A 144,179-nucleotide genomic window follows, 5' to 3' on the forward strand; every position below is an offset into this window, starting at 1 on the left:
CTCCAACAAAGCACAATCACTGCCTGCATGACACTCCGCTGCCACTTCTCCTGGGTTACATGCTGCCCAACCCCCCCCTGCACGACCCAGTGTCCACAGCGCACACCAAATTATCCCTGCGCAGCCTTCAGCCTTCACCACCCTCATGTCTATTTATAAGTGCGTCTGCCATGAGGAGGAACCGCAGGCACACACTGCAGAGGGTTGGCATGGCTAGGCAGCGACCCTCTTTAAAAGGGGCGGGGCGATAGCCCACAATGCTGTACAGAAGCAATGAGAAATCCAATCCTGTGCCACCTCCATCTGGAGCTGCACAGGTGGGCATAGCAATGGGGAACCTATGTGCCACACACTATTCATTCTGTCAAGGTGTCTGCATGCCCCAGTCAGACCGCGGTTTTTTATAAATAGTCACAGGCAGGTACAACTCCGCAATGGGAATTCCGTGTGCACCCACAGCATGGGTGGCTCCCTGGAACCCACCGGCTGTACATAAATGTATCCCATTGCAGTGCCCTGGACAGCAGAGCTAACGTCAGATTAAATGCAGGTGGGCTTCGGCCCACACTGCATGCCCCAGTCAGACTGGTGTTCTTTATAAGTAGACACATGCAGTTACAACTCCCTGTGGACCCACAGCATGGGTGGGTGCTAGGAAGCCACCGGCGGTACATAAATATATCCCATTGCATTGCCCATCACAGCTGAGGTAATGTCATGTTAAATGCAGGTGGGCTTCAGCCCACACTGCATGCCCCAGTCAGACTGGGGTTCTTTAGAAGTGGACACATGCAGTTACAACTCCCTGTGGACCCACAGCATGGGTGGGTGCCAGGAAGCCACCGGTGGTACATAAATATATCCCATTGCATTGCCCATCACAGCTGAGGTAATGTCATGTTAAATGCAGGTGGGCTTCGGCCCACACTGCATGCCCCAGTCAGACTGGGGTTCTTTAGAAGTGGACACATGCAGTTACAACTCCGTGTGGACCGACAGCATGGGTGGGTGCCAGGAAGCCACCGGCGGTTTATAAATATATCCCATTGCAGGGCCCAGCACAGCTGATGTAACGTCCGCTTTAATGCAGGTGGGCAAAAAATTAATTGGATTACACTGTAGGCGAGGGCCCAAAAAATTGGTGTACCAACAGTACTAATGTACCTCAGAAAAATTGCCCATGCCCAACCAAGAGGGCAGGTGAAACCCATTAATCGCTTTGGTTAATGTGGCTTAATTTGTAACTAGGCCTGGAGGCAGCCCACTTAAAATAAAAATTGGTTCAGGTGCAAGTTTCAACGCTTTAATGAGCATTGAAACGTATAAAAATTGTTTACAAAAATTATATGACTGAGCCTTGTGGGCCTAAGAAAAATTGCCCGTTCAGCGTGATTACGTGAGGTTTCAGGAGGAGGAGCAGGAGGAGGAGGATGAATATAATACACAGATTGATGAAGCTAAAAGGTCCCCGTTTTTGATGGTGATAGAGAACGATGCTTCCATCCGGGGGTGCAGCCTACGTATTGTTTAGGTATCGCTGCTGTCCGCTGGTGGAGAAGAAAAGTCTGGGGAAATCCAGGCTTTGTTCATCTTGATGAGTGTAAGCCTGTCAGCACTGTCGGTTGACAGGCGGGTACGCTTATCCGTGATGATTCCCCCAGCCACACTAAACACCCTCTCTGACAAGACGCTAGCCGCAGGACAAGCAAGCACCTCCAGGGCATAGAGCGCGAGTTCAGGCCACGTGTCCAGCTTCGACACCTAGTAGTTGTAGGGGGCAGAGGCGTCACGGAGGACGGTCGTGCGATCGGCTACGTACTCCCTCACCATCCTTTTACAGTGCTCCCACCGACTCAGCCTTGACTGGGGAGCAGTGACACAGTCTTGCTGGGGAGCCAGAAAGCTGTCAAAGGCCTTAGAGAGTGTTCCCCTGCCTGTGCTGTACATGCTGCCTGATCTCCGCGCCTCCCCTGCTACCTGGCCCTCGGAACTGCGCCTTCTGCCACTAGCGCTGTCGGATGGGAATTTTACCATCAGCTTGTCCGCCAGGGTCCTGTGGTATAGCATCACTCTCGAACCCCTTTCCTCTTCAGGTATGAGAGTGGAAAGGTTCTCCTTATACCGTGGGTCGAGCAGTGTGTACACTTAGTAATCCGTAGTGGCCAGAATGCGTGTAACGCGAGGGTCATGAGAAAGGCATCCTAACATGAAGTCAGCCATGTGTGCCAGGGTACCTGTACGCAACACATGGCTGTCCTCACTAGGAAGATCACTTTCAGGATCCTCCTCCTCCTCCTCCTCCTCAGGCCATACTCGCTGAAAGGATGACAGGCAAGCAGCATGGGTACCCTCAGCAGTGGGCCAAGCTGTCTCTTCCCCCTCCTCCTCATGCTCCTCCACCTCCTCCTCCTCCTCAACGCGCTGAGATATAGACAGGAGGGTGCTCTGACTATCCAGCGACATACTGTCTTCCCCCGCCTCCGTTTCCGAGCGCAAAGCGTCTGCCTTTATGCTTTGCAGGGAACTTCTCAAGAGGCATAGCAGAGGAATGGTGATGCTAATGATTGCAGCATCGCCGCTCACCATCTGGGTAGACTCCTCAAAGTTTCCAAGGACCTGGCAGATGTCTGTCAACCAGGCCCACTCTTCTGTAAAGAATTGAGGAGGCTGACTCCCACTGCGCCGCCCATGTTGGAGTTGGTATTCCACTATAGCTCTACGCTGCTCATAGAGCCTGGCCAACATGTGGAGCGTAGAGTTCCACCGTGTGGGCACGTCGCACAGCAGTCGGTGCACTGGCAGATTAAACCGATGTTGCAGGGTGCACAGGGTGGCAGTGTCCGTGTGGGACTTGTGGAAATGTGCGCAGAGCCGGCGCACCTTTCCGAGCAGGTCTGACAAGCGTGGGTAGCTTTTCAGAAAGCGCTGAACCACCAAATTAAAGACGTGGGCCAGGCATGGCACGTGCGTGAGGCTGCCGAGCCTCCACCAGGTTACGGCCGTTGTCACACACGACCATGCCCGGTTGGAGGCTCAGCGGCGCAAGCCAGCGGTCGGTCTGCTCTGTCAGACCCTGCAGCAGTTCGTGGGCCATGTGCCTCTTCTCTCCTAAGCTGAGTAGTTTCAGCACGGTCTGCTGACGCTTGCCCACCGCTGTGCTGCCACACCGCGTGACACCGACTGCTGGCGACGTGCTGCTGCTGACACATCTCGATTGCGAGACAGAGGTTGCGTAGGAGGAGGAGCAGGAGGGTGGTTTAGTGGAGGAAGCATACACCGCCGCAGATACCACCACCGAGCTGGGGCCCGCAATTCTGGGGGTGGGTAGGACGTGAGCGGTCCCAGGCTCTGACTTGGTCCCAGCCTCCACTAAATTCACCCAATGTGCCGTCAGGGAGATATAGTGGCCCTGCCCGCCTGTGCTTGTCCACGTGTCCGTTGTTAAGTGGACCTTGGCAGTAACCGCGTTGGTGAGGGCGCGTACAATGTTGCGGGAGACGTGGTCATGCAGGGCTGGAACGGCACATCGGGAAAAGTAGTGGCGACTGGGAACCGAGTAGCGCGGGGCCGCCATCATGCTTTTGAAAGCCTCCTTTTTCACAAGCCTATACGGCAGCATCTCCAGGCTGAGCAATTTGGCTATGTGCACGTTTAACGCTTGAGCGTGTGGGTGCGTGGCGGCGTACTTGCGCTTGCGCTCAAACACTTGCGCTAGCGACGGCTGGACGGTGCGCTGAGAGACATTGGTGGATTGGGCCGAGGACAGCGGAGGTGAGGGTGTGGGTGCAGGCCAGGAGACGGTAGTGCCTGTGTCCTGAGAGGGGGGTTGGATCTCAGTGGCAGGTTGGGGCACAGGGGGAGAGGCAGTGGTGCAAACCGGAGGCGGTGAACGGCCTTCGTCCCACCTTGTGGGGTGCTTGGCCATCATATGCCTGCGCATGCTGGTGGTGGTGAGGCTGGTGGTGGTGGCTCCCCGGCTGATCTTGGCGCGACAAAGGTTGCACACCACTGTTCGTCGGTCGTCTGCACTCTCAGTGAAAAACTGCCAGACCTTTGAGCACCTCGGCCTCTGCAGGGTGGCATGGCGCGAGGGGGCGCTTTGGGAAACAGTTGGTGGATTATTCGGTCTGACGCTGCCTCTACCACTGGCCACCGCACTGGCTCTTCCAACCTGCCCTGCTGCTGCACTTGCCTCCCCCTTTGAAGACCTGTCCTCAGTAGGCTTAGCAAACCAGGTGGGGTCAGTCACCTCATCGTCCTGCTGCTCTTCCTCCGAATCCTCTGTGCGCTCCTCCCTCGGACTTACTCCAATTACTACTACCTGAGTGATAGACAACTGTGTTTCATCGTCATCGTCCTCCTCACCCACTGAAAGCTCTTGAGACAGTTGCCGGAAGTCCCCAGCTTCATCCCCCGGACCCCGGGAACTTTCCAAAGGTTGGGCATCGGTCACGACAAACTCCTCCGGTGGGAGAGGAACCATTGCTGCCCATTCTGGGCAGGGGCCCGAGAACAGTTCCTGGGAGTCTGCCTGCTCCTCAGAATGTGTCATTGTAATGGAGTGAGGAGGCTGGGAAGAAGGAGTAGCAGCAGCCAGAGGATTCAGAGTTGCAGCAGTGGACAGCGCAGAACTCTGGGTGGTCGATAGATTGCTGGATGCACTTTCTGCCATGCACGACAGGACCTGCTCACGCTGCTCATTTTCTAATAAAGGTCTACTGCGTGGACCCATTAATTGTGAGATGAATGTGGGGACGCCAGAAACGTGCCTTTCTCCTAATCCCGCAGCAGTCGGCTGCGATACACCTGGATCAGGAGCTCGGCCTGTGCCCACACCCTGACTTGGGCTTCCGCGTCCTCGCCCGCGTCCACGTCCTCTAGGCCTACCCCTACCCCTACGCATGGTGTATTACCAGTAGTGCAGAAACAGAACGCTGTAATTAAATGTGCCGCTTATTGGCCTGTGGTTGGAGGCTGACTTCGCTTACGGAACGCACAGCAGAGCCAGGAATGAATTTTGCGCAAGCCCGCTGTAACACTTAGCTGGCTGCATATTAATTAGGACTACTACCCCCAGCAGAGACGCAGTACAGTCAGGACGGTCACAGGCAGCCCAAATATATATTTTTGTCCCAAATTTTTTTGGAAAAGCCCACTGCCTATATAGACAGTATATGTCTTTCACGTTTTTCACTGTCCCTGCCTCAGCACTACTGGCCCTATACTATGTAAAATTAATGCAGACTGAGGATGCAATGCTCTGCACGGCTGATATACAAAAAAAAATGTGCAACACTGCAAAAAGCAGCCTCAACAGTACTGCACACGGTCAGATGTGGCCCTAAGAAGGACCGTTGGGGTTCTTGAAGCCTAAAATCACTCCTAACACTCTCCCTATAGCAGCTCCAGCATCAGCAGCACTTTCCCTGAGCTATGTTAGAATGCATCTGTGGCGAGCCGCGGGAGGGGCCGATTTATATACTCAGGTGACACCTGATCTCGCCAGCCACTCACTGCAGGGGGGTGGTATAGGGCTTGAACGTCGCAGGGGGGAGTTGTAATGCCTTCCCTGTCTTTCTATTGGCCAGAAAAGCGCGCTATCGTCTCAGAGATGAAAGTGAAAGTAACTTGAACATCGCGTGGTGCTCGCCTCGAGTAACCAGCATCTCGAACACGCTAATACTCGAACGAGTATCAAGCTCGGACGAGTACGTTCGCTCATCTCTAGAAACGATCCCAGTTTTGACTTTACATTGTCTTGTCCCACTACCCCTGGTGTCAAACCTCTTAAAACACCAGTAGCGGTCCACAAAACTAATGTTGCCTCCACAGGTTCTCCTTACAGGTCGTTTAAGCCTCATCAAGAAGAGAACAAACACGAGGATCCTACCAAACAATCCCCCCTGCACAAGAAACCACATTCTTTGCTAAAATGCAGAGCCTTCAGAGAGAAGTCTTTAGAGGATCGCAAAGAATTCCTGAAAGAAAACAACATCTGTTTCAGGTGCTGCACTGCAACATCACACTTCGCCAGGAACTGTAAGTTTAGTTTGACATGCACTGAATGCGGTAGCACAGAGCACAACACGGCTCTACACCCTGGACCACCCTCTCAGGTATCATCCCAAGCAGAGGAACAGGACAGAGAGCAGATAGACACAGCAATAGTCACTTCTCAGTGTACAGAGATCTGTAAAGGACTCGCAGGAGGGAAGTCATGCTCCAAAATCTGACTTGTCAGGGTTTATCCTGTCGGCCACCGAGATAAGGCGATCAAGGCATACACAATCTTAGATGACCAAAGCAACAGGTCTTTAGCTAAATCCACCTTCTTCGACAACTTCAACATCGTAGGGCCTGGTTCTCCTTACTCCTTAAGGACGTGCGCAGGTACCGTTGAGACGGCGGGGAGGAAGGCAACTGGATACATGGTAGAGTCCATAGATGGTCAGACCTGCTTGCCCCTGCCAACCATACTGGAGTGCAATCACATTCCTGACAACCGGTCGGAGATACCTACACCAGAGGTAGCCGCATACCACCCCCACCTCAGACGTATAGCTCACCTGATACCGAAACTTGATCCAAAGGCCCCAATAGTCCTACTCCTTGGAAGAGACATACTACGAGTTCATAAGGCTAGGGGACAGATTAACGGTTCCCAGAATGCTCCATACGCTCAGAGACTCGACCTAGGATGGGTCATCATTGGAGACGTCTGTCTAGGAGGAGCACACAAGCCGACCTCAGTCAACAGCATGCTTACCAACACACTTGAAGGTTGATGTCCTTCCCTATTCCAGCCATGCCACAACAGTTTCCTGATAAAAGAGCTGCCACAAAGCACTCCCGTGCCTTGTCCCTTCGCAGATCCCTTCTGTGAAGACCACGCCTGCGATGGTGAGCAAGATCACTTAGGGTGCACAGTCTTTCACAGGACAAGAGAGGACAACAGGGTCGCGATGTCCATAGAAGACAAGCTGTTCTTGGATATCATGGATCAAGAAATAGTAAAGGACAAGTCCAAAAGCTGGGTCGCACCTCTACCGTTCAAAACCCAGAGACGACGCCTGCCTAACAACAAAGAGCTCGTCTACAGCCGATTTATTTCCCTCAAACACAAACTCCAGAGAACACCAGAGACAAAGGAACATTTCTTCACCTTCATGGAAAGAATATTCCAGAACAACCACGCAGAAGTGGCACCCGTGCTCCAAGACTCCCAAGAGTGTTGGTACTTACCCATATTTGGCGTTTATCACCCCAAAAAACCAGGACAGATAAGGGTAGTATTTGATTCGAGTGCCAGATGTGAAGGCGTCTCGCTAAATGATGTCTTACTGTCCGGTCCAGACCTCAACAACAGACTTCTAGAGGTACTCCTCTGCTTCCGCAGGGATTCTGTAGCATTTATGGCTGACATACAACAAATGTTCCACTGCTTTCTCGTCAAGGAAGAACATAGAAACTACTTAAGGTTCTTCTGGTACCGCAACAACGACTCTAACGAGGACATCATAGAGTACCGAATGAGGGTGCACATCTTTGGAAACAGTCCTTCCCCTGCAGTTGCCATCTATGGTCTCAGACACTCAGCCCGAGAGGGTGAAGCAAAATACGGGTCTGATGTCAGGTCCTTTGTAGAAAGGGACTTCTATGTGGATGACTGCTTGAAGTCCACACCCACGAACGAGACCGCAATCAATCTCCTGAAAAGAGCTCAAGAAATGCTCGCTCAATCTAATCTGAGGTTGCACAAAATCGCCTCTAACAGCCGTGAGTTAATGGACACCTTCTCACCCCAAGATCATTCTAGCGATCTAAAGGACTTGGATCTTAGCACAGACTCCCTTCCCATGCAACGGAGCCTTGGTCTGCTCTGGGATTTAAAGGCGGACACATTTACCTTCCAGATCAGCAAGGAAGAAAAGCCTTTCACACGCAGAGGGGTCCTGTCTACATAAACAGTTTATATGATCCTCTGGGATTCGTAACACCTGTTACCATCCAAGGAAAAATTATGCTAAGAGACTTTACCACAGAGACGTCTGATTGGGATGATCCGCTTCCCATGGAGCAAGAAAATATGTGGATAGGTTGGAGAAAGTCTCTTGAAACTTTGTCCAGTCTTCATGTGACATGCCCATATGCTTCCGTGCCTTCAACAGAAGTCAAGATGCAAAGACTGTATATCTTCTGTGATGCTTCACTCAAGGCGATTGCTGCCATAGCATACCTAAAGACCATAGACGTCAAGGAACAATGCCATATAGGGTTTGTTATGAGCAGGGCCAAGCTGGCACCACTCCACGAGCACACTATACCCAGACTGGAACTATGCGCTGCTGTGCTTGCGGTAGAGTTGGCTGAACTTATAACCTCAGGAATGAATCTGGAAATTGAGGAAGTCGAATTTTACACAGACAGCAAGGTAGTCTTAGGATATATTTGCAACGAAACCAGACGCTTTTACGTCTATGTCAGCAATAGGGTGCTAAGAATCAGGAGATCCACTTGTCCCAAGCAATGGCACTACGTTCTTACACACCATAATCCGGCAGACCATGCAACTAGATCTTTAGCAGCGGGTGACCTTAAGAATACAACCTGGTTTACGGGTCCTGCATTTCTGTACCGTTCAACGTCTTGCAGCATTGGATCCGACTCATTTGAATTGGTAAACCCAGATACCGATGAAGAAATCTGACCTGAAGTATCTGCTCTATGCACGGTGACTTTGGAACACCAACTCAAATCCCATAGTTTCAACAGATTTCCCACTTGGATGTCGCTCGTTCGTGCTATAGCCTGTCTAAGCCATATAGCTCAGTCTTATAGGTCGACATTACCTGTGAGTCAAAGACCTTGCAAGGGTTGGCATCACTGCAAACACGCCTTTACCGCTACCAATCTGGACAGAGACAAGAGCATAATAATTCGCACTATACAACATGAATGTTATGCTAAAGAAATAGACTACCTCAGCAAAGGCCAAACAGTCTTCAAGGATAGCGCTTTGAAGAAGCTTGATCCCATCATTGACCAAGATGGGTCCCTAAGAATAAGAGGTCACCTACAAGAAGCCAAAGTGGAATTTAAGGAGAAACATCCTATGGTAATTCCCGGGCACCATCACGTCACAAATCTGCTCGTACTCATCACCAACACATTCCCGAGCAAGGATGGGAAGGTACGCAAGTTCGAGGTCAAAGTGTGGAAGCCTGGGGAAGGCAAACTATTCCTCAGGCCAGTCGCGGAACTTGTTTTGTTGTTTTCACCGGAAAAACCCAATAGTGACGTCCGTTGACGTCAGACGGGGAGTGTTCTGCCCCACATAAACCGAAGCTACATAATATTCCATTCTAGGTGTTTAGTGGTTACAGCACCATTTAGCTGTGTTGCAAATGTATTGCAACTTGTTTTTCTATCATTAAGGCTGCCTGCAGACGAGCGGGTCGGATCCGGCAGCGAGAATTCTCGCCGCGCGATCTGACCCGAGCGCCTGCAGGGACGAGCGCGTACTCACCCGCGCCTGGCGGCCCCGGCTCTTTCATGTGCCGGCTGCCGCGCAGCCGGCGCATGCGCAGACCGGAGCCGGCGGCAGGGTGAGTGCGTGCCCCGCAGAAAATTAGAACATGCCGCGGTTTGTTTGCCGCGCGAGATTTCGCGCGGCCAAACCGCGGCCGTCTGCATAGGAGTGCGTATTTTAATGCACTCCTATGCAAACTTTCAGCGGCGGAAATCCCGCGGGAAATCCCGCGGCGGGATTTCCGCTCGTGTGCAGGCGGCCAAAGAGTGATGTATTATGGGTAGTCTGCAAGGCATTGTGGGAAGAAGGAACTTTCAGCCAGAACTTCCAGTCAGAGACAGACCTATCTTTGCTCTCTCCTCTTCAAAATCCACCATCTTTGTAAAAGCATATCTGGTAAGAAAATTACCCTTGTTTCAGAGACAGTATGTTATGCAGAGCTGTTCAGTGGCCAGTTGTATTGTTACTCAGGGAGTTATAACTGTATAGTTAGCCATGCAGCACTATGTGTAGCAGCCATTTTGCCATGTACCTCCATGTTAATGTTATGTAATCTTTCCTATGCATCATACTTATGCAAATTATCTGTATTCTTATAGTTTTACCAATCAATCCACGCATTATCACAAGCCTCAATCGCATTGAATGCACGCTTGTATGCTACGATCTGTTAACCAATAAACCTGTCAGATTAAGAAGAACAGTTTGTTTATTTGGAAGACAGAAATGGTTAAGCTGAATGTCGGACTGCACACTGTGTGAACGTGTAAGAAAACAGAACATACACAGAACAAGTTAGTATATAAATGAATAACTTTTCTTAACACATAAGATAGAAAGCTGCGTCATACGTACCTGCCTTTTATAGCCACACCTTCATGCCTGTCACAGATTCCACGCCCCTCAGTCCACTCAGACTGAGCAACTGCAACTACAAAACAGCTAATCCTCGAAAGGGCATCAGTATTTTCCTGCAGACTTCTGGGCCGATGCTCTACTGCAAAATTATATGGCTGGGGGCTAGAAAGCAACTTGTGCCTCAGCTGTTTTTTTGTTTAGTGATGCATGATGCATAATTGACAAAATTTCTACCCAACAAATAAGTACTTAATAGATTCCAGTGCCCATTTAATAGCCAGACATTATTTTTCAACAGTTGAATTTTTCCTATGGTTACTTACATTTTCTACTTAAAAGTACTGGATGTTGTTCTCCATTACTCGTATCAGGACTCGAACCCAGGAGCTCCTGTGCTCTAGCAGGTGGCTCTCCCAGCTGAACTATTCAGAGAGTTGTACAGTTCTACTTCATGGCATTTGTCCATGTTTCCTTGCTCTTAGACCTCATGTCCACGGGGAAAATCAGGCCGCTACCGATTCTCCATGGAGAATCCACAGCGGGTCCCTCCTGCCCCACGGACATGAGGGCTGAAAATAGAATATACTCACCTGCTGCGGGCCGTGCATGTCTTCCCTTCTTCCCGGCCGGATCTTCTTTCTTCGGCCCGGCTCATGTGCTCGGCACGCTGGCTGCGTGCATGCGCCGGGCACATCCGCCGGGCCAAAGCAAAAAGATCCGGCCGGGTAGAAGGGAAGACACGCACGGCCCGCAGCAGGTGAGTATATTCTGATTTTAGGTCTCCCGCAGATCCGGACGGCTTCCATAGGCTTCAATAGAAGCCTGCGGGAGACCCGCACCAAATGGAGCATGGTCCGGATTTTTTCCTGCACGCGGATCCGCGTCTGCAGGGAAAAATGACATCCGCAGGTATTTAACTACCTGCGGGTGTGTTATGCATCCCTATGGGGCGCGGATCCGCGTGCAGGAAAAACGCTGTGGATTTTAAATTACAATTTCTAAGTTAGGCCTCATGTCCACGGGCAAAATATGATTTAAGATCCGCAGTGGATCACCCGCATGCGGATCCGTATCCCATAGGGATGCATTGACCACCTGCGGGTAGATAAATACCCGCGGATGGTCAATAAAAGTGATTTTTAAAAAAATAGAGCATGAAAAAAAATGGACTATGCTCCATTTTCGTGCGGGTCTCCCACAGGCTTCTATTGAAGCCTATGGAAGCTGGCCAGATCCACGGGAGACAAAAATCAGAATATACTCACCTGCTCCGGATCTTCCCTTCTTCGCGGCTTCATCTTCTCTTCATCGCGGCTGGATCTTTTTTCTTCGGGCCGGCGCATGCGCGAGGCACGTAACTGACGTGCCATGCACATCTGCCGGGCCGAAGAAAGAAGATCCGGCCGCGACGGAGAGAAGATGAAGCAGCGACAAAGGGAAGATCCGGAGCGTGCGAGAGGTGAGTTAATTCTTCTTTTCAGCGCTCATGTCCATGGGGCAGGAGGGACCCGCTACGAATTCTCCATGGAGAATCTGTAGCGGGCCTTAGGCCTCATGTCCATGGGCAAAATAGGATTTAAAATCTGCAGTGGATCACCCGCATGTGAATCCGGCACCCCATAGGGATGCATTGACCAACCGCGGGTAGATAAATATCCACGGATGGTCAATAAAAGGGAATTTAAAAAAAAAAGGGAGCATGAAAAAAAAACGTGACATGCTCCATTTTCGTGCGGGTCTCCCGTGGGGACGGCTCCCGCAGGCTTCTATTGAAGCCTATGGAAGCCGTCCGGAGACCTAAAAGAAGAATAACTTACCCGCAGCGGATGTGCCCGGCCGAAGAAAGGAGATCCGGCCGTGAAGAAGAGAAGATCTGCCAGGTCCGCTGCGGGTAAGTTAATTCTTATTTTAAGCGCTCATGTCCTCGGGGCAGGAGGAACCTGCTACGGATTCTCCATGGAGAATCCGTAGCGGGCCTGATTTTCCCCGTGGACATGAGGCCTAAGTCTTGCTCCCTGTTTTGGCTCCGCCCTGATTGAACACTTTATAAAAAAAGCCCGGCCCTTACACTTCCTTATTGTGAGATTATTGAGCTCCCAGCCAGTAGTCAAGCTCTATCACCTGCCTGCTCCTCCACACTAGGAACTGATAACTCTCTGTTATCGACCTCTGGCCTTCCTCTGACTACGCTACCTGCCTGCTCCTTTAAACTGCAACTGACCTCTGGCTTTACTGACCATGCTTTCTGTCCACTTGAGTTACAACAAGAGACTCGCAACCGGCACCAGATCGTTACAAAATAATCTTACCCAATATGGAGTCCGTTGTAGCCATCCTGAGGAAACAGGTTGCTGAGCACCAAGAGTTTTGTGCCACTTGCCAGAGAAAGGTTGTTGAATTGCAAAGAGAAATAGACAGTTTACAGAGGCAACTCCTCGAAGTGTGCAATTCAGTTTCAGATGTCTGCATGCTACTGCCAACGAAATTTGGTGGGGATCTCAAGGACCTCAAGGACCCTAGCTGCCCAAAAGAGTCAGGTTTGTTGAGGATTGTCAGAGCCAGTAAAAGATGAGCTTGCCAGAGTTGAGACCCCATATAATTTGGAGGACTTTATTCAGTTATGCATTCGAGACTCACAGAACGAAAGAAGGAAAAGCTGCGGGTATTTGGGAACCACCCTGCCTATTCTTTCAGTCAACCAGTGGTTAACACCCAGCAAAGGACTGAAACCCTTACCTCAGCCAATGCAGATTGATGTCAAGTTTCCCCTACTTTCCAGGTGGGTGATAAGGTGTGGCTGTCTACTAAAACATTAAGAATGCATTTGCCCTTTCCCAAATTGGGGCAAAGGTTTATTGGGCCTTTCCAGATTTCTGCAAACTCCTTGGCAGACTTAGAAACCATCTGGTGTTCCATGTGTCGTTACTTAAACCGTTCAAGGAGAACACGTTTGCTGGAAGAAGTCAACCACCTCCTCCACCAGTAAAAGTCCAAGGAGAGGAAGAATATATAGTGGACAAAATTCTGGACTCAAGAATGTGAAGAGGTCAATACCTCAATGAGAGAATTCATGGGAGCCAGACTGCAATGTCCATACCCTAAGCCCCCTGGGGATTTTCATAGAAGATATCCTGCCCCTGAGATTGTGATAGACATGATAATTATTTAGTATAAAATGTCTATCGCTATTTGTATATAACCCAAATGTATTTTGCTATTGTAATGACTTTCAGCTCTGAGGAGTTCAAAGGACACACACACAATCTAATCATAGTATTTGCTCTAAGTACATAGAAGTTGCTCAACCAGTTTCTAAGAGTTAAAAGGCCATAGTGTCGTGTATATCCTGTGTTTAATACTGAGTGTTTGTCTAGCCCCCTTCCACTCCTCATCCTGAAGCTAGGTAAACAATGATTCATCACTACACGGAGATGACTTCAGCTAGAGGACGAAGTCCATACCACCTCAACACTTGGAGGGGGTGGGCAGAGAGGTGGGGGATTCTATATGAACCGACAAATGAGAATCTTATATGTTACTGATGTAATCTGTTGCACGCCCATTGAAGGGCGGTTGTCATGTGTTATAATAAAAGGCTTGAGCCTCTACACATTGTAGAGACTCTCCCAGTTTTAGACCAACATTGGTGTCTGATTCTGGTTCGATGATGTGTGCACACGATACTCAATTTGGAAGCGACAAAATACCCCAAAAGCCTGCTGGAGAAATCATATTCCAGAACAGTGGAGTCCCTGGGTGAGCGAGTGGATCTGTGAGGTCACAGCCTGGAACGTACAGAGATCGGCAGATGGCACGCAGAACTCAGGGGCCCGAAAATCTACAGAACACGGTAAGATTGCTTTATCTACCTGTGTCAAAGCTGGGTTCTGACTGCTTTTCTGCCTGTTCCTGATCCAGACTGGACCTTCACTGAAAGACAGGTCTGTCCACTCGAAAAATCACCACGTTACCTGTCTAGGGGTATTTTGTATGCTGTGTATATTATGTCTGAGACGGTTAAAAATTGTGTATACAAGACCAAGAGATAAATTCTGTGAGGGTTAATGTGTCGGGAGGGCGGACTCGGCTGTTTAAGTCTGAGGGAACACGCCAGTGACACGTGCTCCTAGGTAAAACTAGTGTGAGGTTAGGAAGATTTATGATACGTATACTTACCTTTTATGATTGAGCGTGTTATGTTCTCATATGTGGAAAGGTATTTACGGGTGAATATAGCCGTGGTGTGACGGCTGGCTCCAGAAACTCTTGGTCATTGAAAATAATCGTCAGTCTCTGTGTATAGCTAAATGTCCTGTCTAGATCGTGTACAAGGAGTGCTCTTGGGGATTACTAGTATACGGTGGGCTGTTATAAAGGTAGATGAGATATATACCTTGAGCCGTTGTGGGTATTCTCCAGTAATCCCGTCTGTCTGCTATTATAGAAACAATGTGCAGTGTTGATTATTGGGGGAGGGGTGCTGGTAAGAGAGTGAACTGAAAGCTTTTTCAATTAACCCTTTCTGTTTCCTTTGTCTTTTCTGAGTGGGAAAGAGGGGTTATATGGGAAGGATTTGAAGAAAGCAGATTTTACAAGAGAAACACTATTGTGTCCAGAAACTTTGAATAGAATAGAATAAGCAGGTAGCATAAAGTTGAGCAGATTGAGAAGGTTCAGGCATAGACGCAGGTTGTTTAGAGAATGGGGAGCAAAGTGAGCAAGGACAAAGGTCATAGAGCTTGTGATTTGGTTACTGAACAATGGGAAAGGATCAGGAAAAGTTGCAGAAAGAAATGCCAGGTTATAGACAGATAAGATAGATTGTAGAAAGTTTTCAGAAGATGAGCAGGAAGCCTAGCAGAAAGAAATGTGTTTTTAGATTGCTAGGAGGAGGTATAACATAGTTGAGAGATTGAAGAGGGGAAAGCATGTAGGGGGGTATGTGTATTGCTAATGAACAATGTAATGTCTTTGTGTTGACTACAGCCCCTCCCTGTAATGGCGGCCGCGCTTGCGATGTTTACAATCCAACATAGTGTGACTCTGCAGAAAATGTAGTGAGGCCTGCCCCCACCCTGAAGTTACTTCCCCCCCCATGTGCTCGCTTTCAGGGTGTGTGATGTTACTTCCGGTCCCTCCCCATCCGGGACAGGACCTAGCCCCGCCCCTTCCTCCTCCAGCGGCCATCTTGCCTCACCTGGAAGTGCTGCTACTCAGCAGCCATTTTGCCTCACCTGGGAGTGCTGCTGCCCCTGGCCCCGCCCGTTCCTCCGGCAGCCATTTTGCCTCACTTGGGAGATTTGTAGCCCCGCCTCTTTCTGCCTCTGGCGGCCATTTTGCTGCATTTGGGAAGCCTATATTTCCCAATGCCACTGTATCCAGTGCTAACATCATGATTGTCTGAACAAAGGTTTTGTTTGACCAGACTTTGTTACGCTCCAAGATGTGGCCACTTTGGATGTGTGATAAGTTCAGGGAAACAAACCTTTGTGGAGATGCAGCTTGGGACATAGTAGATGACTAAGCTGGTTTATAGTGCATGGAAGATTGGAGTTGATGCATGGGGGACAGAGGCCAGGAATACATGACAGGGGACGCTCTCTCATGTTCCCAGGGGCTCTGTTTTCCACTGCCCACTTCTCCAATGGATACTCAGACAAATGATGTTACGGAAGGCTCCTACAGATGAAATAATTTCCCTATAGTCACCCAGCAAACTTTTTCATGCAATTTGGTGAAGTAATTTTACTTTTTATGTGAAGAAAGAGGGACTGAATTTCCCAGAGTAGGATGTTAATTCATCCGTATTCTTTAGTTTTTTCTTTAAGTCTTTTGTATATTCTAGTGTCAGTTTACACTGAAGCTATAATTATATTCCGACAGGAGAGTAAAAGCTAAACGCTGGCCATACCCTGAAATACTATTACACTGGGTGACGTAAAATTTGAATTGTGTGGCGCCCCCTTGTGTTAAAAAAATACTAACTGCGACCTGAAAGGGAAAAAAAGAAAAACATTTTTTTTAAGGAGATTTTCGCTCAGACTTCGCTGCATACAATGTCACCTTGACCTACAAAGTGCTTGTTTTTGTGCCTCTTGGTTTACTAGTTTGAACGCAATGACTCTTTTTCCATTGAGTATTGCGGTTCAAAAGGGGGGAGGCATAGGTGATCTGGGTCATAGATGATCTAGGTGTTGTAGATCAGCTATTGGGTTTGAAAAAAAAATAAATAAATGATTTTGTGCTACAAGATTCCGAGCCATGTGAAATAGAACATCAGAACGATTATTTAGTACTAATTCAGTAAGAAACTGCAGATATGCAAACAGTTACCAGAACCCCTGTTGATAATGCATATGTTGAGCTTTTTGCAGATGGTACCAGGGTGAGGATTGATGACTCCACATCGGATATGCAGTGGTTACACAACAAGATGTCCTAGAAGCAGAAGCTCTGCCTCCGCATGTCACAGTACAATAAGCGGAATTGAAGGCCCTCACTGAGGCGAGTAGAGTGGCGAGAGGTAAGACCGGCAACCCTTTACACTGACTCCTGGTATGCATTTGGCACAGCTCATGATTACGGCCCAATATGGAAGGCCAGACAGTTTTTACCTTAGCAGGACAACCAATTGAGTATGGTGCAGTGGTGCAGAGTCGCATGGAGGCCCTGCTTCTACCTGACAAAGTTGAGAGTTCGCACCGAGTCCTACACTGGAGAGGCGAGAGACGACACCCTCGCTGACAGCGCAGCAAAGGCAGCGGCCCTCAAGCCGTGGAAGAAAGAAGAAAAATACTGACAGCATGAGTCAGTGGTAAAAAACTTTGGACATTGACAAAAATTTGGACTTTGATATGCTAAAAGACTTTTACAGTTACAAGCCAGCAAGGAAGAAAAGAATAAATGGACTAATATGGGAGCAGCAGAAACAGGACAGCGTGTGGTGAACAGTCAACAGCACTTGCCCACCACAGTTCCTGTATCCCATGATGGCCCAGCTGATGGACGGAAAGACCCACCTAGTAAAGCAGTAATGACGACGACGCTTGAAAGAGGTTGGGCGACTTCTGGGTTCTCTGTAGCTGCTGCATCATTTGTCCGGTTTAGCGTGATCTATGCCATAGGTGAGTCAGGGCAGAAGTAAATTTGCCACATCACACTTGCCGGGACCACTCTACCCATTTCAGGGATTGCAAATTGACTACGTTCAGCTCCCACTTGTTGGGAAGTATGACTACGTGCTTGTTGTTGTTGATGTCTTTGCAGGTTGGAGGCCGACCCTGTTACCAAGGTAAACAAGTAGGTAACCGCAAAGAAGCTCATGAACGAGGTAAACTGTGAATATGGGGTACCAGAGGTGATTCAGAGTCAGACAGAGGTATAAACTTCGCAGGTGAATATAACATGTCATGTCTGCTCTGGGTGTATCCCAGGCCTTTTACATACTCTACCATCTTTAGAGTAGTGGAAAGGTGGAGAGACGTAGTGGCACGCTAAAAAGTAAGATACTTAAAAATGACGCCACTTTGGAAAGACTGTCATCCAATAGCCTTATACAGTGTTAGATATGAACCCCGGGGGGATTATACATTATCTCCCTACGAGATTGTTTGGGCTAGCCCCAAGGCTAGGTTGTTACTATCCTCAGTGGTTACAATTACAATCTGATGTGTTGACTGAGTATGTGATTTCCGTTGTTAAAGAACTAACTAAAGCCTATGCACAGGTGTTCTCTTCCAGACTCAGAGGCAGACACTGGGACACATATCTTGCAGCCTGGGGATTGGGTGTGCGTCAAGAAGTTCCTCAGGAAGCACCCTCCTGAGCCCCGATTTGATGGCCCCTACCAGGTGCTTCTGACTACTGCCACAGCTGTGAAACTAGCCGAAAGACTTACATGGATCCACGCTTCATACTGTAAGAAAGCTTCAGATCCGGGAGACCAGTCTTAGTTGTGCCAAAGACGTTACTCTGGTTAGGGCTAGTGAGAGAGGAAGGTAGCAACTGGAATCCTTAGTCGGAAGAATATGGGGGTATGGTTACCTTCTAGTATAACTCGTCCAATGCTTAAGTAGCCGCATATTCCTTCGACTATTGTACTGTGGTCCCGTGTCTAGGCGCAAGATCCCACCGCAGGCCAGATTTAGCCCAGTCCGGCTGGTTATATGACTTATATACCCGGGGAATACAATATGTTTGCGCCACTGATAACGTCTGGGGAGAAGACTGCCGTTATTGGGGATTAGTGGGATGGAACGCAGGAACAGACTAGTCCTATAAACCGCGAAGTGCCTTAAATAAGAAAAATAAGAGCGGGAAATCCCTAATTAGTCGTATAACCCTCCTTGAGAATAATAAGGACAGCAGGTATTGGAAGGCTGAACTTAGTATGTTGCTTGGTTTTAATGCGGTTTTTACATTAACCATGGGAGATCCAAGCCCGAGGGACGGGGAGACTTATAGTCTGGGGACATACCGGTACGGGAGGACAGATCCCTTAGGGAAGTTTAAAATAAGGGGTATGGTAGATGCAGCCGAATGGAAGCCTTCACTTAGTCCCGTGCCCATAATTAACCCCCTCCGCCGTAAGATAAAGACCTTGACGAACATGATGATCATAGCCGACCCTACCTTTGAGGACACCTTGACAGTAGCGACTGGCTACTCTGACCAGAATCTCTGGTTGGAGTTGATGAGGTACAATGCTAACAGGAGCAACAAGTCTAACTGTTGCGTGTGCGGTAGTGCCCGACTACACTCGGGGATGGTCCCCCTAAATCTCCCTGTAGATGCTGAAGAGTGGTTTATTAGTCTCTTCACGAACATTTCCGCTAATTTCACTGTCCGTGAGAAATGGAAGAAGGAATACTCTATAACTACTTAAGTGTTTTGCACCGGAGAGAGTATTACTGACTACCCTGGAAACTACACCTGCCGGGCAAATAGGCAGGGTGGAGGGAGATTTTTGGGGAACTCACCAACGGGTATTGCTCCTCCTACAGTATGATAGGAGGGGAATAGATGCAGAATCAGGTCCAGTCCTTAGGAGACGTTTACTGGCTTTGTGGAGACATGAGGTAGAGGACCCGCCTGGAGGGTAATTGGACAGGGGAGTGTGCCTTAGTAAAGCCCTTATGCTCCTCCACATCCTGTCAGACACCAACGTTTCCCTTGTTTGAAAAAGATGAAGAGCCGGTTCCGATAATGCCAACCACATACGCTACCAAATAAAAGGAGAAATGTACTAGTACTGTGCCTGCCCCGATCTCCTAAGATGGATTGTCAGTGGAATTCCCATTTGCCTAGGGATAGTGCAGAAGACCTTAGGTTCCGGCGAGGGCACACCCTGTGGGGTGTTAACTTGTACAGATAGAGGGTATGGATGCCCGGAAATGAGCCCAGGGAATCCATGGCCTCCCTCTGAGGTGAGGTAGGGATCCCCCCCTCCTAGGAGTAGGGACTTACGGGCAGTGGGAAAACCCTGACGCAAGGGTGAGGCGACTTGGACGTGTTCACCATTAGGACTATCTCCAGGAGGGACATTGGTGTGGGTGAAGATTAGGGAGTCCCACGCCGTGCGTACCTGTGCACGCTACTAGTATTGTAACATTATACTAGAGCGAGAAGAGAGACCCCTGGTGGTAGTTTTGATCTACACGTATACATTGACATCATAGGATAGCCAAGGGGGGTACCTGACGAGTTTTAAAAATTAGAGACCAAGTTAAAACTAGATTCGAGTCCATTTTCCTGATCATTAGGGTAAATAAATGTTGACTGGATTAATTATGTTTATTATAATTAGCAGTGGTTTATAAATTATACTAGAGACGCCTTATAGGGACTAGTCGACCAATAGGACCTACCTCGACTATGACTTTTTAAAAAAAAATAGAATGGCCTTAGAGACGACTTTAGCTAAAAAGGGGAGTGTCTGAAAGATGATAGGGGAGACTTGTCATACCTACATCCTAGACGACACGTGACCCGCGGGTAAAGACGCAGTTGCTATTAAGAAGCTGACCACACTAACTAAAAAGAGCTAACTTTTGGGACCAGCACTCGCCATGGATGAGCGGGTGGTAAAGGATCCTGGCACAGACGGGCGTCGCTGTTGTATGTGAACTGATGGTTACCTTTTCTGTTCTAGTCTGCTGTGTTATCCCCTGTGTCAGAGAGACCTGTGAAACTGATGCTGGAAAAGCCGCTCCCACCATGAGTTTGCTGAATGCATCCCCAGAAGGAGTGGACAAGTCCTACACCCCCTTGAAGACCCTAAAACGAACCTTCAACGCGCTCCGGTTATAGGCTCATGCGCAGAAGACTGTGAAAATTAGATAAAGAATTAGAGGATAGACATTTTAAGGGGGGATTGTGATAGACATGATAATTATTTAGTATAAAATGTCTATCGCTATTTGTATATAACCCAAATGTATTTTGCTATTGTAATGACTTTCAGCTCTGAGGAGTTCAAAGGACACACACACAATCTAATCATAGTATTTGCTCTAAGTACATAGAAGTTGCTCAACCAGTTTCTAAGAGTTAAAAGGCCATAGTGTCGTGTATATCCTGTGTTTAACCCTTTCCAGTCCAATGTCGGGCCTGCCCCGACATCATCATTTTCCTCCACAGCTCCGATGTCGGGGCAGGCCCGACACTGCAGTGCAGGAGTGGATCTGCACCCGATCGTCAGGCACATCGGGTGCAGATGCACTCCTTTACTGGTCGTCATCGAGGACCCCCGAGGAGAAGGCAGAAAGGGTTTTTAACCCTTTCTGCCCACTCCTTTACACATTACATAGCGCTCAATTAGCGCTATGCAATGCATAGATTCCGGCCGGCGATCATGTGACCGCCGGTGTTACCTGACCCCCGGCGGTCACATGAACGCCGAGCCGGGAGCCTGCACCGTGCAAAGACCTGCTTACCTGACCGGCGTCTTGTGCATTCTCCTTCTGTCTCCCGACCCGGCGATCATGTGACCGCCAGGTGTCACCTGACCCCAGCGGTCACATGATCGCCGAGCCGGGAGGCAGAAGGAGAATGCACAAGAAGCCGGTCAGGTAAGCCGGTCCCTCCCTGCACCCTCCTGAACTCTGTCAGTTCAGGAGGGTGCAGGGAAAATGTATTTTTTCTCACCCATTCTCCCAGCTCCAATTTATTTGGAGCTGGGGAGAATGGGTGAGAAAAAATAAATGGATTGGAAAGGGTTAATACTGAGTGTTTGTCTAGCCCCCTTCCACTCCTCATCCTGAAGCTAGGTAAACAATGATTCATCACTACACGGAGATGACTTCAGCTAGAGGACGAAGTCCATACCACCTCAACACTTGGAGGGGGTGGGCAGAGAGGTGGGGGATTCTATATGAACCGACAAATGAGAATCTTATATGTTACTGATGTAATCTGTTGCACGCCCATTGAAGGGCGGTTGTCATGTGTTATAATAAAAGGCTTGAGCCTCTACACATTGTAGAGACTCTCCCAGTTTTAGACCAACATTGGTGTCTGATTCTGGTTCGATGATGTGTGCACACGATACTCAATTTGGAAGCGACAAAATACCCCAAAAGCCTGCTGGAGAAATCATATTCCAGAACAAGATGTCCGGAGGCATAGGCGTAACTATAGTGGATGCGGTTGCACCCGGGCCCAAGAGCCTTAGGCGGCCCATAAGGCTTCTCTTCTCCATAAAGGGAGCCTAGTAGTATGAATAAAGCATTATAGTTGAGGGGCCCTGTTACAGATTTTGCATTGGGGCTCAGGATTTTCAAGTTACGCCTCTGTCCAGAGGCCACTGTCAGGACTCGAACCTAGGAACTGCAGTGCTCTAGGCGGCTCTCATGTTGAGACATTCAGCTCTCCTAATCTAGTCCTGATTAGGTAAAGGTAAAGTTCCCAGGTGCAAGTCGTGACTGACTCCTAGGTTGATGTCATATTGTGACATTTTTTTGGCAGGCTGTTTTTGTGCAGTGGTTTGCCATTGCCTTCCCCAGTCATCTTTACCCCCCAGCAAGCTGGATACTCATTTTACCGACCTGCGAAGGATGGAAGGCTGAGTCAACCTTGAGATGACTACCTGAACCTGCGGGGGGGTCATCCCCCAGGGGAAGCCATCTTTTGGGCGAAACACTGTGTTGGGGTGTGCATCTAGGTCTGTGCTTTATATGCTATAAGTATGTTTTGCGTGGTAACATGTGACTACTATTAATGTATTGTGATATGATGCTGGTTATACATTGTAACACGCATCTGGGACATCAACCATTATACTAATGCAGATTTGATTGATGATGTACTGTTTTTGTGTGAGGGCTGCACTTTCTTGTTAAACTTATACATTTCAAATAGTAATATTTTAATATGATTGATTAATAAATATTTTTTATATATTCTTTATCTGTGTATTGAGGTTTTTTTTTGGTTTTTTGGGGGTTTATTTTGTTTAGCTGGGCAAACAATCATCCCTTCCCTCCAGTTGTTTGAACAACTTAATGACTGCTGTTTAAATCTAACGACAAGCGAATGAACTAGCAACTATTTTTAGGCAGGCTAACACTCAGCAACCAAGGACGTGGATGAAAAGTGCATGAAGGCTTTGCGTTTACACATAACAATTATCACTCATTTAAATAAATTTTGAGTGACAATCATTGCGTGTAAATGATATAATTATAGAGATTGTTATACTCTGTATTAGCTGAACAGCTACTCTCTGCCAACTTACAAGACAGCTTTTAGTAACCATACTCACAGATCACATTAGTATCTCACACAGACCAGCTTTCTGTGTTCCCCAGGTACAGCAGCTCAGTGTTCTCCTAGCTGCTCCCAACATAAGATTAATTAGCTAGCAAGTTAGACACTCCATGCTACTCTACATGAGATAGAAACCTATGTGATACATACCTGACTTTTACAGCCACACCACCATGCTTGTCACACATGCTGAAGGTTTATATATAAAATGAGAATGCTTGGTCTGGATGAGAATGTGTGTAAGGCCGGATACACATGACTGGATTTGCATTGAGGAATTTGGAGCGGGCATCCGCTGCTGTGTTCCACAGCAAATATCTTCCATAGCATGCTATGGAAAAGTGATTCTTCCAGCACACGGGTGAAAACCAATTGCGATTTTTGTTTGCAGAGGAAAACTCGCAGCATGCTCCATTTTTGAGCGAATTTAGCTCAGACGGCTTCCATTAAAGTCAATGGAAGCCTTCCAACCCACGGCCCATCCGCAATTAACATTGGGGATAGGTCGCGGGACCGGCTTCATCGCCTAGCTAAGACATGGCCTAAGTGGGTATGTAACTGGTCAGTGATAGAAAGCAGAGGGTGGTTATTAATGGTACATACTCTGATTGGGTCACCGTTACTAGTGGGGTAGCGCAGGTGGCAGTATTGAAGAGGTCTTCAGCTTCAATACATTTATATGGTAAATGTAAACACTTTGTTTTCGTTTTGCTACTTCCATGATGGAACAGCTAGACAACGCAACAACGCCACAGTGAAATGGAGCTACTGCGTGGATACAATAAAAGTAAATTAAATTAAAAAGACTGCTACCTCCTTATAGCCCTACATGGTTTGCCTATGGGCTGAAAGTAGGTGACCCCCTGAGTCCAGGGATGTAAGTTTTATACTTACCTCTCTCATTATTCCCCTGCTGTGAGTGCTGAAAGCCGCCTCTGCACTGCACTGAATGGTGCTGCCACGTAGCCTGTCCGTTATATAATTAGAACGAACTCAATGCATTGAATTGCGGCTTTCAGCGCTCACACTGGGGCAATGATGGGGAAGGTAAGCATAACACATCCACGGACACCTACTTGTAGCCCATAAACTTAGCCCACAGGGTTAGAAATATCTGACAGCTTCCCTTTACATGACGTGTTGTAGCAGATGTAAAACCTCTAGTGGATAGATACGGCAGATGAGCTGTCTGTGAGCTGCAGTATCGTTAGTAGACTGCACTGCTGCCACCACCTCATGTAATACCCCTGGGTGGCCGTTAGGTGGCAGCAGTGTCTCCGTGCAGTCTGCAGCCAGGCTGAGCGCCGTAGTGGAGGCCGCGCCGGGTTGAGGTCCATGGGAGCCGCGGGCGTCGCAGCCGGGATACATGACGATGGAGACGGATTATGCGGCGCTGGAGAGCTCTCTCTACACGGAATTCAAAGACATCTGCAAGAAAATCAGCGAGACCTTCAAGGAGCTGAAGGAGGATCTGACTCCCTACAGAGATGAGCGCTGCTACAGGTACGCGGCCGGCATGTCATCCTCCCTGCGCCTTCTTCTTATGCTCCATTGTAGAGGGACCACATATAGCAGCTAGATACGGCATCTGCATCAATGTAGAAGGGCCACAGCAGCTAAATATGTTATCTGCTCCATTGTAGAGGGACCACATATAGCAGCTAGATACGGCATCTGCTCCATTGTAGAAGGGCCACAGCAGCTAAATATGTTATCTGCTCCATTGTAGAGGGGCCACACATAGCAGCTAGATGTGGCATCTGCTTCGTTGTAGAAGGACAACATATAGCAGCTAGATGTGCCATCTGCTTCATTGTAGAGGGACCACATATAGCAGCTAGATACGGCATCTGCTCCAATGTAGAGGGACCACATATAGCAGCTAGATACGGCATCTGCTCCAATGTAGAGGGACCACATATAGCAGCTAGATACGGCATCTGCTCCATTGTAGAAGGGCCACAGCAGCTAAATATGTTACCTGCTCCATTGTAGAGGGGCCACATACAGCAGCTAGATACGGCATCTGCTCCGTTGTAGAGGGACAACATAAAGCAGCTAGATGTGCCATCGGCTTCATTGTAGACAGATCATATGAAGTAGCTAGATGTGGCATCTGCTCCATTGTAGAGGGACCATATATAGCAGCTAGATGTGGCATCTGCTCCATTGTAGAGGGACCATATATAGCAGCTAGATGTGGCATCTGCTCCATTGTAGAGGGACCATATATAGCAGCTAGATGTGGCATCTGCTCCATTGTAGAGGGACCATATATAGCAGCTAGATGTGGCATCTGCTCCATTGTGGAAGTATCATACATAGCAGCTAGATGTGGCATCTGCTCCATTGTGGAGGGATCATATATAGCACCTGGATGTGGCATCTGCTCCATTGTAGAGGGACCATATATAGCAGCTGGATGTGGCATCTGCTCCATTGTGGAGGGATCATATATAGCAGCTAGATGTGGCATCTGCTCCATTGTAGAGGGAGCATATATAGCAGCTAGATGTGGCATCTGCTCCATTGTAGAGGGACCATATATAGCAGCTGGATGTGGCATCTGCTCCATTGTAGAGGGACCATATATAGCAGCTGGATGTGGCATCTGCTCCATTGTAGAATGACCACACATAACAGCTAGACATTGTATCTGCTCCCTTGTACACAGACCACATATAGCAGCTAGACATTGTATCTGTTCCCTTGTAGACGGACCACATATGGTAGCTGGATGTGGCATCTGCTCCATTGTAGAGGGACCATATATAGCAGTCGGATATGGCATCTGCTCTGTTAGTGTCATTCATCAATCAGATTTACACATTATGTTTGATGATGGACATTTGTGTTACCAATACTTTGTTTTTTGTCCACGAAGGGCCACATCAGCATTATGATTTCCTTCGGAGGGCCGTTTATAAGGGCTCAATCACATGGACATCTGTATTACACACAATTTTTAAGCGCAGCTTAATCCCCATTGACTTACATTGGGGAATTCAGACATACGTTTTTCACATATGTATTTTACACGAGTGAAAAAATAGCAGAATGTCCTATTTGACAAATTGACAGTGTCGAAAGCCGATTCTTTGGGCAAACATGGTGAGTATGAAGAAAAAACAGACAGCGAAAAAGTTAGCAGACCTGTGACTGCAGAGATATGCAACCATCCCCGCTGACATAGACACATGACAAGTCCCCGTAAGCTGTCAATTATAATAAAGGCTGAGCTGCTGGATGCCAATAATTGCAGGCGGATCGACAATCAATGAAAACAGCACTAATGCAAAAGAAAATTAACCTCTTAACGCTGCATACAGGAGAGGATGTGCCCCAGGGGGATGTCCCCAGGCCTTTATGCTGCCTGAGGGGAGATGTGACTTGGCACTTCCACTAGCAAAACCCCCCACTAGTTTTACAGGCATTGAAGGCGCCAATACAAAAGATATCCTACACATCTTTGAAGTCTTGAGTCTTGTCTGAAGTGACAGAGTAATAGTGCCACCGTTAGTGGCCTCAATAGTAATAAAAACCCCCTTAATGGCCCCAGTAGTAATAATGACCATGTTAGTGGTCCCAGTAGTAGTAGTGACCACAGCACGGGGCCACAGTAGTAATAGTCATCCCAGTAAGAGTCCCAGTATTAAATAGTGACTCCCATAATTGCCAGTGTTAATAGATACCCCTATAGTGGCCTCAGTAGTCATACTAACCCCAGTAGTAAAATGACCGCATAGTAGCCTCAGTTGTTTGAAACAGCTGACACAAGGTGTAAACAGCCACGATCGGAGTTGGCTACAATTGCAGCTGTTTGACAGGTTACATGCATGGTCAATACTGACTGCAGAATGTCGGCTGGCAGCTCGAGGGGGGTGCTGTGAACCCCTTCCAACTCAGCATGCCCCCTTCCCCCATGATGTATGGTAATTCCCATGGTACGGTGGGCAGGTCTGGACCGACTTCTGGCTGGAATCTTTTGAATAGGCCCGTCAACCCCGCCTACTAAGTACCCACGTCGTCCACATGTGGTGCCCCAACGGCGACCAAGACACGAGGCCCACACTGAGGAGCTGGCGGGGTAGAGTTGGCACTTGTTACGATGGCTCTACCAGACTTCACCCCGGAGGGACACACAGAACCTTAGCCAAGGCACCGCTAAGCCTCTTCCAGGTAACGCTGGGACAGTGGTTACCTGTATAAGTGTTGTGGACGTGAAGTTGTCATATGTGACGCCACCGTTCCTTTCTCACGGTAGATTATCCAGCGGATGAATAAAGAGTCCACACACTGATAAACTTGAATACCTTAATCACTGGGAATGGGCAGTGACTGGAAACTTTACTGTAGAAGATGCAGCAGATTACAATTAACTCGCACGTGCAGGAAAGACGTTTTGCTAGTGCTAGGTCAGGGAGGAGAACTCAGGATATTGGGTCTGCAGTATCAGTTATCTGCAGTGCTCCGCTTCTGGACAGGGAACCCTCCACTGACACTCACTCTTGTAGAGAGCTCTGCACAGCGGCCTTCTCACTACTTTCTCTCTTCAGAAGTGGCTCCTGGCATGGGAGGCCTCAGGATACCTCTGTGAAGTCAGCACCCCATCTTTCAAAAAAGTTAATTTTTTTATGAGTTCTGGTTGCACCCCAAAGAGTTCTAGAGTTCCCAATTAATTTTAAAAATAGTTCTAGCAAATTAGGCAAACAAATCAACAAATGTATCTCTGCGGTGCTAACTTCCAAAAATGATATTACTAAATCAGCAAGAACTTTGTAAATATTGGTTCTAGAGCTTCGAGCATTAAGAGTTTTCTTCAGAACTCTTGAGGTGCTACCCAGAACTCTAATAAAATCGCAGGATTTCCCAAAAAATTATTTACACATAATAACAGAAATTTTTTTGATCCGGCATCTAAAACTCAGCGAGAACTTTGTAAATATTGGTTCTAGAGCTTCGAGCATTAAGAGTTTTCTTCAGAACTCTTGAGGTGCTACCCAGAACTCTTATAAAATCGCAGGATTTCCTAAAAAATTATTTACACATAATAACTGAAATTTTTTTGATCCGGCATTTGAAAATCAGCGAGAACACTGTAAATATTGGTTCTAAAGCTTCGAGCATTGAGAGTTTTCTTCAGAACTCTTGAGGTGCTACCCAGAACTCTTATAAAATCGCGGGATTTCCCCAAAATTTTTTTACACATAACTGAAATTTTTGGATCCGGCATTTGAAAATCAGCGAGAACTTTGTAAATATTGGTTCCAGAGCTTCGAGCATTAAGAGTTTTCTTCAGAACTCTTGAGGTGCTACCCAGAACTCTTATAAAATCGCAGGATTTAAAAAAAAAATTATTTACACATAATAACTGAAATTTTTGGATCAGGCATCTAAAAATCAGCGAGAACTTTGTAAATATTGGTTCTAGACCTTCGAGCATTAAGAGTTTTCTTCAGAACTCTTGAGGTGCTACCCAGAACTCTTATAAAATCGCAGGATTTAAAAAAAAAAAAAAATTATTTACACATAACGTTGAAATTTTTTGATCCGGCATTTGAAAATCAGCGAGAACTTTGTAAATATTGGTTCTAGAGCTTCAAACATTAAGAGTTTTCTTCAGAACTCTTGAGGTGCTACCCAGAACTCTTACAAAATTGTGGGATTTCCAAAAATTTTGTTACACATACCGTATATACCGGCGTATAAGGCGACGGGGCGTATAAGACGACCCCCCAACTGTCACCTTATACGCCGGTATTCAGTGGAGAAAAAAAAAAAAATTTATTACTCACCTCCCACGGCGTTCTGTCGCGCTCCGGCAGGATGTCGCTCGCTCCGGCAGGCTGTCGCTCGCTCCTCGTCCCCGCCGCAGCATAGCTTTCTGAATGTGGGGCTTGAAATCCCCGCTTCCAGAAAGCTAATACACACGCCGGCAGCCATGACATCATTGAATGGCTGTGATTGGCTAAAGCACACGTGGCTTCAGCCAATCACACTATTCAATGACATCATTGAATGGGTGTGATTGCTAACACGTGCGCCTTCAGCCAATCACAGCCATTCAATGATGTCATTGAATAGTGTGATTGGCTGAAGCCACGTGTGCTTTAGCCAATCACAGCCATTCAATGCTGTCATGGCTGCCGGCGTGTGTATTAGCTTTCTGGAAGCGGGGATTTCAAGCCCCGCATTCAGAAAGCTATGCTGCGGCGGGGACGAGGAGCGAGCGACAGCCTGCCGGAGCGAGCGACATCCTGCCGGAGCGCGACAGAACGCCGTGGGAGGTGAGTAATAAAATTTTTTTTTTTTACACTTTTTTTTTTTTTGTATTACCGGCGCATAAGACGACCCCCGACTGCAGAGCAGATTTTTCGGGGTTCAAAAGTCGTCTTATACGCCGGTATATACGGTAACTGAAATTTTTGGATCCGGCATTTGAAAATCAGCGAGAACTTTGTAAATATTGGTTCTAGAGCTTCGAGCATTAAGAGTTTTCTTCAGAACTCTTGAGGTGCTACTCAGAACTCTTATAAAATCGCAGGATTTCCCCAAAAATTATTTACACTTAATAACTGAAATTTTTTTGATCTGGCATCTAAAAATCAGCGAGAACTTTGTAAATATTGGTTCTAGACCTTCGAGCATTAAGAGTTTCCTTCAGAACTCTTGAGGTGCTACCCAGAACTCTTATAAAATCGCGGGATTTCCCCCAAAGTTTTTAACACATAAATTTTTGGATCCGGCATCTGAAAATCAGCGAGAATTTGTAAATATTAGTTCTAGAGCTTCGAGCATTAAGAGTTTTCTTCAGAACGCTTGAGGTGCTACCCAGAACTCTTAGAAAATCATGGGATTTCAAAAAAAAAAAAAAAAATTATTTACCCATAACGTTGAAATTTTTGGATCCGGCATTTGAAAATCAAGCCTTGGTCACACGGGCGTTTTTTCCCGCGATTTGCGGATCGCAAGACAGATGCGCATCCGCAAATCGCGTGACCGGGACCGTAAAATCGCCCGCAAAATCTGCTCCTAGCCGTGTTTCAATAGAAACGGGCCGGAGCAGTTCAGCGCTGTCCAGCGCATTGAATTCAATGGAACCGGCAATACAGCGGGCTCCATTGAAAGCAATGGGCTGCGGGCGATCTCACGATGAATTTTCGGGAAGGGCTTAAAAATATAAGCCCTTCCCTGAAATTCATCCAGAAATGTGTAAAAACAAGAAACAATATATACTCACCTGGTCCCGGCAGACGGAGTTCAGCCGCGGCCGGCCGGCAGTTCTCCTGAACTGCTCAGAGTAGTATTCAGCAGCCGGGGCTTTAAAATCCCCGCCTGCTGAATGAGCTGCCTCTGATTGGTCACAGCCTGACCAATCAGAGGCAGCTCTCACTCACACTCATTCATGAATGGGTGAGTGAGTGCTGCCTCTGATTGGCTCAGCGCAGGGACCAATCAGGGGCAGCTCTCAGCTGAATGACAGCTGAGAAATCTCAGAAATCTCGTCCACACGGGATGGCAAATCCGCTGCGTCTAAACCGGCAGAAGCCGCCGCTGCGGATTTGTGTAAATAATTTTTTTTAAATCCCGCGATTTTATAAGAGTTCTGGGTAGCACCTCAAGAGTTCTGAAGAAAACTCTTAATGCTCGAAGCTCTAGAACCAATATTTACAAAGATCTCGCTGATTTTCAAATGCCGGATCCAAAAATTTCAGTTATGTGTAACAAAATTTTTGGGAAATCCCGCAATTTTGTAAGAGTTCTGGGTAGCACCTCAAGAGTTCTGAAGAAAACTCTTAATGCTCGAAGCTTTAGAACCAATATTTACAGTGTTCTCAATTTGATTTTCAAATGCCGGATCAAAAAATATTCAGTTATTCTGTGTAAATAATTTTTTGGGAAATCCTGCGATTTTATAAGAGTTCTGAAGAAAACGCTTAATGCTCGAAGCTCTAGAACCAATATTTACAAAGTTCTCGCTAATTTTTAGATGCCTGTTCTAAAAATTTCAGTTATTATGTGTAAATAATTTTTTAGGAAATCCTGCGATTTTATAAGAGTTCTGGGTAGCACCTCAAGAGTTCTGAAGAAAACTCTTAATGCTCGAAGCTCTAGAACCAATATTTACAAAGTTCTCGCTGATTTAGTAATATCATTTTTGGAAGTTAGCACCACAGAGATACATTTGTTGATTTTTTTGCCTAATTTGCTAGAACTATTTTTAAAATTAATTGGGAACTCTAGAACTCTTTGGGGTGCATCCAGAACTTATAAAAAAATTAACTTTTTTGAAAGATGGGGTGCTGACTTCACAGAGGATATCTTTCCTCCACCTCCATCACTTCACCACATGAGGGTTGAAGGTACCCCCATATGGCTGGCACTCCACTCCTCTCTCAACTGTTGAAGATGACAGAAGACCACACCTAGCTCTCAAGCACTCATACTTATGGGGTACAGACATCACGTGATTAGACAGATATTGATCCTTTTCTAGATACATCCCAGCCACTTTCAGACATTAACCTCTTGCATGCTGCAGCTGTGCAATACACATAACAGCAGACAAGATACTTTGCACAGTGCATTCCCATAAAAGACATCGCATGTATGACGATTATGGAGGGACCAGAAACAGGTGTTTTGGGCCACTACACACATGCGCCGAACGGTTGCGGACTGATGCATGATGATGTTTCCCTTTTCTAGGCACAGTAGCTTGGTAGGACCCCTTAAAAGGTAACCTTTATTTTTTTTAATTATTAAAATATGCTATTTAAGGACCAACATGAATAAACAAACAAAAGACAAAAAAAATTATATTGTGATGACGGAACGGTCAAAAGAAAAGGGAACCAAATACGGAATGCGTAAGGGATGGTATAGGACTTTATCCATCTGGAGTAACCAGTTCTAAAAAGAGTGGTACAAGATGCAACAGATAGATACTGGAAAAGATTTGATCCCCTTTTCTTTCAACATCAGAGCCATGTGACCACTGCAGCCAATCACCAGCTCACTTCAGCCTGTGACTAACTGCAGCAATCACTAGTCCCTGTAGCGGCACGTCATTGCGCTGCAGCCAGAAGTGAAGAGCAGTGGGCGCCACAGGAATAGGAGCGGTGGGGGGAGATGAGCATGGCTTCTTGGATGTTAGTATAGTATGGCACCTTTAGAAAAAAATTAATTTGTCCTAGTGGACCCCTTTAAGTGGTCACATGATTTTGTTGGAAAACAAATATTTCACCTGCAAAAGCACCAGGCCATTACAATTATTGTGTGGTTTATTTTGGATGTGACTACTGCCGACACCCAGACTCATCATATTGTGTGAAGAATACGGGTGGCGCCGCAATCAGGATTCTTCTGTTGTGTTTTGTGGCAGAGCAACGCTGTGTCTGGCAGCTTCCTGATGAGAAACTATTGTGACTTGTTCCCTTAGTCTCACTGAAACGAATGTAGCAGCGGACATGTGCGACTGTCCCTTCAATCAAGCAGGAGGAAGAGAGGGGACTCAGGACCTCTTTTTTCTGGATCAGTAGGGGTCTCAGCAGTGAAACTCTCCATCAATCAGACTGTTATTATTTTGTGCATAAGTAATAAAAGTCAATTAAAGGGAAACCCCTCTAGGGGCCTTTCACACTGGCTGAATATTTCCGCAACACCCAGTGGAATTTGCCATGCAGAAAAATGTAGATTTTGATGTGGAATTGCCAGCAAAATTCTGACACATCCGCAGCAAAATCCACACATCCGACTTGTAAATTGTAGTGCTGCTGAAACAATCCACCTTTGTGAAAGGTCCCAATTGTACAGATCTGCTTTCTAAACCACGGACGAACAGTCATGTAAGCAGATGCTTTGTGGGGAGCTCTACCGCAGCACTACGGTCTCCGATTTAACACCGTATGTAGAGTTGCTTGGTGAGAATCTGTACAAATCTGATAGAAAATAAGTAGTGTGAAGGCATCCTAAAACCAAGTGAGTGAGAACGCAGAATTATGAAGCCAATAATTTTCAATGGTTTCATTCCCATTTGTGATGTGGTGTTAAAAAAATAAATAAATAAAAATCGCAGCATGTCCTATCTTTCTGCGTTTTGCGCTTTTTTTTCTAGCCCAAGTTTCCCTATGGAGCCTCCTTTTTATCGCATCGCACGAACTAGCAATTTTCGTGCCATGTGCTCCTTTTATAACATTAGGACTACTACTGACTTTTGTGTGAGAAAATCCCGGGATGCAGCAATGCGATTCACAATTTTTCTCAGGAAAGAGCATCGCCGATGCTCAAAAATCGCCAAAACCAAGCTGCGATTTTCTCGCAGCAAAATCACAATCGCCAAAATGAAGGAACCCTAAGGCCTCATGTCCACGGGGAAAATAAGATCCGCTGCAGATTCTCCATGTAGAATCTGCAGCGGGTCCCTCCTGCCCCACGGACATGAGCGCCGAAAATAAGAATTTAAAAGCATTTACCTATCCGGCGCGGGCGGGGAAGGTCAGCTGTTCCTCACGGCCGGATCTTCTTTTTCGGCCGGCGGATGAATTCCTGACGCCGGCGGCACGTCGTCGACGTGCCGCGCGCATGCGCCGGGCACATCCGCCGAGCCGAAGCAAGGAAGATGCGGCCGTGAGGAAGAGGAGACCTTCCCGGTCCGCTACAGATGGTAAATACTTTAAATTCCTATTTTAGGTCTCCCGCGGATCCGGACGGCTTCCATAGGCTTCAATAGAAGCCCGCGGGAGCCGTCCCCGCGGGAGACCCGCACGAAAATGGAGCATGGTCCAGATTTTTCCATGCTCCATTTTTTTTAAAATCCCTTTTATTGACGATCCGCGGGTATTTATCTACCCCGCGGGTGGTCAATGCATCCCTATGGGATGCGGATCCGCATGCGGGAGATCCGCTGCGGATCTTAAATCATATTTTGCCCGTGGACATGAGCCCTAAGGCTGCCCTCACACAGGAGAGAAAACCATCGAGATTGTGCATTACGAGATGCAGAAATATGAACCCCGTTCTTTTGAATGGGGCCATACACATGAGCGATATTTCCTTGCATTGCACCGCCATGTGGGAAATAAAGCGCACATTGTTTTCAATGGAGCCGATGGCAGCATCACACCACATGCCGGGTGCACAGGATGCAAGGTCTCCAATGGAAAATAATGGGAGAAACTCCACACACCCCATCGCGGCTATCGGATCCCTACATCCTGGAAGCGATGCCAGGCGGTTTTCACATAAAAACGCCTCCCATCCGCGGTGAATTCACATGGTGGGGAGTGCGATATAGCGGCGGAATTCACAGCCCCATATCGCACACGCAAGTGTGACGTTAATCTTAAGGGAGTTTCCACAGGGACAGAATTTTCCGCATTCTCTGCGGCTCTGGGTGGATTTGATACAGAAATGAAATGGCTTAAGTCAGCCTGCAATCCCACATCCCAATTTTCAATTAGCGTTACGGATTTTGGTGCAGAATTCTGCAGTGACAAACTGCTGGGTCCAGCGGGAATATTCCACCGTGCGACAGATCCCTACATCCGCCCCAAATCTGCATCTATTGTGAGAATACACACGCGGGTTTAGTGTTTCCGTGGGGATTGCCTTGGAGTTCTGCCCTTGGCTTTTGACACTGACAGAGTAAAGTCTGTGTGTGAATCCATGGCAGAAACGTGCGGCATATCTGCGGATGCCTGCTGTGCCATGCGACACTACCTAAGGCCATGCTCACACGGGGCGGGTTCGCCATGGATATTCTGTGCTGACCCTTCACACCAAAATCTGCAGCATTTACACGGCGTATCATGAACGGCCCACCATACATGGCGCATCATACAGCTGCTGCAGGGTCTACACGCGACTGTGCAGGGATCTCCATTCACCGCACACCACGTGTCCGTGAGCCGCTGGTGTAACGCGCTGTGAAGACGGGGTCCTGGACGGGAGCCATAACGCCTCATACTTCTTCTAGGCTCAGAAAATTTCACCAAAACTTCCCGCCGGAGCTGCAGACATTTTGCCCGTCTGCGGCCTCTTTACCGTATTCGTTTTTCTTAGAAATCTTTACTGTTTTGTAATGAGCTTCCCGGCGGTCCTGCAGACGTGCCCGGCGCTGCTCACACCTCACTAGCCGTGTTGTCTGCCGGTGTCCGCGGGTGGTGGTGACACAACTGAGGGCATAGTTCCAGGAAGTAAGATGGCCGCCGCGCGGTCACTGACGTGATGGGTGAGCCGGCAGAGGGTGACGGACCCGGAACAGGGCGTTCCCTACATTGTAGTGGCTGAGGCTGGTGAGCAGTGAGGTGGCAGCGACCTGCAGCAGGAGGCGGAGGGGCGCCATGGAGCCGTGAGTACAGAAGTCCTCTGCCTGCTGTGTATAGGGTGTCCATGGAGTGACCCCATAATGCTGCAAGTAGTGTGACATGTTTGGTGAGGTGGTGACATGTTTGTGGACACAGGCGTTGAGACGGTGACATGTGTGCGGTGAGGCGGTGACATGTTTGGGGACATAGGCGGTGACATGTGTGCGGTGAGGCGGTGACATGTTTGGGGACATAGGCGGTGACGTGTGCGGTGAGGTGCTGACGTGCAATCATCAGGACTGAGAAAGTGGGAAAAAACCTGCAGAATGTGAACAAGCCCGCTATACAGAGAAGTCAGTGATTACAGGGTTTTATCCCCAGACGTGCGGCGCTGTCAGGTACATGTTGGCGGTCCGCGGGCAACCAGCACATCCACCCTGCATGTTGGACGATTTCAGACTGGGCATTTCCCCCCGTTTTCTGTTTCTCGTAGCCGCTTCTTTGTCTACTTCATCTGTCGTGGCGCCGCAGCCCCTCCGGTCAGCATGAATACCATGAGCCTCTACGCCTATTCTACATCCGCCCTTATTACCGGGCAGCTCCGTCCGGCTAGGCTCCTGACTATGCTGGTATCTAGCGGTACCGCACAGCGAGGCATTCACAGACGGCGGGGACTCTGTCCGGGAGAGGCCATGCACCGACACGATTAGCGACATTGACTGCCCGGCCGGAAGCAGAGGACAGCTATTCATGTGACGCTGGCGGATCTGTGAAAAGTGTGCTGAATTGGGTCACGTGACCTGTCCTGCGATCACCAGAAAGAAGAAGAATATGAATCGCAAGTACATACAGAACGTGTCGGGGAGCGGGCGGCGACGCTTTATTCACGTAAACCCTTCAACGTATTCAGTACAACGCAAAAATGGCATATGGCCCCTTGTGCCGCTTACTGACAGCTGGTACTGCTGCCAGGTCGCGGTGGACAGATCTGGTGGGGGTCATCCTCTATTACAGGACACAGTTATCATAAGAGCGCAGAGCCGTCGAACAGAGTGACCTCCTCTGTTCCCCCTCGCCACATCTGTTGTATGACGAGGGCGGAGCGTTACGTTCAAATACGCGATAATTCCAACCTGAATACAATATATGTAGTATTACCGCCCCTCGTGAAAGTATTCACCCCCTTGGTGCTTAACCTGTTGTGTTACATTAGGACTTCTGTTCACGGGATGAACGGCGGGCTACAGATATCTGACCGGCCGTCCCTGCTATGATCGATCCTGCGCTTATAAACATGAATGATCATCGCTCAGTGAATGGAGGCGGAGCTGATTGGGGGTCATTCTAGCCACCCGCCTGCGTCCATTGCGTCGTTCACTAGTGATACCACCTGTTTACGTGGAGCGATATGTTGCTTAGTTTTCTGCATGCACAAACTGAACAGTGAATGAGAAGCGATTGAATTGTCGTTGGTCCTTCGGTCGCAGCAGCGTCTACACCGAGCGATCATCCTTCATCACCCACTGGATGCAGAAATCTGAACAACATATTGGCCTTGTATAAACTTGGAATTTAAATGAATATTAAAGTATCGCTTCTTTTTTCTCTTAGAATTCCTTTTCGGTATCGCTGACCCCTGCTGTGATGAACCCCGTCCCCTCCAGGCTGTGTATTCTGCACATTCCTGATGAGCTCCAGGTCACATGACCGGCACTCTGACAACCCTCTGTGCGCTGCAGTTAATGGCGCAGATTTATGTAAACTGCCAAAAAGAAGACCACTCTTTGGATGAGTTCACACAGCAGAATTACTACGTAGTGCAGGTCGACGTTCTGTAGCGATATACAGTATAGCGTAACAAACCCCATTCACTTACAGCGGAATCGATCAGCAGCTGAGGACGGTCAGGTTATCGAATTGTTTCAGCCATTTGTTGTGGAAATGCAGCAAATACAAAGCAGAATACACTTAGGCCACCTGCAGACGGTCGGGTCGGATCCCGCTGCGTGAATTCTCCGGCAGGATGTGGACCCGTGCCCCTGCAGAGACCTGCGGCTCACCCGCTCCCGGTGTCTCCTCTGTGATGTGCCGGCTGCCGCCCAGCCGGTGCATGCGCAGAGCGGAACCGGCGGGTCTCTGCAGCTGTGTGCATGCATGCAATCCTATGGCAGCGAACACGGGTGGAAATTCTGCGGAAATTTCCGCCTGTGTGCAGGGGTCCTTACTGCAATGATGTATCCGCACCAAAAGCCTCATGTCATGTGATTTACTCCGTAATGTGTGATTATATCCATTCCTGCGCACAGCAACCAATCACAGAGCAGCGTTCATTTTGAAAAGCAGAATGACATGTAAGCCCCACTGTTATTGGTCACTACGGGCAGGGAAGAGATTGTTCTATCTAACAGCTGACATAAATCCGCCCATTAACTGCAGGACCGGGCTGCCGGTCACGAGACCTGAAGGCCAGAAGCAAAATGCAGAATAGACAATGTGCAGTTACAGAACTGCATTCTGCACAGCTATTGGGAGGAATTTCTCAAAAAATAACCGGGCAGCAGGAGTATTAGCATATAAGCACTACATAAAGCAAATAAAAGTGAGTGTGTGAGATGTTCCTGCTGTTTAAGTGACTTTAGATGTAAAGGGGTTTTCTAGTGAAATACTATTGATGACCGATCATCAGGATAGTTCATCAATAGTTGATCGTCCGGCGGGCGCATGCTGTCAGGAGGTTGGAGAGGAAGCAGCGGAAGCCTCCACACTGACCTCTGTGTAGTGGCCGGCGCTTGTAACTGCAGGCACGGCTCTCGTCGAAATCAATGGTAGTCTTGCCTGCAGTTACAAGTGCTGGCCACTACATGGGATGTTGGCGCGGAGGGTTCAGCTCTGACCTCTGTATTTGCGGCGCTGATATCATGTCTGCTTAGCTGATCGGTCGGGGTCAACTATTGATGACATTGCGGCGAAATCATATTTTGGCAAACGAGATATTGGGACGTTTTGCGACCCGATATCGCACTTGCTGTGTGTGTGAAACTAGCCTTAAAGTGATTGTGTTAGATTAGAAAAACAGCCACTTCCTTCAGAAATGGCACACTACTCTTGTCCATAGACTGTCTGGTACCGCTGCTCAGCCCCATCCAAATGAACCAGCCTGAGCTGCAGTACTGTGGACAAGAGAGGTGCTATTTCTAGAAGAAATCCACCATATTTTTAAAATCTGATACTATCGCTTAACCCAAAAAGGACCAAGTACGGTAAATATACAACGCTTGGTCCTGGGCATTAAAACCACGCCATTATAACTGTACAGCAAGGTTTGAAAGCGCTTGCAAACTAGCAGGTTAAGTGCTCAGCTGTTAGTGACAGCCGATGACCCTGAGGAGAAGACAGAAGCATTTTATATCCGCTTGTGCGTTCTCTTGTCCAACCTATATAGTGGAAAATGCTTATTGAGTGTTATTAGACCCAGCGGTCCTGTGGAAAACTGATAAATAAAAGAGAAATTACATTGTGAATGCATTATGGGGGACATAAAGGATATAAAACGTGGATATAAAACGTAGAAAAAGTAAGTAAAAAAATAATTCTAGAATAAAGTACAAACTAATATATCTCATCTAAAGCAAAGTGGGGAACTCATTCCTGGACTTCAGTTTAGCCTTAATATACTAGTTTTAACAATAAAGAACAATAAATAAAATTAGTTCTAAGGCCTAATGTCCACGGGCAAAGTAAAATTAATAAATCCGCGCAGGTCTCCCGCGCGCGTGATCTGCGCCCATAGGGAATCATTGGATACCTGCAGATGTCATTTTTCCCTGGCATGCGGATCGCACATGCTGGAAACCACCTGCAGCATGCTCCATTCAGTGCGGTTTTCCCGCACGGACGGCCCCCACGGCTTTCATTGGAGCCAATAGAAGTTGTCATGTCCTGCAGCTGTTAATTGTGCTGTGCCGCAGAAAGCAGGAGTTAAAAAAAAAAAGTGTGCACGGCGCTTGCGCGCGGCATGCTGCCAGCATGCCGGGCAGAAAAAAGAATATCAGGCCGTAACAGAGGGGAGACTCGCAGCGTCCGGACAGGTATAATCTATTTTTTGTCCTCGTGTCTGCAGGCCAAGAGGGACCTGTTGTATGATTCTGCATGAATCCGTGCGGGCCTGAATTTCCCGTGGACACGAAGCCTTAGGCCTCATGTCCACGGGCAAAAGAAGAATTAAAATCCGCTGCGGATTTTAACTCTTCTCCTGCCCGCGGATCCGCATCCCATAGGGATGCATTGACCACCTGCGGGTAGATAAATACCCGCGAATGGTCAATAAAAGTGATTTTAAAAAAAATGGAGCATGAAAAAATCTGTACATGCTCCATTTTCGTGCGGGTCTCCCGAGGGGCGGGCTCCCGCAGGCTTCTATTGAAGCCTATGGAAGCCGTCCGGATCCGCGGGAGACAAAAATCGGAATTTACTCACCCGCTCTGGATCTTCCCTTCGCCGCGGCTTCATCTTCTCTCAGTCGCGGCCGGATCTTTTTTCTTTGGGCCGGCGCATGCGCGAGTCACGCAACCGACGTGCCCTGCGCATCCGCTGGGCCGAAGAAAGAAGATCCGGCCGCGACAGAGAGAAGATGAAGCTGCGGCGAAGGGAAGATCCGGAGTGGGCGAGAGGGGAGTTAATTCTTATTTTTATGCCTCTTGTCCGCAGGGCAGGAGGGACCTGCTACGGATTCTCCATGGAGAATCCGTAGCGGGCCTGATTTTCCCCATGGACATGAGGCCTTAGGGTATGCTTACATGTAGCAGATTTTCCGCAGCAGAAAATTCCACAGCATTTTCACATCCAAAGCAGAGTGAAAATCTGCACCATCTATTTCTTTTTTTGTTGCCATCTTCTGACCCTAACTTTAATTTGTCATTAATCAGGTTGCGTGCAGGCTTGTTTTTTCTGTTGGTACTGTTTTGGAGTACATGTGACTTTTTGATTGCTTTTTATTGAATTTTTTCCTACTGTTGTATTGAACAGAAAAAGGCAATTCTGGCACTGTTTTTTTTTCTGATGGGATAAATGATGCGTTATTTTAATAGATTAGGCTTTTACAGATGGTTCCTGAACTTTTGATTGCTTGTACAACCTACCGCATTACTTATTGCAGTGTACTGTACTTTTGAAGGCATTCTATTAAGCCCTGCCATAGGCAAGGCTTGAAGGGTGTTATCAGAGTTAAGACTTTTATGTGAAAACTGCTTCCCCATTGCATAAACATAGTAAAGAGCTCATACTCTCCTCTCCCCGCAAGTTCACACTCTCGCTGGATCACAGGAATCTGGACGATATTCGTTCCATGTAAATGCCATCGGCGATTGAACAATGAATGTTAATTCATTTGTCGCTCAAACCCCGATCGGCCCATGTAAAGAGTAAGTTCATCTATGAACGACGGTCTGCTTACTGTGAATGGAGGCGGGTGACATGCTTTACCTCCATTCACTAAGCGATCCTCGCTCCAGTTTGATAGCAGGGGAACAGTCATTGCTAGGACAACCGTCTGCTGCTGAAGACTAACAGTAGTCTGACACTTCCGGTTCTGTAGAGAGAACGTTTCAGCTGTCCTCTCATTATCCTCACAGACAGGATTACACTGAGGTGGCAACTAATAGTCACAGTGTGAATGTGAAAAGATCGCTCACTTGTCGCCGTTGGTTGTTTACGCTGACTTTTCAGTCAGTTTAAAAAACCTTGTTAGCTCGCTGGCTTCTTGTTCCGTGTAAGTTTTCCCCGCTCAGCGCCTCCCATAGGGGGTGAAGCGCTGAGCAAGAAGCGGACGGCAGCAAGTCTTTCTGTTTAAATATCAGCACTCGTGCAGTCGTTTAGAAGACCGTCGGCGCGTGTAAAAGGGCATTAGGCCGGGCTCATGCGAGCGTATGGTAAAACGTTGCTTGTATAACGCAGCGTCTTACCGCTGTGTAAGCCATCCTATCGCCACGTATGGCAGCGATTCTTAACTGCGCATGACAGCGTATCTCATACTTTCTGTCACGCGCAGTCTGACTTTTTTCTTTACATTTCTCACTGTGTCGCTTTGCAATATTGCATATAAACGCCGCACATACAGCATGTAATCACTTATGTACAGCATTTATTACGTGCCCATATAGAATAGGGCTCTGATCGCACATAGCACTGTTGGAGCTGTTCCTCCTTCCATGAGTTTTGCGTTATATGTTTATGTAAATCTTTACGTGAAGTAGTGAATAATCTTGTGTGCAGATACTAAACCTATATAATAATTACACTGACTGCCTGCAGATAGACTGGAAGGATGTTAGGAGGTTGTGTGCTGCTCTGATCCTGCCGCAGCCATGGTGTGATGGTGAAAGTACGCGGACACGTTTGTCCTAGAATGGTGATGTCATTAGTGAGTGGACTTTGTGATGTGTGATTACTGGTATTCGCTCCACGGCTGCGTGTTAAAGGAGAAAGCCAGGCAGCATATATTGGTGCAAAGCAGAAGAGCTTTTTATTCTCCCATAACATCCAGAAAGCTACGTTTCGACCTTCACGGTCTTTTTCAAGCTTAATAAGACCGTGGAAGTTAAAACGTAGCTTTCTGGATGTTATGGGAGAATAAAAAGCTTTTCTGCTTTGCACCAATATATGCTGCCTGGCTTTCTCCTTTAACAACTTCCATTTGGATGCTTGTAAGGACTTGGCTTTGGATCCTCTTGCCTGGCTCTGCTGACTGCCCGACCCGGAGTGGGTGATATGGTAGTGCTGCATTATGCCAGCCACGGCGGAGTGTTGTCCTGCCAGCCAAGTGCCTTTATACCTCCTCTGTCTATAGAAGTATTTTGGAAGGAGCAGTTGTACATGTACATGTTTCTGCACCAGCCGCCTCTTACATGCTCTTAGCGTGTTTGAAGACCAGAAACAATGCTGTCTGGATGTGAATTAGGTTCCATTTACACTAAACAACTATTAAGGAGCGATTGACTTCACCGTTGGATCGTGAAGCCTGTGTATACAAATACATCGTTGGCTCCTTCATACGAAAAATCGTTCAGTTGCTCCCATTCGCTGGTATAATAAGAATGAACGAGCGCTGGTTAAACCGAATGATAAGTGAGCGAGCCAACAATGGTTTTTATGCTGCATTAAAATGACCAGCGAGCTAAAGGTGAGCGATTATGGTTTGTTGTTCAGTCATTGGCTACAGACAATTATTGTTCGCTTCTGCTTGTTTGAGCAGACCTTTTTTTGAATAAAAGTCATTCTGTCTAAACGGGCCTCTAGTCACCGCAGAATGAAGTTTTCCTTATAAATATTAATAGCTATAGGGGGTTTGATGGTAGTGGAATTCATTTGTAAATGTTGCACTTCTCCTTTACATCTTGGGAGATTTAGCTTCCTGAAGCTTGACAACCATTTAGCTTTAGGCATTGTGACAAGTCGGGGATTACTCGCCTCTGGATCGCCGTCCACATGGTCAGGAAGTGGCGCACCTTGCACACAAATATGCTCCAGCAACAGAAGATTTCTTTATACTCTGTCTCCTGCCAGCCTTTATTTACAGCATACAGGTAAATTACACAGGTCACATAAACATTAGGGTTCACAACTCACAGGGTCCTGTCACTAACCCCCCCTGGGGTGTCTGGAGGGTGTCTTCCTCCATCAGACCGGATGACTGACCCAACTGGTCTACACTGGACCTCAGGCTCCAAGTCCCTGATGTGGCTCCCTTCACCGCCTCTCTGGCTCTCTCAGCCAAGTCTCGCTCTCTGTATTTCTGGCAGAAATTGGCTCTTTTGTAGCCATTTCCTGCTACACCCATCAGGTGTTAACCTTTACCTTTCCTCTCTTTAGCTACCAGACTGCCTATCTAGCACCCTCTGCAGGACCGTCTGACATTGCCCTGCTACAGCATGTAAAGAGAATCTGTCGCCATGTTTTTGTAGCCTTCTGATGAGAGCGCCATCAGGTAGTGCCTGACACACTGATCACCGCGATATGTCTGCTGTGTGGGTCTGTGCAGACATTTTAGAGAAACGTACATTTTATTAGTGGCAGCACATGCATAGAGAAGTACAGGAAGTAGTCTTGCATATTCATGAGCTCCAGGCTAGCCACGCCCACCCCGTCCTCTGCTCAGTAATAAGCAGAGAGTTATCAATCATTGGGTGGAGGAGCTAGCCTCCCGCTCATGAATATTCTGGACTATGCTGCGCTGCTACTAATAAAATGTAAAGGCCCATTTACACGGAGCGATGATCGGAAAAAAAATCTCTAAAAGGCGATTGTTTTAGCGATAATCGTTGCGTCAAAATGTGCACCCATCGTTCGCTTTTTGTGCTCTGCTAGCTGATCGTTAAATTCAGTCCAACCTAAAAATCGTCCTTTAGCCTTATCAGCAGTTCTCTGCGGTTAGTGCTCATAGCATTGTTTCCCGTTGGAGAACAAAGGAACTGAAAGAGGATAAGAGCCCTTGGGCTATTAACTGCTTTCAGCTAAGGCTTCATTTGCACAATTAATTGCTCTTAAGTAGCTGAGTAGCCACTTAATAGTTTATGCAAAATGATCGCTCAAAGCTGTCACTCAATCTGTCGTTTGAGCGATCTTTGAGCGATCATCGGCCTGTGTAAATGGGCCTTAAGTTTCTCCCAAACTCCACTGATGTGTCTGCTGTGCGAATCTGTGCAATAATCAGCGTGATTGTTACTATATTACACTGCTCTCACAGGGGGATGCAAAAAGATCGTGACGGGGTCTCTATAAGGTTGAAGCCAAACTGTGGGACCATCATCACATGGCTAAAGCACACCCACCCATGGTGTGTGGGGCCGTTGACCACTGTGGGTGTGAAGGGTTTCAGCAGCAGGATATGTGCCTTTGGCCACTCTCACACATGTGCCTGTAAAAGCGCAGAGATTTTTTTTAACTGCGTTTACTGCGCTTTCAGCTGCGTTCTCAGCACAGTTACAAAGTAGCCAAGTAAGCTGATGATGAAAGCATAGTCAAAAGCACAGCACTGAAAACGCACCCCATTCATTTCAATGAGCAAAGCATGAAAGCACAGAAACCCATGAAAATAGAACAGATAGCGCTTGAAAAACGCAGCGTAAAAACCCAGCGTTTTAACGCTTGTTTGATAAGCCCCATTAAAATCGATGGTAGTGATTGACAGCGTTTAGTGCTGCGCTGAAAACACTGGGTCAAACGCAGAAAAAAACACACTAATAATATTCACACGTGGGATTTCTGGAGCCTTTACCGTACAAGCCACGTGGATATAAACCCCTGAAGCGTGCGGTGGAGTTCACATACAGCGCGGGTTTTACGTCTGCAGCATGTCAATTGTTTGCTGCAGATTTTCACTACGAGCTGTAGTCTTTGCTATCCAGAAGAGTGATCTGCGGCAGATCTGTAGCGTTTCCTTAGGGCCCTCTTACACATGAACGCGCCAAAGTGTCGCAATCTCTATCCCGGCACTTTTACTTTCGGACGCCGCATTGTGATGGGTGATGAGGTGCGCTAAATGGCCAAAGATAGAGCAGTGCTCAAAAATTGCAGCGCTGGAAATGCACCGTCCAGCGCCACGATCAAACACCTATTTGTGAGGTCCCATTGATTTGAATGGGAGCATTATACCGAGATTAATGCGGCGTTCAAAATGTCGCATTAATCGTGGTAAAAATCACCCGTGTGAAAGAGGCCTATCTGCAATCTACAGACAGTTTGTGCAGATTCACTACAATTTTTTGCTGCCACAAGTCTGCAGCGAGCCGTTGTGTTTTAGGGTGCCTGAGCATGCGACAGTGACCTACTGTACCCGTACCCGGACTTGTCACTGGTGTGTACAGGCAGAAAAGCACCACTTTTTCAGGTGCTATTACACACGCTCATGTAAGGGCGCTAATTGTCAGGCTGCTCCTATGCTTACAGTTCAGCCTGGCTGTTGTAATATGTTTAGGATGCTGTGACACGCTCACTTGCGCTCACGCTTTCTTGACAATTGCCGGGCAACATTGGTGAATGCAGGTGATAGCGCTAATTACCGGGGAGCAGCTGTGCTCACAAATGCCATCGAGAACACGTAAGTGCTGGCAGCTGCCGCTATTGTTCATATAGTAGCGTCATAGCAATTAAGTGCGTTCTAATACACCTGCTGAAAACCTCCTGAAAGTCACTCAGGATATCGAAGTGATACGATGCAGAGAAGAGATTTCATCCAAATAACAGAGTTTGAGAGAGGTGCGCATTATTGGGATGTGGGAAGCTGGTTGGTCGTATTGATGAATTATCTCCACCTGGGCTGTTCTGACCAGACTGTTAGGAGGTGTTGGGACCAGTGGATATGTGAGGGCACACAAGGTGACCGGGCTCAAGACATCCTCAACAGACCACCACTGCTCGGGTGCTGTGAGCGGTTATGCCAGAACAGCACCTCACTGCTGTGACCTTTGATTGCTGCACTTAGTGTCCGTTCCACAACAAAAACCTAAGGTCCCGGGGTCTGCAGTGCTGGATCACCAGGATGGAGGACAGGTAGGTAACGCTGGTTTTATTGTTTTAAATCATTTGGGTGGAATTTTAAAAACTCCTTTTGCAACCCAACAGCCTCTTTAGGGCCCTTTTACACGGCCTGATAATCAAGGGAGATGGGTTGGCCAATATTCTTTTGCCCGATCATCAGGCTGTGCAAAAGAGCAGACGGCTAGCTAATGAAGAAGCAAACACTTGTTTGTTAGTTGATTGCCCAATTGATGTATGCATAATAATGCTGCTCAGCTGACTGTCAACACATGTAACCCTGTGACGTATGCGGCCGGCCAGTGAGGACGCTATAGGGATGGATGGCCGTTTGAACACTCCTTCGTCTCCTGATAGTCTGAGTCCGCCTATGTAAATTCCTCCTTGATTGGTGCTCATCTGCTGGAGCCCGTTGGTCCTTCACTCCGTATTTGTTAGTAAATGTTTGTGTTTAGTTGATGCTAATTGCGCTTGTTTGTTGCAGGTTGGCCCCCATGCGCTTGTACACGCTCTCAAAGCGTTACTTTGTATTGGTCTTCGTTGTATTTTTCCTGTGCTTTGGACTAACCCTTTTTATTGGAATAGCAGGTAAGTGTTTCCTCACTTCCTAACTGTATAAATGTGATATGTATGTATGCATGCAGTTGCAAGTAAGTGCCCATTCCCACGGGCGTATGCATAAAACGCTGCGTAGATCACGCAGCATTTTACCACCATCGGAATTGGTGCTGAGCCAGCAGTGGCAGCGAATAGCAGCAATTGTGCACCGTGCATGACAGCATATCTCATGCATGCTAACTTACGCAATGTGACTATTATTTTTCTTATTCCTCGCTCTGTCTTATAGCAGTGTCGCGTATGCAATGTATCGCGTATAGACAGCATTGAATACGCAACCCATAGAGAACAGTAGGATTTGTATGCGTGTAATATGCAGTGAAATAGAACATGTTGCATTCTTTTTCTCACGTGTATTATACACAATGTATATACACTAATGTGAATGGATCGATGAAATAAATGTACTTTAATTGACTCCTTTCACCACTTATTACGCTCGCGGGAATGAGCCCTAAATGCCCTTTCACATGGGGCGATTATCATTGTAGTTGTTCGTGCTCCCTTGCGGTTTGAGTGATAATCTTCCCGTGTAAAAGCATGCAGAAACTGAACGACTGGACGAGAATCAGCTTCCGTTTCAGTCTAACCAAAATCTGCATCAATTCTTCCATGTGTGAATGTACCTTTATTTTATTTTCATTCAATTTTATTCTTTGGTCATTCCCTTGCTGCATCAGCCAACACCTCTTCAGCTTGTGGTCATGGACTTACTGCTGCCCTTACATTCTCCTGTAAAATGTCAGATGCTCTGTAGAATTCATGATTTTCTCATTAATCGCAACATGTTCCGGCCCTGAGGCAACAAAGCGGCCCCAAGATACGATGCCCCTTCCATATGCTTCACAGCGGGGTTGAGGTGTTGGTGTGCAGCGTTCCTTCTCCTCCAAACACAGCATTGTGCTAAAAAGGTCCACGTTTTGTCTCAACTGTCCATAATACATAAGTATTGTGGAACATCCAGGTTGTCTCAGGCAAAGATGAGACGGGTCACAATGTATTTTTTTTTGGACAGCAGCATCTTCCTTCGTGGTGGCCTCCCATGATCACCATTTTAATGTTTTTTTTTAAATTATGGACACATGAAAGGATGTTTTAGCAGTTTCTAGTCTTCTGTAGGTGTTGCTCTCACCCTTGGGTTCTTTCTCACCTAAGAATTGTCCTTGTGTGCTCTTGGAGTATCCGTAACAGTCTGCTCACTCCTAAGGAGAGTAGATGCAGTCCTGAACTTTCTCCATTAGGAGGTAATTTAAAGGGGTTTTCTGAGTTATTTTATATAGTTTTAGTTCTCCTGTGGCCCAAACTATATAAAATCTACTCGCTGCTGCAGTGGACCGCCATTATGATGGTCCGACACCGCTGAATCTGACAGGTGACATCACTTGGCCAGATGGTCTAGAATGGATAGAATGGTGAGCCTGGCTGCTACATTCAGGATGGATTGGAGAGTTTAGTGAGAAGACCGATTTTAGCATGAGTTCTAGTAATCGGGATGAGAATGGATCAGGGCAACAATAAGAGGGTTTTTTATGTATCCACAGTAAGAAAAGGGTGAATTCTTGGGGGAACATGAACATGCAAATGATTGAATATAGAGAGCGAAGAAATGATCAGAGTCCAATATGACCCCAAGACAGCGGGTGTGCTCTCAGGGAGTTATGGTAGCACCGCACACTTAGGGTGACTACCCACTACAGTTCTTTTTCATTGTGAAATTCGCAGCATTTTTTTCTCCAGTCTATGGGACTTGTTAATGTTAAAATCGCGTAACGGTAGTGGGTAGGCACCCTTAAGCTGGTCAGTAGATGGCAGAAACGCAAGGTGTCCAGTTTTTGAAAGATTTATTTTCAGACAGAGGACCTGATTCCAGAGACTGTGGACAGTCAAGGACTGGTATTTTATAGTGATGGCACAGGACAAATATATAATTGGGTGTCATCCGTGTAGAGATGGTACTGAAAGTGGAATCCGATAGTTTGTCCAGTAGGGGCTGGGTGGATGGAAAAGGGGAGAGGACCGAACCCTGAGGAACCCCAACAGTAATGGGAAGAGGAGCAATAGGACCAGCAGATAATACAACAGGCAAGCAGTCAGAGAGGTAGAAAGGAGAGCAGCATCTTTAAGGCTGGGTTCACACAGGGCGGATTTGCCGCGGAAATTCCGTGTGGAATTTCTGCGCGGCAAATCCGCCTGCGGCCGCTAATCTCGAGATTAGCCAGCCATGTGGACGAGATTTCTCAGAAATCTCGTCCACACGGGAAGGCCAATTTGCTGCGGTTAATCCGTCCGAAACCGCGGCTGCAGCGACCGCAGCCGCGGCTTTGCCGAATGCAGCATGTCTATTTATTTTCTCATTCCGCTGCGGCCGCGCTCTCCTCTATGGGAGCGCCTGCCGCAGCGGAAGAGCGAGCGGCCCGGCCGCTTCAAAGCCGCCGCGGGTTTTTCCGCGGCGCTTCTCCCGGCGGAAATCTCGCGGTTTTTGCTGCGGCCAAACCGCGAGATTTCCGGCGGGATTCCGCCCCGTGTGACCCCAGCCTAAGGCCTGCAGAGTTCAGCATAGAGAGGAGGACCAGCTTATCTACGGTGTCAAGTGCTGCAGAAAGGCTCAGAAGGATCAGTATTGGTTTTACTAAACATGGAACAAGAGAACACATAATACACAGTACAACATTTACCCAATGCGAAGGATGAACATTACACAATTTATAGCCCACGACTCTAGCATAGACAATCAAATGAGTCAACATGTGGTTCACAGTTCAACATGCAATGACACCTGGGTTTGTTATTGACTGGTTAACCTATTTGAAGCAGATCATGCACATATCCGTGCGGGTGGATGAATGTCCCATCTCTCGGAAAGCGTATATTTGATTATGTTGATCCCAGCAAGTATCTGCTGGTTTTTAAGTTAAGTAATAAAAGAAGTTGGATATTTCATGTCTTGTGATTTTTCATTGGAGAGCAGTGCCAAGTTACCGTTTTTCTTTAACCTTTCATACAAACACTGCAGAATGGCTCAGAAGGATCAGTATTGAGTCATATTTCAAGATCGTTGCTTGTTAATTAAAATTTTCTAAGCATGTGTTTTTGTAAAAGATTTTACAAGAAAGTATATAAAAATGCAGAGTACACACAACTCACATGCAAGTGCAAAACTGAGCAATGTAATGTACTGAACGCCTAACGGCATGATGGGACGTGTGATACGGAGGAGCCGCCAGCCACTTCATGAGTAAATGTAGAATAAAAAATGGTAAAATCCTAACTGTTTCTGTATTTCAGGACCAAAGGTTATTGAGACCAAAGACCAGGAATCCAAAGCAACAAATTCATCTAAGGTAAGGGGAAAGTACTGTTACATACAACCTTGTACCCAAGCATTCTCTTCAGAGAACTGAGTGCCCTCTCTATGGTTGACAATTTATTTCTTTGCTCTTTGTCTTGGTTCTCTACAAGAGTTGACATACAGTAATGACAGCTATTACGTGATTATGACCCGGCTTTCCACAGATCCTGAAGGACATATTTATTTACACTGTCAGGTAGAGTTAATTCTAGCCCAGCTTTGTCTCTCTCCATCCTTAATGGAACTTGGCATCTTCACTGTACTTGAGGATCCCCAATTATGTTCTGGCGATCTACATAGCCGTTGGCCACAGTTGCGATCAGCATGCGGCTGTTGACCATTTAAATGCTTTGATCAAAGTCCTGGAGTACTGAATGGCTTCTCCGCAATAAGATCCCAGGGCGCTGTTCATTTGCCACAGCAGCCGGGGGCCTTCTGAAAGCCCCCAGAGCTGCTATTGCAGATTGCCTATCGCTTAATAGACTGCCTATCAGATCACTGTAGAATAAAATACTATGGTGTTGCATCATACTGTAGGAGCAATCAAACAATCCCAAGTTCAAGCCCCCCTGTGGGGACTAAAAAAAATAATGTAAAAATCAGTTTTAAAATGTTTTATTATTATTAAAAAACAACACAGAAATACAAAGAAAAATACACGTCAGAATTGCACTTTTTTGGTCCTCCTATCATAAAGAAAAAATGTAATAAGAAGCGAACAAAAAGACATATGTACTCCAATAGAAACTACAGGATATTTTGCAAAAAAACGAGCCCTCACACAACTATGTTGTTTGAAAAAAATAAAAAGTTCTGGTGGTCAGAAGATGGCCAGAAGATTTTCTTTTTTTCAAAGAAGTATTTTATTTGATTAAAAGTAGTACAGAAAAAAATACTATATAAATTTGGTAGCATTGTAATCGTATCGACCCACAGAATAAAGTTGTCCTGTCATTGTTCCTTTAGTATGTTTACTGTAGAAACTAAGGCTCTTTCCCCAAGATGGTGGATTACTTTTTTTTCCATTTCACTCCACTTAAAAAGTTATGATTTTTTTTAAGGGGGGAGGAAAAAACCCCCAAAAGGGCTAGATTCTTAAGGGGTTAAAGGACTTGTCCCACTTCTGTCTGTTTTGCTGCAGGAGGCAGACAGCTGCATACATTGTGTAGTGGTCGGGGTTTGTACTGTAGGTTGATCCTTTTGAAGTGAACTAGACTCGGTCTGTAGTGCAAACCAAGACACTGTGCAATGTACAGAGCTATCTACTTTCTATTTTCTGTCCTTTTGGTACCCAGTTCTATCTTTGACCCACTGTGGGGGGGGGGGGGGGTCATTATTACTACTGAGGCCACTGTGGGGAGCACTATTACTAGCGGGACCACCAATATAGGGGTCACTATTACTAGCGGGACCACCAATATAGGGGGTCACTATTACTACATGGGGCGGATTTTGTGAGGAATTCACAGTAGCTGAAGCAGCAAAGTAAATGAGATTTTGAAAATCGAATCCACACACCTTGGAAAAATACTGCACAAAACCCGTGCGGATATTGACATGTGGTGCGGAATTTAATTCCAGAGCATGTTAATTTAAACTATAATGTATATTAATAGCCCATCCAGCACTCCAGCGTTCCTCCCTTTTTTTTTCTTCTTTTTTTCAAACTACCCTGTCCTTTTTATAATGATTAAGGTAAAAATTAGAGATGAGCGAGCGTACTCGTAAGGACAGATACTCACTCTAACATTAAAGGTTGGACTTTTATTTAAAAATCACCTTTTGAATGCTGCCGGATATTTTTTTGCTTTTGACCCTAACCCCTCCCCCTGACCACTCCATCTGTCCCGCTTTGGGGCTTCATGAGAAACTTTGGCTTCAAAAAAGGTTCCATTGCTGAACAAGTCTGGGAATCACTGCTTTAGGGCATTAGATAAGCCAGGGGCTGCTGTGCACAACATGGCAATGCAGTGCCAGTTGTGTAAGAATACCATGGTGCTGCAAGTACTTAAGTCAGTGCCCGTATTCATGTTGCAGTAGTTTGCAGGGGGAGGAAAGAGGAGGCTGCTGTGGCATGTATAGTCGCTTTACTTGCTGTCTTGTTTAAGGGGGTATTCATACACTGTTTCTTGACACCTAGTGTCAAACAATTATGTTTGTGTTCGAGAGAGCCCCACTGAAACTTCTGCTACTTGGTGCTCCATCTTGTACATTCATAGCAAACATTCGCAACTACAAGGATAGAGGTACCCTATTACAGCTTACTAGAGAGAAAGGGGCTATACCATACACTGACTCTCAAATCTCATTCTATCTAGACTTCTGTCTATATGTAAGGTTCTGTCAGAAGGGAAGTCCCATTTCTTCACCACCCTGCAGGATATGTTGGATTGGATTGAACATTGTCCTGATAGGAGCACTTGCCCACTCTGCCCTCCTGAAGCCTAATTCATCGGCAGCGTGTGCCAACAGTCTTTTACATGGTTGTCTTGTCACAGTGATTTTTTTCAAAAGTCCCTTTTGTGCATTGAGTGTGCATACTGACTTTATCCTTCCTGCTTGGGGAATGTGGCCTGCGCCAACGTTACATTGGGTCTTTTCTAGGCTACCTTAACAGTGAGTATAGATTGCACCTGTTCTATACCTTGTTGGGATCCAAGACGCTTTGCATCCAAGACTAGGAGGGAGGGGGGGGAATCAAGATGGCTTTTTGATTATACGTTTTTTTTACAGCTCCTACATTTACTTGCTAAAGGTCACATACAGCTGATGCACAATCTCCCCTCTAATGGATTTTGCCATACACTCAACTGTCCCAGACTCCATATTTTATTTCTGAATACATTCGGACTACGGAAGTGTTATCATTTCTGTCTTGGAATGTAATAGGCCTTAACAACCATCTTAAGAGAGAGCAGAACTGTGATATTTGCCCTCAAGATATGCAGACATTTAAGGATACTCTCCCACTACTCAAGTCCACCCTATCCAAGGTCTATTATCACTCCGCCTTCACCACCACAGCTAGAGATGTCACCATTCTTATTAAACGTACAGAAAGCCCCTGGGTGCCATGGCAACCGAACGTCACCCTGCGATCTCATAGCAGGGGGGCCGTTCCCCAATAAGTATCAAACGCGATTCTAAGAAAGGGCCACAGTGTCCTTTAAAAGGCTTCAGGATTAGGAAAAAAATCTGCTGTACATCCGTGGCTGTCTGGTATGGCAGCTCATTGCAGTCCAATAAATGAGGCTGAAATGCAGTATTACATGTAGACATGGCAATGTTTGATGGGGACAAAAAATCATTGTACCTATTTTTAAATCTTGACCAAGCTCTTTCACGTTGGACTTCCTACCTGTTGATACAGTGTAATCTTTTCAGGCTCTCAGATGATCTCACCTCCTTTTTAATTATACCTTTAATTTTGCAGGCAGGACAATATTCCTTGATCTCTCCAATCATGTCAACTTACAACCAGCAGCTATGGCTAATGTGCAGAATTAAACTTGACAAATCGGATGGTAAGCTAATCCAAAAGTCTTTCTGATTTGTATAGTTGAATCCGTTATAGAAGATGCATACCAGGCTGCGCAGTGAGTTGTGACTGAGTGATACCTCATCGTAGAGCACAGGGTATGATGACAACTGCTAAACCAGAGGGCATGCTAATGGTGCCCATATCAGGCCATGCTCGGATGGTAGTGTCAAACATCATATTAGGCCGGATTCACTCGCGTGAGAGTCGTGCATTGCAAGATGCACAAATATGAACTGCATTCTTTTGAATGGAGTCATATACATGTGTGATGTCTTATCTCTTCACGTTTCTTGGAATGCATCGCGCATTGTTTTCAATTGGACAGGAAAACGCATTGCACGGCGTGCAAGGTGAGGTTTCCCACTGAAAACAATGGGAAACACTTGCTGATCTTCTGACGCGGCTGAAACACAATCTGGAGGATCGCTGCTTTTCTGAAGTGATGGGAGGCGATTTTGACAGAAAAACGCCTTGCGTGATATGGCACTTCTCTATGTGAAGGTAGCCTTAACCCCTTAGTGATGAAGTCTGTTTGCATCTTAGTGACAGAGCCAAATTTTGGAAATCTGACATGTAACTTTAGCATAGAATAACTCGTAAAGGTCTTGCATATCGAAGTGATTCTGACATTGTTTTTTCGCCACATGTTGTACTTCATTTAGGTGGTAAAAATAGACCGATAGATTTTATATCAATTTATTATAAGTGCCAAAATTGGTAAAATTTTTAAAAAAATATAAATTTTTCATATTTTCAACTGTAATATCTCAAATATGTGCAAACATACTGTACAAATTTGTGATTAGATATATATTTCTATGTGTTTACTTTATTTTGGGCGCACATTTGAAAAACTTTGGCTTTTTTTTACCATTTAGGAGACGTACAAATTTAACATTAGTTATGACCATTTTGAGGAACACTTTGTTTTCCTACACCAACCCAAGATTGCAAAGGCTCATAGGTGTCAGAATGATAGATACCCCTACAAATGACCCTATTTTAAAAACTACACTCCTTAATATATTCACTGAGGGGGGGCAGAAGTATTTTGACACCACAATATTTTTTTCAGGAGTTAAAGGGGTTGTCCTGCAGAAGCAAGTGCAGTTATGCACTTCTGTATGGCCATATTAATGCACTTTGTAATATACATCGTGCATTAAATATTGGCCATACAGAAGTTATACACTTACCCCCTCCGGTGCTGGCGTCCCCGTCTCCATGGCGACGACCAAACTTCTCTTCTGGTCGCCGCAACAGTCGCGCTTGCGCAGAGAAGAATCCTCTTCTGGAGGATGCGGGCTCACGAGCTGCGTCTTGGCTCCTCACCCTTCTCAGCGTCATCGCGTAGCTCTGCCCCCATCACGTGGTGCCGATCAGCCAATGAGGTGGCTGTAATCGGCAGTGGAGCTCAGACTGGAGAAGAACATCCACGGTGCACCATGGGAGAAGACCCGCAGTGCACCATAAGGAGAAGACCAGCGGTGCACCTTGGGAAATGACGGCGGCCATCTTGGAAGAAGATTTTTATAACTTCATGAAACAGCTTCATGGTGAGTAGAAACGCTCTAAAAAACTGATTTACATGGGTAGTTTGTGATGCTTGCTTAACATAGGGGACTGGGGTGTGAACAATTTTTCGTTTTGACCGCAGGACAACCCCTTTAATGCAATTTAGAAGAGAAAAAATAAAATTTTTTATATTGTTGCAAATATGTCATTTTAAAGATATTTTTATTCTATAGTGCACATGAAAATGAGAATTTACACCTCAAAATGGATCCTCCTGTTTGTCCTGTGTTTAGAAACATACCAATTGTGGCCCTAATATTATGTCTGTATGTACATCGGGGCCCAAACTGAAAGGAGCAGCCGGTGGCTTTCAGAACAGACATTTTGCTTGAAGGCATTTTAGGCCCCATTGCCCACTTGCAGAGCACTTGAGCGGCCAAATAAACAATGGGTCGTGCCGGTACTGACTCACACCATACAGTCAATTGGTACGCAGTAACCAATGTAGCCTAACATCTAGGTCTCCATGGTTACAGGTACTCGGCAGCCTACCTATCATCTCCTGGGACTAGTTCCTCCCTGCGAGGTAACTCCTCCTTTAGACGTCATGACGTCATCGCGCAGTCACATGGTTTCGGGTGAGCGTGGTGACGCAACCTAGCGCTACTGTCACTCGCTCTACCCTTATCCCGCACGCACCTACACCACCACGTCATGGCACGGCCACTCCTCCAGACGTCATTACGTCACCCCTAAACACAGGGTCTCAGATGAGCTCTATGAGGTGGATTACTACGGCCAACGGCATCGGCACTAATAGCGATCCCACCCGCGGATAGGTACTGCTGCACACACACTAGCTGTCTATACACTAAACGGCTTCTATTACACTCCTTTTTAGAGGAAATGTGATATGGCCGGTATATTGTGACATAGAGTCCCTCCCACTGTGATGAGGGGGAGGGGGTGGTCTCTGTTGATGGTGTCTACTCATTGGATAACGGGGACATACCCCCAAGGGGGCGTTAGCCTCTTCACCTCATTTAAGACATGCAATTCCTGTGAGACAACATTTCCCTCCTGTCTACCATCAAGACAGGAGTTGCTGTTCTTACTCTCCTCTTCCCACTTTGCTCTTTCTCTGGTATTCTAACCGAATTAGGGTTTACTCCTTTTGTTGATTCAGGAGCATTTACCACGAATTGTTGGGACCCTGCTTTGAATTGGACTTTATTTCCAGCACATAATTGTATTTTTACTCGGCACTTTCAGTAAAAGAATTTTTGCGCCAATCCTAACGCTTAATATTCTACAGGTGCCTTGTCTATTTTGGTTAGTTCTAATTTGAAGAGCAGTCTACCAAACTATTTGGGTTTGTTCTATTATTAGGGAAGCTTAGGGTGGTATGCTTTTCGTTTATGTGCGTCTTACTATCGGTCTATTTGCCCTTACGGATAGGCACCCCTTATTGGAATATCTAACAGCATTATTTACAGTTTAGGGCATTTCTATTATCACGGGCTAATTCAACCATAGATAGGAAAGGTACTATAACTATCAAGGACAACTACTTCTTCATTGTCAGATGACACTATCGTGCATCAAGGTTCCTGATGACTCTGTATGAGACAGAAACGCGTTGAACCAGTTTTGAATCAGTTTTGTAAATTTTCCTATAAGAGAACCCAGTTTGATCATCAGCTGGCGTTATGTGCTCAAGAACCAGTTTTGAATTGGTTTTCGAACCGTATTATGCATGAGAACCCATCATACTCCTGATTGTGGTCCTCTAGTTTACATCTTATCAATTCTATTCGAATCTATCGTGATTCTTGATTGGTAACCTGTGGCCAAAATTCCATCAGCCACTTTTGAACCAATGAATGCATTTTGCGAAAGAACCCAGCAAAAGCACTGATTGGTGTTCCCTCATTCAGAACAAAAATTTTAACCCGTTCTGAACCCTATCATGGATAAGAACCCATCATATACTTTCGCTGGCATCTGATCGGTTATCATCCTCTGCCCTTTATTCCTCGAACAGGGCATTTTCCTGGATGGAATCGAACCTGTCTCTCATTGAGACGTTATTACAACTAAAAGATCGGTGTTTTGTGACCCCCATCAAGTCGCTTATTGTTGTGTTCCTAGTCTATTCGATAGGACATAGTCTGGGCCTAAGTGCTCTTTTTCATTAGACGCTAGCTGCAAATCACCGAATTTGGTAGAGTCATCAGCCCCCATCCACTTCGTTCAAGAGGATCTACTCCGACACTGGCCTCTAATTACATCTAAATAAAGCCATATCCGTTTTTATTATTGGTTTACCTAGGATAGGCATTAGTGTCTCGTTTTCTAGCACACCCTTGTACTACTATAGAGGGGCCAGCTTCACCTAATTTCTTCTGGTTCTCTTCCAGTATAGAACCTCTTGTTCTGTTATTGTCTGTCTTGTTTGTCTGATTTTTGTGAGGCTTAAACACTATTTTAAATATATTTATTATTAAAAGTTATATTTTAGGGGATACACCCAGTGAATATTTGCTAAAAAGTTTTTTCTTGTATCCCTCTGCCTCTGTGAATTCTAACCCCATGAAGAAAGCCACACATGAATTGAGTTTTTAAGGCAGCTAACAGCCACATACATGAGGGCTTATTGACTTAGAGTAGCATTTCACAGGTCGTCTAAATAAACTCTGCACCAGTATATTACAACCAAAAAAAAGAAAGAAAGAAAGAAATAAGCCAAACATGTTTGGTTGAGGCTAAAAACTGACTAGTCGGATTTTGGTGTCGTCACTGTCAGGTGTAGAACTTTCATGAATATGACTTTTGCATCTAACAGCAGAGCAAGATGTCCTGATACGGACTCTGCACCATGTGAGTTCAGTGTTCCCTCTGGGATTTCCGTAGTATTCATTAAGATTAATTCTGCCATTATCCAGGATTAATAATCACTGCAGCATCGCCTTGTACTGTAACATCTAAGCAGCGTTGTAATACAAGTCATGTCACCGGTACGGACCATCTGAAAGAAGGATCTTGGCCAAGGGAAACCAGGCTGGTTGGGCAGGGACCCTGCTGCTCAGTAACCTTCTGCCCAGCCACCACCAACAGGAGAAGTGTTTTGGACAGTTCTTTTTTTTAAATTTAAAATAGAAATGCACCAATTTGGGACCACTGTGTTTTTTTCACATCAGTATGAAAGTCTGTTAAACTGTAGTTGGGAAACCACATATAGATATTATTTTTGTGGGCAATGAGCGTGCATCTGACATTCGTTTGTATACTGAGAGTATGCTCAGAAGGGGGAATTGCAATTGATTTTTCCACGGTGATTTCTACGTGGGAAAAAGTGTCAAAATCTGCAGCTTTCTAGCAAGGATCCACTTGCGAATTTAGTCTGTCAATGTGACATGTCACTTCTTAATACAGAAACGCTCGTATCTGTGGCTGAATTTTGCATGCTATTGCCGCTGTTATATTGTATTAGTAAGAATGTTTTCCACCTCATTGTGTGCTCCTTTTGCGCAGACTTCAGCTTTCAGAACAATTTTACGTTGTCTGTGAAAATCCATGGAGTGGCTTCTGATGCGACCGTGTCCTACCGAGATAATAAAGAGCACTCTCGACCGAGGACACTTAGTTGTGCGCAGGTAGGTATCACTGCTGGCATTTATTGAGGTTGCATAGTAACAAAAATTGTGGAATTGATTTATTTTTTTTATTACCAGAACCCTCTCCTTGCCTGCCCTCTAGCCTGAACCTGTCCTGTTGCTTCCTTTTATCTTTACTCACATGTAGAACACTGTAATATGCCACTAAACGTTGTAATTCATAATGCTGTATGCGGTTCATGCTCACTCTTGTTGTTCTCTTTGGTTGTAGAAATGCGATGAAATTATAGTAGTCCACCTCGGATATTTGAACTACACCCAGTATAATCTTGAGATCCATTTTGAAAATCTTAATCAGCTGCGATATACTATTACAGGTGTCATATTTACAGTGAGTACAAATGGTTGAACGCATCCTGAACATACTAAACATATCTTATGCTAATATTTGCTGCACAATTTTTATCTCCCAAAAATGTGTCATTGGTTGTGTTTAGACTAGTGTTTACCACAAAAAGTGTTGATGCTGTTAAATTTGTTACAATCAAAACCATGCACTTCAGAGGTGGAAGCTAAAACCGGTCCATACAAAAAGCACTGACCAGCTGAATATTCTATTGAGGTTATCTGGGACTTTCAAACTGATGATATATCATTAGGAGAAGCCAGCAATATTAGGTCTTTGGGGTGCCACTCTTGGCATCCTTGCCAATAAGCTATTTGAAGGGGTCATGGTGCTCTGGTAAGTACCACATCACCTTCATTATTTACCATATTTCTGGACTTGACTATGTCTGGTATTACAGTTTCCAACAGCTTCATCCTATTCAGGTCACTAAACTGTAAAACTGGGCTTAGCGACTTTTAAAACTATGGACTCGTGCCTGATAAGGATTAAAGGGAATCTGATGTTTCCCGAAACGCCATGGAGATAGTCAACCATCAATTTTTAAAGTTCCAGGTAACCACCTTAAGATCAATTCAAAAGGCAGAAATAGCAGATGACTTCAAGAGAGGTTTGGATACTTTCTTGAAACATACAGTGGTATTTGAAAGTCTTTGAATCTTTCAGAATTTTCCATACTTTGGCTTTTACTTGACCTAAAACTGCATCAGATTTTCACACAAGTTCTAAAAAATTGATAAAGAGAACCAAATCAAACAAATGAGTTAAAATTTTATTAGACTTGATCATTTCTTTATTGAGGAAAATGACCCAATATCACATTTCTGTGAGTGGCAAAAGTATGTCAACCTTTAATATTAGCAAATAATATGAATCAATTGGATGACAATAAGGTGTGAGCGGGTGACCTGTTTTAGTTAAAGAACAGGGATCTATCAAAGTCTAATCTTCACAACACATTTGTGGAAGTGTATCATGGTATTAGCAAAGAGATTTCTGAGGACCTTAGAAGAACAGTTATGGATGATCATCAGGCTGGAAAAGGTTACAAAACCATCTCTAAAGAGTTTGGACTCTACCAATCCACAGTCAGATTGTATACAAATGGAGGAAATTCAAGACCATTATTGCTCTCCCCAGGAGTGGTCAACCAACAAAGATTATGCCAAGAGCAAGTTGTATTATAGTCTGTGAGGTCACAACCCAAGGTCACTTCCAAGTAACTAAAAGGCTTTCTCACATTAGATAATTATGTTTATGATTCCACCATCAGGAGGACACCAAACAATGGTGTGCATGGCAGGATTACGAGGAGACAACCACTGCTCTCAAAGATCATTGCTGCGTGCCTGCAGTTTGCTAAACATAACCTGAACAAGGCAGAAGGCTACTGGAACAATGTTCTGTGGACGAATGAGACCAAAATAGAGGTTTTTGGCTTAAATGAGAAGCATTAGGTTTGGAGAATAACATTGCTTTCCAGCATAAAAACATCATACTGTCTATGAAACACAATGGTGGCAGTATGATAGCTTGGACTTTTTTGCCTCATTTGGTCCAGGACAGCTAGCTATCATTGATAAAACAGTGAATTCTGAACTATACCAGTGAATTCTAAAGGAAAAGTCAGGACATTTGTCTGTGAGCTGAATATCAAGAGAACGTGGGCCATGCAGGAAGACAACGACCCAAAGCACACAAATCGTTGGATAAAAGAATGCTTAAAGAAGAATAAAGTTTAAGTTTTGGAAAGGGCAAATAAGAAATCCTGCATAATCCTATAAAAATGTTGTAGAAGGGCCTGAAGCAAGCAGTTCATGGGAAGAAACCACCTATAACAGAGCTAAAGCAGTTTTGCATGGAGGAATAGACTACAATTCCTCCAATCCAATGTCCAGGACTAATGAACAGTTACCGGAAATATTTAGATACAGTTATTGCTGCACACGGGTCTCATCAGATGTATGATATTGGATAATGTATAATATTGGATAATTTTCCTCAATAAATACATAACAAAGTCTGATATTTTTGACTCTTTTGATTTGGTTCCTTTTTATGTAATTTTAGGGGTTGTGTGAAACTTTTATGGAGTATAGGTCAAATCTAAACCAAAATATGGAAAATTCTAAAGGTTTCATAAAATTTCAAACAGCACTGTAATAAAATTGGGTAATTTATAAATAATAGTACTTCACTTTCCTTTTTGTGGAACCTCCAGGCCTGCTGACGTCCCATAAATTTGTCATGTGGGCTTCTAATGTAGGTAGGTTTAAGGGACATCATTGATGACGTCCGAGCCGGCCTTTCATTGGCTGCAGCAGTCACAAGGGCAAACAATCCATATGACAGTTGTTGATGTAAACAGATGTGGCAGTCAGCGGCAGCGCAGGACGGGACACAACGGGAGGTGAGTAGGTGTAGTTTTCTCGTCCGTATCATTGGGGGCCACAGCCTAAACCATGGGATATAGCTACTGCCCTAGGAGGCGACACTAAGCAAAAAAGTGTTAGCTCCTCCCCCCTGGCTATATCCCCCCTGCAGGCATTCAGCTAATCAGTCTTTAGCTTAGTGTCTGTTAGGAGGCAGACGTGGCTATACATGGGAATCTGGGGAGTCAGGGCTTTTCCCTGGCTCTACTGGCCTCCCCTGGGGGAGACGCAGGCAGGGGGTGTCTCCACCACCCCTGCGGCGTCTCACCCAGAGAAGAAAAAGGGGCCCGACCTGCAATGCGCATTGGCGTCGGTTACCCGCCAGCCATAGGGCTCCCCCTCCCTGGAGTGGCGCACTTTTCTGACCAGTGACGCATAGGGGGAAGCACTGCTGGAGACAAGTCGACGTATGGCCAGGCTGTGGCTTCCCTGACGGACGCAAGGTACCTTAGGAGCGGGCATCCTAACAATGAAGCAAGTACGATGGCGGCAGGCAGCAGCGGCTCTCCCAGCAACAGGTGTATGGGCACTTTATACCAGCAGGACGCCGGGGCGCTGGCTGGGCAGGTAACTTCCGGCCGCGGCGCTCCGGGGGGCGGGGCACCGACGCTGGGCCGTAAAATTTTTTTAATTTTTTTTTTGAAAATGTCACTTCCGGGGCAAGCCACGCCCCCTCTGCCCGCGGCAAACTTGGAAGAAGCAGCCAGGCAGAAGAATGGCCGCTCCCAGCAGCAAGACAGTCCCTTTGACTAGTGACTGAGCCCAGCACTGTGCGCAGTTCTCAGCATGCAGCATCCAGCGCTGACACGGCCTGCAGACTTATTGCCACAGAGTGAGCACCCGGACAGCAGCAGCACCTTCTGTAACGGGCACCAGCAGCTGTACCAGCACCCGCAGCAGTACCTGCCACACACCTGCCAGGTCACCAACGCTACTATTTCCGTATGGTGGACCCACGTCAACACCTGACGGCCTTCAAGCTTCAGGACCAGAGGCTCCAGCTGGATCAGGGGAACCGCTTAAACAGCTGCTAGACCGGGTAAGCCTGCCAAGGCAGCACTTCGTGGTGTCTCCCCTCCCCTTTTCCCCCTGCAGGTACTTCTGTGCAGTACGTAGCATTCCCTCTCACCTGAGGTTTTCTGTTGCCATGTCTGACCCTACATCAGTGGGTTCCAGCCGGCCAAGGGGAGGGTGAAGCATTACGCTTGCACATCTTGCAGCGTTAAGTTTGCCTGCGGTCAAACCGACCCTCGCTACGCTAAGTGTACAACGGCACGTGCAGTTCCAGGGACCCCGGTGCCCCCCGCCGCCCCTGTGGAGCCAAGGGCCGAATCCCAATGGGCTAGGTCCTTGTTCGCTGCCGTTCCCGGCCTGGCCACATCTTCTGCGGCAATTTTACGCCGGTTAGAATCCAGCTCGGAAGTTGCCTCTTCGGAATATGCGCGCGGGAGGGCACGCAAAAGAAGGAGGTCCCGTAGTAGCAGGTCACCTCCCGTAAGTCTCGCCATGCTAGAGCGTCGCCTAGACCTTCCAAGTCCAGGCGGTCCAGGGACTCTCATGGCTCCCATGGGTCCAGGGAGTTCGTCCGGACTTATCACAGATCAAGGCATTCTTCGCGGTCCCGGTACTTTACAAGACTGGCCCGAGCCCGCCATGACTCCTCCCGGGCATCATGCTCCCGTGCTTCGCAGGATACGCCCAAACAGCGGGCGAGAGCAGTGAATCGGAAGACGAAGAACTCTCTGCGGGCTCGTCTGCTTCTGATCTGGATGACGAACAGGTTTCGCGATTGGCGAGCCTAATGGACAGTCTAGTAATAGCTGTAAGAGAAACACTCCAAGTAACGGAGGAGACCGCGACAGGTCGTTCCAGACCATCAGGACTTAGCGGACGTCCTTGATAAAGAATGGCAGAATCCTGACAAAAAATTTAGGCAACCCGGGAAAACTTGGGAAGTTGCATACCCATTCCCAGGGAATGTGAAAAAGGGTTGGGCGGTACCCCCGGGGTCGATCCGCCGGTGGCACGGCTATCCAGAGGCACGGCGTTGCCAACAGCCGAAGTGGCAACTCTGGCTAATCCTCAAGACAGAAAACTGGATACATTGACGAAATCAGTATTTCAGGCTACGGGCACCGCCCTACAGCCGATCTTAGTGGCCGCATGGTCCGTAAAGCCTAGATAGCCTGGGCCAAACAGCTGCGGAAAGACATTCTGGCAGGCGCTCCATCTAGTGAACTACAGGCAATATCATACAAGCGAACAAATTCGTATGCGCAGCAGAGAGATGCAGCTAAGTTCGTGGCTCGAGCATCCGCCGCTTCTATCGCGGCAAGGCGAACCCTCTGGCTAAAGAGCTGGTCAGCTGATTCAGCGTCCAAAATGGTCCTAACAAAATTACCCTTTGAGGGAAATAGGCTCTTTGGGCCCAAGTTAGATGACTTAATAAAGGATGCCACAGGCGGCAAAAGCATGTCATTGCCATAAATACCAACAAGAAAGGAAAAAGGTTCCATTGAAGAGGAAACCGTTTTTAGGTCATTTCGGCGTTTTTCATCCCGTCCTGGGACAGGGCAGTGGTCCCAATCTAGGAGGGCCCCGACAGACGCAGGGAAAGGTCCAACCTTCAAGACGAGACAACCATGGCGATCCCGACCAGGAACATCTAAGGCGGCGGGATCAAAGAACACGGCATCAGTCTCTGCCCCCACCCAGTGTCACCAGGGTGGGGGGGCAGACTCTCCCAATTTCGGGAGACCTGGTGAAGTCACGTGAGCAACAAGTGGGTGCAGGAGATCGTGGCCTCAGGGTACGCGATCGAATTCGCGACTCTACCGCAGGATTCATTTTGCAGGTCCAGACTACCTGCCACCCCGGGAGGAGTAGCCAATCTACAATTGGCAGTGGAAAATCTTCCGGCACAAGGGGTTGTAAAACCAGTGCCAGGGACGCAAGAGAAGCAAGGGTTCTACTCAAATCTTTCTCTAGTGCCCAAAAAAGACGGCAGGGTCAGGCCAGTACTGGATTTAGGGAGACTAAATCAATTCATCAAAACAAAGCATTTCCGGATGGAGTCGATCAAATCCGTGATAGCCTCCATGCAGTCGGGCGGATTTTTGTCCTCAATAGACATCAAGGACACATACCGCCATACTCCGATTCGGGAAGCACACCAAAAATTCCTTCGTTTCGAGACGCAGGGAAGGCATTTTCAATTCACGGCTCTGCCATTTGGCCTTTCAACTTCCCCAAGGGTATTTACGAGAATACTACCAGCAGTGATTGCACTACTCCATGCAAGGGTATAGCAGCCATACCATACCTGGACGATGTGCTAGTAAAAGCACCGTCACGGGACGGCAACATCGGGAGTTTACGCGTCACGATGGAAACTTTCGAAGAATTTGGCTGGATAATAAACCGCGACAAATCGGGCCCAATACCAGCACAACGTCTGGAGTTCTTAGGCATGATATTCGACACCAGCCAGCACCGCGTTCTACTACCTCAAACAAAAGTAGACAAACTTCTACACGGTGTTCGGTCTCTAATGCAGAAGAGAACGTTGGCCATCAGGCACTGTATGAGTATTCTGGGCCAGATGGTAGCAGCCTTTGAGGCGGTCCCCTTTGCCCAGTTCCGCTCAAGGATGCTTCAACATCTGATATTGTCCCACTGGAACAGGTCCACATGGACCCTGGAGCAACGAATCCGGATAACCCCTCAAGTCCAGGATGCGTTGAAGGGGTGTTTGAAATCTGGGTGGCTTCAGGTAGGACGGGCTTTGGGCCCAGAACGATGGATAATATTGACGACAGACGCCAGCCGCTCAGGCTGGGGCGGAACACTGGAGGGCCAGTCTGTTCAGGGAGTTTGGCCTCAGAGAGAAATAATGTTACACATCAACATCCTAGAATTACGGGCCATTTACCTGACTCTTCGGCACTTCGGGTCCAGTCTCAAGAAGAAGGATGTGCGCATCCAGACAGACAACACCACAGCTGTGGCCTATGTCAACCATCAAGGGGACACACGGGACACGTCGGTAATGAGCGAGGTAACTCGCATACTGACGTGGGCGGAGAGTCATCTGGACTCAATATCAGCAGTCTACATTCCCAGAGTAGACAACTGGGTGGCAGATTACCTAAGTCGGGAAACGGTGGATCCCGGCGAATGGGGGTTACACCCAGAGATATTCCGGACGATATGTCAGAAAGGGGGCACGCCACACGTGGACCTCATGGCGTCCAGACTGAATTACAAAATTCTTCCATTTGTGGCCCGAGCACGGGATCCGTAAGCGGCGGCAACAGACGCACTGACCATCCCGTGGGGGGGATACAAACTCCTGTACGTATTTCCACCAATCTCTCTCATACCAAGAATCTTAGGGAAAATCAAACAGGAAGGGCGACCAGCGATATTAATAGCGCCAGATTGGCCAAGAAGAAGCTGGTACGCGAGCATCATAGAAATGTTGACTGACGCACCATGGCACCTACCGGATCGAAGAGATTTTGCTATCCTAAGGGCCTTTGCTACACCCGGATTCCAGGTCGCTACATTTTGACGGCCTGGCCGTTGAGACCGAGGTATTAGGAAGAAAAGGTGACTCGAAGAAGGTGATTCAAACAATGATACAGGCCAGGAAACCGGCCTCGTCGGCTATTTATTACAGAGTCTGGAAGCATTTCTTCACCTGGTGCAAGGATCGGCGAGTGCAGCTGATGCAATGTTCGGTGGCCAGAATACTGGCATTCCTACAATCGGGTCTCGAAATAGGATTAAGGGTAGGCTCTCTAAGGGGGCAGGTACCAGCACTGACGGTGCTGTTTCAGAGACCAATCGCAAGCAGAATGGCTGTGCGAACATTCCTGCAGGGAGTCGCCCATACGACACCCCCGTTGAAACCACCGGTTCAAGCGTGGGATCTTAATATCGTATCGGAGGCTATGACAGACCAACCGTTTGAACCGCTGAAAGAGATTCCTATGCGGCTACTGACCTGGAAGGTAGTATGCCTGGTCGCTATTACCTCTATTCGTAGGGTCTCGGAACTGGCGGCCTTGTCTATACAGACCCCCTATAGGACTTTTCCACCAAGATAAAGTGGTACTGAGACCATCACCAGAATTTTTACCGAAAGTAGTTTCGGATTTCCACATCAATGAAGATATTGTCCTGCCTTCCTTCTGTCCAACGCCAGTACACACGAAGGTCACCATACCTAAGTGGATAAGGTCCTTGATAACAGAGGCGTATCGTACCTCAGGACGCGCGCCACCATTTCGGGTTACGGCCCACTCCGCACGGGCAGTAGGGGCCTCCTGGGCGGTCCGTCACGGAGCTTCAGCGCGTCAGGTAGGTAAGGCTGCCACCTGGATCTTCTTACACACGCTGTCAAAATTCTATAAGGTCCACATATCGGTGGACGCCGCTCTCGGCCGGAAAATTTTGCAGGCGGCGGTCCATTGACCTCACGGTCAAACCTGTAAATAGCCCACCCAATGTATATTTTGTTTCGGGACTGCTTGTGGACGTCCCATGGTTTAGGCTGTGGCCCCCAATGATACGGACGAGAAACAGATATTTTTGGTATAACTTACCGTAAAATATCTTTCTCGTCACGTTCATTGGGGGCCACAGCACCCACCCCTTGTTTATTAAGGCGGTTCCTGGAACTTTCTGTTCGGTCATTGTTTGGCAGAAAATTAGGCCAAAACATTGTAATTTGGTATGTATAAAATATAATATGCATAATCGTACTCCCACTGGCGTTCCTACTGCTTGCAGACAGACTGATTAGCTGAATGCCTGCAGGGGGAATATAGCCAGGGGGGAGGAGCTAACACTTTTTTGCTTAGTGTCGCCTCCTAGGGCAGTAGCTATATCCCATGGTTTAGGCTGTGGCCCCCAATGAACGTGACGAGAAAGAGATTTTACGGTAAGTTATACCAAAAATATCTGTTTTATTTTACTGCACACCTCATACCCCCACTGCCACCAGTGGTTAATAAGTCAGAAAACCTCAATTAAATTTGGCTTCATATTGTGTTTTTATGTGATTTATTTTGAACAAACACAGTTTATTGGCTCTAGTTAAGTCAAGCGTTACTTGTTTTGCTTTTTCTTCTAGTGGAAGACATACAACCCAACATTTTCTCAAGTGGAAATCTGGTTCCGTTTTGTGTTCGTTGTGCTTACCTTTATGGTGACTGTAAGTACATACACGTGTTATAGCTGCCAGCTTTATTTCTTAAAGCTGACACGGATTGTGGCGGTTAACCCTTGAAATGCCATTGTCAGTTCAGAATAGTTTTAAATCTCCCTATCGAACACTCCCCCTCCACACCGCAATGCGATCCTGAGATGATTGTTTGGTTGTTTTGGTAGCCTAGGGACTTCTGAAGGTCCCCAGCACTGCCATGGCTGATTGCCTATCAAGCCACGTCCATGGAGTGGGTTGGTAGAATGCCTGTCAGGATGTAATGCTATAGTATTAACTCATACTGCGGGAGCGATCAAGTGATCACAAGTTCAAGTCCCATGTGAGGTCTAAAAGAAAACAACTTCTATTAAACAGAAAAAATAAAGTTAAATAAATCCTTTTCCTATATTTATAGTTAAAAAAAAAATTGACATCCATAAAAGCCCAATCTGTCAAAGTAACACATTATTTACCCCGCACCGTGAGTGTTGTCAGAAAAAAAATGCACACCACCACAATTGAGCTTTTTTTGGTCACCCCATCCCTAAGAAAATATGTAATTCCCAACTGAAGTGCCGTGGCTTCCAGGCTGGGGATTATAAATGAAAGTTAACTCTTTGCAATCCAATTTTGGATTCAGGGTTTCCTAGGGGGCTTGCTCTTTCTGCCATTATACAATGGCACCATCTGCTGGCTAGAGCCAGTACTGCGATATGTGACATGCTGGAGAGGCCCCTGACAACAGAGTGGCCAGTAATATACAGTAAGAATACCGTGCCGGACATCTTCCGACATCGGAGCTGTACAGCCTTCAATCGGAATGTCTTTAGATGTCAGACAGTGGATTGGAAAGGGTTAATAGGTGTTTTAGGAAGTACATGCCTGGATACATCCGGGTCGGAGTGGAAGCACTGCTCCTACCCCGGTGTACTGGCCAGCGCTTGTATTTGCAGACACAGCTCTCATTTAAATCAGTGGGTGCAGGTTTTGAGACAGACTATCTGCTGCGGACAATCCACAGCAAAACCACCCTGTGTGGACCCAGCCTAGGGGTAAGTTCACATGTAGTGTGAATGCTGCGGATTTTCCACAGTGGGAAATTTTGTGACAAAGTTGTATACTTGAAGCTTTGTATTCCAATAATGTGTATCATGCCACCAAGTATCAATGATGCCTATTACATCATATTTCTCTTCCTATGTTAGCAGCTCCAATTCTCCGTGTTTGTTTCCCATGCTTTGTGCATTTGTGTAGTAACATTTTAGTTTGTGATCGGTGTCTCTTGCTCCTCTACTTTCTTTTTGAATTTTTTGTCTTTGTTCTTTCTTTCCACTTATAATAGCAAGGTTCTCAAATGTATTAATTAGCTGTATATTTTTGCCTGGGCGTAAGGGGTCTTTTATCAGATATTTGATACAGGAATCCAGACATTCATGACAGTTCCTTATTTATATTTGGACTAGAATCCAGCTCCTGTGCAGTACAATATATCTGTCACATGAGTTGAACTATATGTCAGATTTAGATTTGCATTTCCTCCTCACATAAGATTGTAGTTCACTATTCCAATGTTCAACTTATGAGCTTTGCACTACATATGGACTTTATGTTAATTAAGAGTAACCCTCTTTGTTTAGGCCAGTCTTATCAAGGTGTATGAGTGACAGGATAACATTTACTCTACAGGCCTGAATCATAGTAAAAAAAAAACAAAAAAAAACACGAGGTAGAAGCCAATTTTCCTCATTTTAGGCGAAAAAAATTAATTCCTGACTTGAGTCTGGCAAGCGGAATAATCCTCGGATGACCGACCCTTCTGAGTAATCAAAGATATAACATGTAATATTTTATGCTCAAGAAAGGCATCCAGGCCCCTCTTGTACTCTATTATTGTATTCATCATCACCGCATCCTGAGGCACAGAGTTCCATAGTCTCACTGCTCTCACAATAAAGAACCCCCTTATATGTTGTGTAGAAATCTTCTTTCCTCTAGACGTGGCGAGCACCCCCTTGTTACACTCACAGTCCTGGGTATAATAGATGATGGGAGAGATACTTATTAGAGCACCCTCTTATTACTGTTCTGGGTATAATAGATGATGAGAGAGCTCTCTATACTGACCACTGATAAATCTCTACATAGTTATTAGAGCGCTCTCTTGTTACAGTCCTGGGTATAAGTAGATGATGGGAGAGATCTTTGTACTGAACCCTGATATCTATACAGAGTTAATAGAGTGCTCCGTTGTTACTGTCCTGGGTTTAAATAGATTATGGGAGAGATCTCTGTATTGTCCTTTGATATATCTATACATAGTTATTAGAGCACCCCCTTGTTACAGTTCTGGCTATAAATAGATGATGGGTGAGATCTCTATACTGACCACTGATATAAGTGCCCCCTTGCTACAGTCCTGGGTATGAATAGATAATGGGAGAGACTGCTGTATTGTCCTCTGATATATCTCTGTACTGACCCCTGATCTATCTATACATTGGTAATAGAGCCCCCTGCAGTTACAGTCCTGGGTATAAATAGATCGCAGGGAGCCGCGTGGGTGTCATGGCAGCTGGGGGCCTTCTGAAAGGCTTGATAGACTGCCTACCCAATTACAGTATTACATCATACTGCAGGAGCGATCAAAGCATTGCAAGTTGTGGTCCCCTAGTGGGATTAAAAAAAAAAAAGTAAAAATAAGATCAGTAAAGTTTTACTAATTGCAAAAAAAGAAAAAAAAGTAATAAAAGTTTAAATCCCCCTGCTTTTGCCATATTTATAATAAGAGTCTAAATCCTAAAACAAAAATACTTATTTGGTATTGTTGCGTTCGTAAAAGTTTGTTCAATCAAAATAACGCATTATTTACTCTGCACGATGAACGTCGCCAGAAATGCACTTTTTTGGTCACCCTGTCACTTAGAAAAAAATGCAGTAAAAAGCGATCAAGTTGTATGTATTCCAAAATGGTACCAACGTAAACTACGGTACGTGCCACAAAAAATGAGTCCTGACACAACTATGTGGGTGGAAAAATAAAAAAAGCTATTGTGTGCAGAAGATGGTGGCAGAAAATAATATTAAAAAATTAAATATTTTGAAAAAAAATACTAGTACAGCAAAGAAAAAAAAATATAAGTTTGGTATTGTAATTGTACTGACCCATAGAACAAAGTTATCAGGTCATTTTTGTTGCAGTTTGTGCACCATAGAAACGACGCACCGAAAGATGGCGGAATTTCATTTTTTTTCTATTTCTATCTACTTAGAATTTTTAAAAATTCTTTCAGTACATTATATGGTACATTAAATAATACAACTCGTCCTGCAAAAAAGAAGCCCTCATACAGCGACGTCGATGGATAAATAAAGGAGTTACGATTTTTTAAAAGAGGTTGGAAAAAACAAAACTAGAAATAGACATAAAAGCTCCATTACGAAGGGGTTAATTTTAAAAGAAAGCTGAACCCTCTTTATACTTTGCTTTTTTGTATATTGTACTTATATATTACTCAAAAAAGAAAGTCATTTAATAAAGTTCTTTTCTTTTCCAGTGTTTATTTGCGCATTCACTTCGCAAGTTTTCCATGAGAGACTGGGGTATAGAGCAAAAATGGATGTCGGTCCTTTTACCTTTGTTGCTTCTCTATAATGGTAAAATGATTTCTGTTCTTTAAAGTTTTATCTGCAAGTAAAAGCCTAAAGAATTCCTATAGGTCCCATACGCAGACTTCCTGGCTATGTAGAAGTGTGGTCTATTTTCTAATGACCTCAAGTGTTCACAAGCTTGGGGTATATTCAACAGCTTGAACAGTTGGACAGCCCAATTAGACCAATCTATTATGCCTGTGTGCTTTTACTAAAGATGGTACATATGTGATAATTGGTCAATACAAAATGTATTCTGTGTGTTGCAAAGGATTCATGTGTATCTGGTTCCATTTGTAAGATATGGTCCTTTTTATATGTGGACATGTGAAGTGTAATAGAGCAGCCCCCCCCCCCCTTTTTAAAACATTTTATTGAACATTTATTCATATAAAAGTACAAAATGGTACAGAATCATGTCTTAAAAGTAATATACATAAGTATCATACCAACAAGAATACAGGCTGTGCTCCATAATAAGTTGTAATCCACAGCCAAATAAAGCATACTATATGACATAAATGGCAGTACTTTTAGCTTGAGCAGCCCAAGCAGTCAGTAGGACTCTGTACCCATATGGAGTTCATAATGCAGCCTGAGAATTGCTGCAGTCACCTCACACCTTCTTGAATTTCTCAGGACAGTTCCTGTTTTTGTAGACCACCTGATCATGTAAACCACCTGCTTATATATATATAAGTATATAGTAGTGTTCACTATATTTCTCCATTGCATAATATATGGTACTCTAGACTAGTGTAGACTAGTGGCCGGGAGATCAAATCAACCTGATTTTCGCTAAATTGAATCGGATGTGTGTGAGCTAATTTTTGTCGAAAATCAGAGGAAAATTGAATTTCCTATAATGCCTTGCACAGAGTTCAGTGTGCAGCCAATCAGCAGCCAGGGTGGCTTGATGTCACCAAATGTGGCCTGCATATGGGCAGCAGTTTCATTCGACACATGCATCACATGGCCTAGCCATATATAACATAGGCAATGCGTAACCAGCTGTTTGATCATTCTTTGTCATGGATGTCAAATACGTTGAATGCACTAATGTCCAATCATTTTTTCCTTCGAAGAGAAAGATAAGGGTGGGTCAGTGCCGCATAGTTATCTCTCCACAAGCAAGATGTACCTTGGGAGGGGGGTGGAAACGTAGGTGCCAGCTCACTGTGACATAGTCCATTCAGGAGGAAAAGGATGATGAAGAGGAGATGGAAGGTGATGATGAGGTGAACAGGCAGAGAGAGTCATAATGGCAGATAGCTGGCGAGTAGAAAGGGGAGGACATTGTGGGGTAGCAGCATGCTAAGATTGGGAGTAAGGCATTGCAGAAAAACATAAGAGCTGTATCATCACCACCAACTACTACTAGTTGCAGCAACCCCAACATCGGTCCCACAGCTAGGTCTGTGAAAAGGACTTGTTCAGCCTGGTCAGGTAATGACAGAAGAGCGGTCATGTTTAAAATGGAGCATGAACATAAACAACCTCAACACATGTATGAACAGACACATGAGGTTGCACTGCCCACTGCCTTGGAGAGCCCGCCTGGGCCAGAGGACAAAGAGTCAGTCTCAAACTGCTCCCTCTTCCGTTGCTGTAGTAGTCTCTTCCTCCATCTGCCATCTGCAGTAGCCTCTGAGCACGGAGAGGCAGTTTTGTGTAGGGGCAGTAGCATGCCTACTTCAGGCCTCTCCTGCAATTGACGACCGGGCTGAAGGAGCCAGGAGTGTGAAATTGAGAGCAGAAATTGAGCTGCTAACTTTCCCTCCCTTGACATCTACTCTATATTCCAGCATGTCTCAGGTCAACAGCCAACCCTTCATTCCCCAGCTGTGGGAACTTAAAAATAAATAAAAAATACCACCCCAACCATCCACAAGCACAGAGCCTGAGCACAAGCATTGCACAGCTGCTGGCAATGGAAATGCTGCTTTTCAGGCTAGTGGACACAGATGCCTTCTGCAACATGATGCTCCATGCTAATCTAACTGCCCAGCTGCAATTTCTTTGCCCAAAAAGTCAGTCCTTTTCTGCACTAAAATGTGAGTGATAATGTGCCTGTGTCGTTGCAGAATGCTGTCAGTGGCAGGGTGCATCTAACCATGAACACGTGGTCTAGGAAGCATGGTCAAGGGCGTTGCATATCCTTAACAACACGTTGGGTCAATGTCCCGCAAGTGGAGTATGAAGCCAAAAATGGCGGTCCACATTTCATGGTACCCCCAAGACTTGCGGGACTTATCTGTCCCCTCTCGCCCCCTCCTCTTCATTCTGCCAAAACAAATTTTCTAAAGCACAAACAGCTGTAGCTCTGCAGCTATTCTTTGGAGGAGGCCCGTGCTTAGCAGTTCTCTTCACCTGGTAGAATTTGTCCTTTGCAAAATTATGACATTGCTTTTAAAACAAGCAGTACACCTGTGGTGTCGCTCTGTAAGATTTTGGTAACTCTACCGCATTTCCTTGGAAAAGGCCCGTGCTTGAGTTTTGTGTTTGCCTCGTAGAATTTGTCCTTGTAAAATTTATGATATTGCTTTTAAATCAACAGTACATCTGCTAACTACTTGGGTGCAATTTTTGATCTAGGAGAACCTATGTGGGCCTTCATTTCAGTGACACCCATGTGCTATGATTGACCCCCACACCCTTGTATACTATTTTTTGCCAATTTTTGGCCGGAGGTGCACAGTGTTCCCCAGATGTGTCGCTGTATTCCAATGGCACTTGGTGGTTGGATGCATTGGGGACCTTCTGGAGAGTAAGTTAGTGAACCCGGTTTTTACTCCTATTGACTTTAATAGAAATTGGAATATGCATTCTCGATTCATGATAATTTTGGTAAAATCTGCCCGATCCCGACAAACAGATTTTTCCACTAATCCCTCATTGCTACCGTAGACGCCATGCGCTTTAGTTCTATGGCCTTATATAAGCTAGGAGAAGGGAACTTCAGCTCATTTATTTTAATCTGTTTTCTATAGTATTTGAACCTAAAGACAGAATCTCAGTGGCCAAACTCTTATTGTGGTTTACATTTGTGATCAAGGAGAAAAGCTGATCTAGTGTTGCAGGTAGACTGAAGAGTCCATATGCAGGCAGACAATGTTTCTCCTGTTTATTTCCAGACCCATTCTTCCCTCTGACGTTTCTGGTTAATAGCTGGTTTCCGGGAATGCTGGATGACCTCTTCCAGTCACTGTTTCTTTGTGCTCTTTTACTCTTTTGGCTGTGTGTATACCATGGGATTCGGGTGCAGGTAGGTTGTTTTAAATGATGTATTCATTTTGCATGTGACAAAATTACATTTACTGAAGTCTAGATATAAAGATGTGAAAGCAGCCATACACTACCAGATACTTTACATCTGCATTAGGCCAGTCTCACACGGGCGATCCGGATTCCGCATGCGGGAGCCCACAGCAAAATCCAGCTCTGACCCTGCGTACCTATCATTTCTTTATTGCGGATGGCCGTGGACGCTTGCCGTCACCCATACGCAGTACAGATTTTTGTGTGTGTGTGTGTGTGTGTGTGTGTGTGTGTGTGTGTGTGTATATATATATGTGTGTGTGTATCTATATAATATAATTTCCCGCGCCATTGCTAGGCGATGACGTGGGTACCCGCGGCCTATCCATAGTGTCAGTTGTGGATGGGCTGTGGGTCAGATGGCCTCTATTGACTTCAATGGCGGCCATCCGCAGCAAAATAAGCATGCTGTGATTTTTCATGGAAATCGTGAGTGTGAAGAAAAAAGCGAAAGTACATACCTTTTAATGCATGCCATTTGATACGCATCCTCCGTGCGGACGCGGATTCCACATTGTAAATTCTGTCATGTGAGACCGGCCTTAGGGCTCCATTCAAGGTTCTCTGCTCTGTATTTGGAGGAGCAGTCTACATAAATTTTTTTTTCCGTCAAAATAAAAAGGAAACCTGAATGAATGAATGAATGCAAGCAAACAGAAAGGCTTTCCGTTTTTTTGAAACTTCATTGTCTTTGATCAGTTTCTTTCCTCCAAAAACAGCAGAGAGACTGCAAGCCTGAACTGGCCCCAATGCCGGTGTTAAAACAACCTACAGGTTAATGATGTTGAAATAATCCTAAAGCTTAAAAAATAATTGACTATTACAAAGGCATACTTCTTTCACAAATAAGCTAATTTACTCCCCCAAAAATCCTAATTATATGCTTTTGTAATTACATACAGAATATCCTTAACACTAGCCATGGAAAGTGTTCTTAAAACTTCACATCAGATTTGTCAAAAGCAACTTGTAACAAGCTCATAGATCAAATTTTAGGCATTTGCAATGGAACTAAGCTACAATACCACACACAACTCTATGGGCAATGGTGGCACTGTGATTGGAAGAAAGCAGTCATGTTTTTCTAATCCTGGATAGCCCCCTTTTAACTGGTGAAAAATTGTGCCTCTATCCTGCTACATCATGTTGCCACAGACTTCTGTTGTCCAAGAAACAGGATTCTATTCTTGCGTAGAAAGGCAAAGAAGAGACCTGCATCATTTTCGTGTCATATTTTAATGGTGAATTATCCAAACAAAATAAATGCCCTTCAGTAGGATGAAAACAAGGTGTTAACCCCCCATAATTTGAACAATATTACTAGGATCAAGGTGGAGCTGTGTATCACCACAGTATATACTGAGGTCCATGAAGAAGAAAATTATCCTTATTCTGGACCCGAACACATACTGTAGCTTGTACCCTTACTGAATAAATGGAGTAACCACCCTGATAAGAGCGACCCCATACTGTAAATTTCTCCTCATGCACCCTAGATCTCCATGTTTATTGCTATGTGATATTGCAGGACATAACTGGTCTTGTAGAAACAAAAAGAGCCAAGGTATGTTATGGCTACAACAGATTCCTCACATTTGCTGAAAGCACAGCGGTGCTCACCGTAGAAGAGTTTGTAGTGTTACATTTTGTCAAAAGTTTCACAAAAGTGCAGATACTCTTTTTTTGAGTTTTGTTCCATATTATTTTTTTGTTATTCTTAGGGTATACTGTTTGTCCTTCTGGCATAGGGAGTAGTACAGGCAATGCTCCCTGAGAAAAGATATGCCAATTAGTTCCCCCTAAGGGCTACATCTTAGACCTGTGACTTGGCATCCTGCCCTGTATTGATGAGGTTACTAGAACTCTTAAAACAACTCTCTACAGATGGGCGTTTCGTCCTTTGGGTAGAGAATCTAGTTTTGTTAAGTGATGTTAAAAAGCTATTTAATATGTCGAACATTGACTTACAGGGCAGCTAGCTGCAGATGACGTTAAAAAACTAATTTACATGTGTTATAGACCATAATCATTTGAGAAGTCTATTGATACCGTACAAAATGGAAGTGTTTTTTTTTTAAAAAAAACAACAAAGTTGTTTATATCTTTCCAGATATCCTGAGTCTGGCATATTTCCAAATGAAATTTGTAGTGGTAAATAAAGACAAGCTTCTAGTATAGGGTTGCTCTTATTAGGGCAACTACTACATTCATTCAGTATAGGTACAGATAAGGGTATGTTAGGATCCAGAGTAGGTATTATTAACTTCCTCATAGGCATCAACCTGTACTGACAGGGTACAACCCTCCCCAATCCCGAAAAAATTGTTCAATCATGGGTCTATTACCCATATAATCTCTGTGCATGAATCGTATGGTGATAAATGTTTGATGTATGGGCTGGTTAGCAGCAGGGCTGTGCAGTCAGAGTCCCATTTTGATATAACTAATTGAATGCAGAATTTGTTGGATATTTTCTTTTCTAGCAATTTAGGAAAGTTTTGAATTGTCCTATAAATAAATGTTTTATTCACTGAATAGAACATATATTTACAGGACATTTCAAAACTTTCCTACATTCCTAGAAAAGGAAATATGCAACGAATTCTGCATAGTATATTTCACATTTAGAATTTAGGAAAGTTTTGTGTTCTGAAATTGTATTCTAATAAATATATTTTATGTTCTATCTATAAATACCGTATTTTTCGCCTTATAAGACGCACCGGTCTATAAGGCGCACCCCCGTTTTAGAGCGGGAAAATAGGGGGAAAAAAATCATTACTCACCTCCCCCGGCGTTCTGCGGCGCTGCTGCAGGCTGTCGCTTCCTCCTGGTCCCCGGCAGAGCATTGCTTTCTGGATGCAGGGCTTGAAATCCCCACCTCCAGAAAGCTAATACTGTGATTGGCTGAAGGTGCACGTGTGTTAGCCAATCACAGCCATTCAATGATGTCATCGAATGGCTGTGATTGGCTGACGGTGTGTGTTAGTGAATCACAGTATTAGCTTTCTGGAGGAGGGGATTTCAAGCCCTGCGTCCAGAAAGCAATGCTCTGCCGGGGACCAGGAGGGAGCAACAGCCTGCAGCAGCGCCGCAGAACGCCGGGGGAGGTGAGTACTGATTTTTTTTTTTTTTGACAGGAGGAGAGAAATCTTCTAACTGATCGCACAATTTGTTCGCGCGATCGCGAATTTGACACGCGATCGCGAATTTGACGCGCAATCGCGCCAAATAAATCACAGCCGCACGTTAAATTCGCGATCGCGCTAAAAATGGTGATCGGAACGCATTTTCGCCACATTCGCTTTATAAGACGCAGGAACTTTTCCCCCCGCTTTGGAGGCGGAAAAAGTGCGTCTTATAAAGCGAAAAATACGGTAGCTTGTTTTACCATTAGGCCGATTTCAAATGACCGGATTTGAACTGCGGATTCCGCACTGGCTATCCGCACAGACGATCCGTGATAAAACGCAGGCATTGAAAGGCATGAATTTTCCTTCACACTTGTAGATATGAGTTGTGTATTCCGAAAACGGAAGTAAATTCACAGCATGTTATATTTTGCCGTGGAATCAGCGTGGATGTCCTCCATTGAAGTCAATGGAGGCGTCCATCCCGCAGCCCACACGCAATTAACATAGTGCAGGACCCCGGCAGCCCATACACAATCACTAAGCGACACTGTGGGGAATACAAATAAAGGGAAAAAAAATGTATTGTGCATGACATTATGCGAACCTCTGCGGTCATCACAGAATCAGGTGCAGGTCTCCCGCATACAGAATCCGACCCTTCGTATGAGCCTGACCTAATGGTGAAAGAAAACCGGATGTTACCATTTTAACACAATAAATTTATCACTTTATCACAAAAATGAGTTATATACAGTGGGGAAAAAAAGTATTTAGTCAGATACCAATTTTACAAGTTCTCACACTTAAAAAGATGAGAGAGGCCTGTAATTGACATCACAGGTACACCTCAACTATCAGAGACAACATGAGAAAACACATCCAGAAAATCACATTCTTTGATTTTTAACAAATTTATTTGCAAATTATGGTGGAAAATAAGTATTTGGTCACCTACAAACAAGCAAGATTTCTGGGTCTCACAGATCTGTAACTTCTTCTTTAAGAGGCTCCTCTGTCCTCCACTCATTGCCTGTAGTAATGGCACCTGTTTGAACGTGTTATCAGTATAAAAGACACCTGTCCACAACCTCAAGCAGTCACACTCCAAACTCCACTATGGTGAAGACCAAAGAGCTGTCGAAAGACACCAGAAACAAAATTGTAGCCCTGCACCAGACTGGGAGGACTGAATCTGCAATAGGCAAGCAGCTTGGTGTGAAGAAATCAACTGTGGGGGCAATAATTAGAAAATGGAAGAGTTTCAAGACCACTGATAATCTCCCTCGATCTGGGGCTCCACGCAAGATCTCACCCGTGGCGTCAAAAAGATCACAAGAACGGTGAGCAAAAATCCCAGAACCACACTGGGGAACCTAGTGAATGACCTGCAGAGAGCTTGGACCAACGTAACAAAGGCTACCATCAGTAACACACTACGCCGCCAGGGGCTCAGATCCTGCAGTGCCAGATGTGTCCCCCTGCTTAATCCAGTACATGTCCGAGGCCGACTGAAGTTTGCTAAAGAGCATTTGGATGATCCAGAAGAGTATTGGGAGAATGTCATATGGTCACATGAAACCAAAGTAAAACTGTTTGGCATAAACACAACTCGTCGTGTTTGGAGGAGAAAGAATGGGGGTGGCAACATCATGCTTTGGGGCTGTTTCTCTGCAAAGGGACCAGGACGAAAGATCCGTATACATGAAAGAAAGAATGGGGCCATGTATCGTGAGATTTTGAGTGCAAACCTCCTTTCATCAGCAAGGGCACTGAAGATGAAACATGGCTGGGTCTTTCAGCATGACAATGATCCCAAGCACTCCGCCAGGGCAACGAAGGAGTGGCTTCGTAAGAAGCATTTCAAGGTCCTGGAGTGGCCTAGCCAGTCTCCACATCTCAACCCTGTAGAAAAACTTTGGAGGGAGTTGAAAGTCCGTGTTGCCCAGCGACAGCCCCAAAACATCACTTCTCTTGAGATCTGCATGGAGGAATGGGCCAACATACCAGCAACAGTGTGTGCCAACCTCGTGAGGACTTACAGAAAACGTTTGACCTCTGTCATTGCCAATAAAGGATATATAACAAAGTATTGAGATGAACTTTTGTTATTGAGCAAATACTTATTTTCCACCAGAATTTGCAAATAAATTCGTTAAAAATCAGACAATATGATTTTCTGGATGTGTTTTCTCATGTTGTCTCTCATAGTTGAGGTCTACCTATGATGTCAATTACAGGCCTCTCTCATCTTTTTAAGTGGGAGAACTTGTACAATTGGTATCTGACTAAATACTTTTTTTCCCCACTGTATGAAGGGGTCGGACGTTTGACTTACCGACTCACAGCCCTGGTTAGAAGTTAGTTTTAACATCCAAGTAAATATTAAGTTTAAATATTTGCCGCATAGAAGACAATGGCTAAAATACTTTAATACTGATCCATATTTCAATCTTGATTGTCTTCTGTGATGAAAATAAGGCTGATTTCATGCCTGCCTTGGGGTCAGTTCAGGTTTTCCATCTCTCTGCTCTGTTTTTGGAGGAGAGAAATTGAAATAAAATGGAAGATCCATTTAAAAAAAAAAAAAACAGAAAGCAAATGGAAATGCTTTAGTTTGCTTGTCTTCCGTTATATTTCCGTCTGCAACGTTATTTTTACGTTCAAAAAAACAGAAACCTGAGGGAATCCAAGCAAATGGGAGCCTTCCGGTTCACCTTCTGTTTCTTTTGAAACCCCATTGAAATCAAATGGGGAAAAAAACTGTTTTATTTCAGCTTCTCTCCTCTAAAAGCAGAGCAGAGAGATGGAAACATTGAACTGACCTTAACGCCGATGTGCTGGCAGCCTAAGTCTACATTTTCACAATTGGTCTTCTTATTTTATCTCTGGATATGTGAACTTTAAGAAAAAAATGGTTTAATTATTTCAATGCATAAAAAAGGAAGCACCTTTTTGTAAATAGTCATTACAGACATCTTCCCATCCTATGTCAAAAAGGATTGGAGCAGCGCAAGACCGATCAGATCACACACAGAATGTCCATATTGATGGAGACGTGCAGGGCTGTATAGGAGCTGTAGACCCACAACACTAGAATCATTTCTGTTTGCAGAATTGGTTAATTTTTGATGTACTGGAGCAATATTAATTCATTGTAAAAGTAAGCATATCCCGTAAAACCAATAAACTAGTATAATCTTAATGTACAGCCAATAGTATGAAAGGCATAACGTAGGACATGTACATAACTAATTTCCTCTTTTTCTATTTAGGGTGAGAGAAAGTGCATGACGTTTTATTTGCCCAAATTTCTCATAGTTGGACTACTTTGGCTCGCTTCTGTCACTTTAGGAATATGGCAGACGTAAGTATTGGCGCTGTTGTTGGTTATGTATTCTTGAGCTCTCCTTCAGTTCATTATACTTTCTACCAACAGATTTTCTTTCCATTACATAGGAAGACCGATCACACAATATTAGTACAGTCCAGGCTACGTAGTAGAGAATAAACACTGTAAAGTATTATACTTTGAATTTTATTATGTTCTTGTTTGCACTTTTTAAAATGGTAAATATATCTATTTTTTCAGGTTTTAAGAATGTGTCATGACTTTTGTTTTTTTGCTTCTTTTGAATAGCGTTAATGAGTTACATGATCCAACTTACCAATACAGAGTAGATACTGGCAATTTTCAGGTGAGTGGTTGACTTTCTTAAAATAAGTATATGCCAGCACAACAGTGCTCTTCTGGATATTAAAGTGACCCTCCAGGCCTGGACAAACAAAGATGGCCACACCAGCTTCTTTGACTACGTGTTCCACACTGTGCAGTAGTCTGCATCCTTAGTCTAAAACAGTGCACATGCTTTGATTGAGCAGTGCTGACCAGTCAGAACAGCATGTAGTGTCTTAGACTACCAATGCAAAGTGTGCATCAGCTAGTCAGAGCGGTGAGCGATGTGGCCATCTCAGGCTGTCTGGGACTGGAGAGTCACTTTTAGGGCTGTGAAGAGGAAGAAAATAAAAGAAGAGAATGTCTGTGGTTAAAAATAAGAGAGTCACACTCCAACACCGCGGCTACTCCCATCCGTACCTTTCCAGTCTTTTTTAAAAAACAGCAATGCTGACGTATTCGTATGGACAAATGACCGCTGCAGCCAATCACTGACCTTAGCAGTCCTAATCCTTATATCCACTAAGCACAATATGAGTGTTGTGTTCATGGTATTTTGTGAAAAGGAATTGATTGTTTCAGTCCCATCATAATACAGAATTGAGCTGTCAGTGTAACAGCTTGATCCAGCCAATGGCGCTATGTCCTGGAGTACACAGTATCATCAAAACTCAACTTGTATATTAATGGGCTGAAGACACAGGACCAATTCAATAGCCCATTAATTTACATGGTGTGATTCTGAAGGAGTTAAATATGATCATCAACCAAACTTATATATCCCAACACCATCTTCAAAGGTTAAAATCGAGTTTTAGTTCCACTTCGTCTAAACCATCCATACTTTGCATCCATGTACAACCCCTAAGTGTTTTGACCATCCGTGTGGGTTCTTATTTATGAGTTTGGTGGCAATATATGTTTTATTTTTTGTGCTTCTGAAAACCAATGCGGTGATTGATTTGCGCCTGTTTGGATTCTGTTGGAGGCGTTCATCTGTGTGTTACATTTGCGGCGAACTGATTCCTTTATTGTGCTATTTCTTTAAATATGATGTTACTTAACGTGTTTGTTCATTTGTTGTTTTTAGGGCATGAAAATTTTCTTTCTAATAGTGGCGACTTTGTACATCTTGTATCTCTTGTTTCTTGTTATACGGGCATGCTCTGAATTACGAAATATGCCATATGTTGGTAAGTATATCTTTAAGGAATTAGAATTGTAATGCATAATGTGGCTAACATAATACTTTGTTGAAATATAGATTAAAGCTTTTTACCTCTAACATTAATGAAATATTTCTTAAAATATTAAACAGTACATCTATCTTTAATGAAAGATACAGTAAATCTAAAGGCGAGCTAGTGCGTGCGATAAGGTTGGCTTTTGCATCCTACTAAAAAAAAAAAAAAGAGCAGAGGAGGAAACCTTTTGAAACCAAGCCCAACGAGGTTTCCGTTTCACAAGTAAACCCTCTTGCTCCATGTCAATGCCATCTTCAGCATTTGGGATGGAACCTCAAGATGGAGAGTGCAATTGAAGGGAAAGACCAAGTTTAGACTTGAGTCTTACTTTTAGATCTCTCAGAATGTAATTTTTCAATAAACACTAAAATATGCTCCTGTGTCCAGATATTCATATCATAGAATGGTAGAGTTGGGTCATCGTGTTAAACCCCCCTGCTCAAGTGCAGCATTCACTAAATCTTCTCAGACATATTGCTCTTGTGTAATTCTTATGGCACCCCTAGTGTTATTTTAATTCTATTTAATTTGATAATCCTTACATCTAAATGCGAGCCATCATTCACTTTTTGTTCGCTTTTCATTTGTCGCTTTTAGCCTGCATAAAAATCATCACCAGCTCGCTCACTTTTCCTTATGGCTGAACGACTCCCACTCAGTGTATACTAGGAATGTGAAGCACTAAGCGAGAAGTGAAGGATTCTCAGCGATTATCTGTCGTCACTCGTTCAAACGAGAATCAACCCATGTACTGGCCAAATTTTTACAACAGAATTGACACCAATGTACAGTACTGAGCAAGAAAAAACAGTGTTTTAGAACACCCCACTAAGGCTGGGTTCACACAGGGCGGATTTGCTGCGGAAATTCCAACCAGAATTTCGCCAGGGGAAATCCGCCTGCGGCCGCTAACCCCGGATTGGCCAGCCATGTGGACGAGATTTCTCAGAAATCTTTTCCGTTGCGGCCGCGCTGCTCTCTATGGAAGCGCCGGCCGCGACAGAAAAGTGTGCGGCCCAGCTGCTTCAAAACCCGTGGTTAAGTGCCGCGGGTTTTGAAGCTGCGCTTTACTGGTGGACATCTCGTGGTTTTTTTACTGCGGGCAAACCGCGAGATTTTTGCCAGGATTCCGGCGTGTGAGAACCCAGCCTTATGATACAGAGAAAGACTCATTATTTGAGGGCATGCTGCAAATGTTTTCATCCACACCATGTTCTTTTCTGCTGTGGATTCTCTAATGAAACAGGTAAAATTCATATCAGGATTGGAATGTTTTTTTTTTTTTAGCTTTTATTAATTACAATTATATAATTTTGATGCCTCTTGATATTGATGTTTAAAGATATCATATTCTTCATTCTGTTTCAGATCTACGGTTAAAGTTTCTTACAGCATTGACTTTTCTAGTGCTTGTTATCAGGTATGTTGGGGATGAGGTGTTTTGTAGTGGATAACTGTATAGTATCCAAGTTGTGCTAGGAGTGGAGGCACCTACCAAAACCCCTTCCAGTCTGGAGATCTATTTAGGGTTGTCTTACAGGATGTTCCTATAGCCTTGTGATTCAGTCAGGTGCTGGGCCTTAGTTGTCGTAATCCACCTGGAGACCTGCACAGACAATAACTTTTTGTTCATGCTCGCACAAAGAGTTATTTCTTGGACAGGTTCCTAGCGGGCCTGGACAACCACTGCCTGTGACGGGAGCATGCTGTCAAGCCAACCTGTAATATGACCTACTGATGATTAGGTTAGTATAATTTTGTGGGTTCGGCAAGTGCCTTCACTCTGGGCAAAAGCTTTTTTAAGTTGTTGCCCACATGGTCACTATGAGAATTTCTTTCAGCAGGCTAAGAGAATTGTAATTGTGTAGGTAAAAGTCTAAATTTGTCTGCCTTGAACTCCATGGTATCTGCTATATTGAAAGAAAGTTTTAAAAGTCCTCACATAAACTTGCTGTTAAAAAATAAAAAATCAAGCAACTAGGAGTTTCTCTGTATGATTGTAACGTTGATATAAGTAAGTAATTACAATATCAGAGCAAAAGGTCACTTATTGTGGAAGACTGACCTATTGAAGGGAGACTCTAGTACTCTTGTACTGCCTATACCTTGGATAGAAGATGTAATACAGGCGGGCATGGGGGCTTGCCGGTTTCTAATGGTATCCTGTGGCGTGTCAGTCCACATTTGTTGTAACTGAACCTCTAGATTGTGCAAACTCATAGGCTGTCAAAATTAGCATCCCAGATGGATCCATATATGTTCTATTGGTGATAAATCTGGCGACCGGGCAGGCCACGGAAGTATAGCAATGTAGTGGAGGCATTCCTGTGACAACCTTGTGTGTGCGGCCGAGCCTTATCCTGTTAGAAAATGCCTCTTTGAAGCCACCATGAGAGGAACACGTGGCTGAAAGATGTCCTAAACCTATCGCTGAGCTGTCATTGTCCATCGTACCACTACTAGGGGTGATCAACTGTTGTGTCCCATGGCCCCCCAGACCATCACACCAGCAGTGGGAGCAGTGTACTGTTCCCCAGCAAAGGCAGGATTGAGGAGCTCACGTTTAGTTCTCCAGACACGAACACTGGACGTTGTCAGTGCCCAAATTAAACTGTATTTGTCGCTGAAGACAACCCGGTCCTGCACTGAGTAGGGGGTTGGACCCTTCCAACTCTACCATTCTATGGTTCCACTCTGTAGAGGTCCAGTTTCATTGTTCACAACACTACTCTAATCTGAGCCGATGGGGAGTGTCAAAGGCGGTATACATTATGGGTGTCGTGAGACCAAATGTCATATAGCTAAATGCTTGGAAGTGGTTTTGATAGACACTGGGGCCTGTAACGATGATGCCACCTGTTTCTGGATAGTAGATAATGATACAGTTGGAGCTCATGCTTGTCAGACGCTCCTCTCTACTGGTTGTCTTTTGAAGGAATTCTGAGCCCGGTCACCTTACACATCTACTTGTCTCAACACATCTTAACAGTCTGGTCAGAATGGCCCAGGTGTCAACCAGTTCGTCGATACAACCATCCAGCTTCTCACATTCCAATAATGCGCCCCTCTCAAACTCTGTTAACTGGACGAAATCTTTTTGATTGCGTCATAGAGGCATCTAGAGGTCAACAAGATCTACACAAGTGGAAGAAGAGGTCACTGCACACAAGGAGCCTCTGAGAGCCTTTTTATAGGCCAAGGGTGTATCCAACTTTAGGTCCTGTGGTAGCAAAACAGTTTATCTAATCATGCAACAACTCTAAACATTTGCATATCTGCTAGAGATGGAACTGCATGTCGTGTCTTCAACAAAACAACAACTCCTTCCACGGGCTGGATTTTTATTTGTTTTTTTATCAAAGAGTGTATCTGAATATTCATCATGTTAGACTAAAACAATCACACTACATCTGCCCAGCATTAGATGCTCAGAAGCAAATAATTAGATTTACTCATCCCTTAATAGGTTTTGGACTTTAATAGATTTCTCACAGGTTCCATAAAAAAGAACTTAAAGGCATATTCTCATCTCGAAAAAGCCCATTTCAATGTGTTTGTAATTGCAAATATTTTTGCAATATTTTAACTCATAAGATGTTTATTTCCAAAACTCTCCATTCTCCAGATATTGCAGATGTTGATTCCTCTGGTTGGTTGTTGCTTGTTGTCATGGAAACAGACTGCCGCCTCTTTCATCTAAATCTGATAGCCAGAATCTCAGGAGCGCACTAGCTTTCGGCCCGGCCAACAGCTATCTTTGTGTTCTGCTATTTCTTTCCATAGAAGAGGTGGTCTGTTTTCCTGCTAGCGAGCGGAGAGGAAATTTATATCTGGAGAATGGAGCATTTTGGACGTGAACAATTTTATGGTTGAGTGCATTGTTTTGCGATTTTGAACACATTGAAATAGGATTTCCGAGTTGGGAATACACCCTTAAACGAATTGTATGAAATTAGAAAAAATGGGCTGTTTTCCCTGGTAATCAACATCATTTAGGCCATTCACTTTAATGTGCTTGATCTACAATAACAAACAAAGCCCATGCAATGGAGTGGTTTTGTTTGTGTTAAAAAAAAACAAATATACCTCATTACTAATTTCACGTAACTTTAAAAATCTTCTCTTTTATTAGATACTAGCTTACCCGTCGCGCGTTGCTGCGGAGACAGACAGACATTCATACATTCGTTTTATATATCTAGATAACAACCAATCACAGCGCAGCTTTTTTATGTTACCTCAGTGGTATAATATGTAACAACCAATCACAGCGCAGCTTACATGTTACCTCAGCTTTATAATATATAACAACCAATCACAGCGCAGCTTTCATGTTACCTCAGCAGTAAGAGAAATAACAACCAATCACAGCGCAACTTTTATTCTGCCTCAGCAATATAAAAAATAGCAACCAATCACAGCGCAGCATTCATTTTACCTCAGCGGTATAATATATAGCAACCAATCACAGCACAGCTTTCATGTTGCCTCAGCGGTATAATATATAGCAACCAATCACAGCACAGCTTTTATTTTACCTCAGCATTCTCAATATCCTATTTATGACATAATTAATGCTCGTGCCAAATTTTGCGCTTAGGATTGAATAATCGAGTTGGGACCCATTACCTTTTCCTATTTATGACATAATCAATGCTCATGCCAAATTTCCCGTTTCTATGACACCGGAAAGTGAGAAAATAACATTTCGTACGTAAAATTTGGACGCTAATTCTTTGGCGCTTAGGATTGAATAATCGAGTTGGGACCCATTAGCTTTTCCTATTTATGACATAATCAATGCTCGTGCCAAATTTCAAGTTTCTATTACATTGGGAAGCGAGAAAATTAGATTCCGTATGTAAAATTTGGACGCTAATTCTTTTGCGCATAATATTGAATAATCGAGTTGGGACCCATTAACTTTTCCTATTTATGACATAATCAATGCTCGTGCCAAATTTCATGTTTCTACGACATCGGGAAGTGAGAGAATTAGTGGCAATGATGGAAATCGAACTATCTACGTGGGGGGGGGGGTCGTAACCGTCGACGACGCTCGCGCACACGCCATTTATCATAGAATATTTGTACTATGCCTATAATCTTCCCAGGGGTGTACTCAACAACTTCCCAAAGTTTCATGTGATCGGATGAATGGTGTAGTAGCGCATAAAGGACAAACAGACAGACACACACGCAGACATACATTCAATTTTATATATATAGATGGATTATAAGGCTTTGAGATAATTGTGAGATATTGTGAGCACACTCTAGACAGACTCTAGCAAATTGGCTCCATATTTTGACAGGGCTTAGATGAAGAATGGCATAAAGTTGCCAATAGACCTTCAGTAGCTGTCAGCCAAACACTCGTTCAGTGGACCACTGTGTCACCTATCGTTATAAACATGGAGCATTTGGTTTGGTTCAGTATGTGAGATTTTCAGTAGGCGAGTGGAGAAAGCTACTGCCAGACAGATCTTACTGCATCTTATTTCTAGGGGGAATAGAGGGATTAAGTGTTGTGATTCAATTTGCCTGAATCCCCCTCAATATTTGTCGAAGTAGCGTTGTAAAGCCCCTATATACATAAAGCATGAAATCAGCTGGTTCAACTGACTTTCCCTAATGTGTATAGGGGCCATAACAGTATGAGCTTTATTTTTCAGAGAGATTGTATTGTCACTAATTTAATTTCTCTTTTGCAGCATTTTCATCCTATATTTAAGATTTGGGTCACAAGTTTTACAAGATAATTTCGTCGCTGAGCTGACTACACATTATCAAAATTATATCCTTTTACAATTGGTTAACGCAACTTTTCTACATGTTCAAATCTGAAACTCTCCAAGCTATACCCTGACCTACATGTTTTACATATACTACGACCGGTATCTTAAGGGCTATTTACACGAGACGATAATAGCTCAAAATTCTTTTAGCAGTAATTGACCCGTGTAAATCCAAAAAAATTGTTTGTGATTTCAATGAATGGCCGAGCGCTGCCTGTGATTGGCTGAGCGCTGTGACCAATCACAGGCACTGCTCAGCTGTCATTTATTGAATGGCTGAGCGCTGCCTGTGATTGGCTGAGCGCTCAGCCAATCAGATACAGCCCTTTCAGCAGGTGGGGATTTCAAATCTTGCTTGTTGAAAGAATTTCAGAGCAGTGCAGGTAGAACAAGCTGCTACATGCGCTTGAGCCCCGACAGCGGCGGACAGCTGAGTATATATATTTTTATATTTTTTTACCACAGCTAGGGATGATTTTCAGGGAAGGGTTTATATTTAATGTCCTTTCCCGAAAATCACTGCTGGGTTGCCGGAATGCCATTGCTTTTAATAGGGCCGCCTGCAAAAATTCAGGAGAGCCTGCTCGCAAGTCAAAAAGCTCAAGTCAAGCTTAAGGCACCTGCAAGCCAAGGCACAACTGTACTTGGATCCCAGGTTAGCCTGCAGGAACCAAGAGTTTTTGCAAACCAGGGTGTGTGCCATAATCATCATGATTAGAATTGTTTTAAAATGTCAACCTGTGGTAGGTCTAAGATTGCGGCTTTCCAAGCTATGAGTATGTTGAATACGTCCTAATATCTTTTAATGAATTAAGGTATAAAGTAAAAAATTGTTCAATACACAACTGCCACGTACGCTATTATTGCATGTGTTGCAGTGATGGTGTGCTGTCTTGTGTGAATGTGAATTGGGCTATAATAGTAAATTACAATAGTGGACAATGAGCTAATAACACAGTATGTGTGAACGTGCCCTTATTGGTGAAGTTTTCTTCAGTTTTTTTTTCTTAATCTGTAACACCAGCTGAATTTTTATCATTTTATGGCCTGTTGAACTTCTATCTATACACTTTAGCATTTGTGTATTCTCCATCAAAAAATGCTCTTTATGGTAAGTAATCAATCACTATAGAATGGCAAACATAGCTGCAAGCATTCTTCTTGACTATTTAAAGTTATCACCTCTGTAATACTTGTCTTTCTTATACAAGAGTATTTAATAACGTAAATAAAGTACTGTATGTGTTTAAAATCAGCATATGCTGTACAACTTTTATAGCCTAGCTCTGTTCGTTACAACTTATGAATTTGTGATATAGGATGGGTTCCCTGCTTGGGAACCCCATTGAGCCAGGATGAAGAGCTACAGAGTGGTTCTCCCTCTCAAGTCTAGCCAATCAATGTATTACATGGGCAAAAATTCACCTGATGTACTATCACTTACAGTAGGGGACAATTTTTTTCTGTGGCCACTGGGGGCATGTATGGTTGACCACAGCTTTTTCTGGTAATAATGGCTGTTCACCAATGGTATCTGAAACTCGGACGGCTGCAACCTAAAAATCGGTGGTCATGAGGTAGCCCTTTTAACTGAGCAAACCATAGCTAAATAGATGGCAATTTACATTTATAGCATTCAAATTCCTAGAGATCATTTTTTTCTGTACCATCCTATGGGAGAATAAGTCCCTGATGGTTTGAACATAGTTTTATATTTAAAAAAATGTTGTCCTTAGGCCTCTGGCACACTAGCATATTTAGGTTCATGTGTAGAGATGAGCGAACGTGCTCGGCCACGCCCCTTTTTCGCCCGAATACCGCGATTTCCGAGTACTTCCGTACTCGGGCGAAAAAATTCGGGGGGCGCCGTGGCGGCACAGGGGGTAGCAGTGGGGAGTGGGGGGGAGAGGGAGAGAGAGAGGGCTCCCCCCTGTTCCCCGCTGCTACCCCCCGCACCGCCACGCCTCGCCTCTCCCCGCCCCCCCCCCGAATCTTTTCACCCGAGTACTGAAGTACTCGAAAATGGCGGTACTCGGGTGCGTAAGTACTCGAAACGAGTACGTTCGCTCATCTCTATTCATGTGATATCAGTGTTAGTCCATGGACAGCACATGGCCCGTTATAGCCTGCAAGCCAATACACATGGATGTTTTTTAATGCAGACCCATGGTCTACATGAAGAAGCTCATGACCTCTCCTATTCCTGTTATTTTCACGGCCAAGAAATTCAACTTGCCAATGCTTGTCAGTATGCAGAGTCCATGTATATCGGACAACATGCAGATGACTGCTCAAGTCTGTCCGAGTGGCATCCAAGTCTCTTGGACACAACTGGCATTATAGGTAGTGTGCACACAGCTGTTGACAGTAATCATATGACCAAGCATGGTACTGCCAGTAATGTCAATGGATAGTTATGGGTACATAAGAGTTACACTAGTTACTTGTTTCACTTCTTGCAGAGTCTCAGTTGAAAGATAACCCTGCCTTCTCAATGCTTAATGATTCTGATGATGATGTCATTTATGGGTAAGTTCACATTCTAATTAAGCTTCTTCTTAGTGTTGTTTCTGTGTTTAAGGCCTCCTTTAAATGAGCGACAAGGCATTGCAGTGAGAAAATCGCAGTGATATCGCATCGCTAGTCTGTGCAATATCACTGCAGCAATACGGAGATTTTGTGCGCTACAACGTTGCGCGACTTTGTAGCATCACATGCGAGGATTTTTGAGGGTGGGCGTGGGAGGGTGGGGGAGGTGGGGTGAAATATAAGGCTTAGGCTGGCTACACACGGCCGTGACGGTGCCCCCCAGAGACCCCAAACTTACCTGCGAATCCGGCGTCCTCGCTCCCGCATAACGCTTCGAAATGACGTGCCGCAGCGTCATGTGACATGCCGGCCACGGCACATGACACGCCCACAGCGTCACATGACGCGGCGGCAGTAGGTGGAGAGGCGATTTCACGCTATCTTCCGCTGTGCGGAACATAGCGTGACCGGACGGCTTCCATTGACTGCAATGGAAGCTGTCCGCGCGTACACCCATGGCAAATAGAGCAAGCCGCGGGTGAGCACAGGTGAATTCATGGTGCGGAATTCCGCGTTGGAATTCCGCACCGTGAGCCCTGAGCTATTAGGTTCAATAGAACCTAATAGCTCCGGGCAATGCAGCGGATTTTCGCCGCAAATTACGCGGCGGAAATCTGTCCGTGGGAAGGAGGCCTTACCCTGAAAATAAGCTGTAGCTCAAGAAAATTGTACTAAACTCTCTAAATGAATGTAACGCTACATTCATCCGCACAGATTTTATCAATGCACATCACTGAAACAACGTTACAGCCAGAAACCATGTATACAAGTACATGTGCAAGAATGCTACAAATATTGGGGGCAATTTGATTAAAATTATGACTTTTATATAAAAAAGGATAAAAAGATATTGCACTAATGGGGAATTGGTATAGAAGGTATTAACACAGAACAGTCCTGCCATAGAATGTAATAGTTGTGGCTTGTTCATAGACCAGTATTAACATAGTATAGTGATTGTGCCTTGAAATTTATTCACAACACTTCATTGTTTGGAGCGAGGAAAGTGCAGTTCGTGTTCTACTAGACCAAGGGTGGCCAAGAGTCTGCTTGAACTAGACATCTATGTCAGTCTAACGGCCTGTCCACACTGACATTGTCATGTACGTTTCAAGGATGCGAATTACGTCCATGAAAAAAACTGTAAAAATACATGCATTTTAAACATCCGTTAACCGTTTTAAATCATAAATGCTTAACCCCTTAAGGACATGGCCTATTTTGGGCATAAGGATGTAACGATTTTTGGGGGATTTCACTTCCACTTTTAAAAAGCCATAACTTTTTTATTTTACCATCGACATGGCCGTATGAGGGCTTATGTTTTGTGTGGTGAGCTTTTTTTTATTGGTGCTGTTTTTTGGTACATAGGGAGAGAAAACATAAATTTTGCCGTTTTTTTTTACATTTTTTTAAATTTTTTTATAGCTTTAATCATGCAGCATAAATTACACAATATACTTTTTTTGCGGGTCGGCACAATACCAAAATTCTTATTTTTTAGGATTTTCTAAATCACTGCATTCAAAGTCCTATATCTTTTTTATTTTTTAATGGTCAGAGCTCTGTGAGGGCTTGTTTTTTGCATGATATGGGGTACATATGGCATTTTTGATCACTTTTATTGCGTTTTTTGGGAGGCAAAATGAAAAAAAATAAGCATTTTGCATTGTCTTTTCTACGCTTTTCACTGTGCAGGATAAAGTGTGTTCAATTTGTTGTACGAGTCATTGATACGGCAATACCACATATGTGGAATTTTACCTTTTTTTCTATATTAGTCAGGTGAAAAAGCACAAAAAAAGTTTTGTTTTTTTTTAAATACTATTTTTAACTTCTTTTTACACTTTTTTAATCCCTGTTGGGGATTTGTACCATAGCTGCTATAATAAAGCATTGCAGGACAGAAGTCCTGCAACGGCTTATCTCTGGTTATAGCACTGGCAAAGCAAAAGACACCTGTACCTGGCGTCCTGTTGCCATGGCAACCGATCGGACCTGTGCAATTACATCGCGGGGATCCGAGGATGTCACAGAGGGAGTGCGCTCCCTCTGTTAGCCCTTTACATGCTGCAAGCTACATAGTTCACGGCACGATGCACCCCCACTGTTGCAAGCGAGAGGCTGGCTAGCGCGGGATCTCTTCTGATCTCGCGCTATCCTCAGGGCGTAAGTATACGTCCTGTTGCGTTAATTATCCTGTTGCCAGGACGTACTCTTACGCCCTGTGGCATAAAGGGGTTAAAACTTCTCTGCATCGTTTGACACTGTTGTCCACAAACTCCTCCTCAATATGCTTCGCTCCATCGGCCTAAAAGACACTGCTCTTTCCTGGTTCTCCTCCTACCGCTCTGACCACTCATTCAGCATTTCGTTTGCTGGCTCTACGTCCTCTCCTCTTCCCCTTGCTGTTGGGATCCCCCAGGGCTCGGTCCACGGCCCCCTCCTCTTCTCTATCTACACAGCCTCTATTGGACAAACCATCAGGAGTTTTGGCTTTCAATACCTTTTACTATGCTGACGACACCCAGTTATACACCTCTTCCCGTGATATCACAGCACCATTCCTCCAGAACGCTGCCGACTGTCTGTCCACTGTCTCTAACACTATGTCCTCTCTCTACCTAAAACTGATCTACTTGTGTTTCCGCCCTCTGCTAACCGACCTCATCCTGGCATCTCCATCTCCTTGTGTGGCACCACCATAACTCCCAGACAGCACACCTGCTGTCTGGGGATTATATTTGACTCCGATCTTCCCTTTACCCCTACGTCCAATCTCTTGCCCGAACATTGCACCTTCAGCCCAAGAACATTGCAAGAATCCGCCCTTGTCTCACAGTGGACACACTAAAAACACTCACTGTTGCCCTCATCAACTCTCGGCTCTAATGTTGCAACTCGCTGCTGATCGGCCTCCCCTGCACCAGACTCTCCTCTTTTTAATCCATCCTAAATGCTGCAGCCAGGCTCATCTTCCTGTCCAGCAACTACTTGGGCACCTCTGCTCTGTACCAGTCACTGCATTGGCTGCCCATCATATGCAGAATTCAATTTAAACTCATTACCTTCACCCATAAAGCTCTTCACAGCACTGCACAACCCTACATTGCTTCCTTCATCTCAATCCACCACCCAGTCCGCTCCCTCTGCCAACTAAATCAGATTAAGCACCCCTTTAACTCGAAACTCTCACTCCCGCCTCCAAGACTTCTCCAGAGCAGCACCAGTCCTGTGGAATGCATTACCCCAAACTATTTGGGCAATCCCTGACTCGCACAACTTCAGGCGTGCCCTAAAAACGCACCTCTTCAGGAGAGCATACCACATCTCCTAAACCAAACCCCTCTTTACTCCGTTCGATAACATGCTCCCTGTCCTACTGATTGCAATCCCTGCTAGCCGCAGTCAACCGCCCACTGCAGTCATACCGATTTAGCCATTATACAGCCCAATTTGACCATCATCAATGAGTATAGCATCCCACACTTCACCTCACCATACCGCGTACGCCTCCAGCCCCTTACCTTCTGTATTTCCACAGTATTTGTAGTATGTAAGCTCGTGGGAGCAGGACCCTCACCCCTACTGTTTCCATCAATTGATTACTTCATGTAACCGTGGTTTTGTTTCTGTTCCTCCTGTCGTCTTTGCGCTGTGGAATCTGTTGGCGCTATATAAATAAAGATTATTATTACTATGCGTGATAGGTTTTAATACGCTTTGATCTGTTTTTGACATGAAAAACATTAGTTTTTACTGCAGTCTTAAAGGGGTTGTCCCGCGCAAGCAAGCGGTGTTAAGCACTTCTGTATGGCCATATTAATGCACTTTGTAATATACATCGTGTATTAAATATTGGCCATACAGAAGTTATACACTTACCCCCTCCGGTATTGGCGTCCCTGTCTCCATGGCTCCGACCAAAGCCTTCTTTTCCCTCGATTAGACACGCTTGCGCAGTCTCCCCTTCTGTTCTGTTGAATGGGGCCACTCCGGCTGGCTCGCACCGCACAGGTCTTCTGCGCACGATGTATATTACAAAATGCATTAATATGGCCATACAGAAGTGCTTAACACCGCTTGCTTGCGCGGGACAACCGCTTTAAGCGTCAACAAGTGTTAGAATTCAATACAGCTGGGAATTTTGTGACAGAATGTGTGCTGATGGCTCAGAAAAACGTGTGTGAAATGTATGCAAACACAAACCCATGTGTTTCCTTACGTTGACCATTGACTGCAATGCAAAAAAAAAAAGAAAAGCATATACTTTTTTTTGCAATTCTTTTGTGGGCTAGAAAAGCGTAGTAGGTCTAGGCTTCTTTATCCCACAGAAATGTGTGCTGGGCTAAACATAGTCAGAAGTATATGTTTGTTTTTATTTAACCCTCTATAGCCTATGGGTTCGTGAAATGCTGTTTTCATCCCGTTATTGGAGTATAAACTTGTGCTTTTCATGGGTGACCGTATGACCGTGTGGACTGTTATATGACATAGTGTAAGGCTACTGCCTCACTTCTTTTTTTATGTTTGGGGGCAGACTTGAGCTAGTGGTGTATGCATGCAACTACTGTTTCAGGAGGAGCAGTGACAAAGGAAGGAAAGATGTTTGGGGGGAGCTATATCTGACTCATATATTGTTATGGGGTATCTGTGGCAGACAGCAGTAACATTTGTTTCTACATTTTTTTAAAGGCAAATGCAGGGAATTTTGTTAAATGAATGCAGTGTGGGCACTAGCGAAAAGTAGCTTGCGTATTACTGTCATAGAATTGGAAGGTACCTCCAGGGTCTGACCCCCTGCTCAATGCAGGATCACAAAATTATCCCAGACAGATGACTGCCCTGCCTTCTGAAGTCTTCCATTGAAGGAGAACTCGGCACCTCCCATGGCAACATGTTCCACTCATTGATCACAATCACTATCTAATGTGTCTCCCTCTTTCAGTTTCATCCCCTTGCTTCTAGCCTAGTGCAAATGAGAATAGAGCTGATCCCTCTGCACTGTGACAGCCCTTCAGATATTTGTAGACTGCTATTAAGTCTCCTCTCAGCGTTTTCTTCTGCAAGCTAAACATTACCAGATCCTTTGGTTTGCAGACCGCTCATCATCCTAGTAACTCTTCTCTGAACTTGCTCCAGTTTGTCAATGTCTTTTTTTAAGTCGTGGTGCCCAGAACTGGACACAGTATTCCAGATGAGGCCTGACTAAGGATAAGTAGAGAGGGATAATTACCTTTCATGATCTAGACTCTATGCTTCTCTTAATACATCCTAGAATGGCATTTGCCTATTTTGGTACTGCATCACACTGTTGACTAATGTTCAGTCTGTGATCTATTAGTATACCCAAGTCTTTTTCACATGCTGCTGCTGATTAGCCCAATTCTTCCTATTCTGTATGTGTTTTGTTCATTTTTCTTGCCGAGGTTAATGACTTTACAATTCTTCCTGTTACATACCATTCTGTTAGTCGCTGCCCACTGTTGAAGCTTGTCTAAATCTTTTTGAATTCTCTTTCTTCTCCATTGTTAGGTATCCCTCCTAGCTTTGTGTCGTCGCCAAACTTGATCAGTTTTCCCTCAATTCCCTCCGCTAGATCATTTATAAAAATGTTGAACAACTCTGGGCCCAGGACAGAGCCTTGTAGTACCCCACTTGAGACATTCATTCACTTGTATGTGCTGCCATTTATGATCACTCTTTGAGTATGATCACTCAGCCAGTTGTGAATCCACCTAATCGTTACCTGTGTGTCAATCCCATATTTGGTCATTTTTTTAATAAGAATGGTATGAGATACTTTACTAAAGTCAAGATATACTATATTTCTACTGTCATAGAAGGAAATTAGATCTTTCCCAGTATAGAAGTCAGGCTCACAGGTCTGTAGTTCCCTGGGTCCACCTTCTTCCCTTATTTAAAGATAGTGACATTATTTGTCCTTCTCCAATCTTCTGGAACTTCTCCTGTTCTCAAGAAATGTTCAAGTATTCCGGCGAGAGGTTCAGCAATGACATCTGCTGCTTCCTTTAGTATTGTAGCATGTAATTCATCTGAACCAGAAGACTTTGATTCATTTAAGTTAGCTAAGTATTCACTCACCATCTCTCTGCCTATAAATAGCCTGCATTCTTTTAAATCCCCCAATAGCACATGGAAGATCAGTTGATGTTCCATCTATTTTCTGAGAGAAAACAGATACAAAATAGGAATTTAAAACTTTGACCTTCTCATCATAATTTTTAATCAATTCAACATTTTCATCCTATAGCATCTTTGACTTTTCTTTAGCTTTTGACATAATCCCTTTTTATTGCTTTTAGCTTCTGTTTCAAGCCTCATTTCATTATTCGCTTTAGCTTTTCTGACACTTGCCCTACAGTTTCTGCAGTTTCTTTAGATATTCCCCCTTCTTTCGATTTGATAAACATATTTTTCTTCCTTTTTAACATGTGTACGAGTTCTGTGTTCATCCATCCTAGTCACTTTAAATGCTTTCCATTCTTCCTTCTTTTAGGGCTTGTTAACGATTGTACTTTGAGAATCTTATTTCTCGTCTGTATTATTGGGGGACAGAGCTTTGACCTTGGGTATAGCTACTGCCACTAGCAGGCAACACTTAGCACAAAAAGTTTTAACTCCTCCCACTAGCTATATCCCTCCTGCAAGCATCTAGCTAATTCAGTTTTAGCTTAGTGTCCGTAGGAGTTGAATGGTCTCACCCGTAAGGGCTATTTTTTCCAGATAGACCAGGGCTAACGGAGGCAGGACTCTCCCTATTAACCCAACCGAGTAGGGCAAACAGAATGGAATCAGCCCTCTGTTGTCTGCCTGTTCTCCTCAGAAGAAAAGGAGGAACATTCAGGTATGGTGGGGGAGAGCTCTGCTGGAATTGAGCCATTCTACCTCGGCGGAAGTTAAGTATCCACACGTGCGACACGTTCATTGGAAGGCAGGGGAGTACAGTGCATAGGGGCCTGCTGCAGTTTGTTTTTTTTCTGTGGGGTAGTTGGCTGCTGCGCTGCTGTATATTATTGTCTGCATTGCTGGCCGCTGTGCAGTAACAGTGTTTTGCATAGCCACTGGTTAGCGCTGTGGTTGTTAGCCGTGGTGCGGCATTATTTCTTTTCGACGTGCGCCGTTATTGCTAGCAGCTGTGGGGTTTTGCTAACCGCCATGCGCCGTTATTGCTGGCCGCTGTGGCTAGCCATTTCTGGTATTATTGCTGGTGACTGTGCGGTGTTATTGGTAACCGTTGTGCGTATTAATGCCAGTTGGCGGCGTTATTGCTAGCCGCGATTGGGCAGTGTCGCTGGGCGCGATTGGGCAGTGGCGATGCGTTATTCTTGGCCGCTAGGAGGTGGTATTCTTGGCCGCATGGGTGGTGATTCTTGACCGCGGAGCGGCGTTAGTAGTGAGCCGCTGTGCAGCATGATGATAGACAGCATTGTTGGGCAGCTGCAAGTGCGCACACGGCCTGATAAATGCATCCAGGTGGCATGTGGTTGCTGCTGTTGCACTTTTTTCAATGTACATTGCCACCGTGCAGTGTTCTTTCAACGCTTAACAGACGTGGGCAAGGTGTTGCCGCAGGCCGGACCAATGGTCCAATCCAGCCGCAGCACTGGGGTGCGGACGGGGCCAACCAGAGCCGCATACCAAGTGTGCTTTCACTGCAGTACAAGATTACATCCAGCAGAGAAGATCTCGTCTTATGAACAATAATGTTCTAACTAAGTGTCTGCATGGCTCCGGCAGTGCTGAGACCTGTGGCACCTTCCATGGAAAGAGTACCATGCAAAAGGTTTGCTGGATTCATCGCTCTTCATGACTGCTCCGGTCCGGGTTGAGCCTTGCCTACTGGCTCACTGAGGGTTGCCCACTTGCAGTCTTTGCAGACAGTCTTCGCACACTGTCCATGTCCACAGGCATGGACAACAGGCGGGAGACATGTGCCATGTGCGCTCTTGCTACCATATAAGAGTTACATTGAACTCACTCGAGCTACTTATCAGCAATGCTCCAGCCTTGCTGACACCTGTGGTACCTTCCACATGGGAAACATCTGTGCTTACGTTGCTTCTCTTCTCTGCTCTGGAACGAGTGAGCCTTACCTAATGGCTATCTCCCCTGTGGTGGCCGCCTGCAGTTTTCCTCGTAGGCAGCGGTAGCGCGATCTTTCATTACAGGATGAGCCGCAGGCTGGGGGACGCCCAAAGACGCATACTATGTGCGCTCCCACCACAGCAAAAGACTGACATCTAGTCAGTCAAAGAACATCCTGTCTTTCAGACAGTCTGGCTCTGTCCAAGTACAGTGGTAGTCCGGGGATCTACCTTCGGGCAGGGAGTCTGGGGGTGGTAGGTCAGCCTACTAGCTCCCCTCCGGTCAGCTCTAACACGCGCACTGCTATGGTCCAGTCCCTCTCCAGGCGGCCCCGGAACCAATCTGGCATCTAGTGCTTTCTAGGAGCACTGGACTGCTAGCTCAGTCAGCCGTGTCCATACAGACATGGGTCACTCATGTCATCGGTGACAGAGTGAGGAGTACTCTGTAGCAGAGCAGTTTCCTTCTTCGCTACTAGGGCGTTTCTTCATGGATCCTTTATATGCAGATGCTGTGCATAGGGGTAGGGTCCAACCTGAAACTTGTCCGACAACAGCCTCGTTATGCCGAAGAGGTCGGGCTGTCCTGCATCTTCCAGGGTCTCATTTTGACGAGAATTAGCTCTATTGCCGATGTGCCTCCTTCGGGGCTTGGCATCAGTGAAGCATTGGCTGGGGTTTCTCAGCAATGACGCAGGTGCCATTTGCTTTTCAGGGTCCTCTTGTTGGCACAAGCACTCTGAAACCAGTTTGGCTGAAAGTCACTGGGAGTGAGTTTTTGTTCTTTCGAAAGAAAAATGTCTGGGTCAGTGTTTGGTCTTCTAGGGCAGTGGTCCCCAACCTTTTTGGCACCAGGGACCAGCTTCAAGCAAGACCATTTTTACAAGGTGCGGGGTGGGACATGGGCGGGGCTTTGGTTATATGGGGTGGGGTTATGAAGGGGGTTGGAGTTTAGTGCATATTTATTTCATTATGACATTTAGAATGTCCTGGCAGTACACACATAGGGCAGCATAATATATCCCTCCCCCTGCCTGGCAGCACACACATAGGGCAGTGGGCAGTATATATCTCCCAAACCCCTGCCCCCCCCCAGCACACACATAGGGCAGCATATAATTTATCTCCACCCCCCCCCCCCCCGGGAACACGCATAGGGCAGCATATAATTTATCTCCGCCCCCCCCCCCCCCCCGGAACACACATAGGGCAGCATATAATTTTCTCCCCCCCCCCTCCCCAGCACACACATTGGGCAGCATATAATTTACTTCACCCCCCCCCCCCCCAGCACACACATAGGGCAGCATATAATTTATCTCCAAACCCCCCCCCCCCTCCCCCCAAAACACACATAGGGCAGCATATAATTTATCTCCAACCCCCCCCCGGAACACACATAGGGCAGCATATAATTTATCTCCACCCCCCCCCCCCCCCCCGGAACACATAGGGCAGCATATAATTTACTTCATCCCCCCCCCCCCCAGCACACACATAGTAGGGCAGCATATAATTTACTCCCTCCCCTCCAGCACACACATAGGGCAGCATATAATTTATCTCCCCCCCCCCCCCCCCCAGCACACACATTGGGCAGCATATAATTTACTCCCCCCCCCCCCCCCCCAGCACACACATAGGGCAGCATATAATTTACTCCCTCCCCCCACAGCACACACATAGGGCAGCATATAATTTATCTCCGCCCCCCAGCACACACATAGGGCAGCATATAATTTACTCCCCTCCTCCCCCCCCCCCCCCCCCCCCGGGCACACACATAGGGCAGCATATAATTTGCTTCATCCCCCCCCAGCACACACATAGGGCAGCATATAATTTACTTCCCCCCCCCCCAGCACACACATAGGGCAGCATATAATTTACTCCCTCCCCCCAGCACACACATAGGGCAGCATATAATTTATCTCCGCCCCCCCCCCCCCAGCACACACATAGGGCAGCATATAATTTACTCCCCTCCTCCCCCCCCCCCCCCCCCCGGCACACACATAGGGCAGCATATAATTTATTTCTCTCCGCCCCTCCTCGGCAGGATTACCTTGAAAACTGACCTAGGTCCTAAGAGGTGTACAGACGCGGAGGCTGCTGCTGCTTGCACAGAGGCGGCTCTTCCTCCTACTCTTGGACGCTCTGTTGTTTGGTGCTGCAGTCCTCAGCGCTTCAAGAAGGCGCCTTGTGATTGGTTGCGGCGCGCTGCTTCCACACCAGCAAGGACCATTGTATTTCAGCCGCACTTCAGTAGCGGAGAGCGATTCCAGCAACCTCATTGGTTATTTGTTACACACCCCCCAGTTTGAGGTGTGGGGGGTGTGTACCTAACAACCAATGAGGCTGCAGGAATCGCTCACCGCTACTGAAGTGCGGCTGAAATACAATATATGCGGCCCCTTCAGCAGCGCTCTGCGCTCACACTATAGCAGGTTAGTGTGAGAGCGCGGAGCGCTGCTGAAGGGGCCACGGGATTGTTCCTTTTAGAACAAAAGTTCCCAGCGGTGCCGCGGACCGGCAGTAAACACCTAACGGCCCGGCCCCGGTCCGCGGACCGGTGGTTGGGGACCCCTGTTCTAGGGCGCTGTCTTGGAGGTAAGGCATTTTATTCAGGCGGTTCCTAAAGCACGTTGTGATCCTCCATCGCATGTTCTTCCTGCATGATGGCATGCAGTTGACTGTGAGACAGTATACACAGATACTGATTCCAGTTCTCAGTTCTTGCCCCTCCCGGCCCCAGATGTTTTTTTCCATGAAAACAGGCGAGATCCACACCCATTGTTTTCTGGTGCCTAGATTTGCGGTTGTGATGACATTTTTAGGAGGAGCTGCCTTGGTGGGACGCCAGTTCCAAGCCTAGAATTCGTCAAAAAGGGCCACAGATTTTCTGCAAAGGCGGATCCTGTGGCCATATCACAGGCTCAGAGGCTGATACTGATGGTATTTTTGAGCAGTGCGTCTACAGCTCCTGTTCTCGCTGGTAGCGGTAGTCCAAACGCATCGCCCAGGATGCTTTCGGCTAACCCATTGCCGATGATACGGACGCCATGTCCTGCTCACCGTGGCTACTCATCTTCCTTACAAGCAAAAGACTGTAGCTGGCAGAATTTCCCTGTTATCAAGAGAAGCCTTTATTGATTGGCTGCAGATTTCCTCTCTGCACGTGGTATGCTCGCCATGGATCTGCTTTATGGCAGGACGGGGTTACCGTGCCAGGGATATCATGTTTTTCAGGTTATGTTGTGACGCCGGTTTTGTGCCTTGTGGAAGTTCCTTGTTCTGAGCTTTGTCCAAGTGGGTAGCGGGGGTTGTCATGCTGGTCCCTTTATGCTACTACGTCTCAGAGCATGCCAGATGCCTAGGCATCCGTTAACACTAGTCGCGGTTAAAGAGCTGATTACGCTTCGTTCTACATGCTGCTTCTTAAATTTTCCCGCCCCCTTGGGTACTGCTCTGGAATGTCCCAAGGTCAAAGCTGTGTACCCCAATGATACAGATGAGAAAAGTAGATTTTGGTATAACTTACCATAAAATCTCTTTCCCGTCCTGTTCATAGGGCGACATAGCACCCACTCAGTCTGGTATTAGGACTGTAACGTATACGTTTCTTGGTTGGAGCGAGCCCAGTGCAGTCGCAGATGGCCAGTGAGTTGCAGTTTTTGAGCATTCTTGTTTATTAACTATTGTTGTTGTATCCTACTGGCTACTCCTGCTGCTTTTATACAAACTGAATTAGCTGGATTCCTGCATGAGGGATATACCTAGTGGAAGGAGTTAACAGTTTTTGTGCTTAATGTCGCCTCCTAGTGGCAGTAGCTATACCCAAGGTCAAAACTGTGTCCCCCAATGAACAGGACGAGAAAGAAATTTTATGGTACGTTATACCAAAATCTTGTTTTCGCAATATTTCCCAACCACCTTAGACTTTCTGTCCTTAAGAACATCCAGCTATTGGATTCTTCCTACCCTCTTTCTGAGTTCATTCAAATCTGCCTTTCTGAAATCCAACCTTGAGGTCTGAGTCTTCTCAGGTCTTCCTGTCCTTGTTATCCAAAATTAATTTTCTCCCTGTTGGTAATGGGCCATGATACATGGAATGATTATTGATAAAATGGGCTATAATCATCCAGTGTAAAAAGCAAAAACATTGTTTACTGTTCGTTCATTATTCGTTATCGCTGACTTTTAGTCAACATCAAAATCATTGCTGCATCAAGGGCTTGTTGTTCTGTGTAAACGCTCAGTGCTCCACATAGAAGGAAAAGCCCGTGAACCAGTGGTGATGTCTGTCAGTCTAAACGCTCTGCACAAGCGATAACGACCTTAGCAGTGACGTCAGCGCTCGTTCAGTCATTTAGCCAACTGTCGTTCCTTTTTTGAGAGCTTGGCCATCTGATGTAGAAAGAGCATAACTTTTGCTTATCCAGGTGGCCTATAGTAAATGCCTACAATAGTGTCCTTTCTGTTGTTCTCTCCTTGTATTCTTACCTAAACAGTTTCTACAGAACTACCATGCTCTGTAGCTTGAATATTTGTGGAGATGATGCTTTCCTAACATACAACGCAACACCTCCTCCTCTTTTATTAGGTCTGTTTCTTATATATACGTTGTATCCTTCAAGCCTTGTGTTCCAATCATGTGCATCATTACACCAAGTTTCTGTGATACCTATGACTTCATATTTCTTTTTCAGTGTTAGGAGCTCCAATCTCCTTGTTTGTTTCCCATGCTCTGTGCATTTGTGTAAAAACATTTTAGTTTGTAATCGGTGTCTCTTGTTCCTCTACTTTCCTTCTGATTTTTTTTGTCTTTGTTCTTTCTTTCCACTTCTAATAGCAAGGTGCTCAGTTGTATTCATTAGTTGTATATTTTTGCCTTTCTCTTCCCTTCCCTTATTGTTGCAGTTTAAAGCTCTCCTAATGAGTGTAACAAGTTGTCTGCTTACCTGTCTTTGTAAGGTGCAACCCGTCTCTAGCAAGGAGTCCATCATATAGATAATTTAGTCCATGGTCTAGAAATCCGAATCCTTGCTGACTGCACCATCGACATAGCCAGTTGTTCAGCTCTAGAATACTGTTCCATCTACTTATTCCATGGCCATGCACTGGGAGAATAGATTAGAAGACCACCTGTGCTCCCAGTTCCTTTACTTTCCTGTGGAGGTCCTCAAAGTCTTTGCAGATATTGCTAGGTTCTTTTTGCAGTGTCATTTGTCCCTACGTGTATTAGTAGGAATAGGTAGTGATCTGTCGAACTGAAGAGTCTTGATAGCTTTGATAGTGCTACCACTCCTGTACTAGATTCTCATGTAGGGTATGAAAATACTGCACATGTGGTTTTGGATTACAGAACTTTGGCCAATTCTCTAAATGGGCGAGCAGCCAACTCTCTCCTATGCTGATAAAATGTATCGGTCTTGTAACACAAAGAATATTGGAAAGTTTATGGCATGTTCACGCTGCACGACATTTATGGCAGAAATTAACATGATGCGGAATTAAAACCTGTAGCATATCAAATTTACCCTCTCAATGAGGTGGTGAATTCTGCACCAAAATCTGCGTTATAAAAACACATCAAAATCTGCACCAAATGGTGTGTGTTTTAATGCAGACTTTCAACTGCGGGTCTGCTGTAGAATGTCCACTGCGAATATTCCGCAGCAAATCTGCCTTTAAATGTTAAAATTATTTGTATTGATGTATGTCAAGTAAAAAAATTGTTATATATAATATATGCTTTTCTTCATCATACACGCTTACCTCAATTCCATATTCAGCTTAGGGACAGTGAACATGTTCTGATATATATATTTATTATTGTTCACAGGAGTGACTATGAAGAGATGCCTCTTCAAAATGGACAAGCCATTAGAGCCAAGTACAAAGAGGAGTCTGATAGTGACTGAGAATACCACATTGGGATGAGTGCCTTCAAGAACAGGAGGAAACGTTCCTTGGAATGGACTATTATGCTTTATTACCATTGAATGCTGCTTTTTCCACATAGGATTTTTATGTTTCGTTTATTTTTTTTTTTAACTGTACAAAAGAAACTGCAGGATGTGAAATAGGGAGTATTGGTAATGGCCGGGACTCTGTCATGTACTTTTTTTTTTTTTTTAATCTTTATTGCCTCCCCAGTTTTTCTATTCGTGAAGTTTATGAACTCTTGTCATTCCTAATTGTCACACAGAAAATGTGGCTGTTTGGCTGCAAGTCTTTACCTCCTTATATTTTTACTGAATGGTGGTTTCCTATGTTGGAGTAAAGCTCATCTGCGTGGTATTTCTGATTTGCTAAGGAATTATGAAGGAAACACAGTTAAATGTAATGCACTACTTTAAAAGGGAATCTTACTGATGCTCCAGCTTATAGACAATCGGAAGAATGGGATCCAGACTACAGACTTCAATCAAATTGTCTGTATTCTGCTGACTAATATGCAAGTTCCATGGGATACTTTGTTGCTACCATAACAGAAGTGACTCTAATAATAAAATATTGGAAAATTACTATTTAAGCAGTGCACTAACTTTTCCTGAACTGTTGCTTCAGAGGTGGTGCAGAAATAAATGGATTCGCAGTAACTATATTTACTATCAGCAAATTTGTTCAAAAAATCTCTACATGCAAAACTCAGATGTAGCACAGATGTCCACTATGTTCACGTTCCTGATCATTCTTAGGCCAGATTCACACAAGAGTATGCATATTTGCATGCATTTGTGCCATTTCTTTGCACATCAGGTGTTCCATATTTGCGTGTGCAACTGTGTTTTTTAAATTTACTTTTTGTACGCCCAATAAAACCCACAACCATGGTCCTGTACATTAATTTCATATGTTCTATTTCCCTGGTCAAATATGCAGGAAAATAGAACATGCTGCGTATTTTTTTTATGCAACATAAGTACGCACGCAAAATTTGCACTTGTGAATGAACCCATTCAGATTGGTTCTATTCTCTGCATATTGCACACGTAAATACTGTCATGTGAATCCAGCCTAAAGGTGCCCATACATACTTGACTAAAGTTGGTGAAAATAGACGATTTCAACCAAAACAATTGTTTGGGAAAATTTAACAACATACTATTATTTTAGCTGACCGATGGGCGTAGATTTCAAACATGGCCGACTTTTTTCCAGATGATGACCGTGTCCATAGTTCAAAGGTCTTTTATTCATAGAAAGAAGTGTCACACACCAGTGATCTTTTAATCAAAGAATGTTGCCACCGTTGTCTGGTGTCACTGAACAACTGTACCAGCCAATGCAGACTGAAATGTGTATGGCTGCATGTGTGTAATGAACGTTCACCAGATAATTGTTCATTCAGTGGCTGTTAGCAACCTCCTTCTATCTAATGTGTATGGCCAGCTTTGGTTTGAAGTTGTGGTGGCTTCAGATGTTCTACAGATATGTTCTAGCCATCGGTCTGCAACATCTTATTCTGAATTAGTTTACATTCTTGCTGAGGTTGGTTCTTTTTGATTGTAAATAATCATTACATATCATTGTATATTTCATGCAGGACTAATGACAGCCATATGCATTGTCCTTTCCCGATTACACAAATGTTTTATCGCGCAAACATGGCTTTAGAATTTTATTTTGGAAATACTGTGTTACATTGGTTGCAAGTTGCCGCAGCAATCTTCTGATCTATACCATATTAATTGGTAAATACTTTTTTAAATTATGTAAAGGTGTTTGCATTCTTTTTAATTGTTATTAAAATTGATGATTCTTAATGCTATTTCTTATTGTATAATGCCATGTGTAGTTGTGTTCTTTTCTAGGGTTGTTTCTTATTGCAAATGAGGGATCTTTTCTCTGTAAAGAAAGCCTGTAATCACTGTTCTGTTGCCCTCTCTGGGTTCAGCATTCTCAATGTTGGAGTAATTCATACTATCGGTGATATTCAAGGGGTATCAAAGCATCGTCAACCAGGTATGCCAAATTGTCTGTATGGTGCATCGGAGAAGAACACGACATGGAGCAATAAAGTCTTGTTCCACTGCCATTCTGAAGGAAGTAGCCCACTCACAGGAATTTTTATTGCAAAAAGTAAAACCAAGAAGTCTATAATCCAATAACAGTGGACAATGCCCTATGTTATACCTTTTTGCAGTAGTAAAACAACAAATCATTATAAAGTTTGTCACTGAATATATAATGTGGCATGTTTCTTGCATTGTCTTAGACTGATAAGAGTGAAAGAATGCAGATACAATGACTAAATATGGTCTCCAAGAAACATTCAAACAGTCCCACTATTACTCTCATTATTACTTTTCTTACACAGAAAGCTGTCAATTGTCAGTAGCAAATTGTCAGCATGTTTGACAATCCTGCATGCTGTCCTTGGACAGATTCTGTTTAACATAAATCCTGTTCTTTATTGAGGATATTCACTATTGCCCCACGATTACAATCACAGGAACTTCTTAAGGCCCATTTTGACACAACAATTATCGCTCAAAATTCTCTCAAAAGCCATCTTTTGAGCGATAATCGTTCTGTCTAAATGCTCTGCCATCATGCACTATTTGTTCATCACTCATTTCTAGCCAGCAAGAAATTAGGGATGAGCCTTATCAGTGCCGCACCTTGATTTTCTCAACGAGCGGCACTAATTTCATTCTTTCAGTTGGTATTCCGCTGGGATATCCCAGCAGGATACCAGCTGAAAGCTTTGAGAACAAAGGAGCTGTTAGCGCTCCTGCTGTTTCTCAGAGCTAGCAGCTCAGCGGGACACCGCGAGAACAAAGCAGCTGTTTGTATAGACAAAACAGCTGCATTGCATTGTTCTCCAAGCCATCACCACAGTATCCCGCTCCGCCTACATAACTCTAATTAGCGACTTAGTTATGCAAAGATGATCGCCCAAAACTCACTCAAACTGTCATCGCTTCATGTAGATGGGTCTTTAGGTAATTGACAACAATACCGTAGATTACAGTTTAAAGAGCCAGACGAACAAAGACTGAAACACAATTCGGTGCTAACAGTAATATGGCATATACACGGAATGATTGTAGCTCAAAATTCGTTCAAACTAATGAAAGTGATCGTGTAGTGTAAATAGAAAAAAAAGCTTACTGCTCGTTCACAAGCTCTTATCGCTAAATCGCAGGCTTATCGTTCAGTATAAACGCTCCCTGCTCAGCACTTCACGTAGAAGTTGAAGCGTTAAGAGAGAAGTCCGCGATCCAGCGGCGAAGCCTGTCAGCCTAAAGACTACACAAGCTCTAACGACCTTAGTGGTGACGTCAGCGCTCGTGCTATCTTTCACCTGACTTGTCCCATGTAAAAGGGCCATTACTCTTTCACTGCTTGTGTCACAAAAAATGAATAATACTGTTGATGGAGTAGGTAGCTCTACCGTCTCCTGTACCAGTTTTGCTAATTGCCGCAAAACAACAGAGAAGTGTACAAAATTTCTTTCAGTAAATATTTACTATGGCATTACTGCAATACCTCATTGACTGTGTGAGACAAAACAGACTAAAAAAAAATGCTTATCGGTAAATTTGTATATTCTTTTGTAAAAAGCTTTACTGGTCAAGATAACAAAGGAAATGGTATGTATATATTTCAGACACAGCAGTACAGACTCCACTCCAGTAAGTCAGATATCTAAATCAGTGATGGCAAACCTTTTAGAGACCGAGTGCCCAAATTGCAACCCAACACCCACTTATTTATTGCAAAGTGCCAATATGGCAATGTAACCAGAAGGGCGGTTTCTGAGGAGTTTGAATAGCCGGATTTAAAAAAAAACCAAACATTCATGCGCAACTATGCTCTGTAGTGACGAGCATAGTTGAACATATGGCCATCTGTTTTACCCTTAGGGGTAGTTTTTAGGCGAACGTGGTGTTCTCTTATGCTGCTGTAATAATCACGGCTGTATAACGGGACAAAAAAACACTGAAGTCAATGGATTTCAGTGGTTTCGTTTTAACCAGTTCTTTACTTGCCCTTTAATACTATGGCCGAGAACAGATTAGCCCTGCTCTGTAGTAAATAGATAGTGCAGGGAAGATCGGGCAACAACTATTTTCCCACAGTTTTTTTCAAACTCCTGCGTTCTTGTGCAGAGTGTGAATGACCAGCAAAAGGGAAGAAATTGCCCTCATTCAGGTGCAACTGAGCCCTGTGCTGGTGAGCGTAGTTGCGCATACGGACATCTGTTTTCACCCTAAATGGCCTATTCTGGTCTTCGTACAAATGTAATTCACTGTCGGGAGACTGCTTGCATTATAGATTTTCCTGCTTTATTAGTAAAATGTGCACCTTACAGACATGGAGAACGCGTTTTGTTTTTTACAAAACCGAACCGCGTTCATGTCCGTAAGGTGCACATTTTACTAATAAAGCAGGAAAATCTATAATGCAAGCAGTCTCCCGACAGTGAATTACATTTGAACAAGAAAGCCAAGGAAACCGGTGGCTAACCCAGTCTTGCAAGATACACCTGCGGGAAGGAACAGAGAGCTGAAGCCTGACAAAGGTGGGACTGATTTTTTATTTATACTCTGGTCTTCAGCTCAGTTGTGTAGGCAGTGATAAGGTAGCCTTAGGGCTCCTACCCACTTGCGACTTTTTTTAATGCTGTGATATCACTGTGGTTTTTTTAACACGATTGTCAATGGGACTTTCTAATGTTAAAAACTAGAGATGAGCGAACCTATTCGGCCACGCCCCTTTTTCACCCGAGCGCCGCGATTTTCGAGTACTTCCGTACTCGGGCGAAAAGATTCGGGGGGCGCCGTGGGTGAGTGGGGGGGTTGCAGCGGGGAGTGGGGGGGGAGAGAGAGAGAGAGCTCCCCCCTGTTCCCCGCTGCTACCCCCCGCTCCGCCACGCCTCCCCCCGGCGCCCCCCGAATCTTTTCACCCGAGTACGGAAGTACTCAAAAATCGCGGTGCTCGATCGAGTAATTACTCGAAACGAGTAGGTTCGCTCATCTCTATTAAAAACGTATCGCACAAAAATTGCAAAGCACAAACTTGTGATGCGTTTTTAACATTAAAAAGTCCCATTGACAATCGCGTTAAAAAAACGCAGTGATATCGCAGCGTTAAAAAAACGTGTGAGCCCCCATTGAGAGGGGTGAACTTTTCAACGAAGACAGCGATAAAATTGACAGGTCGCAGATTAAATTTCGCACCACAAGTCAGTTTCGCACGTTTTTGTCCGGGTTATTTCCACAGCTTGTGGACAAGATTTTCAAAATCTGGTCCACTTTGCGAATACTGTAAATGTTGCAGAATACCACTCCGTGTGAACCCCACCTGTATGTTTACAGTTTGCTTATTAACCCCTAACGTATATTTACGTCATGCAGGTGCGGGGTATGTATGAAGAGAGATTGCAGGTTTACTACAGCTGACACCCACTCGCAATAGCTGCAATCGGCAGTGTCATTTATATTCCTGTGAATGTTGTTTGGGGGTTCTGTACGCCCAACCCCCGCGTGTGATGGCTTGATAGACTGCCTGTCAGATCGCAGTATGAGGTAATGCTACGGCATTACATCATACTGCAGGAGCGATCAAAGCATCGCTAGTTGTGCTCCCCCAGGGGAGGGCTAAGAAAAAAAAAGTAAAAATAAGATGAATAAAGTTTTATTAATTGTAAAAAAAAAGTTTAAATCGCCCCGCTTTTGCCATATCTATAATAAAAAAATCTAAATCATAAAACAAAAATACATATTTTGTATCGCCGTGTCCGTAAAAGTCCCATCTATCAAAGTAGTGCATTATTTACCCCGCACAGTAAACATCGTCCAAAAAATAAATAAATAAAGGACGCAAGAAATGCACTTTTTCAGTCACCCTGTCTCCCCGAAAAAAAATGCAATAAGAAGCGATCAAAAAGTCCTATGTATTCCAAAATGATACCAAAATAAACTACAGGATCTCTCGCAAAAAATAAGCCATCGCACAACTATGTTGACAGAAAAATTACAAAGTTATTGCGCGCAGAAGATGCAGCAGAAAGTAATTTAAAAAAAATTAGATGTCTTTGAAAAAAAATAATAGTACAGCAAAAATAAACTATACGTTTGGTATCGTAGTAATTGTGCTGACTCGTAAAATAAAGTTATCATGTCATTTTTGTTGCAGCTTGTGTGCCGTATACACAAGACGCAGTGAAAGATAGCGGAATGTAGTTTTTTTTCATTTTACTCCTTAGAATTTTTTAAAAGTTTTTCAGTACATTATATGGTACAATAAATAGTACCATTGAAAAATACAACTCATCCCGCAAAAAACAAGTCCTCATACAGCATCATTGATAGATAACTAAAGAAGTTACGATTTTTTTTAAACGGGGGAGGAAAAAACGAAAATGGTGGGGAAAAAAAAGAGGCTGCATCCTTAAGGGGTTAAATGTGACCTTTGAGCCGCCTGCACACAGTGGGGTCAGATCCTGCAGTGGAATCCAACCCTGTGCCTGGCCAGTGACCTCTGCGTACCTATCAGGATTCTTCATAATCTGTACTGCGGGTTTGCCAGCCAGCACGCATGCACAGTACAGATTATCCTACGTCGACACGGGTCCTGCGGCCATTCTGCAATCATGACTGCGAAATGGCCGCAGGATAAACTGCTTCCATTGACTTCAGTGGAAGCCGTCCGTGCGTAGCCCTCACAGAATTGCTGCATGCTGTGATTTCTCCTCTGCGAGCAGAAAATCGCAATCAATTTCTGCTCATGGAAGGGAAACCACGTATTTCCCTAGCATGCTATGGGGCGGTATGTGCTGTGGAGTCCGGAGGTGGATGCCAGCTGTGGACTCCGCAATGCAAATCCGCTGTGTGCATTCGGCCAAAATAGAACATGCTGCGATTTTTCATCCGCGAGTGAAAAGTTGAAATTGATTTCCGCTTGTGGACTTGGAAAAGTGATTTTCCATAGCATGTCTATGTGCAGTATTTGCTGTGGAATCCGGAGGCGGACTTCCGCTCCGGATTCCGCAATCCAATTACATGCATGTTCATGTGTGCAGCTGGGAGTTGGTGAACTGAGAAGGGTTTAGCAGTGAAACCCTTCTGCCAGTTACTTTCTTCCTCAAGCTTCTGTACATTCAGGTGTTTTTTTACAGAAACTTATAGTAATGATGCCCTTATCTTTGCAGTAAGTGCTGTTATCTTACATTAACCAGGTAGCTATGGCCTTCCTTTTAACATCTGTCCAGATTTTCCTTACTGCTTCACTCAAGCTCCACTCCACCCTGCTCACAGGACAGCTCTGCATTTGAATTGCCCTCCTTCCTTCTGACAGGGGAGGAAGGAAGCACTCTGATTGGGCTGCTGTGCGGAGGGTCGGGGGAATGAGGAGCTGCTAGATAAGTGTGTTCCGGCAATCCCCTTCACCTCAGGCTGACGTCAGTGCTGGATTTCAACTGCCCACCTTACTTCTGACAGGGGAGGAAGCTCTCCCATTGAGCTGCAGTGCAGAGGAGAGGGTGATACTAGCGAACAGCACGCGTTCTGACAGAAAGGGCTTAGCGTGCCCTAGGTTCACCAGGACTGATCTAGATGATTCCATGTCAGGAGAGTGTAATAGCACTAAATACCAAGAAGAAAAGTCCCAGACTTGGTCTAGTGAAATATATTACCATCCTGTTGTGCCACCAGAGCAAGTCTTTAAATGGGCCAATCGTTTAATTTTGCAGTCGTGTTCCAAGAGCGAACTTTTTCATTTTTCCATTGACACAGCCATATGAGGGCTTGTTTTTTGCAGGACAAGTTGTATTTTTGATGGCATCATTTTGGGGTATATATATAATGTATTGCATAATTTTTGTAAAAAAAATTATAGCGAGATTGGGGGGAAAAAAATTCTGCCATTTGTTTTTTTGGATTTCATTTTTACAGCATTTAGCGCGCAGAATAAATAACGTGATAATATGATTCTCTGAGTCAACACGATTCCGACAATACGAAGTTTATACAGGTTTTTTATGTTTTGCTATTTTTGTACGTTTAAAACATTTTTTTTTCCTTAAAGGTTTGCTTTTGTGTCGCCACATCCCAAGAGCCGTAGTAATTAGAGATGAGCGAACGTATTCGTCCGAGCTTGATACTCGAGACGAGTACCACGCGATGTTCGAGTTACTTTCACTTTCATCTCTGAGACGTTAGCGCGCTTTTCTGGCCAATAGAAAGACAGGGAAGGCATTACAACTTCCCCCTGCGACGTTCAAGCCCTATACCACTCCTCTGCAGTTAGTGGCTGGCGAGATCAGGTGTCACCCGAGTATATAAATCGGCCCCTCCCGCGGCTCGCCACAGATGCATTCTGACAGAAATCAGGGAAAGTGCTGCTGGTGCCGGAGCTGCTATAGGGAGAGCGTTAGGAGTTCTTTTAGGCTTCAAGAACCCCAACAGTCCTTCTTAGGGCCACATCTGACCGTGTGCAGTACTGCTGAGGCTGCTTTTAGCAGTGTTGCACAATTTTTTTTTTGTATATCGGGCGTGCAGAGCATTGCGTCTGCAGTCTGCAGTCATTGTACAGAGTATAGGGCCAGTACTGGTGAGGCAGGGAAAGAGATATTCAGGCTACATAGGCAGTGGGCTTTTTCCAAAAAATTGGGGAAAAATACTATATTTGGGCTGCCAGTGACCGTCTTCAGTTTACTGCGTGTCAGCTAGGGGTAGTAGTCCTAATTAATACGCAGCTAAGCGTTACAGCAGGCTTGCGCAAAATTGTTTCCTGGATCTGCTGTCTCTGTTACATGATCGCCGTCATCCCGCCAGAGGGAAACAGTATACATAATATTATACGCTGCCTACAGTATCTATCTGCTGGGGGTAGTAGTCCTAATTAATACGCAGCTAAGCGTTACAGCAGGCTTGTGCAAAATTGTTTCCTGGATCTGCTGTCTCTGTTACATGATCGCCATCATCCCGCCAGAGGGAAAGAGTATAAATAATATTATACGCTGCCTACAGTATCTGTCTGCTGTATCAGCTCAGCATTTTAAAAAAATAGAAGCAAAATACTTAAGGCCTACTACTGGCCTTTGGCCACTTGACTGCTTCTGCGCTGTGAATTCCACTAGCTCAGTCATACGCACCTACGTCTCACTACAGGTGTGCGCAAAATTGTTTCCTGGCTCTGCTGTGCGTTCCGTAAGGGAAGTCAGCCTCCAACCACAGGCCAATAAGCGGCACATTTAATTACAGCGTTCTGTTTCTGCACTACTGGTAATACAGCATGCTGAGGGGTAGGGGTAGGCCTAGAGGACGTGTACGCGGGCGAGGACGCGGAGGCCCCACTCAGGGTGTGGGCACAGGCCGAGCTCCTGATCCAGGTGTATCGCAGCCGACTGCTGCGGGATTAGGAGAGAGGCACGTTTCTGGCGTCCCCACATTCATCTCACAATTAATGGGTCCACGCGGTAGACCTTTATTAGAAAATGAGCAGTGTGAGCAGGTCCTGTCGTGGATGGCAGAAAGTGCATCCAGCAATCTATCGACCACCCAGAATTCTGCGCCGTCCACTGCTGCAACTCTGAATCCTCTGGCTGCTGCTCCTCCTTCCTCCCAGCCTCCTCACTCCATTACAATGACACATTCTGAGGAGCAGGCAGACTCCCAGGAACTGTTCTCGGGCCCCTGCCCAGAATGGGCAGCAATGGTTCCGAATCCGCTCCCACTGGAGGAGTTTGTCGTGACCGATGCCCAACCTTTGGAAAGTTCCCGGGGTCCGGGGGATGAGGCTGGGGACTTCCGGCAACTGTCTCAAGAGCTTTCAGTGGGTGAGGAGGACGATGACGATGAGACACAGTTGTCTATCACTCAGGTAGTAGTAATTGGAGTAAGTCCGAGGGAGGAGCGCACAGAGGATTCGGAGAAAGAGCAGCAGGACGATGAGGTGACTGACCCCACCTGGTTTGCTACGCCTACTGAGGACAGGTCTTCAGAGGGGGAGGCAAGTGCAGCAGCAGGGCAGGTTGGAAGAGGCAGTGTGGTGGCCAGGGGTAGAGGCAGGGCCAGACCGAATAATCCACCAACTGTTTCCCAAAGCGCCCCCTCGCGCCATGCCACCCTGCAGAGGCCGAGGTGCTCAAAGGTCTGGCAGTTTTTCACTGAGAGTGCAGACGACCGATGAACTGTGGTGTGCAACCTTTGTCGCGCCAAGATCAGCCGGGGAGCCACCACCACCAGCCTCACCACCACCAGCATGCGCAGACATATGATGGCCAAGCACCCCACAAGGTGGGACGAAGGCCGTTCACCGCCTCTGGTTTGCACCGCTGCCTCTCCCCCTGTGCCCCAACCTGCCACTGAGATCCAACCCCCCTCTCAGGACACAGGCACTACCGTCTCCTGGCCTGCACCCACACCCTCACCTCCGCTGTGCTCGGCCCCATCCACCAATGTCTCTCAGCGCACCGTCCAGCCGTCGCTAGCGCAAGTGTTGGAGCGCAAGCGCAAGTACGCCGCCACGCACCCGCACGCTCAAGCGATAAACGTGCACATAGCCAAATTTATCAGCCTGGAGATGCTGCCATATAGGGTTGTGGAAACAGAGGCTTTCAAAGGTATGATGGCGGCGGCGGCCCCGCGCTACTCAGTTCCCAGTCGCCACTACTTTTCCCGATGTGCCGTCCCAGCCCTGCACGACCACGTCTCCCGCAACATTGTACGCGCCCTCACCAACGCGGTTACTGGCAAGGTCCACTTAACAACGAACACATGGACAAGCACAGGCGGGCAGGGCCACTATATCTCCCTGACGGCACATTGGGTGAATTTAGTGGAGGCTGGAACAGAGTCAGAGCCTGGGACCGCTCACGTCCTACCCACCCCCAGAATTGCGGGCCCCAGCTCGGTGGTGGTATCTGCGGAGGTGTATGCTTCCTCCACTCAACCACCCTCCTCCTCCTCCTCCTACGCAACCTCTGTCTCGCAATCAAGATGTGACAGCAGCAGCACGTCGCCAGCAGTCGGTGTCGCGCGTCGTGACAGCACAGCGGTGGGCAAGCGTCAGCAGGCCGTGCTGAAACTACTCAGCTTAGGAGAGAAGAGGCACACGGCCCACGAACTGCTGCAGGGTCTGACAGAGCAGACCGACCGCTGGCTTGCGCCGCTGAGCCTCCAACCGGGCATGGTCGTGTGTGACAACGGCCGTAACCTGGTGGCGGCTCTGCAGCTCGGCAGCCTCACGCACGTGCCATGCCTGGCCCACGTCTCTAATTTGGTGGTTCAGTGCTTTCTGAAAAGCTACCCACGCTTGTCAGACCTGCTCGGAAAGGTGCGCCGGCTCTGCGCACATTTCCGCAATTCCCACACGGACGCTGCCACCCTGCGCACCCTGCAACATCGGTTTCATCTGCCAGTGCACTGACTGCTGTGCGACGTGCCCACGCGGTGGAACTCTACGCTCCACATGTTGGCCAGGCTCTATGAGCAGCGTAGAGCTATAGTGGAATACCAACTCCAACATGGGCGGCGTAGTGGGAGTCAGCCTCCTCAATTCTTTACAGAAGAGTGGGCCTGGTTGGCAGACATCTGCCAGGTCCTTGGCAGATAAAAGTAAGCAGAAAAATAAGCAAAAACCCAAGAATACATTGAACCAAGAACTGGGAAGTCAATCAGACGATCAGGATTAAATAACAAATACCACAAAATTTCTTACATCTATGATGAAATAACATCAATTGTAGCTCTGTTCTATACAATAGCATCCTAAGTACCTTGTACATCTACCAGTAAAAATCTAAGGTCTATAAGGTAGCATTAGGTGCTCTTGATAAATCAAATGATATACCATTTATTATCCTTACACTAGTTATCGCTAGTCCCCGGACCCCCATAGTGATGCTCCCTGAGCTATTTCTTCAGTATTACTCAGCAGAGTGGAAGGCCTGTCACAGGCTTCAACCAAAACGCAGGATTCCCTGTAGCTCTAAATTGTAGTCCGGTGTTTGATGCATGAGAATACCTAAATGTAACAAAATACAAAACATACTAGCACTATTGTATATTGCTTAGTTAACAAAAAAATGTAATAATTAATCTTGAATTCATTAGCTGGTTAGCTAGCTCTAATATTCAGAGCATTTTATAATCTAGCTTGTGTTAACTAATCTCTATCCATAGTATGATTGGGCAAATAAAGTCATCTAGTAGGCCTAGTTCATAAACATTACATGAGGCTTAGGTCGCCTGCAGATGGGCGGAAATTCCCGCAGAATTTCCGCCCCTGGAAGCTACCATAGGATTGCATTAACAAATGCAATCCTAGGCAAACGGACGCGATTTGGCCACGCAAAATCTCATGCGGCAAACAAATCGCGGCATGCTCTAATTCTGTGCAGGGCTCTGCGAGCCCCACACAAAAACGTCACTCACCGGCCGCCGAACCCGCTCTGCGCATGCGCCGGCTGCCCGGCAGCCAGCACATGAAAGAGCCGGGGCCGCGGGAGTAGGTGAGTGACACGCTGCTCTCTGCAGACGCTTGGGTCGGGTCTCGCAGCTGGATCTGACCCGGCCATCTGCAGGCGGCCTTACTATTGTTCTCAGCTAATTATCTGTAGCTCCCCTGCAAAAGTGTGCACTCGGAGCTCAGCATTCATGACAGACCATTATGTGGTAACACAAAATTTACCGTGTGATCTAGGGCTGCGGACAATTTGTTATCTAAAAGGTAGAGCATAGCTCTGGGCCAATTTTCTACCATTTTATCTGATATATTGTATACTATTTTATTAGTTAGCCCATTGTAATCCCCATAGGGGATGTGATTTTGAACCAGAGGCATTACATTATTAGTGAGTTCCGCGCACACACACATCCTGTCCAGGAGGGATACAGCCTATAGTGACATTTTTAACTGCACAAATGAGATGGCACGAGGATCCCCTGTTCATGAGAACTAACCAGGGATAACCGAGCCATGTGTAACCATTTTCAGGAAATATATACACATAAACATGAATACATACAAAAATTTATTTATTTTTTCTCTTTATAAACATGACTTGACCTTCTTCATAATGGGGCAAGAAGGGGTAGGCTCGCAAAAGCATAGAGGAGGATATTATAAGAGCATGGGTACATATTTTGTGTGTATGTGTGCATGCGTATATATATATATATATATATATATATATATATATATATATATATATATATATATATATATATATATATATATATATATATATATAATATATCCATGATAAAACATAATTAACAGTAATATCTAAACATAGCTTGAATAATTCTCATTAAAACACGCTTCGTTTACTTTTAACCTATTTGTAGAGCTAAACACAGAGCTAGTGTGCTAGCCAAGGACAGTGATAATCTTCCAGTCTGCAACTTTCACTTCTTTATCATTAACCCCTTAAGGACATGGCCTATTTTGGGTTTAAGGACGCAACGATTTTTGGTGGATTTTCATCTCCATTTTTCAAAAGCCATAACTTTTCTACTTTTGTGTCGACGCGGCCGTATAAGGGCTTGTTTTTTGCGTGGCGAACTGTAGTTTTTGATGGTGCCATTTTTGGGTACATAGATTATATTGTAAAACTTTTATTATTTTTTTATAATAACAGGGAGAGAAAACGCATCAATTCTGGCATAGATTTTTTTTTTTTTACGGCGTTAATCATGCAGCATAAATGACACAATCCATTTTTTCTGCGGGCCAGTACGATTACAACGATACCAAAATTCTTATATTCTTTTAGGTTTTTCCACTTTTCTGCAATAAAAACCCTTTTTTTGGAAATCTTTTTTTTTTTCTATATCGCTGCATTCAAAGTCCTGTAACTTTTTTATTTTTCTATGTAAGGAGCTCTATGAGGGCTTATTTTTTGTGAAACGAGCTGTAGGTTTTATTGGTACCATTTTGGGGAATATATGTTTTTTTTAATCACTTTTATTGCCTTTTTTGGGAGGCAAAATGCTAAAAATTAGCATTTTGCCTCTGTTTTTTAGCATTTTTTTAAACGCTTTTTTCCGTACAAAATAAAGAGCATGTTTAACTTATTGTACAAGTCATTATGGACGCGTCAATACCAAATATGTGCCATTTTATTTTATTTTTACCTTTTTATTATGCTAATATGAGTAAAAGCACAGAAAAAGGGGTTTTTTAACCTTTTTTTTTTACATTTGTCTTTTTTGTACATTTTAATTAGCTTTTTTTACACCATCTATGTCCCTCTGAGGGATTTAAAGCACAGGACTGATGATCGCTGTCATAAGGCATGGCAGGACTTCTGTCCTGCCATGCCTTATCACTTATACAGCGATCCCAGGCACTGGCAACACAGGACGCACCCTTACATCTTGGGGAGGGAAGTGGTTAACATAGGATAAAATAAAAAATATACTGAAAAACTTAATGTGCTGCACCCATCCCCCGTGGATATCACATAGGGGCTGTTATACGGTTTTGTTTTGTTTTTTTGTCTATTACCTACTACCCTCTTAAAGGGGACGTGCTATGTGCTTAAGGGGCTCATGTATGAGAAATCATCATATGAAGCATAAACATAACAGGTGATTATATAACCTTGTTGCATTTATTGTAAGCCATTTGTGTGCCCTATCTCTGCGCACAATGTAGATATCTAGAATGGCATTATTCAAGATGCGTATCACCTAATTTCTTTCTGGGCTCCTAATCTTCTGGAATGATCTCTATTCTTATAATCCTATAAAATCAATTTTATATGTCATTCCAGAAATGTCTAATAATCCAGAATTTAGAGGCCACACCCATAGACATTCCAATGGTCTGTGTAAGTGGGTCACAACCTCCATGTACACTGAAATGGCTTCTATTAAATTTGTCACATACTTGTATTACCTCTGAAATCAAGACAATCTGAAAAATATAATAGAATATCAGCAGATACTTTCTTTCGATCATTTTCAAGTAACCTTGACGCATCCATATATCATGAAAGTTTAAAACACTTTTTTCCCCTCTTTCCCAAAAGTTCCATGCTGTTTTTACTGCCCTTTATTATAATTGTTTCTCAAATTTGTTGTGTAAACATACTTTAGTCTGCAGGTACACTAAAAAAAAATAAGATATAACATTTGTTGCTTGGTATCAATATATTACAGCTGGTCACGTGGGCCCACAGCGGTTGGGTAACTCGCAGTCTGCTTATTGTCTGGGGACCTTCTAAATAAAAAGGAATTCTTCAAGTGAACTATATTCCATATTGTAGAATGAAAAATGGCAAAATTTAAATCCATATACTTCATTTTTAAATTCAGGGTGTTGAAAATTCTATTATGTCATTATCCAAATAATAACTTAAACCCATTTTTTCCTTATCCTCTCCACGACAGCACCAGCTTAGATTCTCTGATAGGACAGGAAGCATACCGAGAAGTTTAAAGTCTCCCCCCTTCCTACCTTTTTCAGTATTCTTCCTGTCCTGTCAGTGGAAGGACTGCCGAGGAGAAGAGGCATAAAAGGCAAAAAGAGGCATTTTCAATACAGATGCCTTCCCTTCGGCGTCTCTTCAGTACCTTGGATCTTTACAAAAATCATGGCAGAAGTTGCGTCAATTCTAAGAGAAAGATCTTTTACGGTCATACCTTATTTTGGCGACATTCTCTTAGTCGCTGACAGCAAAGATCTTCTGCTGTCCCACGTTGCAGCCACCATGCTGCTACTCCAGCATTTGGGGTGGCTGATAAAATGGGAAAAATCTGACATCGAGCTAGGTCAACAGAAAAAGTTTCTCGGGATCATATTGGATTCAGTACTTCAAAGCTCCTTTCTCCCCACTTCTTGGAGAGTGGATCCTTGTATTCGAAATTCCGCATTTTCTATCAAAGAGGTCTTGAACCATCAGGGCTGCAATGTTCCTTTTGGGCAAATTGTCCACCGGAATTCCAGTGGTAGCATAGACTCAGCATCACTCCAGGGTACTCCAAAAGTTTCTGCCAGCAGTATAGGACAGGCAACAGCACTCGTTCGACAAGAAGGTCATTTTGACAGACGCCCCTCTTTGGTGGCTATCAGAAACAAATTTATCAAAAGGGTAGAGGGGTTTTCCAGACTCGGTAATATCAATGACCACGGACGTCAGCTTTTAGGGCTGGGGCACCCAAGTAGGGGAATCCTACTTTCAGGGAGCATGGCCCCAAGAAATAAGGAGGCATTCCTCAAACGGCAGGGAACTCTAAGCGATATGGAAGACTCTCAGGCATCCAGAAGCCTGATTCAGGGAAAACATCTCAGAGTCCTATCAGACAATGTTACAGCTGTGGCGTATGTATGCCATCAAGGTGGAACTGGTCAAGCGCTATTACAGAACATAGCACAAAGAATTTTTCAATGGGTAGAAAGGAATGTCCAGTCAATTTCAGTGACACACCTGAGAGGAGTCCAGAATACAGCAGCAGATTTTCTAAGCCACCAGAGGTTGGACCCCGGGGAATGGGTCCTCTCTCAGGAGGTGTTTCAGGGGTTGACTCTCAAATGGGGAGTCCCCAGGATAGATTTGTTGCTACAAGGAAAAATCGGAAGGTAGAGGAATTTTTTTCTCTCAATCCACAGGATCGTCCATCAGGTCTAGACACATGCAGAGTTGGGGACAGGAACTAACTTATGCCCTTCCACATTTCCCTCTAATTCTTAGGGTGTTGCAGAACCTTCGGCACGAAAGTTGCGTGTTGATCTCGATAGCCTCTCTTTGGTCCAAGAAAAGCTGGTTCTCGCTGCTAAAAAAATCTAAGTATCAGCGACCCGATATCCCTGCCTCCCCACAGGGACTTGCTGGTCCAGGGGCCCCTATCTTACCAAGAAGTGGAAACTTTACATCTCATGGCCTGGTTATTGAAAAATCCTTCCGCCTAAAGAAAGGGTTTTCCCATAAGGTAGTAGACGACTAATAGGATTTACTCTAAAATGTGGAAAAAGTTTTGCTCCTGATGCAAAGCTAGACAGCTTGTAGCCTCATCTCCAGATACAGGTACAATACTGGAATTTTTGCAGGAGGGGTTGGACTTACAGGCAGTATTACAGTATATCTCCTCCACGGATCAGTGAAGAAAGAACAAAAAATTGTTTTTGCAATTTCAGGGAAACAACAAGGGCAAGAAAGCTGTTAATAGCTTGATTGGCAGGTATATCCAGTCAGCCATCTCTGAGGCATATAGAGTTTATTAATAATAATAATAATAATCTTTATTTGTATAGCACCAACTTATTCCGCAGCGCTTTCAAGCATGGGATAAATGCAAACAATACAACAATTGCAATGTGAGGTACAATCAGTTTGAAACAATTGGGGTGGGAGTGGTACAGGAGGTGCAGGGCTAGACCTTTTATGTGATAGGCATGGTGGAAGGTGTGGGTAGCCATAGGGAGGGGCGGGGGACTAGATCAGGTGATTTGGAATGCTTCCCTGAAGAGGTGCGTTTTTAAGGCACGTCTGAAATTTTGTGCATCAGGAATTGTGCAGATGCCTTGGGGTAGAGCGTTCCAAAGAATGGGTGCTGCTCTGGTGAATTTCTGGAGATGAGCATGTGAGATTTGTATTAAAGGGGTGTTTAGTCTGAGGGTGTTAGCAGATCGGAGTGACCGGGCTGGGTGGTGTACGGACAGGAGGGAAGCAATGTATGGTAGCGCAGCGCCATGCAGAGCTTTGTGGGTGAGGTTGAGGAGTTTAAATTTAGTTCAGCAGTGGATGGGCAGCAAGTGCAGCGACTGGCATAGTGTAGAGGCATCTGAGTAACGGCTGCATAGAAAAATGAGCCTAGCCGCTTCCTTTATTATAGACTGGAGTGGAGCGAGTCTGGAGCGGGGGAGGCCGATGAGTAGCGAATTGCAGTAGTCAAGCCGGGAGTGGATGAGGGCGACCACGAGTGTCTTTAGGGTGTCTGTGGTGAGCAACGGCCATATTTTAGCAATATTTCTGAGGTGCATATGGCATGTTTGGGCCAGAGATTGGATGTGGGGGGTAAAAGAGAGGTCAGAGTCCAGTATGACCCCAAGGCAGTGGGCATGCTGTCTGGGGGTTAAGATGGTGCGAGACACTGGAATGGAGATGTTATGGGGAGATCGGTTGGAAGGTGGAAAGACTAGGTCAGTTTTTCGAGAGGTTAAGTTTGAGAAAAAGGGAGGACATAGTGCTAGAGACAGCGGACAGACAGTCGGTGATATATTTGAGTTTTAAATAAACCAATTACTAAAGAATCTTAAAGCCCATTCCACAAGAGCAATGATGTCTTCTTTGGCAGAACATGCTTCCCTGGACCAAATATGCAGGGCCGTGATGTGGAAAAATCCACACACGTTTATCAAACATTATAGGTTAGATGTTCGGGCAAACGAGTACTTAGCTTTCGGACGTAAAGTCCTGGCTGCGGTTGTCCCGCCTTAAGAATATTTTGTTTCTCTGGTATTTCTCAGCTGGTGCTGTTGTGGAGACTATAAGGAAAGGTAGATTAGCCTTACCGGTAACCTGTGTTCAGGAAGTCTCCACGACAGCACCCGTATATCACTCCCCCCCCCCCCACATTCAAAGAATTTTTGTTTTCATTCGGATTTTTTATCTTCTCTACAGGTTTCTTTGGGATAGGGAGGATACAGTTATTTTAGGTATATAGTCATACCCCCTGCCAGGTCTTTCATTGTAATTACTGAGGGAGCCTTTAAACTTCTCGGTATGCTTCCTGCCCTATCAGGGGAAGTTAATCTCAGCTAGTACTATTATGGAGACTTCCTGAAAATGGAATTACAGGTAAAGCTAATCTACCTTCTTTTATGTTCCCCATATATACATCAAAAGATATTACCATACCCCAACCAACACCCTAACAGGGATATCTAGAAGCAATGAGAGAGATGCTATACCATATGACAGCACAGAGGGAGGGATCAACAAAGAGTTTTATTCACATCACACAGACATTCTAAAACCACTTAATTCACAACCTGTAATTTATCTAACATGTTTATTCATTGCAAGCAACACAGCGACACATTTACCCCCTCCCTCTCTGTAAGACCTTTAGCATATATTCTTCACTGAAGTCAGAGAAATAATATTCCACCCTTTAGAAAAACTTTGACTGTTATCTCTTTGTGAAACAAAATAATAGCTATTTCAGCACTGCTACATACTTCAAATATGGCAAAAGATATTATAGAGCAGACAGAATCTTTAAACAACTTCAAATATTAGTAATTAATAAGGGTATATCTCTCTGAGTGTCTAAGTAGCAATATGAATAGAATATACCCCAGCGGTAGTCTGACAAAGAATTTCTCTACTGTCTCATCTTTCTGTGTTATGTCAGTCAAAGTCAGACTGTGTGCTGGGCATATATATATATATATAAAGACGAAAGCCCTCACTGACTCACTGACTGACTGACTGACTGAATGACTGACTCGCCACTAATTCTCCAACTTCCCAATGTCGTAAAAACATGAAATTTGGCACAAGCATAGATTATGTCCAAAATAGCAAGAGTAAAGGGGAATCTAATTCTCTCACTTCCCGATGTTATAGAAACGTGAAATTTGGCACGAGCATTGATTATGTCATAAATAGGAAAAGTTAATGGGTCCCAACTCGATTATTCAATTCTAAGCGCAAAAGAATTAGCGTCCAAATTTTACGTGGGGAATCTAATTCTCTCACTTGAAATCTGGCACGAGCATTGATTATTATGTCATAAATAGGAAAAGTTAATGGGTCCCAACTCGATTATTCAATTCTAGCGCAAAAGAATTAGCGTCCAAATTTTAAGTACGTAATCTAATTCTCTCACTTCCTGATGTTATAGAAACTGGAAATTTGGCACGAGCATTGATTATGTCATAAATAGGAAAAGTTAATGGGTCCCAACTCGATTATTCAATTCTAGCGCAAAAGAATTAGCGTCAAAATTTTACATGCGTAATCTAATTCTTTCACTTCCCAATGTCAAAGAAATTTGAAATTTGGCACAGGCATTGATTATGTCATAAATAGGAAAAGTTAATGGGTCCCAACTTGATTATTCAATTCTAAGCGCAAAAGAATTAGCATCCAAATTTTAACGTACGTAATCTAATTCTCTCACTTCACGGTGTCATAGAAACTTGAAATTTGGCACGGGCATTGATTATGTCATAAATAGGAAAAGTTAATGGGTCCCAACTCGATTATTCAATTCTAAGTGCAAAAGAATTAGCATCCAAATTTTACGTACAGAATCTAATTCTCTCACTTCCTGATGTTATAGAAACATGAAATTTGGCACGAGCATTGATTATGTCATAAATAGGAAAAGCTAATGGGTCCCAACTCGATTATTCAATTCTAGCAAAAAAGAATTAGCGTCCAAATTTTACTTACGGAATCTAATTCTCTCACTTCCCGATGTCATAGAAATTTGAAATTTGGCACAGCCATTGATTATGTCATAAATAGGAAAAGTTAATGGATCACAACTCGATTATTTAATTCTAAGCACAAAAGAATTAGCGTCCAAATTTTACGTATGGAATCTAATTCTCTCACTTCCTGATGTCATTTTATATAAAGGTAACGTCGCATGGTTACCTCCACGTGGTGTTTCCTGCGTAACACAAAGAACCATGCAAAATGGTGAACATATTTTTTCCCGGTATCTCTAAAGTAACCACGACTTCATAAGATTTTCCGTGTGAACGCCAGATAAACACCAGTGCCAAATTAACATGGGCGAAGCCGGGTATATCTGCTAGTACATTGATAAGGAGACTGAACAGTCCGTAAATGAGTAATCCAAGAAGGTATTGTCAGCATCTAGTCCGGATTCGCTCTGTCACAGTTGTCTTTTAAAACACATCTTCTATGTTCACAGATACATTTTTTTAAAGTCCTGGATTGCCCTCTCTCTCTCCCCTACAATCTGTTTGGCGATCTTTTGGACACTATCCCGGTTAGTACCATTACTTAGCAAATTCCTAATAATTTCCTGTTACCTGTTGTATTTCAACTGAATACTCAGAACAACTCTATCCTGGTAGCCAAGGTGTAACTACTCACCAGGAAGTACACCTAGAGGAAAAACACACTACTCACCAGGCAGTGCATTCTGTATTCTATCCTGATAATATAACTAAGCAATAAATAGCTGAACCCTTTAGCACATGCTACACACCAGGTAGCACAACATGATACTGCTCTCTGCCAATTCAACAGTCAAAAGAAACACACCCAAGAGGAGGACAGCAAAGACTGGGGGGACTTACCACTTACTTTAGCTCCCCAATAAACAAAGAATACTTACAACATCTGCTGGCTTGTTGTGGGTAGGCCACAGCCTTTATTTAACCATATAAACTTTATTTCAAACGTAAAATACTTTCTCTTTACCTTCCATGCCAAATTAAATGTCCATTTTTTTACTGAAACTTGTTCTTGTATACTGCGGCATAAGAAGGCCCTTAACGGCCTGTAAAGCCCTACCCTTCCTAGCTGGCATGGAAGACCTAACTACCGCCAACCGGCTGTGACAACTTCCTAACTACTTCACATTAATCCACTGTTTTTCTTCACCCCCCCCCCCCTTAGCTCAAAGGGCGGGCGGGCGTCTTCACTCTTCTTTCTCCTGGTCCCGACTGAAATCCTTCACTTCCTTCTTCTTTACTCCCAGTTAACCCCTCCCTTTCCTGTGGTCGCTTCCTCTCTCTCTCTCTCCTCCCCCTCTCCCCCCCCAGTCATCAGCATCTTCCCTATACGTTTGCTGCTATCTAGACTGGGGGGACTTACCACTTACTTTAGCTCCCCAATAAACAAAGAATACTTACAACATCTGCTGGCTTGTTGTGGGTAGGCCACAGCCTTTATTTAACCATATAAACTTTATTTCAAACGTAAAATACTTTCTCTTTACCTTCCATGCCAAATTAAATGTCCATTTTTTTACTGAAACTTGTTCTTGTATACTGCGGCATAAGAAGGCCCTTAACGGCCTGTAAAGCCCTACCCTTCCTAGCTGGCATGGAAGACCTAACTACCGCCACGAAGGATGCAGCATATTTCTATGCTGCACTCCGCCCCCCACATGCCAGCAATAATGCCGACTCCACCCCATCCTGCAATCTAGACAGGAAAATATCTAACCCTATCTCACTAAGATGAACCCCGTCACCCCGCATCATCCCGCGCTCTCTTCTCTCCAGCTCCCAGTGACGGATGGCTATTCCGCCCAAGGCTTGCACGTGCTTCGATATCCTGAAGTTAACCGTTCTCCGCACTCGTTCAATCGCCTCATTATCTCTCGCTTCTCTCCAGATTCTTCTGGCCACTATGTCTGACCAGACAATTATCATCCGCTTAAAGAACAGTTTAAAACGATAAATGTCCTCTTTCATCAAGGAAATGAGCTCCGCTACTTTTATTTTTCTGAGGTCATTTCCACCTGCATGAATGACTAGTATCACTTTATCATTCTCCCAACTGCTGATTTTCAATACCTCCTGGAGCAGCCTGGGCCATTGCAAACCTCTAATCCCTCTCCAATGTACTGGAATATTGAGGCCTAAATTGCCTCTGATAGGCCTATTTCTGGCTCTCCTCTCGGCCCAGTATATATATGAGTGGCCTATCACCCATACCGACCAATCCGTAACTGTAATAAATAAAGAAAAACATACACCGAAAAGAAACATCATCACCAATGTATAACTTATATGAAAACTCTAAGATCCGGTCGCACATAAGACCTGTACGCATCTGATCTCCAGCGACCCACTCTTTTAATGCCCTCGATACCCATGCCGCACGAAAAAGCGGACGTCGCAGCCCCTATCCTAAACGAGTGTGATCCGAAATCCTTTGGGTTGAGGCCCAATTTATTCAGACTACCGCGCATGACCGCCGTGAACTGGTATTTGGTTAAAGGGAGGCCCGACGCATGCTTCAAAAATGGGCCCGTTCCGCAGTGTCGTTCCAAAAACCCCGTTATCAAAATTACCGGACACCATTTTGTTCCCAATTTGCCTATCCTGATCCATTCTCCAACCCCGTAAACATCTGTTTTTGATCTCCGAACGCCAATTTTAATGCAGTCTCCGTCAACTAACACGTCTCCGTACATCAGTCCCCCAGGTCTAATTTTACTTGCTGACACTAATTCCCCAATCCGCAATGCTGCGAAAAAGGCAATTACAAAGGCCACGCGGAAAAGCTCCACCTCGGAGCCCTCCTCGCAAACCTCTCCCAGTACTTCCAATATAGCATTTAGCAATTCAAACGTGATCGGCCTCCTTCCGTCCTTCATTACTTTGTCCTTCTTCCACCCTTTAATAATCTGTCCAAAAACGAAATCTTTAGTCACATCCCTCGACCCGTGTAACCGCAGTAAAAAGGCCACCGCCGTCAAATGTTTTTTGGCCGCGTCCGCCGACGCCCCCTTTTTACGCATTGCCGCTAATGTGTCTAAAGTTACCGCCTTCGCTCTTTCATCCGAAGGAAACTTTCCACCCGCTGCCGCTATCCACTCTTTCCATATGTTATTATACCGTCTCCATGTGGTACTTGAAACTGACATCTTTACGAGAGCTAATAGCTCTCTTCTATCATTTCCCACAAGAAAGCAGGGCAACATACCCCCTCGACCTCCGCCGTCGGGTGCAGCTCCCTGAATGTTGACATCTGAAAGCGAGAAAGAGCATCAGCAGTAGCATTCAAATAACCCGGTACATATCGTGCTTTAAATCTTACGTTGTGCTGTAAACACCGTAGAACCAAATGGCGTAATGCCGCCAGCACCAACGTTGATGACGACGATTGCCTGTTTACCACCTGTACCACCGACTGGTTATCGGACCAGAAACAGATATTCTTATTGGCCAACCTCAGGCCCCAAATCTCCATTGCCACCATTAACGGGAATATCTCCAAAAGTGCCACATTTTTTACCCATTGCTTCTGCTTCCAAGAACTTGGCCAAGCAGCGCAACACCACCGGTTACCAAATAGAACTCCAAAACCATGTGATCCAGCTGCATCCGACACCAAACCGATCTCCTCGTTTTGCCTCTCATCCTCCGGGCATATGACCTGGCCATTGAAAGAACCGAGGAACACTCTCCATACATGCAAGTCCAACTTCATTCCTTTTGACACTCTGATAAAATGATGGGGCTCTCTTGCCCCTCTTGTTGCCAATGACAACCGCCGAGAGAAAGCTCGCCCCATCGGAATGACCTTGCACGCGAAATTAATTAAACCTACCAGAACTTGTAGCTGGTGAAGTGTAACTTTCCGCGAACTACCCACCAAATCCACTGCTTGTCGCAAACGCGCCACCTTATCATCGGGCAAGCGGAAAATCATCTCCACTGTGTCAATTTCGATACCTAAAAAACTCAACCTTGACACTGGGCCCACTGTTTTCTCGACCGACAATGGCACGCCTGCCTTACGCATTAAAGAACGAAAAGACGAAAGTAAAAACTCGCAAACCGTCGAATTAGCTTGTCCAACAAAAAGGAAATCGTCTAGATAGTGCAAGACCGATGCGCTGCCCGTCTCAACCTTTAACATCCACTCCAAAAAGGAGCTGAAAACCTCGAAATAGTAACAAGAGATCGAGCAGCCCATTGGCAGGCACATATCTACAAAAAACTGCTCCTCAATTCTGCACCCCAGCAGATGGAAGCACTGTGGGTGCACCGGCAAGAGGCGGAAAGCCGATTCTATATCGGCTTTCGCTAACCATGCACCTCTGCCCGCCTTTCTAACCAACTCAACTGCCCCGTCAAATGACGCATATGACACCGCCGCTTGCTCCTTTGCTATCCCGTCGTTAACGGATTCCCCGGACGGGTATGATAAATGGTGTATGAGTCTAAACTTGCCGGTTTCTTTCTTTGGTACTAGGCCCAAAGGAGAAACCCTCAAGTTGCTGAAAGGCGGCTCCAAAAATGGCCCCGCCATTCGTCCCAACTCTACTTCCTTTAACAACTTTTCAAGTACTAACTCTTTGTTATCGCGAGCGGATTTTAAATTTTGGCAAAATGACGCTGCAGAAACGTTAGAATGTGGGATGAAGAAACCTTCAGTGAAACCCGCCCTAAGCAGGCTTGCTTCCGGTCTCCGTGGGTACCGGTCGAGCCACGGCTCCAGGTACTGAACGCTCACCGGCGTTCGCCCCTGTGCCGGGAACTCCCGCCGCTCGTTGACGCCGGAAACATCGCATCGCTGTATGCGACCCGCCGCAAATAGAGCATTCGTGTCTAAATTTGCATGATGCCTGGAAACGGCAATGGCCCTCGTTGAAGGCCCAGCATGATCCAGATGGCTTAGGGGCCACAGGAGTCTGCTGTCCGCCGGCGCCTGTGGCCGTTCCATGAAAGCTAGGTCTCATCGGTTTCTGAGCCAGTATCAGCTGGATCCACACGTCTGTTGCCTTCGTTGCCCAGCTGATACTATCAGAGCCCGCTATCCTGCGACGAAAATCTTCGTCGTATCTCCACCAAGCCGACCCCCCGTGCAACTTATATGCACTGTGGATCGTGTTGATGTAGACAAGCATCTCGGGCCCTTTCTGAGGATACTGACGGCACACAACGTGCGCCAGCATCAAAAAGGCCTGTAGCCAGTTCCCAAAAGTTTTAGCAACCTTGGGTTTTTTCTCGCCTCCACGTTCTGAAAAACGTTCCTTGTCGACTGACACATGTTCAGCCGACAACAGTGACCAAATGTCCACGTAACCACCATTTATTATTTTACTCACCACTTCGTCCTCCAGCCCGGCATCCAGCGGGGCTACACCACAAAAAAGCGAATCCGCTAATTTAAAACCATCACTCACTCCTGCCCCCGTAGGCAGACTCTTCCGTCCTTGTACAGGACCACCAACCTCGGGCAAGGCCGACCTCCCCGGTTGCTTATGGGACACTGGTAGTCCCTTCTCCTTCTCATAATTATCACACAGCGCTCTCAAAGCTGCCATAAAATCATCCTTCCGGCCTGCGCCGGGCACATTATCCCAAACTCTATTCAAATGCACCGACTCACCCGCCTCGTTGTCCTCCGGCATCGCCAAGGGAAAGCTGGGTGCGGGCAGTGATGATTGGCTGTAGGGTCGGTGCGCCGCGTGTCGTTCTCCGCTGGTAACACCCCGGCCACTCGGACTCCTTATTTTTGCAGCCCCGTAGGCCGAAACTCCATCTCCCGATCTGCTCAATGTCTCTCCTTCACCACTACCTGCGGAAAAAGCCGGTGAGCGTAAGCAATGGTATTGTGCAATTTGGGCGGCCGCCCCTCGGCCGCCATGTCTGACTTTCTGCGACACCGCTTCTGAGCGACTGAACTGCGCCACCGCCTGCGTGACTCTGCTCCTCCTCCTCCTTGTTCCTGCTACCGGTGATGACGCGCTGCTAAACTCCTCCATCTCACTCGCCGATTGACTCTCATCTGTTGCATCCTGCTGCCTGCTATGCTCCTGCCTCCTGCCAGGAGCGTAGCGCTCGCGCCGACTGGTGGCATGCGCTGTGGGCCTGTGTCTGGCCGCCGGCTCATAACTACTGCTGGCGGCCTGCATGCGCCTATCGCGCCTATGATAGGGGGCTGCCTGGTGACTTGTGGCTGCCGGCGCTCCGGAGCGGTCATTTGCCGCCTCGTAATGGCTGCCGCTGGGCCCCCCCCCTCCCGCGCCCCGAGCATATGGCGCTGTGACTTCAGCCCCCCCCTGCTCCCCCACTGTGCGGCGCTCGCCCCCTCCCTCCCCCTGCTTTCCCCCCCGCTGCTGCTCGAACGTGATGAGGGAGATGCACTTACCAGCATCTCCCCCCTAACGGCTGCCGCTTCTCCGCGGCCGGGACTACATCTCCCCGGCGTATCCCTACGCGCGCCTGCCGCGCCACGTGGGGAGCGCTCCGTTGTCGCCATCCTTGCTCTGCTGGCAGCCGCGGGAACACCTCCTCCCGCGCCGGACTTACCCGATCCTGGCCTCGCCGACACACCGAAGGTTGGTCCGCCTCTCCCTTCTACCTCACCGTCGCTGACCCGGATGCGTCCTATCGGCTCTGCTTCCTCCATGCCGCGCTGCGACCGCGCGGCACCGCTCCTCCTCGCTCCTTCTGTTCTGGGGCTCCTCACTGGCACTGCTCTCTTCACCACCGGGCTGGGGCTCAAACGGGCGGGTGGATTCCTCCTCCGAACGGGTCTTCCCCTGGGCTCCTCGCTGCTGGGCAAAACTGGTTGGCTTCGGGCATGTCTTCCCCTGGGCTCCTCGCTGCTGGGCAAAACGGGATGGCTTCAGGCATGTCTTCCCCTGGGCTCCTCACTGCTGGGCAACACGGATGGATTACTGCTTTCCCCGGCCTCCGCTGCAGGTGGTCCCGATAATTCTTCGGCCATCTTCACGAGCCAGCTAGTGCCCTGGCTGGCCACCACGTCTTTGATCCGTTCCATCAGCTCTTCCATGCTGCAGCTCGTCTGGGTCCACGTCTTCACTCTTCTTTCTCCTGGTCCCGACTGAAATCCTTCACTTCCTTCTTCTTTACTCCCAGTTAACCCCTCCCTTTCCTGTGGTCGCTTCCTCTCTCTCTCTCTCCTCCCCCTCTCCCCCCCCAGTCATCAGCATCTTCCCTATACGTTTGCTGCTATCTAAACAAACACTTCACCCTGATGTGGCTATGTCAACTATTTTCTTTCTAGTTCAATGAAAAGAAAGTTTGAAGAAACCCTTTCTTTGGTCAGATACAATATTTCAAATACATTTATATTTGCCAAATTCAATTGCTATCCCCTACAGTGTTAAATCGTCACAATTGTCCATAAACGTACAATATAGTAACTACATATTAGACATTAGAAGTTTACGGTCTTATCAAGAATGTCAGTCAGAGGTTGGAGAAGAAAAACAGGGGGCAGAGAAACGTCACCAAAACCCATGCATTCCAAAGCGGCACATAGTGTATAACAGCTTCAGTAAATAAGGGAGATGGAATAATATCTCTACAGTCACTCAGCAAACCTTTTTACACAATATGCCACAGTAGCATTCATTCACAATCTCATCTCAGGACAATAAAATCATGTACTTTATAGCCCTATAACACTCACCTCTATTGTCCGGACATCATTCAAGCATTTCACATTTCAAACTCTACCCAAAGGCATATCATTCTGCCGGGCTCTTTGCATGGCTCAAATCAGGATGCCCTCCTTTTCCAGTGCAGAATGACTTCACAGCCTCAGGGAAAAACAGACACTGTGTAAGAAATCTTACATTTTTGTATAGCACGCTACGTCTGCGATTTTTCCCAGTGTTGTGAATTCTTTGCTGGTGGCCGGAGTCGATCCAATGCTATGCCGCTGTTGGACGCCAAAAAGCTGAACATGTTCTTCCCGGCCACCGGCTGGCAGAAGCTCATTGAAGTGGACAATGAGCGCAAACTGCGGACCTTATATGAGAAACGTATGGCCACGGAGGTCACCGCTGATCATTTGGGTGAAGAGTGGAAGAGATACGTTGTGCCCATCAGCAAGGGAACGACAAATCTGTACACAGTTGCATTGAACTTTGTTATCGTCAGGAAAGGTGAGAAATATATTTACGGACTTACTGACAAGACCAGTCCTCGTCACTTGGGTCCAAAGAGAGCCATCAGAATCCACAAACATCTATCCACATTGGAAATGTCATATCCTTTAAGAAAATTCATTATTAATTTGATTCTGCCTGAAATGCCTCATCAGATTTGAGAAAAAACTTTTCCTGACAACACAAGATTCTCATCTTCCCTTTTGTGGACAAGAGAGCGACCCATTACGTACCCTTACACCATCTAGCTCCACCCCTTTGATTCTGGCCAGTTGTCTGCTTCTTGCTCTCATTTAACAGTTACTAGCTCAGTGTTCGCATGTTCGCTGAACTTAAAAACCTGCACCCAGAAGTCTCACTGTCATGGTTCTCTATCATACATGCAACTTTCACATTTTCTCAACACTAACATATCCAACTCTGCATGTACAGCCCCACTGACTCCATTTGAGACTCTATTCACTAAAAAGTCAACTTCAATTAGATGCCTCTCCCAAACTTATAGCTGGCTGATTGAGGGTCTGTCCACTCAGGACTGCGTCTTTATGAATGCATGGAAAAATGAGCTTGCTACAACCACAATACCAGAAAAGTGCAGCAAAGCATTTATACTGTCCCACAAGCTGCCCATGGCCTCTAAAGCCCAGGAAAAGAATTATAATCTAAAAATAAGGTGATATCGAACCTGCTGGAGATGTGGCTTGGGCACTGGAACCATACTGCATGTGTGGTGGGACTGTCCTTTACTTAGAACATTCTGGAACATAGTGTTCTCCACCTACACAAAAGTTAAGAAATGATCTATTACAGCGTTTCCTCAGATTGCCCTGCTCTCCATCCTTCCAGAATCTATCTCATCAGTAAAGAATATCTTAAACCATTTCTTAACTGCAGCATGTGTTGTTAGCCCCAAATATGGGAAGACTCCACAAACACCCACTACCCTTGAGTGGATCCAGGAAGTAAATGAGATCAGGACAATGGAAGGGTTAATGTCTGAGGATTCAGACTTTCTGGAGAAATATATCACAATATGGAGCCCTTGGTTAGAATTTCAAAACACTGCTGACTTTCAGGCCTTGTTCATCCCTTAGTGACCAATCTATTGTGTTTTTCGCCCTGCAGCTGCGGGCTATGTATGCAGAGAGATCGCAAGGCGATCTGCCTCCATACATTTTAGCTGCTGGCTGTTTCTTACAGCTGGCACTCGCTGGCAACAGTTCGGATAAGCCGTGTGGCTCATCGGAGCTGTTAACCCTTTAAATGCCACTGTCAATTCTGACAGTGGCATTTAAATCCTCCAAACGATGTTCGGGGGTCCCATAAGGCCTACCGCGATGAGCTCAAAGGAACTGCAGGTATCATGGCAGCCAGGGGGCCTTCTAAAAGGCCCCAGGGCTGCCATGGCAGAATGCCTATCAAGCCATGCCCATGGGGTGGATTGATAGAATGCTTGCCCAATCGCAGTATGATGTAATGCTTATTTATGTTCCTCTCCAACACTTTCTTGTTACAGAAAATAACAAGGTTAAGATGTCTGCTCTTCTCCCTTCTTTTTAATCTGACTATAGAGCCATTCGTCAGATTGCTGGAGACACAGGATATTTTCCACGGTTTAGAGATTAGGAAATAGAGCTTTAAATGTAGCTCTTTTTGTGGATGATATCTTTTTATGGTGCACCCAAACGGTGATCTACCTTGTGTGTTGGATGTGATGTCCTCTTTTGGTTGCTTTTAGGTTTTAAAGTAAATTAAATGGCTCAGAATGTGAAATACTCTTTCTGAGGAGTCCCATTGCTGTAGCACAGAAAAAAGTGTATACGTGTGTAAAACAAGTTTCACAAGGAAGGCGCTGCCGACCAGATGGATCCACCAAATGGTGGTCAAGTGGAGTGAGTGGAGGTACAATACTGGTATTTAGGCGCTGCTCTCCAATTAATTCCGGCAGATAGTGGGATAAAATTATTCAACTTATTTTTATTAAAACCAGCATATACACGTTTCAGGGTTGGCCACTTCATCAATCAGGCTGGGTGATACATTATTCTTGGGGCTGGGGGATGAACGCAAAAGCGCTGGTGGTACCAGAAGATATTGTGAGCCTACCGAGGGAACACCAGGATAAGTGGTATTCAAATACAAACTGAGACCCTTGCAGACCATACCATATGGCAAAATTAGATATTGTTTTATGAAACAATTGCGTGATGTCAGAAGGGAGGTAGTACCGAAATCGATCTGACACTGTGCTACTTCTAGCTTCCTCTCTGTGATGATACTATATAGCTAACTGGCCGATATCTTACTACCTGGCTCTCCAGACCAGTTCTTTGTTTCATGGCCCAGGAAACTTGGGGACAGTAAATTTTGAAGGGTGGCGAATACTGGGCTGAAATGTATTGAGGTGTGGAGAGACACCCATTGTAGAGTTATGAATAGGGACATTTTTGCTTTCAGCCTCCCAGAGCCTCCTCAAAAATTGGACAGGTTGGAGAACTGCCCCAAATGCCAGGAGTAGAGTATAAGACCTCTATATCATGGCATTTGGAATTGCATTGCAGCTAAACAATTTTGGGACCAAATGAGCTTTATGATGTATCGGCTATGTGTTTTTTCAGTGCCTTTCAGACTGAGAGCTCACCTCTTTCATCATGGGAATGAGGAAGTGATTGGCGTGTCAGACAGCAAAGGTGTAGAAGGTGTAAGATGAAGAAAACTGTCATTTACTTGTGGATCTACATTGCAGGACAATAAGTTAAACTGGATGGACTTATGTTTTTTCTGCCTTTACAAACTATTATCTAGATAGCCTCTTCAGTATATGAATGTCAGGATGGGTCTTAACCGTTTAATAGCCAAAGAGATGCTCATGGTCTATCACGTCACCTAGAACTGTTTTCAGAAAAGATTAACAGGTCACCCTTTGGAAATCCTCTAAGAAGTAAATGTAAGTCCTAAGGCTAACTCACCTAAGGGCGATATCACCTTTGCCATCCATGTAAAATCCTCAAGGATGCGAAACTAACCTACCGCCGGCATTCCGGTCCTCACGCTGGCCTCCGTTGCTGCTGCAGGCTGCCGCATCCTCCTTCAAGCTGACAGAGCAGTTCTTCCTGGAAGCGAGGCTTAAATACCCTGCCTCCAGGAAGCTAATGCTCTGATTGGTTAATCCAACACCGCATCAGCCAATGAAAGCCAACGCTAGATTAACCAAGCACAGCCATTCAATGATGTCATTGGCTGATGCGGTGCTTGATTAACCAATCAGAGCATTAGCTTCCTGAAGGTGGGTATTCAAGCCCCACTTCCAGGAAGAAATGCTCTGTTGGTTTGAAGGAGGATGCGGTAGCCTAAAGCAGCGATGGAGGCCAGAATGCTGGCGGTAGGTGAGTATGATTAGACATCACCCGAAAATAAGACACCGCGCCTCTTTTGAGGCTAAAATTTATATAAGACAGTGTCTTATTTTCGGGGAAACACGGTAGCTGTCTGTGATATTACTATACCTTTCATTAACCAACTGTTACTGTTTTACATGTCGCTGGACTTGAAATCCCATTCATGCGGCGAGCAAATAAGGGAATAATGGTAATACAATTAGGATTATGTAATTTATGAATGGGGTTAATCACAATATATAATTAACATATTATAACTTCTACTGTTCTACAATAGCCAGTAGGGCTGGATTATTTTAGTTCTTTGTGTACTGTACATTTTTGGTATCCTCCATATTTCTGCAATTTAGGATAAACATGATAAATCGTCATTTATGTAATATATACTTACTAGATTGATTCGATGTTCACTATGCGAACATAGAATTATAGGAAAAATACTTGTAAATGTTTACTGTTCACCGTCCACGGCTTGGTCTTCCACATTTTGGAGACAGTCAAACTGGTAAGCACTACACTTGATATGAACGTCACCAAGGAACGCTTGACTCTTCCTAGGCGCGCTGTTGGCTTAACATAGGAACTTTGACTTGACCTGACAGACCACTGAATGTATCAAAGTCCAATTTTATGGTTTTACAGCGGGGGTGAAGATGTGACAAATGAAATGCCACCCAAAGCATTAATCAAAGGTCAGGCAAACAGGTGAAAATGTGGTGCAAAAAAAGCCTGCATGCTTCTTAATATTACTTAGCAATTTGTAATGTTTCCTTGTATTTTGAAAATCACTTCCTGGTTATGTAGGTTCATAAATTCCGCTTCCACGACCGCTGAGATTGGTTCATCCAGTGCTGCATTGATCGGCAGAGCAGTGCTGGATGAACCAATGACAACTGTCATGGAGGGTGGGTTTATTTTGAAAATCACTTCGTGGTTATGGAGGTTCATAAATCCCACCTCCACAACCACTGAGATTGGTTCATCCAGTGCTGCATTGTTTGGCTGAGCAGTGCGCATATTAGCCTTTTACACCCCACCTCTACTTGGGACAACCTAAACAACCAATCACCGTGAATCAGCCAAACCAAATAACCAATCACCATGAATCAGCCAACTCAAATAACCAATCACCATGAATCAGCCAATCCAAATAACCAATCACCGTGAATGAGTAAATCCAAACAACCAATCAGGTTGCGAATGGTGTGGAGGTGGGTTTTAAAAGGCTAATATGCGAGCAGTGCTGAATAAACCAATGAAAGCCGTTGTGGAGGGAGTTGTTTATGAATTGGCTGAGCAGTGTAGTCCAGCGGGAATATTATCCCCACCACCACTACAGTTTCCAGTGGCTCTTGGGATAGTCAATGGAAAGCTGGCTCAGTAGGGTGGGTGGGGGCAGCTGTCAAGGAGGGCTTATAGCAAGGTGCAGCGTCACACTGGGGGCGGGTTTTAAATCAAGTTTTATTAGAGGCGGGATTTATGAATTAGATAAGCCGTGGCACTCTGGCAATGAGCCGCAGCTCAGCTAATTTATAAATGCCGCCTGCATGACACACTCTTTATGATTGGTCTATCCAGCTCTGCTATGATTGGCTGAGCAGTGCTTGGTGGGCCAATCACAGCCATCGTAGAGGCGGGATTTTTGAATTGAATTGTCCATTCAGCACTGCCCCTCTCCTTCAGCATCGCCCGCTGTCCCTGTTCTTTCTGCTATGTTCTGGGCCAGAGGGGGGCTGTCAGGCAAGGATGGGCGGATCCTCAACCCCCTCTTCTATCCTTTTGTCCCGGGGGTGGGCTGGAGCACATAAATGAGCTGGCAAGGAGCACATGGATGAGCCGCGACAGTCTGACAATGAGCCGTGGCTCAGCTAATTCATAAATGCTGCCTGCACAACACTCTGGTTATGATTGGTCTATCCAGCGCTGGTGTGATTGGCTGAGCAGTGCTGGATGAACCATTCACAGCCATCCTAGAGGCAGCACCGCCTGCTCTCCTTCAGCACCGCTCGCTCCAGTGTAGCACCACCTGCTCTCCTTCAGCGCCACCCACTGTCCCTTCTATGCCACCTGCTCTCCTTCAGCGCAGCTCGCTGTCCCTCCTACACTGCCTGCTCTCCTTCAGCGCCACCCACTGTCCCTTCTGCATCACCTGCTCTCCTTCAGCGCTGCCCACTGTCCCTTCTGCACTGCCTGCTCTCCTTCTGCACCGCCCGCTGTCCCTTCTGCGCCACCCGCTGTCCCTTCTGCATTGCCCACTGCCCCTTCTGTGCTGCCTGCTGCCCCTTCTGCGCTGCCCGCTGTCCCTCCTGCGACACCCACTGTCCCTTCTGCACTGCCCGCTCTCTTTTAGTGCTGCCTGCTGTCCCTTCTGCGCCACCTGTTGTCCCCTCTGCACTGCCCACTGTCCTTTCTGCACCGCTTGCTGTCCCTTCTGCGCCACCCTCTGTCCCTTCTGCACTGCCCACTCTCCTTCAGCGCCACAGACTTTTCTTCAGTGCAGCTGCTGTTGCTTCTACGCCATCCCTTCTGTGCTGCCCCGCTATCCTTCAGTGTTCCCCCACTGTCTTGCAGTGACGTCCACTGTCCTTCAGCATCGGCCGCTCTGCTTCAGTACCGCCCACTTGCACTTGTTTAGCAACGGTTCACTGCCCCCAGGCATGCGCCAATAGATTTAACATAGGAGGTTTGGGCTGCCCTCACAAGTCACTCGCTGTATCAATCTCTAATTTTAGGAATTTACGTCGACTGTGAGGATGTCACTAATCTAATGACACCAAAATCATCCACCAAATGCCATACAAAGGGGTCAAAGTGTGGTGCCAGAAAAAGCCTGTAGGCTTATTTATGTTAGATACTGTGGGTTATCCCCTTAGTAACAGCCCCATTGTGTTTTTACGTCCTGCCATTGCAGGACCTGTATGGAAGGAAATAGACATCACGTGTGTCAGCTGACACTCGCGGACAACAGCCATGACACGCCATGTGGCCAATCGGAGCTGTTACCCCTTTAAATGTCACTGTCAATTCTGACAGCGGCATTTAAATCCCTCGAGCTACTGTGAGATCAGGGGAGCCGTGTGGGTGTTATGGCAGCCGGGGGCCTTCTGAAATGCCCCAGGGCTGTCTTGGCAGTATGCCTATCAAACCATCCCCGTGGGGTGGCTTGATAGACTACCTGTCAGAATGCAGTATGGTGTAATGCTATATGATTACATCATACTGCAGGAGCGATCAAAGCATCGCTAGTTATGGTCCCCCCTGGGGACTAAAAGAAAATGTAAAAAATAAAAACAATAGTTTTACTAATTATTTAAAAAAAAATATTAAAAGAAAAAAAAAACCTTTTGCCATATTTACAATAAAAGAATCTGAGTAATAAGTATTTCGTATCGCTGTGTCCGTAAAAGTCCGATCTATCAAAGTAATGCATTATTTACCCTGTATGGTGAACGTCTTCCGAAAAAAAAAATAAAGCATGCCAAAAATGTTTCCAAGAAAAAAATATAATAAAAAGCGATCAAAAATCGTATGTATTCAAAAATGGTACCAACAGAAACAACAGGACGCACCGCACACATTGAGCGCGCATACAACTATGTAGACAGAAAACGTTATTGTGCGCAGAAAATGGAGACAGAAAACAATTTTTTTCAATTAAATATCTTTAAAAAAAACACAAGTAGTACAGCCAAAAAAAACTATATTAGTTTGGTATCCATAGAATAAAATTATCATGTCATTTTTGTTGCAGTTTGTGCACCATAGAAGCAGAATGCACTGAAAGATGGCGGAATGTTGTTTTATTCCCATTTCTCTCCACTTAGAATTTTTAAACGTTTTTCAGTACATTATATGGTATATTAAATAGTAGCATTAAAAATACAACTTGTTCTGCAAAAAACAAGCTCTCATACAGCTAGATCAATGAATAAATAAAGGAGTTACAATTTTTAAAAAGGGAGGAGGAAAAAACGAAAATGGAAAAAAAAGATCCATCACTAAGGGGTTAAACTGAGGCTTCATCTTGACCCATCAGTATATTTTATTAGGAAACTGCATTATCATCAACTGTCAGGAAACTGATTCAGGTGTCGACATCTATATGTGAAAACAGCACAGCTGTCAGCTCCTGAGGCTCAGAAACATTGCTGGGCTGACTAGTCATCGCTTTATCCTGGGCGACCAGTTTCCTTGAATCTCTGAATGGATTTCCTGACACTTCGTGTGCTCATTGTCATGTTCCAGGGTGTTCTCGACTGGAAGCCTCAATCACTTCGTGTGAACTTTGGTGATCAACCATCAGGATGATGTCAGTTTCCCCTAGATTGTTAACAGCATCTTCTCCTACCTGAAAACACGTGATTGATGTTTTCCATCCCACATAATTCTCAGTAGAGCATGACCATCAGTAACTCGAAAATGGTTGCGGTAGTGAAAAACATTATTGCACCTACAGCATTGAATCCTGACGAAATTCTACCCTTAATTGATAATCACAGAGGCAGAGGGAACTAATTTATAAAATGCCCAAATCACAGAAGATCCCTTAAAACTATAATATTTTATTACTTTTACTTAAAAAAAAAAAAAAACACACTTTGGGCTCAAGACACTCATCCACTGATGAGAAAATAAGACAAAGACAAAACAACAATGAACAGAACACACGTGCTGGTATAGGTCACGGTGTTACCACATAAAGGAAGTGTGATTTTAGACTCAGTTTGTACGTCTCAGGTATGGCTACGCAGTTTTTGTGCCATAGGAACTTCCCATTAGAGGGACAATATATACATGGGGGGAAAGGGCGTTGTCAATCTCCCTAGTTGTGTCTCCCATATATCTGAGATTTTGTAGTGTAAATAGGTTAGAATCACCCCTCAGTATGAGATATTGTCCCAATTTAGTGTTTTCATTTACTGGTTTGGTTGATAGACTTGACCAACCATCTTCTAATATTCATATATAATTAGCCAAAAAATTCTAGACCTTAGTGAGTTGATGAAATCACTGACTTAATCGAGATATTCAGTGATTGATTCAAAATGAATGGTTCAATGCATTTCAGTCAGACCCACGACTTTTCAAGAACCGGGTGGTCAATTGTTTAGAATACATATGTCCATAAATGTGGAAGGTTTGACAGATATATGAATCAATGTAGATATATCTCGGTAGTTAGTTGTTCATGCGAGAGAATAATTGCTGGTGTATCTTGATTTTTAATAGTTGCAAAAGAATTTTCTGGGATGGCTCAAGATAGATTTTATAAGAGTCCCGAATAATTCTGATATTGGCTCTCCTGATTGGCAGGTGTAAATTTTATGGAAATCTATTTCTGATGATGTATACTTCTTAGCATGCATTGACTTCATACAGATCTGGACAGATCTTCTAATTAACTGGTCCAACTAAACTAAAAATGGCATGCTCTGATTCTCCTAGAGAGTCCCTCTCGGAAGAACGGATCCCTATGGACTTATTTAAAAGACTTGACACCACTGGAAACTATACTTTAATTGAGCTGATTCCAGTTTCTCTGCACACTACTTGTTTAATCAGTAACCAGGCAACATTTTCCAGCCAGAAATTATGCACATACCTTCAAGCCTAGGTTTGGCTTATTTATATTGAGAAAAAATGCTTCATGGAGAGTAAATAATGCTTAAAAAGCACTGCCATGAAAATACATATATCTATGCCTGCATCCCTCACCTGATTGTTCGATCAGTAAATAGTAAAAAATGTGTATTGGCGCAACCTTCTTAGAGAAGCAGTATAATCTACAATCCTCTGTTTTATTGAAACCATCCTAAACGCATTTTGAGGCTATGGTGCCGCTTCCTCAGTATTTGTTGGGGACACTCATGTAGACATTTCCATATGTGCCACTGCCAATCCTCTGGATGAACACAAAATCCTCTTGTGGATTCCTCCAGAACAAGTCACAGCCTGTGCTCATTGTGGTCACCCGGGGAGTGCCTGAACCCCACTGTAATAGGCTAGCTCTCTGGTTTCTGCTTGCACAACAACCGGATTCAGCCTTGCAGCTTGTCCACACCACAGCTTGGAGGAACCTGATTGTCACACTTTGGATGTCTACTATGTATGTTTCAGACACTTTCATGCAGTGTAGCCTCCTGTCTGATGCTTATCAGGCATTGTCTTAATGTTGCTTTCATGTTCACTGTGTTCTGTGCTATCAATGCCATGGTGCATCAGCACACCATTTAATGAGCACCTCTACATTCACCTGGTACTGGTATATCCTGAAGCCACAGGAAGCTTGGGGTCTGACAGCCCTTAGAATGAGGGAAAGCCCCTGTCAGGCCCCTAGCTGCCGATTGGCGGAGCTAGCAGGGAAACACACTGCCGAGGCTGAGCCATGTTCCCAAGAAGACATTGTCTGCATTGCTGCCTGGCTGGGAACAGTGCCGTGACCAAGGCATATTGAAGTGTGCTGCAGACAAAGCACAGAACACACTGCCGAGGCTGGCGCATCGCCGAGCAAACTTCACAGCCCGACTGTGAAAAATTTGATGCGCTGGACGTCAGTAGTCTGCTGCTGGCTGCTGCAGCGAAGGGACGAAGCAGCCATTGTCTGTGTCCCTCCAGGCAGCCATCCTTCTATGCATGCCTCATTTTCTGGGTGTCAAGGAGCAGGTCCACGGACACACGGCAGCCAGTTCCATTGCTGGTGGCAGGGCAGACCAGAGACACTGCAGGAGATGGGACAGTGTCGGGTGAGTGGAGGGCTGCTCGGCTGGGGTACCCAGCTGCAAGCGCAACAATGCATCCATCAAAGCACTTCACTGCTGGGTCACAGCTCCGTGCAGCCCTGCCAGATCACTGCCGCTGCTCTGTTCTGGCTGGCAGACGCTCAGTGTCCCCGGCCGCCTCGCTGCCCAGTCACTTGCTATCTGCAACACACTGCCCTGCTCACTCCCCTCGCTCCCCTGGCCCTTACTGCTGTATGTTGTCAGCCAATCCGAAACTAAAGGCGTTAATTCCTGGTGACAGCTGTCATA

The 144,179-nt window shown here is 45.2% G+C and overlaps 1 protein-coding gene across 3 annotated transcripts; it reads left to right on the plus strand.

Moving 5' to 3' along the window:
* Positions 1–24,462: 24,462 nt before the first annotated feature.
* TMEM181 (transmembrane protein 181) lies at positions 24,463–106,963 on the plus strand. 3 transcript variants are annotated; one of them, XM_066596092.1, is made up of 17 exons: positions 24,463–24,655; positions 46,475–46,578; positions 49,894–49,949; positions 53,391–53,481; positions 58,548–58,669; positions 58,902–59,021; positions 67,608–67,688; positions 71,234–71,333; positions 74,462–74,592; positions 81,052–81,143; positions 81,417–81,474; positions 82,543–82,645; positions 84,065–84,116; positions 88,411–88,493; positions 89,516–89,605; positions 90,957–91,023; positions 105,037–106,963. In XM_066596092.1, the coding sequence occupies exons 1-17, from the start codon at positions 24,519–24,521 to the stop codon at positions 105,113–105,115; spliced, it is 1,566 nt and encodes a 521-aa protein (XP_066452189.1). In that variant the 5' UTR covers positions 24,463–24,518; the 3' UTR covers positions 105,116–106,963. The 3 variants fall into 3 exon arrangements, with proteins under 3 accessions (XP_066452189.1, XP_066452192.1, XP_066452190.1); XM_066596095.1 differs by lacking the exon at positions 24,463–24,655 and adding an exon at positions 35,395–35,504; XM_066596093.1 differs by lacking the exon at positions 24,463–24,655 and adding an exon at positions 44,078–46,005.
* The last annotated feature ends 37,216 nt before the right edge of the window (positions 106,964–144,179 follow it).

This window comes from Eleutherodactylus coqui, chromosome 3 (assembly GCF_035609145.1).
Source record: "Eleutherodactylus coqui strain aEleCoq1 chromosome 3, aEleCoq1.hap1, whole genome shotgun sequence".
NCBI lineage: Eukaryota > Metazoa > Chordata > Amphibia > Anura > Eleutherodactylidae > Eleutherodactylus > Eleutherodactylus coqui.

Coding starts and splice junctions, on each gene's coding strand:
- TMEM181 (XM_066596092.1), top strand. CDS start 24,519: ATGACGATGGAGACGGATTATGCGGCGCTGGAGAGCTCTCTCTACACG. Junction 46,579..49,893: donor CCTTTTTATTGGAATAGCAG/GTAAGTGTTTCC, acceptor TCTGTATTTCAG/GACCAAAGGTTATTGAGACC. Junction 91,024..105,036: donor GATGATGATGTCATTTATGG/GTAAGTTCACAT, acceptor TATTGTTCACAG/GAGTGACTATGAAGAGATGC.